Source organism: Eumetopias jubatus, unplaced genomic scaffold (assembly GCF_037043125.1).
Source record: "Eumetopias jubatus isolate StellerSeaLion01/CBP00866 unplaced genomic scaffold, mEumJub1_p1.0 scaffold_17, whole genome shotgun sequence".
Taxonomy (NCBI): Eukaryota; Metazoa; Chordata; class Mammalia; order Carnivora; family Otariidae; genus Eumetopias; species Eumetopias jubatus.
Genome location: NW_028274823.1, coordinates 1,381,871 through 1,504,335, shown reverse-complemented (window position 1 = coordinate 1,504,335; position 122,465 = coordinate 1,381,871). Strand labels below are relative to the sequence as shown.

The 122,465-nt window shown below is 58.5% G+C and overlaps 2 protein-coding genes across 2 annotated transcripts; one reads left to right on the top strand and one right to left on the bottom strand.

Moving 5' to 3' along the window:
• The first annotated feature begins 17,335 nt into the window (after positions 1-17,335).
• DPYSL4 (dihydropyrimidinase like 4) lies at positions 17,336-31,464 on the top strand. Its single transcript, XM_028119977.1, has 14 exons — positions 17,336-17,374; positions 20,555-20,643; positions 21,213-21,397; positions 23,362-23,526; positions 24,084-24,145; positions 24,240-24,320; positions 25,704-25,772; positions 26,151-26,271; positions 26,978-27,134; positions 27,474-27,615; positions 28,248-28,418; positions 28,771-28,950; positions 30,272-30,437; positions 31,373-31,464. Exons 1-14 carry the CDS (start codon positions 17,336-17,338, stop codon positions 31,462-31,464), a joined length of 1,719 nt encoding a protein of 572 aa, XP_027975778.1.
• Positions 31,465-34,012: 2,548 nt separating this feature from the next.
• On the bottom strand, positions 34,013-105,382 carry STK32C (serine/threonine kinase 32C). The gene is made up of 12 exons (XM_028120013.1): positions 105,121-105,382; positions 63,405-63,460; positions 47,138-47,289; positions 43,514-43,687; positions 42,559-42,596; positions 42,367-42,456; positions 42,019-42,122; positions 41,409-41,525; positions 40,065-40,190; positions 39,848-39,979; positions 35,038-35,105; positions 34,013-34,151 (listed from the first exon to the last, which is right to left on the bottom strand). Exons 1-12 carry the CDS (start codon positions 105,380-105,382, stop codon positions 34,013-34,015), a joined length of 1,458 nt encoding a protein of 485 aa, XP_027975814.1.
• Positions 105,383-122,465: the final 17,083 nt, after the last annotated feature.

The following is a 122,465-nucleotide window of genomic DNA, read 5'->3' as shown; positions in this document are numbered from 1 at the left end:
TCGTGGCCCCTCAATCGCGCAACACACATCTCGGATAAACCGATCAGGAAGAACACAGGCAGCCCACAAAAGGACACAGTGAAGCCTGTGACCACAGAGGTGATCCTCATTCAGGGGAGCCCAGATGGGTCGTGGGGGATGTTCCGAGGACGGCTCCCCTGACCCCTCAGGTGGCCCATGAGGACCCCCTCACTTGGGGTCCTGCGCAGCTCTGGCCAGCACACCTTTGCCTGGTTTTAAGATTCTGTTGCCTTGGGCGCTGCTGTGGGGGCCGCACGCACCGTGCCATCAACCTCGCCTTCTAGGCCACCCTGAACCACGTGGAGGAACACGGTGGAACTGAACCAAGACTGAGGAGCATGACAGTGGGAGGTGGGACGAGAGAGTGCCGCAACCCACTGGAGAGGGGCCTGGCTTTCCTGGAGCGCAGAGCCCAGGCACTGCAGAGGCCCTGGGCACCTGGAACAGCCCCTCACCCCCTGCCCAGAGGCCATGGGCTTCAGGCGAGCAGAATGGGGCTGGACCTTGCCCAGTGCAGGGCTCCGTCTTTTGCCCTCAAGGGCAGTGCCCATGTGAGGGCAGCCACACACCTGTGGTCCTGCAGCTACAAGAAGGGAGCCCGACGTCCAGGTGGCAAGCAGGTAAGTGCCCCCATCTGTCCATGGGAGACCACATTTCCCCTCCCCGCTGTTTGGGGCCCTCGTGGGGCATGGACGCACCTCCTTCTGGCCTCATCTGATCCTGCTTAGTCCAGTGTGGTCCCCGTGGAGGTGTAAGTTCAGTTTGCTGGGACCTGCCCTGCAGTGGGAGCCCTTGGTGTCTGTCCAGGCTCACTTCCCACCACCACCCCTGGACCAGAGTCTGCTCCCTGACGGGCATCCCTATGTGGACTCTTCAGGGGCCCTCATGTGCTGACCCTGTGTGGACCTCCTGGTCCAGACCCAGGACCCTTCCCCCAGGCCCCTGAGCATGTGCTGTGGGGATGTCCCTGTGCTTCAAGGTTCGAGGGTGGTCTCATCTCCCCACAGTAAAGAACTGTCCTAATGTGCTCCAGCCCCTGTGGGGTCTATTGGCCAGCCCTGCCCACCTCCACTCCCCGAAGCTTTGAAAAAGAGAAGCTTCCTCCTTTACCCTGCAGAGCAATCCTCCTTCTGCTCCTAAGCCGCGGCCCCAGGCTGCCGTCCCCTTCAAGGCACAGTCATGAGCTTGGCCTCCTGGCCCCTCACCTCCTCTCCCTGCCCATCCCCTGACCCTGCCCCCCAGGGCTAGGAGGCCGCAGGAGGATCAGGCCCAGAAGGGGCACTCCAGGGCTGAGGCGTCCATTTCCAGCAGAGTCTCCTGAGTGAGGGTGCTTATGTGGGGCCTGGTGAGGTGCTGCTGGAGGCTGAGCAGTTTGCACCTCTGCATCTGCAGGCTGGCGATGGGGGACCCCACCCAGGGCTGCTCAATGCCCCTGGAGCTGTGAGCAGGTCCCCCCTGTTGGGGGGCCCAGGGCCAGGAAAGCAGGGACTCAGGGAGCAGATCCTGGGCAGACACAGCTTCCCTGGGGAGCCTTTGGGCTGCCCCTCAGTGGCCTTGGAGCCTGGACAGGGCTCCCAGGATGCTCACAGTGGGGCAGCCTCAGCTCAGGGCTGGTGGGGAGCGGCGGCAGCACCAGACACACTGCACAGCAGACCCCTCGTGGGGGTCAGGCACCCCTAGGGGTGTGCAGGCATGGAGCCCAGAGGGAAGCACGCCTCCCCTCCGCCCAGCCGCCCAGGGGTGAGGGAGAGCGTTCTCGAACACTCGCCAAAGTAGGAAAAAGTGTCTGAAACAGTGGCACCAGGTTGGCCGATCACATGGCAGAAACAGGAGCTCTGACAGCCTGATGTCCCGTGTGTGGTGGCCCTGGGCTTAGCTCTTTCTCTGATGGCCGGGGCAGCCCCAGGCGCCGCGCGAGTGAGAGCGCATCCGTGCATTCTATCACCGGTGACGGCAGCACCTGCCGGGCTCTGCGCTCCCCGGTGTCCTAACTAGTAAATACATGGGGAGGGGCCCCTGAGGCCACAGATGTCCTGCTTCTGCGCACTGAGGTTGGTGCCTGTGCAGCAGCCTTCCTGCGGCCGTGGTGACTGTGGGGCCCTAACGGGATTTCCTGGGCCCCCATCGCTGCTGTTTTATTCCATTCTCTGAAGAAAACCCACCCATGTCCTTCCATTCCTTTCTTTATCCAGTTATTCATGCCAGTGCAGACTCGGGCATATTTAATTTATTCTGTGGGTTACAACCCAACACCATCACTAATTACTTTCCTGGCAGGTTGTTCCAGCCTGAGCCACTGAGCATGCATTTGCATGACTCCTGTGTCCCGTTGACATCCCGTCTGCTGAGTGAGCTCGTTCCTACTTTCTCCCACCCCAGGATGGGCTTGTAATGTCCCTGCCCCAAGGAGCACCTTCCTCCAGTTGCGGGATGGTGTTTAGGGACCAACTTCGCTGGGTGCTGGGTGTGCTCTTGCCTGGGGTGGGGGAGCGGCATTATCTCTAGGCCATCCTAGGGGAGGAGCATGGGAGTATTCATGCACATACCTGTGCGTATTTCTGCATCCATCCATCTATCATCCATCCATCCGTCCATCTATCTATCATCTATCTATCCATCCATCCATCCATCATCTATCCATCCGTCCATCCATCCATCATCTGTCCATCCATCCATCCATCATCTGTCCATCCGTCCATCACTCCATCATCTATCCATCCGTCCATCCATCCATCATCTGTCCATCCATCCATCCGTTCATCATCTATCCCTCCGTCCATCCATCCATCCAGCATCTATCCATCATCCATCCATCCATCCGTCCATCCATCTATCATCCATCTGTCCATTCATCCATCCATCCATCCATCTGTCCATCCATCCATCTGTCCACCATCTATCCATCCATCTGTCCATCTTCTATCCATCCGTCCATCATCTACTCATCCATCCATCCATCCATCCATCCATCCATCTGTCCATCCATCCATCTGTCCACCATCTATCCATCCATCTGTCCATCTTCTATCCATCCGTCCATCATCTACTCATCCATCCATCCATCTGTCCAATCTGTCCATCCATCCATCCATCTGTCCATCATCCATCCATCCATCTGTCTATCTTCTATCCATCCATCCATTTGTCTATTCGTCTATCTATCCATCTATCTATCGACTGATCATCTATTATTCGTCTGTTATAAACTGTGAGTTCATAATGATACCTCCAATTCCAGGCCAACAAGTCAAGTTCCATTCCAGCCCCCCCACTATTATCTGTAATTCCTTTCTTTGGCTCCCACTTTATACACTGCATGTCCTCACATGCTCAGCCCCAGTGTACACATGGAGCAGCTTCACAGTTGCTTACCATACACCCTGTGGGAAACATCTGCCAACTAGGGTGACTGACGCTGTGCACAGTCCTTTACAGCCTGTGGCATCCAGACAATTACTGTTTTCCAACAGTATTTCCAGACTTAGCTCAGCTCTCTCCTTCCCCACCTCTCCAGTGTGGCTGTGCTCTCCATTTGTCTCAGCTTGCGTTCCTGTTCCACTTCCCCACATACTGACTTTTGTTTTATTTACACTCAGTAAGGTTCATTGTCCATGCTGGACAGTTCTCTGGGCTTTGGCACATGCGTGTGCCCACCACAGTGCTGATACAAGACAGTGCCACCAGCCTCAACTCTGTCTTGTGCCCCCTGCAGTCATCCTTGCACTCACCCCACCCCCGCCCCTGCAGTCACCCCTGTGATCACTCCACCCCCACCCCTGCAGTCACTCCACCCCCACAATCATCCCACCCCCACCCCTGCAGCCACCCCACCCTCACCCTGCAGTCACCCCTGTGGTCACCCCACCCCTACCCCTGTGGTCACCCCACCCCTGCCATCACCCCACCCCTACAGTCACCCCTGCATTCACCCCACCCACACCCTGCAGCCACCTCACCCCCACCCAACCCCTTAATGTTCGACCTAAGAAAACTTTGCTTGATTCAAATCACAAGTGTGTTCTCCCATGTTTCCTTCTAGAATCACACGGCTTGATGTCTGGCACTTATATCCAAGACTGGTTCCGAGTCCATTTTGACACACGGGGCATGGTCTGGGTCAAAGCACATGTTTTGCCTGCAGTCATCCATCCCTTGCTCTGTCCACCCCTTTGTGAAGAGCTCTTCCCCTTTTGGTTAAAATCTGTCTGCTTGGCTGGTCCAAGTCCCGGCCTGGCTGGAGTATCCTCCCCAGCTCCGGGGGACAGGGCCACTGCCTGCTGGTGCCCCCCCGTGCTGGCCGTGCCCCTCAGCCTGGTCCCCACTGGTTCCTGGGGCTGAGGCCAGATTTCAGGGCCACACCTGCCCCACTCCAGGTCTGCAGGCCCGACATGTGTGACATTAACTGTCAGCAGACCCAGATTTACGGCTGCCTGCTGGCAGCTGCAGGCCTCCAAGCCTGGTCGCGGATCGCGTGTGCCATGCGGCATCCCAGGTGGGCCACAAATGATGGCCACGTGGTTGGTCTTGAAATGCAGGGAGAAGCTGCTCTCTTCCACAGTCCATCCATAGTTAATGACCATTGTGTGCGTATAGAACAGGAAATTGCATTTAAAAATATCTGTCTATAGCTATAATTCTTCCATGATAACCCAATGACATTTTCTTCTTCAAATTTGCTCGTTTGTTTATCTATAGAGCAAAAGGTAGGATGTTTATGTTTCCTCATAGAAGGTTCATCCAAGTGTAAGCAACTAGCTCTTTGAGACTTTTTGTTCTGGGGGGGTGGTGGCTGAGTTCAGAGGGTCACTGTCCTCAGGTGCTGCCTGTCTGTCTTGGGAGCAGGGACAGGGCACCTGCCGAGGTGGTAGAGCCCCTCAGACTAGTACTAGGCACCAAAGGGCCCTGCCTCAGCACCTGCCAGGGAGCTTTGTCAGCCCGGACTTCTACCCCAGGTGGAAATCAGAGCCCACGGTCAGACATGTACCTGTTCGATGGCAGGTGACAAGCCTGTGCAACCTCCCACATGTGAAGCCACAGTGTGGCCACATTTGTGTGTCAGAATGAGCTAGGTTGAAGGTCACTGCTGGTGTGCAGAATTGTGCTAGTCCCAAGCTGGCTCACGCCACACTCTTGCCACTGGTCCTGGAATGGTCCAGCAGGTAGTCTGTTCTTTGTAACATCTGTGGGTACACTGACTTCTAACCACAGACTGGTTTCATCCCCTGCCCCCTTCCCATGAGGTAACTGCCGTCTGGGCCGTGGAGCAGCACCCCTATGCTGAGCTTTGTACCAGACACCTGTGTTTCTAAAAGATAGAATTTTTATTGTCTTGTAAGTCATTATAAAGGGAGGCATCATGCTTTCTGTAATTTTGGACACATTTTGCACTTATTATCCTCGTGCTAAGATTCACTAGTGATTGGCGGGTGCCTATTTGTCGGTGTTTATGACTTCTTCCTGGGACTTCCTGCTGGACGCTTGGGGCTTGCTTTTGTGAAGCTCACTGATGTGGGAGATTCTTCTGGGTGTCCACCTAGGAGTCAAGATGCTGGGTCATCGGAATCCAAATGCTCAGCCTGAGGACGCACTGCCAAATTCTCTTCTGGTTCATGTTGAGTTCAGACCAATTTATTTTTGTTCTTTGCTCAGAATCCCCTGTTTTTACCTTGTTGTGTAAGGTTTTCTCTGACATTACTAGATTCGCTCACAATCTCAGGCAGACCGAAGATTGAAGAGCTGGCTTGCAGCCAGCGGTTTCCCTTCCCCCTGCTCTGTCGTCTCGTCCATTCTTCCCAGTCATCGGCTCATGGCCTGCGGCCAGCTGTCTAGTCATCCAGAACGTTACCATCTCAGTGAAAGCAAATGGATCTTTTCACTGGAATGACCATGAGGCCATTAATAACAGATGCCATTATTAGAGAGGTCGGTGTCAGGGTAGGTGGATGTCCCCTTCCAGGGCTGTGGGAGCAGGGGCTTATAACCTTGATTGGAAACAAAACCGAGAACCGATGCAGAACGAGGCAGGAAGTTTGTGCACAGGTGTGAGCCTGTGCCCTGTGTGCGTGCAGTGTACCCACTGTGTGCAGTGTCTGTGGGCTGTGTGGGGTGTGTGTGTACATCTGTGCAGTTGGGCGTGTGTGTGGTCAGGCAGAGACCTAGGAGCCCGGGCAGTGGCTTCTATACCCACACCAACCAGGGGGACTGTGCATGTGGACTTTGTGCGGTCCATGTGTGAGGACAATGGGCAAGTGGGACTGGGCTGGCTTCTCGGCGCTCTCCGGCCGTAGCTGGAGGGCATGGCCCTGGTGACTTCTGGGCTGATGTGGATCTGGGAGGGCCCACGTGCTCAGGTGGTTGGAAGGCGGGTGGTGCTGTCAGTGCCAGCCTTGGCCGGTCCCTGCACCCTGAACACAGCACTGGAAGCCTCCTGCCCTGTCCCCACCTTTGGAATTACACCCCACCATGACCCCCAGGTATAGCCTCCCACTGGAGTGGTTCCCTTGAGAAGCAGGGGTAGAGGCTTATGGGGGGCCACAGACAGGACAGGCCCCACTCTCCCCACTGGCCGAAGCCCGGCACTGGGGGACTGTGGCGCCTTGTCCCCCTGCACTTGGTGTCCCCTGACCTCCAGGGCTGCAGGCACATGTCCTGGGTGCTGCTGAGCACTCAGTGGCTTGGGCTATGGGTGTACCGCCCTCGGGTCAGCAAGGGCCCAGCCTGCCGTGGCGCCAGCTGGCCACACCCCGTTGGCGCTCTGGGCTTCAGGACCAGGACACACAGCGCTGATGCAGCTGGTGGGGCCCCTCTGCGCCGGGCCTCAGGAGTCATAGAGGTGCCGAGGCCACGAGGGGCTTAGCGGGTGAGAAGCAGAGTGGGCGGTGGGCTTGCTGCTAAGGGACTGGTGCCCACCTGCCCAGCTGTGGGGCCGCACACAGCCTGCTGGGATGCCTCCCCTACGATGGCAAGTGTTGGGGGAGATCAGAGATCACTGCCCTGAAGCTCGCCTCCCAAGCCAGCCTATACTTGTTTCCAGCAGGGGAGCAGCCTCCGCTGGCCAGCCTGCATGGGCCCCTTTCTCCTTGCTGTCTCCTTTGGCTGGCTGCACAGGGGCCCCACCTCCTGCCCCCTAACACCCACCTCGCCTCCCATTCTCATCTGGATGGGTGGCTCGGGTATGGCCTCTCTCGTGCTCAGTGCTCCCTTTGGCTTGGTCTGCTCCAGGCCCCCCACCCCTGCCCAGGGGCACCCCTGCCCTGCTGGCTCCTTGCTGATGCTCTGGCTCTCTGGAGGAGGGAGCTCAGTGGAGGCTGCCAGGGGCTTGGACAGGCGTGGGCCCACTGTCCAGCATGCCCCTCCATGGCCAGACTTCACCTCCAGGGCACTGGGCTGGGGCTCAGGGTCCTGGGGACTGTGGGAGGTTGGTCCTGCGAGGCGAGGGGCCTTGCTTACCTTTGGAGGTTTCATCTGAGAAACACAGCCAGTGTGGACAGACAGGGGGTGGCCTGGTGGGAGCCTCTGGAGCCTCTGGCCTTGCCCGGCCTGTGAGGGAGACCGGGATGGTCTGGACATGGCTGAGGCCAGGACCCCCCACCTGCCAGGGTTCCTCTGTGGTTTCAGCCCTGTAGCCAGTGGACCCACTGCGGTGCTCCCTGCCCTGCCTCCCCCTCCCACGAGCTTCGGGACCACTTCCATACACCTAGGGTAGGCCAAGCTTGGCGGGGGGTGATGAGAAATAGTCCCAGGCCAGTGCCTCGACAACCGAGATAAGGGGGTGTCCTGTCCAGCGTGGCTCACGGCCCGTCTCCACTCTGGTCCCAGCATCCATCCCTGCTGGCTCGGCATCCGTTCCTCTCCAGGCCAGCTGGTCTGGCTTGCCTGACTGCCAAGGGCCTCGGGGGTCAGCGGGGCCGGGGTCCCCGTCAGCCCCGGCAGAGGGAGGCCAACAGGAGAAGAGGCAGGAGCTCAAGTCCACCAAAATGCCCCCGGCCGTGGCGCACGCCGGGAGAGCCTCGTTCCGGGGAGGGGCCGGCCCCGAGTCTGCTCTTTGGGCGGTCCGGCAGGTGCTGAGGCCACGGGGTGTGGGCCCCACCTTGAGAACTGCTAAGTTTCCAGCCCGGAGGAGCCTGCACAGGCACTATTGACCCCTCCTGGGGTTGGGCTGCGAGCAGACCATTTTCCATCTTGGCTGCGGGCGACACCTTCTTTGGTTTGATTTTCCTAAAGTGATCCTGTGACGCGCTCTGGGATTTAGTGGCCTCCTGGCCCCTTTCCAGCAGCGTCTGTGGTCTCGCCAGCCATGCCTGCCGCGACCATCTGCGTGGGGTTCGGGGCAAGCCGCCAGCAGGGAATATGGCGGCGGCTTCGGAGCCAGCAGGCCTGGGTTCGGGTCCTGCTGCTGCCCTGAGTCACGCGGCCACCCCAGGTGAGGTGACCGCTGTCCACCTCGGCCTCCTCAAGGTGTGGGAGTTAGCGGGTAATGCGTTGTCCTGGTCAGGGTTCCTGGAGCCGCAGAACCGGCGGGATGTGTCCATGTCTCTCTCCATCAGCCTCTCTTGGAGAAGGGATTATTGTGACCACCTGGCTCACACAGTTACGGAGGCCGAGAAGTCCAGAGACCTGCGTTCGGCAGGCTGCGGACCCAGGAGGGCCTCGGGTGCCAAGGCAGCCTGAGTCCACGGGTCTGAGACCCAGGAGAGCCGATGCCGTGAATTCCTGTCCAAGGAGAGCCCATGTTGCAGCCCAAGCCTGAGGGCGGGAAAAGGTCGCTGTCCCAGCTCAGTCAGGCAGCAGGTGTCCCTCTTAGCCACAGCCCTTTTGTTCTAGTCAGGCCTTCGCCTGATTGGATGAGGCCCACCTGCACAGGGGTGGGGGGCGGCAGTCTGCTTTACTCAGCCTGCGGATTCAGGTGCTGACCTCATCCAGAAGCACCTCACAGACACACCCAGGATAATGTCAGCACCGGTGGCCCATCAAGGACATGCATGAAATTAACCTCCACAGCATTCAAGAGTCCTGGGGCCGCGTCCTCATCTGTGACCCGCTCTGTGACAGGGCCGCTGCCCTTCTGGTGCTTACCAGGCCGCCCCCGAGTCAAAGCCGCAGGAGGAGACCCAGAGCAGGGCGTGGTGTGAGTGGGGATGGCCCCCGAGGGTAAGGACCAGCCCCGCTCTGCGTGGGCCCCACGGGTCTGCTCTGTGCGGCTGGGGAGGAGGCTGGCGGACGCAAGGGCAGGCAGGAACTGACGGCCACGCTGGCGCCCGCCGGCCACCGTTCGTGGTTGATGGGAAGGCCCTGCAGGGAGCTGAGAGCCAGGAAGCGTAGCTGGGTCTGAGCGAGGCCGTTTATTTCTTGATGTTTCTCCCAAATCAGAGCTTTGGGGAAAAAGACTTTGGCCCTGAGCCGAGTTACTTTTGCCATTGTTTCTTTCTGGTTTGAAAATGTTTGGCTACACATTCCCAGACACACAGCTTATGTGGAAAGGCTCTGTTTCTCACCTCGAAGCTGACGCTGTGTGTATGTGTGCGGGTTCTCCTGGGTCTGCGGCATAGGAAGTAGGGGTGGGGCGTGGGGGCGGAGAGCAAGGGCTGGGTCACCGGGTGCCCGTGGAGCTGGCCGTCACCCACCCTGCGTGGGGCCGGTTTCCTCGTCTTGTGTGCTTTCTGGAAGCCCCGGTGAGGCGCCGGTCTGGGCTTTCCCGTGGCGCTCACCGTCTAACTGCAGATGGTGAGTTGGGTTGGCGCCCACCCCAGTGGGCTTCTCCGACCCCAGGAAGACATCTTCTCCTTTGCCAACAGCTTTCTGTTTCCCAACAGTGGAGGTCCCAGCGGGAATTCCCGGCACAAACACAGATGGCGGGAGCCTGTTACGCGGGCTCTATTTTGACATTAATCAGAGTGCTGTTTCCTAATCCATATGTACGACTCCGTGTGTTACCAGTGGCCTCCCCCGTGGGGTCCCGCCGCCTCTGCAACCTTCCCCGGGGCTCTGCTGTCTTCATGTCTGCTGGGCCGGGTGCCCCCCTCTTGTGCCCCCACTCTCTTCTCATCTGGGTACTTACGCAATGAAAGCTATTCGTGACTTTGGTTATCCACTTATTTCTGTATTTTATCACCGACTCTTAGTGCAGCCCGACGTGAAAATTCTGTCATAATCTCTCCCTTCAGAAGGAAGGGCGAGGCTGTGACTCTGGGTGCCTGCCCTGGTCGGGACATCCCCCCATCCCAGGGCAATTGCTTGTGCACCAGGCTCTGGCCCCTGGGCTCTGAGCAGCTCGGGGGCACCCCCACCAGCCCCACCATGTGCCACAAGTGCCTCCCCTGTCCTCTCTGGCCACACGACGCTAGTCCGTGTTCCCATCAGTGTGCTGGGCTTTTCTCCTGTGACCTGTGAGCCTCTCGAGGAGCTGTGTGTGGGAGAGGACATCCCCGGCTTGCTCACTGTGAAATCCTCAGCAGGCCCGGTGTGCACTCCAGTAGTACCTGGCCCCTAATACACTCAAATAAACATTTGCCCCATAAAAAGCCAAATAAGTGAACAAATATGCTCACAGAGGCCAGACTCCATGTCTTCTCCTTCCCACGGCCGCATGGTCTCTCTCCATTCCCAGAAGCGGGAAGCAGAGTGTTTGGGGTTCTCCAGGAGCACCCATGTTCTCTGTGAGTCACCAGGATTCTCGGGACCCAGCGCACAGAGGTACTGTGGCTAAGATTTATCTCAGTGACGTAATCAGGACATACAGCTGGATCTGTAATCCCAAAGACTCGGACAGAGTCTGGAGAGATCCATAAGCACATTTCCTGTGCTCTCCACCTCCCGTGGGGACCACACGGAACACACCCTTCCCCAGCAGCAAAAATGCAGCCATCCCTGTGCATGAAAATGTCAGGCCCTTGGGAGGAAATGGGTGTGTGCCACACATCACATCTTCTGTAGAAGCTGTCGAGGTCAGTCCACCAGCACTTACCACTTACTGCTCAGGGAGAGCTTCGCAGGCAAGGCCCAGAGGCCAGTCAAGGGCTGACCTTGCAAGCAAAGTGGGCCCTCCTACCGACAGCTGCCTCAGTCCTGCTCACAGAGGCACCCGGGGCTCTGCCCTAGCTCTGGGCCAGGGGCTTGGTGGGGTACTGAGGAGCCCTGTGGGGCCACAAGACCAAAGTCACACCCCTGGGTGATCTCACGCTCACCTGTCTGTGGCTTTTATGGCTCCGACTTGGAGGAGTTCTTGGGCTGTGGGGACCATCAAGAATTTGGGCCCATGGTCAGAAAAGGGAGGGGTGGGAAACACCATGTCCCCCAGAGGAGGTGGGCCTGGGGGGCAGAAGGCACTTGGGAAGCCCAGAATCCTGAAAGCGGAACCATGCCTCTGTGCATGTGTGCATGAGTGTGGGTGCAGAGTGTTGTGCTCACGGACAAGGGCAGAGAGTCCCCCCTTCTGGAGACAAAGGCAGTGACCCGAGCGTGTGAGCAGTAAGGCAGGACCGGCTCAGGAAGGGCATCCAGCAACCACAGGCCACCAGATGCCATTGTCTTGTTCCTTCCACTTGGGGAGTGACTTTTTCGGGTTCTGCACTTTATTCTCAATCAGATTTTTTCTGTGTTGGCATGTGTGAGGTTCATACCACAGGCAGTTACCGTCTTAGCTCAGAGAAGCAGTGCCGTGGGGTGGGAGGGCTGGTGGGCAGGTGGGCAGGGCCCCCGGCTCTGGTTGGCCTGGAGGTGTGACCTCGGGGGGGGGTCCCACTTATCTTGGAGTGTCAGCTTTTCTGTCTGCAAAACAGAAGGGCTGGACAGGCCCCTTCATCTCTAACATCCTGGAACTGGGTGATTGGAGGAGAACCTACTTAGATATGAATCCGATTGAAGAGACAAAGAACAATGTGTCGCTCTAATTGTTCAGAGATTCCCGCTGTGATGTGTGCTGTGGGGGAAGTGAGTGTGTGTGACTCCACCCAGTTTCATTTTCCTTCTGCATGTGGGGGGGGGGTCTTCCTGCTTAGAAGGTAGGTTAGAAACCCCAAACTGAAAGAATCCTCTGCAGCACCTCCTAGACTAGGAACATGTGGAGCCCAGGGGTCCTGCCTTGGATGCCCCCATCCCTGCAGCTCATGCAGGGCACCCCGTCCTTGTGCGGAGGACCCCGAGCAGCTCCTTCATGTCTCGTTCCAAGCAGGAAAGATGTGAAAGGTAATAAGGAAGAACTGGTGCCTAGCAGAGGCCTGCCATTTCGGTAACGAGAGGACATGGAAATTGGGTATTCAGGGAGACAGCTGCCCCAGGCGTGGCGAGGGAGACCCGAGGCCACCTCTGCACTCATCTTTGCTGCTCTTCTAGGAAGAGCCCTTTGCAGCTCCTGCACCAGCTGCTGAAGACAAGGCGCCGTGGCTGGTGCTGGAGCCTCTGTAACCCAACCACCCCCGTGCAGAGCCCACACTCCGTCAGCGCCTTTGCCCGGGGCGTCTCTCCAGACCTTCCCCACTGCGAGCCTTGCCTCACAGGGCCTCGGAGGGCTCCCGCTAGAATAAAGCTTTTTGTCTTCACTCTTTTTCAGAGAAGACATAGCACATCGATGAAGCCCGTTTTAAGCCTGACTTCCCTTCCTGCTGAGTGCTCTGACCCACAGCCCAGGAACGTCTTCCAGATACAGCCCGACTCCCGGGTTGGAAGAGGCTCTTCCATCGACTCCGCACCCTCGAGGGTGCAAGGTGTGTGTGTGTGTGTGCGCGTGTGTGCATGCATGTGCGTGAGTCTCTGTGTATGCAGTCGTGCATGCTTAACCAGGAGACGAGATTTTAGCTCTTTTGAGGCACCTGGAGGTTGATGTGCTGGGTGGTGACACGTGCAGCCAGGTGAGAATGTAACAAACAACACAGCATGAAAGGAAAGCAAACTACATTTCTCAGGGGTGGAAAGGAGGGGCGACTGTGTCTGCAAGTGTCAGATTCATTTTATATTTGTGTCGGAAGACGTGTTCAACTCTGGTGCACACGGCTGTCCCCAGACCAGGCTTGATGCCCTAGGCTGAAATTGGAGAAAGTTTACAGGATCAGACAGATATGCTTCTTTTTAGCGGGTGCGGGATTTCTGCTGGGCTCTGTTAACCCACACTCATCCAGGAAGGACCCGTCCTTTCTGTGGTCATGAAAACCACAGTTACTCACTTGGACAAGACACAGGGTGAGTCCACTCCTCCTCTAGCTGAGGCTGCTGCTGGGGTTTGCAGACTGAGTCTGAAATCTTGTTTCATCCTCCGTGCATAGTTTTGTGTCATTCCAACGACTCCCTGCTCTCGGCACACGTTGTGCTCAGAACCGAATGGCAAACAATAGTCTTGAGCTAATCAAAGCCGCTACGGAGCTATGGATGAACTCCCAGATTGGAGCTGGGTAGAGTGTATGAGGCAGGCGTCCAGGAAGTCCGCATGGGGAGGCACATGTTGCGGCCCCAGCGGTTACTGCCTAGGAGTAGCAGCCGAGCGGGCTGGCCATTCAGGAGCTAATGATGTGCACTCGAAAGCAAATTCACATCGCCTGTGTTCATTTGGATCATCGTGATTTTGCATGTTGGACATCTGTCTGGAGCACGTCATAGGCTGTCCACCACATGCCAGACAGTCTTATCGCTCTGTAATCTGGAAATGGGCAAACTTTGCAAGGCAGAGAAGCATGAAGATCTGGACCAGTGCTTACCAAGTTGTTGCTTAAATGTAAAAGTACGTAGTGAAAATGGCTCAGTGAATGTTTTAAATAATATTCCACGTACCAAACTGCATTTGTACCATTGCCATGTTCCCGAAAGCCCACATGGAGCTGCGATGCCCGCCCTTGTCTGCAGAGATCACTGTTTCTATTCATGTATCCAAGGTACCTTCTTTTCATCTGATCACAAAATCTAGCATTTTGGAACTGGGCTTTTGTCAAAAAAAGAAAAGAAAAACAAAAAGCAGTTAGGTGCATTTGTCACTGATTCCTGCTAGTCCAGTGAGCATCTGAAGAATTCAGGTGTTTTAAAATCACATGCTTTTTCTAAATCCTAGAATATACCTTTCCTGCTAAACCAGTGGGCTGCATTGAATTTCCTGAAAGTACCTGGGCTCTGTTACTGCAACTCCTCAAACGGGATGTCTGTGTGTCAATGCCAGTCTCTCTCATGGAATGAGAGGACGGACCAGAAGTTGCCAGAAGGGTTTATTGTGTAACCAAGACGTGGACATGTGTTATCAATACAATCACATTGTGTCCACAATACCCAGAACAACACAGATGTTTTCGTTTGTCTACACTAGAAATCCATGTAAATTGCAGCTCCCTGGTTGACACGGATGTGTGAGTGTGTGCACCTCGTTTCCACGTGTCCACGGTCTGTCCAGCTGCTGAAGGACTGTGGCTCTTCCTTAAAGTGTTCAGCTCTTGCAGAACCCGTAGCCTTCAGGACACCCCGCGTGCCTTACACGGCTTGTCAATACCGCACTGGATGTCGAGAAGGAAGGTGTGCCGGGAGTGGGTTTGGAGGCATCGAGACATCAATCCACATGGACCATCACCCCATCACTGAAACCTTAAGATGGATTGTGTGTTTTAACACAGTAACGGATTTACATTTAGGCTCAGGAAAACCAAGTTGTAAATATATGTATCAAATCATATATTTGTTTACTGTATTTTAAAGAGCTTTATTGTAAATATATGCAACAATGAATTAGGACTCGTTTTACCATGGCAATACGCCAGCCAGTATCTGTGTTCTCTGAAGCAGCTCCTTACTAACCACGTTCTAAACATGTGATATTCTGTTCAGTGCTAAACAGTATTCACAGGCCTAAAATAGGTTTGTATGGTGGTCAACTACAAAATTTTGCACATATTTTTGTATTGTGATTCCTATGCTATATACCAGAGGATTTTTACTCATTTGTAAATTATTGTACAGTTTTAATAAAAAATGTTTTAAATCTTAGAGGATCAAAGTTCCCTCTTCCCAAAGCATTAAAGTCTGGACATAGTGGCTATGCTAGCCACTTCTGATGCTGTGTTCCACACCAGAAAGGGAACTGGGCCTCCTGCGCACTGGGGAGGGGAGCCAGACGTGTTTACCCGCAGCCTCATTCTGACTCACGGAAAGTCACCTGGAAGACAGGCTTTGAAATCACGGGTGCCTGGCAGCAGCTGGCTGAGGTCAGCCACCAGGCAGGCTTCCTCCCATAGCTGTTTATCAAGTGAGAACCAGAAGAGAAAACTTAAGTTTAGAAAAGTAAAAGAATTTCTGTCCATGAATAAGAACACTGGGCACCAGATTTCACTTGCACTGGACTTCACACAGTTAAGTAGAGGCTGTTTTATCAACCACCTTGGGGGGAGTGGAAACCAGAGGTGGACCAGAGGTGGGAAAGTTGCTGATTTAGCTCTGCAGAAAAGCTCCTGCTGCACCAGCACAAGTGTCCTCGAGGTGACCCTCATTGTCTGAACTTACATTTTGAAATGCCTGCTGCGTTAACAGAACAGAGGCTGGGATGTCTTTTCCTTAAAAGTCAGTCTCTACAGGGCTTGACAGACGGACAGCATCGTCCTGTGACCCTGGGCAGGCTGAGTCCCTCTGCCCTGTCTCACCCCAAAGCCTTGAACTTGACTTTAAGGGCAGTCAGGAGCAGCTCTCTTGGGTGTATCCTCCTGACCCTCTCCACTTGCCAAACATTTCAGAGTCAGAGCTTCCTTGCCGGGCGTAGGACCTCCCACAGGGCCCAGAAATGTGGCCCTGGCCCGCCCTGCCGGCTGAGCCGGAGGTGGGAACCCACGCGCTTCGCTCGGACGGAACGCTTGCCCTCGGACTAGCCCGGCGCGTTCAGCACTCGCTGCGCGGACAGCGCCAGCCCCTTGCGGGCGGGCTCCTGGTCCGGCAGGGGGTGGGCAGGAGGGCGGCCAGGGGGCGGAGGCGAGGAGAGCCAGGCCCGGGTCCACGCGCAGCGAGCACACCTGCCACAGGAGGCTGGGGGGCCGGCGGGCCCTTGCCCTCTGTCGCCATGGCCGCACGTCAGCCGCAGGAGCCGGCGGAACCTCTGCCTGCGGGCCTGGGGACGCCGGGCGCAGGCAGCCCCCGGGTTCGGCCCAAGCTCGGCGGCGTTTTCCGCTGCGTGGAGGACGCCGTTGAGAACAAGACGCTACAGCTGGACGCGTCGAGCGGCGGCCGTCGGAGCCTTCGGGCTGGAGAGCCTTACAGCGGGCCACGTGGCGACCCAGAGGGATGGGGCGAACCAGGCCGAGATGGCCTGGAGGCGGCGGCAAGTCTGGGAGAGCCGCCCGGCGTGAACCAGGGCCGCGGCCCCCGGCAGGTAGTAGCCGCAGGGCAGAGGCCACCGGGGCGTGGGCCAGGGGCTGGTCCTCTTCCCAAATCCCCAGGCTCTGCGAGGGGGCCCGAGGGATGGGGAGGGGCCTCCCTCTCCCTGACTGAACGCGTCTGTGCCTGGGACTAAGCTGTCCTGCGCAGCGCCTCAGCCCCAGCCCGCGCTTTCGACCTCTTCTGCCTTGGTTCTGGTTCTCTGGTCCGTCAGGGGCTCTGGGCAGCTGTCTCTTCCTCTCGCTATCCCTTTCTATCTCTGTGTCTCCCCAACTTTTCCCCCTGTCCCCGAGCTCCGCGCGGCCGCCGGAGAGCAGCCTTGAGGAGGTGTGTCCACCGCCGGGTCCCAGAGCCAGTACACCGCCCTGCGTTCCGATCCAGGCCCCGGCCATAGATGCTAAGGAGCCAGGCTTTGGCCAGAGGCACCTCCCGGAGGGAGTCCGGCTTCCTCAGCGCCTGGGCCTGGACTTGCGACTAGGCTTAGTCCCCGCGGCCTTGGGGGCTTCGGGTCACCAGGGAGCTGGCGGTGGTCCGCGGGGCAGGGTCGAGGGAGGGGCCTCGCAGGACTGCGGGACCTCTCCACCCTCCTTCCGGGGATGCAAACTCCGCACACACAGGGGCCAGGACCTGTCGCAGACCTCTCCCACTCCCCACGCAGCATGCGTCCGCGGGTCCGCGTGGGGCCTGGGGCACAGAGACCCGGCCGGTGGCCACCGCAGGGGCCGGGGGCCGCGCAGCGGGTGGGTCCTGAGCACGGCTGGGGCGGGGCTTGAATGCAAAGGAGCGGTGGCGGGCCGGGGGCGGGGCGGGCCCGGGGGCGGGGCTCGGAACGGGAGCCGTGCGGCCTGGCGTGCTCGCACTCGGACGCTCTGCGCCCCCACGTACGCGCCTGGGCTCCGCGCGCCTCCGCCCGGGACCCCCAGCCCAGCTCCGCTTGAGCTAGGCCGCGCGGGCCGAGCGAGGCGACCGCGCCGGCCGGAGGAGCAGGATGTCCTTCCAGGGCAAGAAGAGCATCCCCCGGATCACGGTGAGCCCTGCACCCGGCCCCCCTTCACCCCACGCCCCCTGCCCACCGCCCCGGGTGGACTGTCCCGGCTCCGCTCCTAGCGCTCTGCCCTCCCGGTCTAGCCCCGGTGCGTGCTTCTGTCCCGCCGCTGGCGCTTCCCGCCGGGCTTCTTCCCGCGCCGCCGGCGGCCGGGTTTTCCGCGAGCGCCTCCCCGGACCCTTTTCCCGAGCCGGACGCACAGGTCCCAGGCCATGCCGCCATCCCGGGACCTCCTCTGCGCCTGGGGAGGACGCGGAGCCGGGAGAGGCCTGCTCCGCAGAGCGCAGAAGTGCCTCCCTCCCCGCAGTGGACGGGCGCCGAGGCGGGCGAACTTGGTCTCGGCGCTCTGCCCGGGGGTTGGTGGGCGGACGCGGCCTTTTGTTGGCACCGCCGGCCAGGCCTCGGGGCGCGGATGCTGTTCCCAGCGCGGCGCCGCTGGCTAGCTCCGGACCGCGCGTCCGCCGTGCTAGGAGCTCTTTGTCCGAGACAAAGCGACTCAGCCCAGAGCCCCTGGAGGCCCGAACCCCTCTACTGAGCCCGGGCTCGGAGACCCCAGGGGAGGCGAGCGCTCACTGGTCGCGGCTGAGCGGGCACTCTGGCAGCCCCAGACCTCGGAAGGAGAGACCCCTCCCCCCCAACAACCACATGCACGGGTGCGGGAGGTCAGACTGTCCGTCCCGCGCTGCCGGGAAACAAAGCCGCCCCTTCCAGTAGCCAGGCAGAGGGAGGGAGGGAGGGAGGCGCCCGGGCGCCAGCTGGACGGGGGCAGGGGGCGCCGGCGGGGCTAAGACCGGACTCTGGAGTTGACCTCAGCCGGAGGGTGGTGGGGTTGCCGGGTTCACTCCTGAGAGATGCTCAGGGAAGAAAGACCCCTTCCTTCCCGTTCAGGAGGGGTTCCTGCCTCCAGACTGGCGCAGGGTCCAGACGATGTGGGAAGCCTGCCAAGCGGCCAGCACAGGTTTGGGGGCGGGTGGGACAGACCCAAGGCATCTGGTTTAGGGGAACTTGCAGCCTGGTCTGATGAGCACAGCACTGCATCTCGGCTGCACTTCCCTCTTGGTTCCAAACCCAGGACAGTTTCCAAAGTCTGAGCTCAGGTGCCTGAAAGCGGAGCAGTGTAGAAGTGTAGTGGCCACAGGCCTCTTCCTAACTGGGGGACAGTGGGGGACACGCATATCTTCCTAACTGGGGGACAGTGGGGAACATGCAGACCACAAGTCTCTTCTGCCCAAAGCCTTCCCCTTCCTGGGTTTCCTTGAGTTTATCTGAGAATGAGTCGGTCCACTGGGGGCTGCCTTTGGCCTGTGGCATTTTGTTAGCTGTTGTGTAGACGGTGGGTGGTGGTTTTTCTAGTGACTAGAATCCTGAGAACACGGTCCACACAGTGGACAGGTATCAAGAGCGGAGGATAACGCAGTAAGGCTCCCACGTAGTGGGCTGTGTGTCGCTGCAGCCATCTCGTGCGTTCTTGCTAAGCACACTGCACAGCTTGGCTCCCGTGGCATCAGGCTGATGGTGTGTGAGGAGCCCCGGCCTGGCCTCTGGGTGGACACTTGGAAGCCCCAGGCAAGGGGCCAGACCTCCTTGTGAGGTCCACCTGCCTGGACAGGTCAGAGGGAGTGCTGAGGCTCAAACTGAGTGACAGAAAAACAGCCGCAGAGCTGGGTTCCTGTCCACAGCGTAGCACTCTGCGTCTCTGCTCATTTTCCATGTCTCTGCCCATAATTCTCCCCTGAGGTCAGACCATCACCCCTGACAACCGTGCAATGTTCTATGCATGACTCCACTTTCTGCCCCTCTCCGCTCCTTCTCCACCATTTGGTGAGGTTCCTAGAAGTGATTTATGGCTGCCGAGCCCTAGATCAACCCCCACCTGGTGCCACAGCTCTGTGCTGTGGGGGTGACCCACCAACAGCTGGCCTTGCTTGCTGGCACTTTGGTCACCCATCTGGGATACCTCCAGGCAGCACCACGACCTGTGGTCACCCCAATGTCTTCCTGGCCCTTCACCCCCACAGCCTCTCCATCAGCAGCTCCTGCCTGCCTGACTCCCAGCCTTCCAGGCCCCATCTCTGCTCGGCCCCAGGGTTCTGGCCTGAGGCCCCCCATCTCACTGTGCAGGCTCAGATGGCAGCAGGCTACGGCCCTGGTTCCATTCTCGAACAGCACATTCTACTTTTTACACAGAGCCAGTGTGATCCACCAGACCATGGTCAAACCCCTGCTTCAGGCCCCCCCAGTGGGGCCCACTGACACCCCAAGCCCAGCATGTCCCACCTGCACCAGGCTCTTGGCCCCTCTCCCCTCCCCTCAGAAGGTTCTGGCCCATTTCCTCTCGTGTCCGGTATCAACTCAAGCTTGTTCCTGCCTCAGGGCCTTTGCAGGGGCTGTCCCCTGGCCTGGAACACTGTCCTTGGCCACTTCATGTCCAGCTAGACACTCCAGTAGGCCCTTCTCTGTCCCTGAAGCAGCCCAGCCTCCTCTCCCATCACGCTGTGACATCAGCCTCTTTGTGTTCTTGGTCTGTCACAGTCTGCAATGGCCTTGTGCAATTTCTCATCCTTGTCTGTCTCCCTGCGCTGGGAGGCATTCCCCCCCGGGGTAGGGACCCTGCCTGCTGGGGCACTGCTCAAACCCCACGTTTGGCACCACGATAGGCCGCACCATTCTGGTATGAACCGGAGCCCACCCGCCGTCCAGAAGCTGCCTCTGTGTGGGCTGACGAGGGGGGCCGGCCCTCCAGGCCCCTCCCACCCAGGGTGGGATCCTGGCTGGAAATTTGTCCCCCTCTGATCTCAGCCTGAGCTCTGTGAATTAGGTGATAACTATTTAAATGTGATGCATATCGTTGCTACGCCTTCACCCACATTGGCCCCCGCGGGGTGCTGTGCCTTTGGCGAGGCCACACCGTGGGCCCTACCTGCCCTGCGGGTGTGGGACCTGCTCGGGGCCTGTGGGAGCTGCCATCGAGCCGCGCTCCCGCCAGGCACCTCTGCTCCATCCTTGGGGGGTGGAAGACAGCGCAGGCTTCTGTGTCCACCTCTGTGTATACGCATCGTGACCGGGGGGTTCAGGCATAATCCCAGGGTAAGCAGTTACAGGGACGATGCTGAGGAACTGGGTTTGGGGAAAACTTACCCATCTTCCGTTTGTTTCCAATAGAGCGACCGCCTTTTGATCAAAGGTGGGAAGATCGTCAATGATGACCAGTCCTTCTATGCTGATCTGTATGTGGAAGATGGTTTGATAAAGTGAGTTTCTGCCTCGGATATCTTCACAGAGCACATGTGTACACACTGATCACAGATTATCCACAAGTTTACTTTTGGGTGAATTCCACCTAACTTTCTTTCTTTTTTTTTCCTTTTCCAAAACCCAGCTCAAGCCCAGGCCTTGAGTCATGAGAGATCTCACCAGTTAGTGGCAAGGTCTTGGGAAGCAGGACATTCATTTGTGTTATCACAGCTTTAGGACGATTCGGGGCTCACAGCAGGTGCTCAATAAATACTTACTGACCGCACCTGTTAGCTTCTCTGCTCATGTCTGCTCACGCTCCAGCCACCAGTCAGTAGAACAGCACGTGGAAAGCCAACGTTGGCCTGACAAGAGCAGTCAGGCGGACCCAGGTCCGATCCTCTGTGTGACCGTCTCGAGCCCCTGGCAGGGTGTCGTGCTCTCTCACAGTCTCCAGGGGCCTGGCTGACAAAGTCTTGACCGTGCTGCCCTTTTCCTCCAGCGGCCCAAACAGATGCTTCCCTGCCTCACCGTTTGTGTTCTGATCCAGGCTCTTAATAACCAGTGAAATCTGTGTTGCTTTCAGACAAATTGGAGAAAACCTCATTGTCCCTGGGGGCATCAAAACCATCGATGCGCATGGCCTGCTGGTCCTGCCAGGCGGTGTTGACGTCCACACCAGGCTGCAGATGCCCGTCCTGGGCATGAACCCTGCAGACGACTTCTGCCAGGGGACCAAGGCCGCCCTAGCGGGAGGGACCACCATGATCTGTGAGTGTCTCCCGGTGTGCGGGGCACCCATCCCACGCCTTGCTCTACTGGCCAAGCTTATGTGTTGGGGGAAGAGCCTTACAATGGGGCATTTTTAGGGGTCTGTTTCCCTTTATTACCTTTCAATCTAGGAAATCCTTGCATACTCTTTTGTTTTCCCTATTCGCATTGTGAGTCATCTTGCCTTGGCCAGCTCTGGAATGCTGCTGGGGTTTCCACGGGAGCAAATGGATGTATGCCCAGGAATTTATTATTTCCTGGGAAGCTGGCAGCTGGCCAGGGACTAGGTTTTCAAAACTGAAATGCCTTGTGCACACGGAGGGGGTCGTGTTGTCTGAAACAGATACATTTGCTCCTGAGCCCTGCGCCTCTGAAGCTTGGTTTGCATGAAGTCCCTGCCCGTGTCAAGAAGGAGGCTGTGTTTTTAGGAAAAGAATGGCAGAGATGCTCGCCCTTTGTTTAGTGCTGGCTCTGTGCTGGGCAGCAGCTCGTATGCCATGCGAGCTCGGCAGACAAGCCCCACGTAACAGCTTGCGAGGTGCATTGGCTTGCCTGTGGTGGACTTGATGGTGGTAAGGTCAGAGCCAGGACGAGACCCAGCCCCTCCTCTGGTGGCCTTGAACGCCATCAGCTCTGCAGTGTGAGTACAGGCATCTCTGCTCTGGTTAACCCCTGGCCTCTCACATCTCGTTGAACGCTGGCTACACCGTGTTCTCGCTGTTTGGCTGCAGGTAACTCAGCTAACTTTTAGAAGTCACACTCTGCTAACCTGAGGAGGAGGAGGAGGAAGACCCTCCCTAGAAGGCTGTGAGGGTGGGCTGTGCACACGAGTTGCTCCGCTGTGGCTGGCGCACAGTGCCTTCTGTCCCTGCTGCCACCAGACTCTGGGCTACTTCGCAAGTGGTATTTAGCCATTACTCAACCACCAGGCAAAAAAAAAAAAAAAGCCAACAATGATCCATTTTTTAGTTTGACTAAGGAGAGTGGCCATTTTTGGCCACAGCTCATGTTCGTCACTGGTGGCCAAGTCTGGCCAGGACACCCTCGTGCTTGTCACCTGCTCGTGCCCATGCCGAGGCATCAGACAAGCCGTGAAGTGTCCCCGTGAGGATGGACAGTTGCTGCAGGCGCAAGACTGGCCTCTGTCGAGCCATGTGTCTTCCTCAGCCTGCCAGCCCCAGGCTGGAGCTGCAGAGGGACCGCAGGGTGGGGTGGCACACACTCCTACGGGGCCCTGGGCATGAGATCTGAGCAGTGGGAAGCAGAGGGGCCTCCATGAGGGGTGCACTGGAGGAAGGCACAGCGTGGGCCAGTAACCTTTGGGTGGGTGTGCTTTCTTGTTGGCCACCCCTCCTCTGAGCTCTTTCCCTGCGCCCAGGAGAGGCCGTGAGCAGTGTTTGGACCTCGGACCTGAGGCTGGGTGAGGGGAGTGACAGCACAGCGGACATGCACTCCTGGTCTCCCCAGGGGTGGGGGGCACTGTTGGAGGTGTGTGTAGTCCGTGAGGCGCAAGCAAGGGAGACCAGCCCTGGAAACTAACCCCACCCCGCTGCTCCGCGCAGGCTGGCCAGGTTCAGCACCATGGACGGCGCCAGCACCTGCGCTGCCCCACCCTGCCCTCCTCGAGCCCTCCGGGTGCGCCTCACTCCGGTAGACACCTGTGTGGGAGGTTAAGACACCTTAACTGCCACCGGTGCTCCTTGGGGTGAATGTGTCCATCAGGGACTGGGGGGGGGGGCTCGAATCTGGCCCCTCTCTCTCTGCTCAGAGAAAGGCTGGGGGATGTGGGGCCGATGGGCAGGTTCATGGTGGCACCAGCCCTGCGTAAGGGACCCGTGGCCTCTCCACTGCTCCCCCGATGCACTTTCTGGTCTCTCGGGAACATGAAACCCGTCTCCCCTGGAGGCCAGGGTGGTTCCCAGTGACCAGAGTGGGGGCTCAGCTGACTGCACTGCCCCCCACAGTGGACCATGTGTTCCCTGACACGGGCGTGAGCCTCCTGGCGGCCTATGAGCAGTGGCGGGAGCGTGCAGACGGCGGGGCCTGCTGTGACTACTCCCTGCACGTGGACATCCCTCGTTGGCACGAGAGCATCCGGGAGGAGTTGGAGGCCCTAGTCAAGGACAAAGGTAAGGGCATCTCCTAAGGCTGGCCTGGGGGCCTGGGCTTCCCTAGCTTGAAGGGGAGCTTCCCTGGGGCCCCTGGCCAGGCTGGACTCTGCATCCGTCTAACCCCGGGGTAGGCGGCGTGGTTGGGAGTTGGGGAGAAGTGGGACATACTGAAGGTCTGTTCTACTTCCAGAGGATCCAGATGAGGAGGTCATCCACCTCTGCATCTGAGAGATGCGTCCTGTAATTGTCCTTAGCTGCCCCAGGCCCCTTGTCTCCTGCCCCGGGTGAAGGACAAGGGCTGCACATCTTAGACCTTGAAGGCTGTTTTAGGAGCAGAATGCTTTCAAACCCCCAGTTCTCTATGCTGCCTGTGCTGCAACAAGCCAGTCGATAAACAAGGCTTAATTTCTTTCAGTCAAAAGTCCTGAAGCTGAAACCGCATTAGAGTTTCATAGCGGAGTTGATGCGTTAGTTAGGACCAGGCACCCGTGGGAGGAGGTCCGGGAGCAGTCGAGGCTCCTGGGTATCTGACCGACAACAGCCGAGCATCCGACTCCTCTTTGCCTCTCCTCCAGGTGTGAACTCCTTCCTGGTCTTCATGGCGTACAAGGACAGGTGCCAGTGCACAGACGGCCAGGTGAGGGCAGGTGTTGAGAGGAGGGCACAGCAGGTGCTTCAGGCTGCCGGCAGGATGGATGCAGCCCCACACACCTTGTGTGCTCTCTTCCCAGATGTACGAGATCTTCAGCATCATCCGGGACCTGGGTGCCCTGGCGCAAGTGCATGCAGAGAACGGGGACATCGTGGAGGAGGTGCCAGGCGGGCGGCCTGCAGGCTGGGCGGGTGTCGGTGAGGGGCAGGGGTGGCTCCTAGACACTCAGATGTGAGCACTTCATCCCACAAACCCCAGGGGGTGGGGAATAGTGAATATATTCTGGTGAGTAGGTTGCCCAAAATCAGAGGTCAAGCAAGCAGGGAGTTGGGGGAGCCTTGGGGGCTTTTGGCCATAGCAGATTTTTCCATGATCAGCACACTTAGGAGAAGTTCCCCAGAACCAAAATGTTGCTTTTGGGGGGCTGAGATGGGGCTTCCCAGTGCCTTCTGCCCCTGTGGATTGAGGCCCCCCCAAGCTGGACCTGTGTTCCTTCTGACCACTGAGCACAGGTGCTGGTCGCATGCCTGCCCTTTGGGCCCTGGGCTGTGGGGTAGGCGCCCCCAGGTGCAGGGGCTGCGGGGTACCTGGGAGGTTTGGGGGCTCCTCACAGGGCCACATGCAGCAGCACACCTCCCTGGCATTCCAGACCCACAGATAAGCTTCTTGGCGGGTCGGGCTCAGCCCCATCCCAAGCTCAAAGGTGGTGACACCTGGGGAGGGGCACATGGGGTTCCCAGGTAACTTGTCCACCTGCCCCTCCATGAGGGCATTGAGTGCTGCACGTGCCTCTCTGGTCCAAGGCCAGGCCTGGCGGCATGGTTAGGAGAATGTTGCGGGTCCAGCTCAGTACACGGGTGGGCAGAACGTGCCTGGGAGACACCCCACCAATGCTGGGGAGTCTGGTTATTGGGTCCATGGCATTTTGCTTCTTCCGCGTTCTTCACGGTGAAGCTTGGCGTCCACATCTTTGTTTATGCAAGAGGCCACTGAGGTACAGATCTTCAAGGGCAAGCTTGGGGAAGATGCAGTCTGTCCACCCCAACTGCAGAGCCCCCAGCACACCCCCGGGGGTGTCCTCACTGGCGGAAGCCAGTATGGCAGGCAGGGTGCCCTCACCAAGCCCGGTACCTCATCTGTAATTTAGGGATCTGGGGTCACTCCTCTCCAGACTCACTCTCCTCCTCCATTCTGAGTTCTCTGCAGTTGGTGATTCTGGGGGGCCTGGGGGCCCAGAGCTCAGTTTAAGGGTGCAGGGCTCATGTGAGAGTCAGGGGGCAGGGCTAATCTCCGGGTCAAGGCTAACGCGAGAGATTGGGGATCGGGGCTCACATGAGATGTGGAGGGCAGGGCTCATCTCAGGAGCAGAACTCACGTGAGAGTTTGGGGTAGGGCTCATCTTGGGGGGGCGGAGCTCATGTGAGATGTGGGGGCCAGGGCTCATCTCAGGGGTGGGGTCTCCTGGGCATCACACCCAGACTGGGGCTCTGCAGGGCTCTGGCTGCACCTGGGCTGGAGTGTGTTGTCCTGTTGGTTTATTTAGGAGCAGAAGCGGTTGCTGGACCTCGGCATCACTGGCCCTGAGGGCCACGTGCTCAGCCGCCCCGAGGAGGTAGGAGTTTGCCTGCTGAGAGCCACCCCAGCCCGGACTGCATCCCAGACTGCCTCTGCACAGGGGCAGACCCTGACCCCATGGCGGGGCAGGGCTGTGATGCGCTTGTTCCCCTCTGGGAGGGGTGAATCAACGGGCCCTCCCCCTACTGGGCTCATGTCCCCCCGTGACCACTGGTGGCCCAAGGCCGTTACCAAAGACCAAGAAGGCGGTGAGGACGGGCTCTGGGTACTACTTGGGTCAACCCAGATCCTGGGCACTGAGCCACAGGTGGGGTCCTCAGTCATGCATGGTGCCCTCTCTGGGCCCAGGATCCGTGGGTGATGGTCAGGAGGAGGCCCCAGGGCCCTGGCCCGGTCTGAGCACCCCCGTCCCCAGGTGGAGGCCGAGGCTGTGTACCGCGCTGTCACTGTCGCCAAGCAGGCCAACTGCCCCCTGTACGTCACCAAAGTGATGAGCAAGGGTGCCGCCGACGTGGTTGCCCAAGCCAAGCGCAGGGGTGAGTACCAGACCCTGGCCCCCACACACTTGTAGGGGGAGCTCTCTGGGGGTCAGGGGTCACGTCTCAGGGCCGGGCGCTCAGCTGGCTACCCTGAGGCTCAGAGCAGACAGACCCGAGAAGCAGGGGCTGCCCTGCCTGGCCTGGTGCGGGGGGGGTCTCGGGGCTGTAGCCCGTCGTTGGGGGCAGTCCCTCTACAGGTGGGGCCCCGTCTCCTGTTGGAGAGACGCCTGTTGGCCCCGTTTGCCCGGAAGCGACAGAACTGGGCACACGTGTGCTGTGTCTGTGTGCAGTGGCGTGTGTGTGGGTGACGCGGAGCCCCTGATTCTGTGTGTGATGGAACGTGGCACCCCTCGGAGCCCCACTTCACTGTTCGCTGGGTCAGGGTCTGCCCATAGAGCACCTCGCATCTGGAGGAGACAGGGGTACAGAGAAGAACTGGGGTCCGCAGGGACAGGCAGGGGCAGGCCCAGCTGATCATGTCTTGCTGCAGCCGTCACCTGGCTGCTTCCCCAGCAGGCCTGATCCCCCAGCAGGCGGTGTGGGGGAGTGGGTTTGGAGAGGACCCCGCGGGAGAAGCCATCCATGTCGGGAAACTGAGGGACAGTTGGGGGGTATCACCAGCATAGCGCCAGGCTCCCCACCCCACCCGGGTCCTGGGGGGCATGCAGGCCGGCTGCGGTGCCTCTCACGGGTCTCACTGCAGGGGTGGTCGTGTTCGGGGAACCCATCACTGCCAGTCTGGGGACCAATGGCTCGCACTATTGGAGCAAGAACTGGGCAAAGGCCGCGGCCTTCGTCACATCGCCCCCCATCAACCCGGACCCCAGCACTGCAGACCACCTCACCTCCCTGTTGTCCAGGTAGGGAGGGGCCTGCTCCAGGGTGGCCCCGGTGCGGCCCGCCAGCTCCACACACACCCCCCGCGCACCTCCCCTCCCGCCCCCTGTGGCTTCAATCCGCTGACAGCTCTGGCTTCTGCACAAACACTGGGCCAGGACCTCCTGGGCCGAGGCCCCACACTGGTCTGCCCTGGCCCTCCTGTGCCCTACACAGGGGCAGCAGCTCTGCCCAGCCCTCCCGGGCACCCTCCAGCACCTGTGGGCTGTGCTGGCCAGGGAGGGGGACAGAGCCGACAGCAGCCTTTGCTGGCTCAGGAAAATCAGGCCACCTTGGGCTCCCCTGACCCCGACTTTTCCCAGTGGGGACCTCCAGGTGACCGGCAGCGCCCACTGCACCTTCACCACTGCCCAGAAGGCCGTCGGCAAAGACAACTTCACACTCATCCCCGAGGGCACGAACGGCATTGAGGAGCGCATGTCTGTGGTCTGGGAGAAGTGTGTGGTGAGTAGAGTGGGGGCCGCAGGCTTGTCAGAAAGGGAGGCCACTGACCACTAAGCACTCCATGTGCAGGGAGTGTGGGCTCCCCGGGGTGTTGCCGCCCCCAGCCCTGCCATCCAGGACTCCCCGGACAAGCGGTTCTTGTCCCCCTGGAGGAGACCCCCAGCGCTGTGAGGCAGCCAGGCCCTCCCCCAGATTCATGTCACCCGCAGAAAGCATCTGGGAGAGTGGGGTCCCTGTCTCCTATGGAATTACACTCTGCGCTGCTAGTCTCCCCAAAATGCCTGAGATTTCCTCAGACTGCCTGCACCCCCAAACTCCAACACTGACCCCAGGCCTCTTTCACCACCCTGCTTCCCCAGGCCACCTGGCCACCTGGTGGGGAGGGGCTGTCTGGTCCTTCAGGGGACACAGACATCGTCGAAACCTCACATTGACTGACTCACACAGTGAGCACTGTGTTCGTGTGCAGCCTGAGAGGGACCTGTGAGTTCGCAGGCAGTGGCACCCTGGGCGCACAATCCTGACGCCGCTCACTGCCTAGGGGATGGGGGCCCCTGTCCACACACAAGCCTGGAGCCTAGACCCCCCCACCCCCCCAACCCCCGCCCCAACTTGGCTGTCTTGCTTCCCAGGCCTCAGGGAAGATGGATGAGAACGAGTATGTGGCTGTGACCAGTACAAACGCAGCCAAAATCTTCAATGTGTACCCAAGGAAGGGGCGAGTGGCTGTGGGCTCCGATGCTGACCTGGTTATTTGGAACCCCAAGGCCACAAAAATTGTTTCTGCCAAGAGCCACAACCTGGTAAGAGAAGCCTGGTCCCTAGGTCAGGGTCCGGGTCAGGGTCTGGGTCCGGGTCAGTGTCAGGGTCTGGGTACAGGTCAGGGTCCGGGTGCAGGTCCGGGACCAGGGTCTGGGTCCAGGTCCAGGTCAGGGTCCAGGTCAGGGCCAGGCCAGGCAGCCCTCAGGATGAGCACCCTGCACCTGCCCCTCCTCCCCAGTTCCTTCTGAACTCCGGCCCTGCCGAGGTGACCGGTTCTTGTCAGAGGTCCTAAAGCGGGCGTACCGGCCTCCGAGGATGCTGGTCGGCCCGCAGTGCGCTGAGGGGTACCGGGACCACAGTGCTGGGTGCCAGACCCTCCCCCTGTCTCCGCAGAATGTGGAGTACAACATTTTTGAAGGCCTTGAGTGCCGAGGAGCCCCCACGGTGGTCATAAGTCAGGGCAGGGTTGTGCTGGAGGACGGGAACCTGTTCGTCACCCCCGGGGCTGGCCGCTTCATCCCCCGGAAGACGTTCCCCGACTTCGTCTATAAGCGGATAAAGGCGCGCAACCGGGTAAGGCCTGAGCTCGACACGGGAGGCGTGGAGTGCTGCGAGTCTGCGGGGCTCATCGAGGTCGGCCCTGCCTGCTGGGCGTTGGGGGCAGCAGGGCCCGCGCGGCGGGTGGGCTCTTAGTGGTGGCTTTGTTACAAACATCAGTAGGGGCCACCGCCCCAGGAGAACTACAGACTGCAGTAGAGGCAGCCCGGGCTCCTCGTGTGCATCCCCATGCACGGACGTGCACGTGAATAAATACGCAGGGACACGCAGTTTCCGCAACAGCTTTCATGAGCTTAGAAGCTGTGAGTACTTTTCCCTCTGCTGAGCTACCCACTGCATCTGTCGGGTGCCCCAGGCGTCTGTCTGCCTAGCCCCCCCAAGGCACGTATTAGTGGCTCATGCACACACACATGCACGGCACGTGTTGGGGACTCACGCACGCACACATACACACGCACGGTACACACAGGTCTGCTTTACCCAGTTTTGTAGAAGGATGTTGTCTGAATCTGGAGCAAGGAGGGTCAGGTCAGGGGTCTAACTCGCAAAGACATGGGGGTCTCAGGTTGTGAGGGCCTCGCAGCTGCTCCCCCCGGAGGGACCTTGAGAAGGCGGCCCCACCGGCCGAGCTGTAGAGTCCAGGCCAGAGGGCCAGGCATCCCAGCCCTCCAGCTCGGTGGGGTGGGGGGCCTGGGGCACCACATACCACCGAAGAATGGAGAGGTGGAAGGCTCCCAGGCCCTCACCCAGGGTGATTGGGGGAGTGTGGACTCAGACCCAAATCCTTGGGACTGAAGCCCCACACTTGCTGCTCGGTGGTGCGAGCCGCCACCCCGTGGTGACCCCCCAAGGGCTGGCCACCGTCATGAGTCTAGACACGAATCCCAAGGGAGGTGCCCACAGGAAACACAAGCATACAGGGCGGTTTTGCTTCGGTCCATGGCCCCTTTGTCTATTGTGGTGGCTGCTGGGAAAGGTCTCTGGCCTTGGGGCCATTTTCAGGGAGACCCAGGGCCTCCTCGGGGCTGGAGTGGGGGCTCTTCTGGGGCTACAGAACCATGGGTCCTGAGGAGGCAGGGGCTGTCGGGGCTGGTTTTCCATTCCCGGAAGAGGCCACCTGCTCAGGGCTGCCCGTCTGAGTGGTGTCCTCCAGCCTAGGGCACTGCCACCCAGCCTCGGGGGCAGGAGCTGTGTGTACGTGTGTGAGCATGGAGACGTGTGCATGCAAGTGTGCGGTGGACGCAGGGAGTACTGGGTTCTGGAGCCCGACCGAGGGGGGGCCCATGGAGTGGAGCAGGCTCAGCCCCCCTCACGCCCAGGCCCCTCGGCCCTGCAGCTGGCGGAGATCCACGGCGTGCCCCGAGGCCTCTACGATGGGCCCGTGCATGAGGTGATGGTGCCTGCCAAGCCGGGGGGCAGTGCCCAGGCCCGTGCGTCCTGCCCAGGGAAGATCTCGGTCCCACCCGTGCGCAACCTGCACCGGTCGGGGTTCAGCCTGTCTGGTGAGTGGAGCAGGGCCAGGGGGGTGGGGCTCTGCTGGGGCATCCTCAGGGGCAGGAGGACCCCTGGGGTCACAGGTACCAGGGCTCAGCTTTTTGGTGGGCGAGCTCAGCAAGGCTTCAGACTCCATCCACAACCACCCGCAGACTGGGCAAGGTGGGGACTGGGGGCAGAACATGCTTCCGCCTGCCCTCCTGGGGCCCAGGCCCGGGGTGTGGACCCATGGGGAAATCCCGTCCTGCCCTGGCGTCTGCCCCAGAGTGGCCGCAGTGATCCCCCACCTTGCACCAGCCATGCTGAGGAGAGGGCTGTCACTCTGAGCCCAGGGGTGAGCATGGGATGCCTCTGTGGGACCCGAGTGCCACGTGGGGTCCAGCCCCTCCAGCCTCAGAGTTGCATGTGAGGCACATAAGGAAGGGGTTGGTGAGCCCATGGGGACATATGAGGATGCTTTGGAGGGCTCAGGTGGCCCGGTGTGCTGGCCACTGCTTGGGCCTGTGGTCAAGGTCCTGGCACGCTGTGTGGCGGGTTCCTGCAGAGGCCCTGGGCCCCAGGTCCTCCCTGCAAACCAGAGCCAGACCCTCCCTCTTCCTGCCCCTGATGTCCTGGCCTGACCGCCCTCTTGGGTGACAGTCCCTGCTCACCTCCTGGACACACAGGGCCTGGGCAGGTCCCCCTAGAAAGCCAGGGATGTCTTAAAAGCTAGGGGCAGCCTTCTCCGGCCACGGGGCTGAGACCCACAGGCGGGATGAGCAGGCCTGGCCCCCGCCGCACTTCCTGGGCACCCCGGCCTCAACGTGGGAGCATCAGCTGGGTCGCCTCCTCCCTGCGCCGGGCTGTCCACGGCGTGGGTGCTTGGGGATGCAGTGGCCCCCGCCGTGGTCACAGCTGCAGCCAGTGCACCCGCGCCCCGCCCTCACACCCGCCTTCTCCGCAGGGTCTCAGGCTGACGACCACGTTGCCCGACGCACGGCTCAGAAGATCATGGCCCCCCCCGGCGGACGTTCCAACATCACGTCGCTGTCCTAGACAACCCCTTGGGGCCCAGCGGGTTGGTGCTCTCCCACAGGGCAGCGGCTGGTGGCGGCCGCTCACCTCACTTAGCTCTCCCTTTGCTGAACTTACCTGAAAGGTGCTTAGCCTCACCTTCCCCCCCAGAAACTCCCCTTTTGGGGTCCCAGGTCTTGTGGGAGGAGCCCGTGCAAGGAGAGGGGGGTTTCACTGCCAGGTTGAGGAGGCTGGAGGTGGTGGTCCTGAAGGACGGCCAGGTGCCGCACGAAGGCAGGGCTGCCGCCCGGGGCCTCATACATGCACGGGCAGTGGGCCAGGCTGCAGGTTCTGGGCCTTTGCTCCCTTCTCCCTGTTGTGGATCACCGCCCCGCAAAGCCCCGGGCCTCCCACCGGCTCCTCTCCCTGTCTACGTGGTGTGGGGGGAGCACCCACGAGGCTTCAGGGACCCATCGGGAACTTGGCGAAGGGTGGCCTTGTTTGTACACGTTGCCAAGGACCAAACTTGGCCCACATAGTTGCCTGTCTCCAGGGGAGTCTTAGGATCCTTTAGCTGAGATGCTGTCCTTTTACTAAGTGTGCATTGCAGTAGTTGGTTAGAGCAGCGGTTTTGTGCGTTGGGACAACTATAGCCGGCAACCTGCATGCCCCCCCCGCAGCCCCAATGGCGGCCTACGCCCCAGGCCCCCAGGGAATCGGGTCAATTAAAGGCGTCCGGGTGAGAAGCTTCTGGTGTGTGGCCCTGACTTCATCTTCCCACCAGCGGCTTATGCGCAGGACCCTCGGGGACATTCCTGCTGGCTGCACAGCTGGCCACCCCTGGGGACAGCTCTGCTCCGCCTCTGGGCAGGGAAGGGGCAGGGCTGGTGCTTCATCTCAAGGAAGGGGGCCTGGGAACCGTGCCCGAATCCAGGCCTGCTGGCCAGATGCAGCCAGACAGAGGGATGCTGGCATGACCCACGGCCAGGCGCTCCGAGGGAGAGGGTAGGGCTGGAGGACCTGCACCCACATTCCGACCAGATGGGCCAGGAGTGTGGCCCTGGCCTGAGGCCTGTGCCCGCCCCCCACCCCCCCACCAGGGTTCTGACCCAGGAGGAGGAGCTGCTGGGCTGGGCTGGCCTCTCCTGCTTCATAGGATGTTCCCAGAGGGTGTCTTCGTCCTGGGAGCAGGGTGTGCATGGTCACTGGGCAGAAGAGCTGGACAGGTCAGGGATGGTCCCCCACACCTCGCACTGCCAGGCACTCCAGCACCTGTGCCGACGTCCATTCCCAGTGGTGACCAGCTGTGACCTCTGGGGGGACATGAACAGCTCCACCCTTGAATCCAGGCTTCTGGTGAAGCTGCCATGGTCCAGGGCAGCCCCTGGAGAAGGTCCAACCTGGTGGTCCCCATGTTCCTGCTGGCCCAGATCTGTTGGGTCAGTGTGACATCACAGCCAGGTTTCTGGGGCTCCGCTGGGGCCCGTGTCCAGGTCCTGGTGAGACAGATGATCACGGAGCCAGGCCACACCCACATCCTTGCCGCCAATGCAGGAAACAGGCTTGAACTCAAGACCTGAGCTGACATCAAGAGTTGGACGCTTAACCAATTGAGCCACCTAGGCGCCCAAGATTTACATATTTTTGCAAAACCCTAAATCTCTTTCCCTGCTCCAATCTCCAACATCACCAGATCTCCACCTAGAACCTCCTCTGGGGGTTGGTTCCCCCCTGCCACCCCGCAGGGCATCATGCAGCCGCACACCTCTGGACCCTGGTTTCCCACTGGTGACCGGAGCCCTGAGTCCCCACATGAGCACTTGGGGTTGCGTTACTCACTGCCTGGCCCTCAGCAAGTGGGGCAGGGAGCCTGCCTCCTCCGCCCGGTCCAGCCAGCTTCTCACAGGACCTGCGGTGCTGGTTCTGGTTCTGCGGCAGGCCCGGCCTCCGCCCCACCCCCTCCAGGGCACCCCCACCGCAGCCATGGGACTGTGGGAGCTGCCCGGCCCACGGACAGGCCTCTGCACCCCACAGCTGCGGGCACGCAACACACACAACACGGACACCCAGCAGCTCTTACGTCGTGATGCTCAGAGGTGAGAAATCTACAGAAACACGGCAGAAGTATCTCTATAAAAACACTCTTCACCTCCCCCGCCCTGGACACACAAGCCTGAGTGGCCGCGGGGAGGCCGCATACGGTGTCCGCCTGCCCACAGCAGGGCTGGCGCCCATATGTACAGCTGGGGGTGCCGGGACCTCTGTGGCTGCCGGGAGCGGGTCAGGGGGCCACCAGGAGAGGCCCCGGGCCTCCTGCCACAATTGCCGGGAACGGAGCCGCTAGGGAGGGGGGCACCCAGCCTCCTTGCCCAGCCCTCGGCCACACTGACAGCCTCCTGTTGCCCTATGCCGCCGAGAGCCAGTGGGCAGGCAGCCCGTCCCAGGGAAATCAGGGCCAGGGTGCAGCGGGGCCACCGGCCGGGTCTGTGCTGGGAGGAACTGGGCTGCTTGGCTGGGAACGTCCACGCGGGGCCTCTCCCTGCCGCCTGTCCTGTCCGGCTGGCAGACCGAGTCTCCAAAGCAACTGGCGTTAACTCTCGGTGAGGCGGGAGGGGCAGATGGAGCCGCACGTGGGCAGCGCGGGGCGCGCCCCCTCCCGGTCCTCCACAGCATCCCCGGCCTCGGGGGCGGGCAGGGGCTCGCTCACGGGGTCCTGGCTCTTCTTCAGCCTGGTGGGGAAACACAAGGAGGGGCTCTCTGCAGCCTCACCAGCAGCCCCAGGACGCTTCTGGCTGGTCCCCAACTTGTCTGAGGGCTCGCGGAATAGGTGCCCCGGGAACACGGCTGGACCTCGTGCCCCTGCAGGCACCATGGGGAGCTGAGAGAAATGCCCAGCCCAGCAGCGCCCTGTATGACCATTGAGGCCTCAGGGCTCGAGCAGTGGGGCTGGTGAGCCAGAAGCTGAGGACACCTAGTTTAAGTGCATTCCTGTGGGTCAGCAATTTTGGAACAAAGCTTTGCAGAGAGCTTGACTGAGTCTGTTCTTACTCAGGCCTCTGACCTCCAGGATGGAAGCCAGTGCCTTAAACCAGTGCCCACACATCGTCCTGGTCACTGAGGCAGGACAGAGCTCACAGCTGCCTCCTCCAGGAAGCCCTCCGTGCCTCACCTTGCCACTCCTCTCCTGGGCCCACTGTGCTAGGCTTCCTCCCTCCCCTGCAGCAGGTGTGTTAGCAATTTGTGGCTTGTCTTATCTTCCTGCCCCAGAGTCCCTGGCACTCAGAAAAGGTTTATGGAATGCATGAAGGTAGCAGTTCATGTGACTCCGCAGGACTGCGAGTCATCGGCCCGTCTGGGCAGAGCACCGAGGGTCTCCCCAGGAGATTCTGGCCGTTAGGCCCCCATTTAGAACTGGAAGTTCCCAAGGAGCACAAGCCTGAGCTGGGGCCTCCCACCCTCTGCCCCCAGGGCTCCTGCCCTGATGCCCCAAGAGGGTGGGCGTCCGCTTCCCAGGCCCCCTGATGCCTCATGGCTGCTGGGGCTCACGACCTGTGTGGCCCAGAGAGCCTCAACCTCCTCCCTGCCCACCGCTGCCCACCCCCAACACTCACTCACTTTTCTCTGTTAAAAATCACAAAGTCTTGCTGGATGGCGTCAAGGCAGTCCTGAAGGTAGTCATTCTCCTATTAGTCAGAAAAACATACCGATGAGTGTAGTGTGGCTCTGAGGCTCCCTCGCATCCCCTCAGGGGCTTCCTGAGCTTGCCTCCCTCCCCACCTGTCCTCCTGTGGCCTGCCCCTGGGGCTTTCTTTGGAGACCTGCTTTCAGGCTGCTGGAGGAACTGCCCGGGCAGCCAGAACATCTGGGGCCTTGCATCTCCTGGGTGACCCTTAGCCAGTGACCAAAGGATGCCCAGGTTGGAAGCTCCTGCCTCAGGGTGGGTGCTGACACGGACACAGAGTCTGCAGGACGAAACTTGGCCAGAAACCACACCTGGCTTCACTCCCTCCCCTCCCTGCACCAAAGCCAAGGCTGTGGGAAGGAGGGAGCTGGACCCCGGAACCTGGGAGGGGCTCTGAGTGGACACGGGTGGGCACATCAGCCCCGCGATGCGCCTGCACCTTTCAACCTGCAAGAGGCCCCCCTGCCACAGGAGGAGAGCAGCACCTCTCCAGGCTCCTGCAGGTGGCACAGAGCAGCTTCCCCGGATCTGCTGCCACCTGCCCTCCCGGCCTCTGAATGGTCCTGGTCACCAGCAGCACAGCCAGTGTGGGACCCGCTAAGGTCAGAACGGCGCTCCCTGCTGCGGGAGGACAGCCTGGGTGAGCACCTGGAGGGCTGTGGGAGGGCGGGTGTGGGCTATGTGGTCGCATGAGGCATCCTCCCATGACCAGGGAGCTCATTCCCTGGCAAGACCCCTGGAGTGGGGTCTAACAAGCTGCAGGGCAGCTCCCGGGACCTTGGAAGACATGATGGCCTTGAAGAGCCTGGGGCCAGTGCTGAGGGGGACTCAGTCTCAAGAGAAGTGGGCAGCTAGAATGGGCCAACAGACTCGAGTCAAGAACCAAGGACCCTTCAGATGACCATGTTCTCCTGGAGGCCCCAAAGGACATTCCTTTCGGCAAGGTGCTAAGGAATGAGCTGGTGAGGGTCACGACACCATGGAGCAGCTCAGCGCTGCCCGTTTTCTAGAACTGAGCTCCATGGTGACGATGGCATGTGGGAACGGCAGAAGCCTGGACCTAACTTAGCCGGACCTAACCAGGTGGGAGTAACCAGGGTCACGGCAGTGAGTCTGCAGTGACAAGCAGGTCACCTCCAGCCCCGGGATCTAGTGATGTGCGACGGGTCACAGTGTCCCTGGGGGTCGGAGAGGTGGACAGCGAGGGCTCAGACACAGGCACGCACGCGCTCGCACATGGGCATAGTGAGATCAAGGTACAAGAGCAGAAGGCTGTCATCAGCCACCTTGATGGGAAATCCCAATCATTTCCCGAGCGCACCCCTGAGCACACCTGGGGAAGGGGGAACGCCGGCCTTCGGAGGTCGGTTGGACGCAGGGTCCGCTAGGACACCTGGCCACGCCCACCTCACCGAGCCCCACCCTGGCCACGCCCACCCACCGAGCCCCACCCGTGGCCACGCCCACCTCACCGAGCCCCACCCTGGCCACGCCCACCCCACAGAGCCCCACCCTGGCCACGCCCACTTTACACCAGCCCCACCCTGTGGCCACGCCCACCTCACCGAGCCCCCCGTGGCCACGCCCACCTCACCCCAGCCCCACCCCGTGGCCACGCCCACCTCACCCCAGCCCCACCCCGTGGCTGTCGCCCCCCGCCGCTGAGGGCATGAACAAGGTGCACTCATGGCATCCGGCAGAGCCCTCGCGGCCGTGCCCGTGGGGAGCAGCTTCTGTGGTGGAAAAGGAGTAGGTCCTGCTCCCTGCCCCGACAAAGCAGCCTGGTCCCGATAAATCACAAGTGCGCGTCGGCGGTGGAACGGCAGTCCGTGACCTTAAGTCTGTACCTTTGCGTTCGAACATTCAGCGCACAGGCACGCTGCTCCCCGCTCTCTTCCCGCCCCCTTGTCAGGCCTGGCCCCTGGCTCGTGGCAGGCGGCGGGGGCCACAGCACGCGTAACCCCGTGGCAGCTCCAGGCGCAGCGGCTGAGCCGGAGGCAGGGTCCTCGCTGCACCGTTACGCAGAGCTCCGGGGTGTGGCTCGTGGCCTCCGGGTTGACGGAGGCGTCCTCTCTGTGCCCCCCCCACAGGAAGGACGAGGACCGAACTGCAGTCACCCGAGGTGGACCGTGGCACTTCCGTGGTCTTGGCCCAAGGCCAGCTTACCCTCCCGGCCTTGTCACGATGGAGCCAGCGCTCACTCGTCGGACGTTCGCGGAACTGCGCCATGCTGGTGGTGACGGTAACTAGATGGGGGGGCAGGAAGTGGCACGTCCTCCAGATGTCCTTGTCCACACGCGTCCACGGTGGGGGGATCGGGTGAACTGCGCCCGGCCCTGAGTGGGCTCCGGGCGCCCCCAGCCCAGAAGCTCCTCACACCAGTGGTCAGTGCCCACTGAAGACTGGAGGCCAGCGCTCGGCATGTGCAACTCTGTCCTCCCCAGTTGCTGCCCTGCCACCTTGGCCTCCCCAGAGGAGCCACCACCCTGGCCGGGTGACCGGCTCCACCATCAGGGACAGGGCTTCTGTACCAAGAATGTGTCAGCCTTGCCTGACCTCCTGCTGATAATACATGGACAAGTGCACACACTCCCGCCTGAGAAACGATTCAACCAGGGCTCTGAGCTCTCGGGCTAGGGTCCGTGTCACGCCAGGAGGGGAGCAACTGACACACAGATCCCCAGAGGAGAGGCACACGAGGGTACCTCATGGACACCATACAAGAGGTACATGGAGGACGGGAGCGGCCAGGGCTGTGGTCCATCCTGCTAACCGTGCTCATCTTGGGCCTGCGGCTGGTTCCAGAACTATCCAGGGCACGGTGGGAGCAGGTGGTACCGAGGTGGGCTGCACGCACCACGGGGTGCACAGAGCACCCCCTTCCACAGTTGTGTCACGTGCATCGGCAGGAGGCTTTGTGCTGTGTCTGTGTGTCCATCCTGCTCTGGGCGCTGTCCTTCCAATGCCCACACTTGCGCCATTCGGTCCCTGGCCAACACGCACACGGTGGGAAGGCCGCAGAAATGCATGTCCCTCCTGCCCCGTAGCTGATGGCCGTGGGGGCTGGGAATGGCCGTGGGGGCTGGGAGATGAAAGCCAGCATCCTCGAAGTGTGGCCGACATGCCAGGGTCCCTGCAGGGTCAGGCTGAAGCCGCTGCCCACGGGACTTTGACATCCACCCCCCGGGGCCTATTTCCTGAATAAACCTTTCGGATGAATCCCCGTCTCCAGGCAGACGTCTCTGGGGCCTTAATGAGCACTGACACCCCAGCTGTGACCCACGGAGCCTGCAACCAGGCTCCACTTCTAGCCAAAAACAGACCCGTGGAGCAGCTCAGATACACTTCCCAAACCTCCTGCAATTCACCGAAAATGCAAGGGACCCAAAGCAGCCGAGCAATCTTGAAAGAGAACAAAGTGCAGGACTCACGGTTCCTGATCTCGAAGCGTACTACAGTTACAGTCATCAGGCCAGTGCGGGGCTGGCACGAGGAAGATGGACAGATCAATGGGGTAGGATCGCAAGTCCATAAATAAACCCTTACTTTTGGTGGATTAATGTTTGAAAAAGACGCCAAGGCATTCAGAGGGAAAAGAAAGGTCTTTTCAAAAAACAGCACTTAAAAGAGTGCATCCACGTGCAAAATTTCGACCCTGGACCCCAACCTGATGCTATCCGTAAAAATGCACCAAAGCGGACCCCAGACGTAAAACTACACAACACTTAGAAGAAAAGGCAGAAACGAATCTTCATGGCCTTCAGTCAGGCGGCGGTCTCTTGGGAGAGACGCCAGCAGCGGGAACGAGACAGCAGAGGTGGACACGCCGCGCTCCATCAAGTCCAACGCCTCCGCGAACGACACCTCCCGCAAAGAGGAGAAAACCCCCGGAACAGAATGCTTGCAACCTCTCTGACGAGGCCCTTGCCTCAGGACACGCACATGACTCTTAGCAATCCCGGCAGGACAAAGGGGCGTGGCTCGCCTGCTTCCGCGGAGGGGCTCACAGTCCTCACCCCACAACCACACCAAATGAGCCCCACCTGGAAATGGGGGGGCCACACCTGCAATCCCAGCCCCGCACACCAGGGGCCGCCACCAGCAGCCAGGCCCCACTGCTCCCCAGGATCCAGGCACCCCAGGGATGCCCACAAACCTGCAGCCCTGCCGGGGGGGGGGGGGGCGCGACACCCACCTCCCGCCTGACCCTGTGCCGGGGAGCAGGTGCGAGGAGGTGACCCTGGGCTGGGGGCCTCTGCCGGCTCAGACGGGTCCAGGGGCAGGAGGGGGCCACCAGTGGCTTACAGGGTCACCACTGTGACCCCTGCCATCCACACCTGTACCTCCAGGTGCTTCTGAGTACCAGCTGTACCCAGGGGACAGGTGCAGGGTTGATCCCATGCTCACAGCCGGAGCTCCCCAGAAGTGCCCCCACCTCCTGGGGCAGGAGAGGGGTTGCTGTGGGTTACACTGTGTCCCTCCCAGAGTGACATCCTACCCTGCAGCTCCCTGGAATGTGACAGAGTCAGTTAGGAGAGGGTCATCCGGGGTTAGGGTGTCCCTGTAAGAAGAGACGCACCCAGGGAGAGTGTGGGAGACCCGAGAGCAGAGCTGGGCCTGATGCGTCCCCAGCCCGAGCACCACAGCCCGGAACAGGAGGGAGGTCACCTGCATGGGGGAAGGACGAGCAGGGCTCAGGTCGGGGTAAGGCAGGGAGGGCCCCATGCCAGGCCTGTCACTCACTGACTGCGAGCTGTCCCTGCTGCTGTCCCGCGACCTGTTCTTGGCCAGCCGCTTCTTCTTCTTGTGCAAAGGCCTGGACTCCAGGATCATCTCCTCCAGCTCGAAGGTGGGGTCGCAGTGAAGGCGGCCTTTCTGTGGGGGGGACAGGAAGCTGAGCCCTGTCTGCCGGTGGGCCCACGCCTGCCCGGAGCCGCTGCCCATCGCCTGCCAGGCTTACATTGGGCACGAAGCCCGGCGCCACCTTCTTCTCACTCAGGTCCTGCCACAGCACGCCGGCCAGTGACGGGGCTGCCTGCATGTCCTGCAGGCTGGACACTCGGTGCTTGGGGTCCACAGTGAGGAGCTGGAACAGGGCCCACATCAGACGGTGCCCAGGCCCAGCACGATCCTGGTGCACAGAGCTGGCCGCCTGACCTGGGGCCAGGGTACCCCAGGGAGGTCTCACTATAAGGATCTCAAGGGTCAGGCAAGGAAAGGGGGCACCCACCTCAGGTCAGTGCAGTAGTGTGGCCAAGGGGACAACCTGGCCAAGCCCCTGGAGCCCAAGGCCAGCAGAGGGCATGTGGGGTCCCCAGGGACATTCTACTGTGATTCACCAGCAGGCGGCAGCCTCGGCCGGCCTCGCTGCAGGGAGGGCCACAAGGACCTGGGCACAGCCCCTAGGGAGCCCCAGGGCGCCCTGTGTCACGGAGACTGAGTGTCCCCCCACATGCTGTCCTTCCTCTTAGAGAAAAGGCGGTAGATCCTATCTGAGGCTTCCCCAAGGCATGAGGCTTGGCGCATGGATGGTCCCCGCTCCCTGTTTGGGTCTCTGGGGGTCAAGGCCCCACTGCAGGAACCACCTGGGCAGGTGTGGGCAGAACTGTCAGCGGAGACTGGGTGGAGAGCCCCCTGGGGCCCGGGAGAGGCCTCCGGCTGCTTGGCTATCATTCCAGGGGCGAAGGTCTCCAGCAGGGGTGAGGGCACACGGAGGAGGGCCCTGTGGGCCAGGAGCCGAGAGCCAGCTGAGCCTTGTGTGTCCAGCAAGCTCTCCCACGCCCGGTCCTGAGCCCAGAGGCACAGGTGTGCTCCAAGTGGGGCTCCCTGAGTGGAGAGCGGTGGGGCCAGCCCAGACCCACACCCCAGGTGGAGACGCTCTGATAGCAACACCCGGCCCGGTCCCTGCCAGGCTGCGGTCCCCTGGGCTGCCCCAGCCACACCCTCAGGCCGTGGGAGGTGCAGGGGGCTCTGGGGTCTTCTCTGGGTGCTCCTGGAGCTGCGGCCAGTTCATCTCTGACCGGACGGCGTAGAGGAGGCTCCCAGCCCACACGTGCCCTCCCCCCAACACGCCTGACATGGTGACCTGTGCCTCAGTTTGGGCATCTGTGAAATGGGGTGATCATCATGGGGATTAGGTGAGCCAACGGGCGCGTGGGCTTCAGCTTACAACCAGTGCTCCGAGCGGCCGAGCTACCGCCAGATGGCAAAGAGCCTGAGGCTGGATGGGCTGTGGGCCTGGGTGGGGGGGATGCAGACCCACGACCGCAGGACCCGCGGCCTTCCTCCGACGGGAGGGGCTCACCTTCCGCAGCAGGCCTACCATCTCCTTGGACCAGGTGGGCACGTACTGCACGCTCGCCGTGCTGAACAGCTGCACCAGGGACTCCACGGCGTTGCTGGAGTGGATGTCGTAGGGCCTCTGGCGGGGGGGGGGGCAGCGCTACACCAGGTGCCTCACCCCCATGCCCAGAGCAGGCACAGCTCCCAGGGGGAGCCCGGGGCCAGGAAGGCAGCAAGTCACCCCCAAGAAGGTCTGGGCCTGGGTGGGTGGGCCCTGAGGCCAGGAGGGGCTGCCTTCCTCAGGGTGGGGGCCGGCGGCGTGGCTCAGGGTGCGGGGCTTCAGAGGCCCCCATGAGGGGATGGCCACCAGGATGACTCCCACAGGAGAGTCCCAAGAAGGCCGACCTGCTGACAGGTGTCTGGCCTGCCCACGGCCCCAGGGGACCCTCGGGGGCTTCCCTCCTGCACCTGCTCAGTCTCTCTCCACACAGACGCTTCACTGAGAGTGTGCATCCACGGAGCGTGCAGCTGTCCCTGAGCACCCATGGCGGGGGGCAGCCTCTTCCTTCCCTGGGCACTCGGGCCACCCCTGGGGGACACAGCCAGCTCAGGGTCCGGGGCCAGCTCCTCACCCATCCACGCAGCAGCTCATAGGCCAGCACCCCCACTGACCACCAGTCCACCTCGAAGGAATAGCCGCTCCCACCACTGACGAAGGACTGGAAGATCTCCGGAGCTTTCCAGGAAGGGAGAGGCAGCTGAGTATCCCGCACCCACAGGCCCCAGGCCCCCTCCCCCACTAATTGCCTGGGGGCCCCTCTTCCCCCTGGTGTGGGCTGTGGGATCAAACCGCCTATGCTTAGCAGCCTGCTCCCGTCCCACATCGTCCTGTGCCTTCAGGGAAGTGACATGAGGCCCCCTCCCCGCTGGCCTGGGTCCGACACAGCACGCCCAGTAGTGGGCCAGCGGCCTCGGCTCACCCATGTACGGCTTGGTCCCAGCCAGTGCAGTGGCCCGCTCCCCGTCCTTTATGATGGTGGCGATGTTGAAGTCGGTCAGATGCGCGTGCCCTGCGAGCAGAGAAGACAATGCAAGTGTCCCAAGGGCTGGAGATGCATCCCATGGGCAAGGCGCACGCCCCCCACGTCCAGCCTCACACAGCCTCGGCTCACCTTGCTCATCCAGCAGGATGTTGTCGGGTTTGACGTCCCTGTTGAGCAGGAAATGGGGAGATGGTCCAGGAGCCCTGTTCGTGCCTCGCAGTCCCTGGCAGGGCAGGGCGTTCCCTCAAGGGCCCCTCCCCACTCAAGGCAGAGGCCCCAGAGACTCAAGTGGGCCTTAAGAAGATGCCACCTGGCAACATTCTGACGGAGCCAGGTGAAACTAGCTATTCTGGTCCTGGGGCTGGGGACACCTCCAGCCCCCCCCCCCGCTGAGGCCAGACAGACCCGGGAGAATGCACTGGACGCAGGGGTGCTGGAGCCCCCGAGGACAGATGCAGAGCCCCCTCACCCACACCCCCAGGCTGGCCCCTCTCACAGAGCCCTGGGACTGCACCAAATTGATGATCTGGGTCTATGCCTTCCACCAGCTGGCCGCAGGCCTCACCTTCCCTGACTTCTAGGTGCTCAGTCAATGTTTTGTGCCTGAATCGTAACCAGATAACAGAATCCCCCAGGGCAGAGATGCAGGGATCCCACGACCGGATAATACACCACATGCATTTGCTTGTTTTGTTCTCCAGGTACAGCTTTATCTTCCTAACTTGCTTTCAGCTAATGTTAAAATTTGTTTCAGTCCCCAGGGGCATGGCAGATGAGCAAATGGCCTCTGCTAGGTGGTAGCCAGGATCCCACAGCTGGACAGACCAGGTGAAGGGGACACCGATCCTGGCTAGCCAGGGGCTGCTCGCACAGGACCCACCCCAAGGGGGGCACCAGGTGCACAGTTGGGGGGCTGGCCTTGGAGCCAGGCGCTGATGGGCGCAGGTGCTACACCTGAGGGCAGGTCTGTAGGCCAGGGGGTGGGCAGATCATGCAGGAGCCTGTCCAAGTTCTGCTGTGGTGTAGCCACCCTGCAGGTGGACTGGCCTAGGCAGGCGACCCACCCTGTCAGGTGTGCACACACCTGTGGATAATGTGCTGACTGCGCAGGTAGTCGAGGGCCAGCGCCATCTCGCAGATGTATAGCCTCACCGTGTCCTCGGAGAACTGGACGTTCTGCTGCAGGTGGTAGCGCAGGTCTCCACCCAGAAGCAGGTCCACCACCATGAACATGTCCTCCTCATCCTGGAAGGAGTACCTGAGGGCACCGCGGGAGAACGTGGCACACGCATGACAGGGGAACCGAGGTCACAGCTCCTGCCACACCTGATGAACCATCTAAGGGCTTGGGTACCCCCAACCTCCCACGGGCACTCCCCAGGAGCAGGGCCCTGCCCAAGGCACTGACTCTGCCCATGCTCAGGAGCTGCTCTGAGCCAGGACCCTCAGGAAGGGCAGAGCAGCCTATCCTGATGGGAGGCAGCCCAGTGGGGGATAGAGATGCTGGGAGTGACCAGGTTTCTGGCCTGCCCACGGCCCCAAGGGACCCTCAGGGGCTTCCCTCCTGCACCTGCTCAGACAGTCTCTCTCCACGCAGACGCTTCCCTGAAAGCGCGCATCCATGGAGCGTGCGGCTGTCCCTGAGCACCCATGGCGGGGGGGCAGCCTCATCCTGTGTGCATCCTTTGCTGTGTGCAAAACACAGCATCATTTTTGGCCATTTCCCTGCTGCTCCTCTTCTCTAAAAAGGGGATAAAAACATCTGCCTTGGAGGGTTGTTAAAGAATGGAGACCACAAGGCAAAATGCTCAGGCAGTGCTGCACAAGGGGCCAGCTTCTCACAATGGTGGTGATGGTGATGGTGATGATGGTTATGATGTGGTGATGGAAGTGATGGTGATGGTAATGATTGGTGGTGATGGAGGTGAGGTTGATGATGGTGATGATGGTGAGGATGGTGATGATGGTGGTGGTGATGGTGATGATGGTGGTAATGTTGGTGTTGATGATAGTGATGGTTATAATGATGGTGATGGTGATGATGGTGATGATGGTGATGGTGATGGTGGTGATGGTGATGGTGGTGATGGTGATGATGGTGATGGTGGTGATGGTGATGGTGGTGATGGTGATGGTGGTGATGTTGATGGTGATGATGGTTATGATGTGGTGATGGAAGTGATGGTGATGGTAATGATTGGTGGTGATGGAGGTGAGGTTGATGACGGTGATGATGGTGAGGATGGTGATGATGGTGGTGGTGATGGTGATGATGGTGGTAATGTTGGTGTTGATGATAGTGATGGTTATAATGATGGTGATGGTGATTATGGTGATGATGGTGATGGTGGTGATGATGATGATGGTGATGGTGGTGATGTTGGTGTTGATGATAGTGATGGTTATAATGATGGTGATGGTGATTATGGTGATGATGGTGATGGTGATGGTGGTGATGATGGTGATGGTGGTGATGGTGATGGTGGTGATGATGATGGTGATGGTGGTGATGTTGGTGTTGATGACAGTGATGGTTGTAATGATGGTGATGGTGATGATGGTGATGATGGTGATGGTGATGGTGGTGATGATGGTGGTGGTGATGGTGATGATGATGGTGATGGTGATGATGGTGGTGATAATGATGGTGATGATGGTGATGGTGATGATGGTGCTGGTGATGCTGATGATGATGATGGAGGTGATGGTGGTGATGATGGTGATGTTGATGGAGGTGGTGGTGATGGTGGTGATGACGGTGATGGTGATGATAATGATGGCAATAACAAAACAACAGTTTAAGGGTCTCCTTCCGCTTTGTAATTTCTTTTGTGAGCTCTCAGAGAGAACTCTTATTGTTAAGCAACTGGCTCTTTCAGAATAACATTACAAAGAATTGACTTTTTTATGTGCTATTCTTCTGCCTGCCCACCAGAAGCCACCCTGCCCTCGTCTCAGGGACAGGGGGCCTGGGGAGGGGGATATGGGACCAGAGAGCAAAGGGACTTGGAATGCCAGGCTCCAGGACAGGTCATGAGTCCTGGGGAGCAGTGGACGAGAGCACATGGCCTCCCACACCGAGGTGAAGCTGCAGCGGCCCTGTGCTGCACGGCCCTGGGATGGTGGGAGGCAGGCCAGCCTGGGCAGATGGGGTCCTGGCTGCAGCAGCACAGGAGGGGCACAGTACCTATAATGATGGCTCCCATCCGGCCTCACCCTATGTGGAGCACTTTGCCTGTATAGATGCATCTCCCGTTCTGGCCTGGGGACCACTCTGACCTCTCTTCCACTGAAGAGGTGACTCTGAGGCAGGGTGGACGACTTCAACCCAGGAGCCCATGTCCTGGCCACTAGGCACCCTGCCTCCCCAAGAGAGGCCCAGATGGCCTGGGAGGGAAGCTAAGACCCCAATGTTGGGAAATCCCAGGTCTTCCTTTTTGACAAGCTCCAGGCCGTGTCATGGTTGAGGGTCAACCACAGAGAGCAGCCTGTTCCCATGAGGCTGCAAGCAGGTCGTTTGCACCGCACTGAACTACCACCCCAGCAGAGCAGTCACCATCTCTGAGGACGAGGGCTCTGACTCTCCCTGGCCATCAGGCAGAGAGGGCAGGTTTAAGGGGTGCTTGGATGCCTCCAGCTTTAGAACCACTGTCCCAGGATGCTGAAAACGCCACGATGGAGCACAGTGATGTGGTGTGGCCCTGCTCGCCTCTGCTCGCACAGAGACTAGACAATCATAGGGCCGTGGAGCCACAGTGAGGGAGGTCAGGGGCCGCATCCAGGGGTGAGGAGCCGGAGGAGGCCTGGGCAGCCCCGGGTCTCACTGCCCTGCAGGCCTGGCTCAGCACCCGGGCAAGGCCATGCCCCCCGTGGCACAGCCAGCTCCTCCTCCTGTATTACAACCAGGCAGGACCCCGGGTTCCGACTCGTGGAGCTGGCTGCGGGCTGCCGGTCACATTGAAGGACCTCCTATACCTGTGGTCGCCCCAGATGAATAACCGAAGGGGGGTCTTCAGCCCTGAGTGTGTCCCCTGGAGGAGCTAGCACCAGGTCACTCTCAACAATGCCCTGTCCCACCTTTCTGTCCCCAGATGCTGGTGGGGCTGCCTCTCCCTCCACGTTTGGCTGACAGACCCCCGCTCATACTGGGGGGATGTTTCAATCGTCCTGAGGCAGCACTACCAGGACCAGAACCCATTCACTGCATGCCTTCCCGGGTGCTTGAGCACCTATGCCCACAAGGGCCCTCGGGAAAGCCACCCAGTCCGTAAGCCCATCAGGGAGCACAGACCCCAGGATGGGGGCTGTCAGGGAGGATTCAGTGAGGACCTCATGTCAGGGAGGACCCTCGCGCAGCAGGACTCCCACGTAGGAAAGAGGCAGTGATTTCACTGCAGTTAAGGGCTCCTTCCCCTCCAGGAGCTGGTCTGGGTGCCCATTTTATGGAAGAACTCAGGACCCCAATACTCTCCCCACTGGCTTTAGTGGCAGAAACTCCATGGGCCACAGGCCTCTTTGTGGGAAAACCTGGCCCTCCCGTGGGTGGGGAGACCTGCGTCAACACGGTGCGCCCTGCACACCTGGACAGCTCTGGCCCCAGGGAACCGGAAGCTGAGTGGATGGAGAGTCAGGGTGTCCCCAAGGCAAGGGAGGAGGGAGCACCGGGGAAGGGCCCTGGGGCAGGGGAGGGTGGTGGCTGATCACCCACCACAGGTTCACCAGGAAGACATGCTCGATCTCCTGCAGGATCTCCAGCTCCCGGAACACGTTGCGCACCTCGTCCCGCTCGATGCACTGCTGCTTGTTCATGTACTTCATGGCGTACATCTTCTCTGTGTCCCGCTTCTGCACAATGCACACCTGGAGGGCAGACGGAATGTCCACGTCGATGCCACCACCCTCACCCCCCCACCCTGCCCACTGCAGACGAGACCCAGAAATGACCGGATGTCTTTGGTGGGGCAGGACCCAGCCAAGAGCACAGCGCTGGGGCCCCAGCCCCTCCCCAGCGGTGCCCTGGCACCCCTTCCCGGGGCTCGGAGCAGCCACTGACTTGGAGGGCTGTGGGGGGAGGTCGAGGAAGACCCCCTCAGCCAGAGCCCTGCACCGGGAAGGCCCCATGTGCGAGAGCTGCTGTCCTCATCAACCCTCGGCCACCATCCCCATCGCAACAGGGACCCTCCTTTGACGACAGGGTCCTTGCAAGGCTCTTAAATGCCAAACCCCCGGGGCTCGAAACCGCAAAGTCAGCACTGTTGGCGGTGCTTACACGTTTGGGACGGAGAGACACAAGAAGCACAGAGTTGGCTGGGGCAAGCCCCAGTGGCCAAGGGGCATCAGTCAGAGCCAGGGACGAAGGTCTCCAGAAGGAAGGGGGCTAATGCACAAAATCGTGGGATGGGATGGGCAATGCCATGGCCCCCATTCAGGTCGTAGAGAGACCACTCAAGGACAGATAACCAAAGCTACATGTGAGGGTCCCCTCGCCTTCAGGCTTCAGGTCTCCAAGCCGCAGGAGCCAGGGGTGGGGTGGGGGGTGGGAAAGAATGGGAGGAAGTGGAAGATTCTAGAACTCGAGGTGGGTGGGAGGCTGTCCCCGGAGCCTCACCCAAAGGCAGGTGGCCTGGCCCTGACCAGAAGCGTCAGTGAGCATCAGAGTCTCAGGCCAAACCCCTGGGATCCAGCCCGTGTGGGGGAAGCCCACGTTCCCCCACTGGGAACGCGTCCTAAGAAATGAAGGTGCTTTTTTCAGAAGATGTTCATGATAGTTGAACGAACTGCTAATAACAGACTTTCAAGCAACCTTGACTTCCAACAACCTTATGGACACGGGCAAGTGAGCTCTGTGAAACACCACGCAGCCGCTGAAACAATTTTTATAAAGACTTAATGACATGTGACTATTTTTATAATGCCAAGCAAAAAACCTAAGCCTACGGCATTTAACACACGACGTGGACGCGATGTACTGGACACGGGCAGAGACAGGAATGGAGTACGGGGCAAGCACCCCTCTCCCGCCGCTCTGGCTTCTGCACTGTTACTGTGAGGGTGTCTGGTGGGCAGGCGGCGGGTGACCGCTGGTTTTGGGGTGCTGGACGCAACAACTGAGCAGCCTTAGCCCGAGTGCTGAATGCGCCCACATCATCCAGTACAGGACCTTCGTGAGCTGCAGATGCAGTTTCCAAGGTAACGCCGCGCACCACCCTGCCAGCCCCCAGGGAGGCAAAGCTTGCCGGGGTGACACCCACGGGCACGGAGGAGCATCCTGCCATGCTGAGCTACACGGACCTCTGAGCCTGCTCAGCTCCCACCTCAAACCCACCCGGGGAACTGTGCAGGCCACCAAGCCCCCCGCAAAGCTCTGCCTAAAACTGCCTCTAGCTGGGCTGACTGCCAGAAAGCTAGCAGCCCAGGGATCCGGGGGCCAGCCTCAGACCTGCGTTGCTTTGGTCTTCCAAAGCCCCCCCCACCTGGTCTGGATGCCCCATGTTAAGCCTGTCCTTGCTGCTGTGCCTGGACCACAGTGGGGGACAGACACATCGAAGCCCCGGCCCTGAGGGTGGGCAGAGTGGGGCAGGGAAGGGGGGCCACAGCCAACATCCTGCCCCATCCGTGCCGCCAAGGCTTCCCATGTGGATAAAGGCTGGGAGCAGTTCCCGTCTTCCCATGGCAAGAGGAAATGTGATGACCAGAGGGAGGGGCCCCGCTGTGTGGTCTTTTGTCACAGTGGCCCCAGGAAGCCAAGATGGCAGGCCGCCCGCCACCCTGGGAGCCCTGAGGGACGGAGAAGGGTGGCCGGTGTCACTGGACAGCGTGGTCCACGTCTGCTCTCTTTCCCAGCTGTCGGGGCTGCTGGGCGGAGACGGGCAGCCTGTCTGTCGCACAGGGTTCCAGGCCTTGCTGGACAGAGACTGGGCGGAGGCGAAGCCCCTCCCACGCATGAGGCCACCAGTGTGAGAACCATGTGCTTTCTAGAACCTTCCTCATTTCAGCGAAATGGCCCAAAAGTCATCTGCAGGAGGGACAGCCCAAGCGCTCTCCCAACGGGCCTTGGACCGCCGGGCTCAATGGGCTGTGCTGCGTCCCCATCTCCATGAGCCCGACCTCCAATCTGGGGCCGTTCCCAGGGACGCAGACTGACAAAAAGGAGCAGCAGAGACCAGGGTTTCCCGGTAGGTATGTGAATGTGTGTGATCAGCTGCGATCACAGCCATAAAGCCCAGTCACCTGCTTGTCACCCTGGCTCTCGACGCTCTTCCTCAGGATTTCTGAGCCTGTGCAGAGCGGGACATGGCTGGAGGGCTCCCCCCGTCGGCTGCACACCCAAGGGGCCCAAAGTGGCAGGCAGACTGCACCCCTACCGGGACTCCTGGCCGAGGTCATGGGAGGAGAAGCCCAGAGCTTCAGAACCGCCTCCATGTCTGCCGAACGAGGCACATTTGATGGCTCTCCGCGAGGCTGGCAGCCCGGGGAGCTGAAGGCCGGCCACCCCCTCCCACTTTTGGGAGACCTGGCTGACCCAGTGTTGCGGTCATGGACTGTGCACATGTGGGTTACCACGGGCCCATCCTGCACGTGACAGCCAGGAACACTGGTGAGGTCCCGCTGAACTGCGGGAACAAGGCCCCAGGAGCCCGGCGCTCACACCACATCCCAGGGTGTGGTCGGTCCTGCTGCTGACGACTGTCAGCTCCCGCCACACAGACAGACAGACGGACGGACGCAAGAGCAAAGCCAGCCCTGTTTCCAGTGGACACTGCCCTTGGGGAGGAGAGCGCCGACTTCTGGATGGGACGTGGGTCCAGCGAGGCGGGGCACCTTCAACACAGGGGAAACCAAGGCCCCAGCCGTGGAACGACTGAGAGCTGCCTTCCAGGACTCGGTGAAATTCTGAAAGAGGAAGTTGTCTCAAGTGCCAGGAGGTACTGCTAGCCAGCCGTCTGATGATGGGAGGGGGCTCTCCACGGCTCGGGGTTTGCGGGTCCAGCCCCTGGACACCCCTATTAGGTAGGTCTCAGCCTCAGCATCACCTGCCTGCCTGGTGGGAGGGAAGGCCTCGCTGGAGGGGTAGGGAGAGCTGCGTGCCGAGGCCGCTGGCCAGAAGAGGGGCGGCAGCAGCCCGGGTTTTGGCAGTGGAGACCTGGGGCTCTGCTTCGGCCCCTGACGGGAGAGCAGGATCTGCAGTGCTGGGCTTGGGCGCCACCCCCGCCATTCCCACCGTCCCCGTGGTCCCTGCTCAGGCGGCATTTACAGGACGAGAGTGGAAGTGCTCCGGCCTCCGAGGCTGGGAGCCCGCTGCCCCATTCAACCATCTCCTCCAAGGGCCTGGTCTGGGCTCTCTGAGCTGCTTCCTCCAGTCGAGGACTGAAGCAGACAGGCAGGATGGAACCGGACTGAAGCGCCAAGAGGAATGAGCTCTGCTGACCGGGGCACCCGGGCGGCTGGGGTTCCGTGCGTAGCGCCCAGGGACAGCCCAGGAGCGGTGGTGGGTGACGGCCGGGTAGCGGCCATCTTAATTCAATGCTGTTGGTGTGTGTTGCAGATTTAGTGATTCACCCCAAGCTCTTTTCCTTTCCAAGTAGTTTTTGTTCCCCAGAAAGCAAATGCCTGGCAACAGGTACGTCAAGCCGCAAACACTATGAGGAAGGTGCCTCCTGCTTCCACCTGGGGAGCTTCTAGAAGCTGGGGGGACAGTCCGGCACGGGTGGAGGAAAGGGAGCAGGAGCGCCGGCTCCGTGGCACCACCCTCCGCAGGGCGCCTGGCTTCCCTGACACGTGGACCCATGTCCACACCCCATGCGGGGCTGCCCCTCGCCAGCGAGGGCTGGGGTCGGCGTCTCCCAGGATGGGCGGGCGTGTGCGGGAGGTGGAGGTGTGCCGACCTCTGGGTGGTTTGACGCCCCTCCGCCCCACCTCTCGGCCCGCACCCAGTTTGCTGACTTGTCTGCCTCTGCCTGCCTCTTCCAGCAGCCCCATGGACCCGGATTTTGTCTGCCTCGTTCCCAGATGTTTCAGCAGGACTGGCATAGAGTAATGAATATTTCATTAATTATTTGAAGCCGAAGGGTCCCCGTGCCATCCAGGGGGGCTTCCTTCCCAGGCAGAAGGAACAGGTCTGGCCATGTTCCTGCCCCAGGGCCCCCAGCAGGATGCTGGGCGAGCCAACTGCAGGCAGGACCTAGCCCACAGGACCCCGCATCCACAGACGGGCCCTCGATCGGGGGCGGTTCATATTCATCTTCTCATGTCGTGCCCACGGCGGCCGCCCCCTCATGGGCAAGGAGTGTGGACGAGGAAACAGGGTGAGAGTGCAGTGGGCGCCCATGCAGCCCCATGCCAGCCAGCAAACAGCGCCTGAGTCAAGGCCAAAAGATGGCGACGAAAGATTTAAAACCATCTCTGCTTGCAGATGACCTGGTTTTGCATCTGGATTTGATGGAATCAAAGTAAGCACAGGGGAGTGAGGGAGGCTGTCATTCTCTCTGGAAAGACTCAAGAGTGGGCTGAGCAAGTGGAAGGCAGGCCAGGCTGGGGGACCTCGTCGGCCTGTGGCTCCTTCCCGAGCAGCTTTACCAGCACAGTGACAACTCCGCCAGGGGTGTTTCACTATGGTTTGGACTCTTTGTTTGCCTTGTTCGTGTTTGTTTTTTCCTGGAGCTGACAAGTTGGTTGTACAATTCATTTGGGAAAATAATCAATCAAAAGTAGACAGAAAAAAAAAAAAACCTCTAAAAGGAGAGCAAGGCCATGCCTTTGCCCACCGGGCAGAGCTTCCTTAGTAAGCGGTCCTGGAGCACGACAAAGGGGCCGGCCAAAGGAAATGAAGCGAGTCCGGAAGCAGCCCCACCGCTCAGGGATGTGTCAGTATATCATAAAGGCGGCACCTCAAATTTGTGGGAAAATGGACTTTTTTTTTAAAGGATTTTATTTATTTATTTGACAGAGAGAGAGAGACAATGAGAGAGGAAACACAAGCAGGGGGAGTGGGAGAGGGAGAAGCAGGCTTCCCGCGGAGCAGGGAGCCCGAGGCGGGGCTCGATCCCAGGACCCTGGGACCATGACCTGAGCCGAAGGTGGACGCTTAACGACTCAGCCACCCAGGCGCCCCGAAAATGGACTTTTTAATAAGTGGTGCTGGAATCACTGAATAGCTATATAAAAAAGATACAATTTGATCCATTCGTGACACTGCGAGCCAGGATAGATCCCAGATGCATGAGTGTTAACATGATAGCTGAAACGTAGACGTGCTCCATGAAAGCGTGCCCACAGAGCTCTGTGACCCGGGACGGGACAACCTTCCTGTGACGCGAAGCCCCCGGCAACAAGGGAAAAGACTGATAAACAACATATAAAAATAAAACATATTTTACATGGAAAAAACACATAAACTTGAAAGATAACACAGTGGGAAAATATTTGCAATTTATGTCAGAAACAAAATGTTAGTGTCCCCTGATACAGAATGAACCTCTAAAAATAAAAGAGAACATCAACGCGACAGGAAAATAGGCAACGGATATGCAAATGGCCTCCTAACACCTAAAAAGATGTACAACCTTGCTTATCATAAAAGGCAAAGTAAAAACTCAGTGAGACGCCATTTCTCTCTGGTCAGACTGGCGAAAATCCAAACGTTGGGAACACATCACATAGCAGGCGCTGTGGTGGAGAACACAATGATGGCCGGCCAGGGGAGGCCACGTCCAGCCACTCACATGTGCATTTCCCTTTCAGCCCACGCGTCCGTGTCCACGAACGAACCCCCGGATACACTGGCAAAGCAGAGGCTCACGCACTAGATGCAGCCCTGCCTGCAACTGCACAGGCCGACGACAGCCCCCCCACACCACCCCCAGGGTGTGCGGTCGGCTGAACATTGGCCCCCAAACATGTCCAGGCTCTAATCTCTGGGACCTGTGGACTTGTCACCTCACATGGCACGAGGGGCTTTGCAGATGTGATCGAGTGAAAGTTTCTGAGATGCGGGACTATCGCCGAGCACGTAGGCGGGCCGGGAGTCATCACGAGGGTCCTTACAAGGGGAAGAAGGAGGCAGGAGGGTCAGAGTCAGAGAAGGAGGCAGGGGCTGAGGGATGCAGGGCCACGGGCCAGGAAATCAAGACATGCAGGCTTCTCTAGAAAGTGGACGATGCCCCCTGGAGCCTCCGGAAGGAGCCAGCCTGCCCACAGCCTGACTTCAGCCCACGGCTTGCCCACAGCCGACTTCTGACCACCAACACGGCCACAGAACACATTTGCAGCCACTGCACTTGCAGCCTTTGTCACAACCCATCAGCATGTCCGCCCGCCCAGTGTCACGCTGCCACAAAATGGAGTGTTGGTGTGGAGATGGTGGGTGGAGAGTCACGTCCAGAAATCCTGTTACGTGAAAAGCAAAGCGTGGAGAAACGCTGAATGGAAGCCACCACTGATTTCAGAAGCAGGTCGTATGAAAATATGAAAAAGAAATGAATGGGCATGTAAACCAAACTGTTTCCAAAGGAGGAAACAGGAAGGAAAAGCAAAAGAGGCTGCCCTTCCTGAGCAGCTGGCTGGACAGATTTCCACGTGACACCATGCAGATATCCTACACAAACATCACATTTAATATAAAGGGCAACCCCTAAAAACTGAAAGCAAAATAAGACATAAAATGGGGTGTGTATCGAGGAGGCGGGTTCATCAGAGAGGAACGACTTCAAGGGACTGTGAGCATGCCCTCCCCCCGTGGGATGCCTCACGTGGACCTCCCGGCTCTGGCCACGACAAAGGCCTGTAAAACGTGGCCAAGTCCCAGAGCAGCGAGCAGCCCTAGCGCCCAAACTGTGGTCTGTAAGTGTCACCCGCCCACACCTGGAGGGGCCGGGGTCCCACAGGGAAACCAAGGCTCTGCTCCTCGGGGCGAGAGCGTCGAGTCACACCAGCAAACGATGGCACCATCGGGGACAGAAAGCTGAGCCCCAACAGCATCACAGCACATGCACTGAAGGACAGCAGAGGCGACCCATCCACAGAGTCAGCGTGGCGCTGGAACACCACTTTGCTAGCTGCTAGAGGACACCAGGGGACCAGCTCTGTCCTTGGCCAGCTGTCCGTGAGCAGAAGAAGGCGTGTGTCCTTCTGGATGCGCTGTCCTCATGGACAGAGAACGGTTATGTATCAGCAGAGCTGCGAAGCCAGGAAGACTTCGTGGCAGAACCGGAATACTGCCTCTTGGCGCTCCTCAGGAAGCCACGGGTGAGCCACTGGCGGCCTAACTCCGACGAAACCCTGGTGGTCGCGGACGGAGCCTGGCAGCAAGTCAAACCGGATCCACCCGGCTGGTGTAGACCACAACTGGCTCACCAAGGGCGGGGTCATTCGGTAGCACATGTGGGGGCAGCACACATGATGACCTGGACCCTCCGCAGAAAGCGCAGGGAGAAGGGTGCCAGGGCGACGGGCCTCGCGTGGATTCCGTTCTGAGTCATCATATAAACCCTTACCGTCATGCCCACAAAGCATCAGTGGGATCGTCTGAGTCTGACCGGGACCAGGTAGGAGCGACTGGCGCGGATCATCCCAGGGGCCGAAGGGACCGAGACCGTACGGGTGGAGGCGCCCGCTGAGATGTTCGCAGATAAAGCGGGACGATTTTGGGGTCCGGTTCAGCTACCCGCAGGGTGGGCAAGTAGTGGCTGAAACAAGATGAGCACCGAGCTGCGAACGGGTGCGGGGCGGTGCATTTTTCTCCTCCCCATTTGTATGTATGCTTGAAGCTTTCCAAAATGAAAAATGAAAGATGTGAGGCCACACCCGTGTGGCTATGGAGCCTGACAGGGGCCTCAGCAGCAGCCCAAGCGTGGGCCCGGCCTGCCTCCCCAAGGGGCAGAGCCCGCAGGACGGGCTGGTCGGCAAGGGATGCGGGGCCCAGCTCAGTGCTGGCATGTGGGGAGGCCTGGAACCCGGGGTCCTGGGGGCTCAGGGCTGACTGCGCTGAGAAATGGCACTGCCTGAGCCCACCAGAGGTGGCAGACCTGACAGGTGTCCAGACACGCTGACTGGAGGTGGGCCCTCGGGGCTCCCAGGGTAAGCAGCCTGGGTCAAGGGCACCCGCACCACCTCCCAATCCTGAAGAACAGCCTCCAGCCACCGGCCGTGTGCACCAAGCCGGCCTAACAAAGGAAGCTTCCTTCTCACCCGGGACACACACGGGCGTGGCCGCTCCTGCTGGGCCGTGGGCTCACCCTCGGCCATCCACCCACTTGGTGCGCCCAAACCGCTTGGCCTGGAACCAGGCGCGCCTCTCTGGCCTCGGCCCCCAGCAGCCCCCAGCCAACATAATGACCGTTCATGCGCTGACCAGGGAGGAGAGTGAGAAAGTGGGCGGGAGCGTCCTCCTTCTCTGGAATCAGTCACCAGGGAGACGGCTATTTTAAGGCACAAAAGCAAAGCCTGGGTGACCCAGAGACCAACCCAGCAAGTTCACATTGTGCTTTGGCCCACTTCGGAGCATGTGATAAATGGTCTGTGAAATGCTGCTCCCAGGGGAGGCCGCCATGCCGGTCTCTTTGGGCCTGCGAGTCTGAAGGAGACGGTGACAGCCGGGAAGATGCCAGGCACCTGCAGGCCCCAGCCGGCTTCAGCCCTTGGCCTGGGCGGCATCCGGAGCAGACCCCTCCACCAAGTGAGCTCCCTGGGGTAGGGAGAGGAGAGAGGCTCTGCCCTCAGCCCCGGCCCTCCCTGCTGCCCTGTCCAGCCCCTTCTAGCTGGGCACTGACCTCCCACTGCCCCTTCCCAAACCCACTGCTGCATGCACGGTGTCCCTGATTCTCTGAGCAGCGCCTGTGCCCCCCCCCCACACACCCTCCGCCTCCCTAGGGCTTGTTCTGTTTGGGCCTCAGCATCCCTCACCCCTCGAGAGCCACCGTGTAGCCCTCAGCCCGCACCCCGCCCGGCCCAGCACGGCCCCTTCTGTGAGGTGGGGTGGACCCAGGTCAGCTGGGCAGGGTCCCTCATCTGACTGCTGGCTCTGTGGCCAAGCCCTTCCCATCAGGGCACCCCAAGTAGGAACTGCTTTTGTAAGGTCACTTAGGAAACTCACACCTGAACACGGGCCCTCTGGAGCTGCGCCGAGAGGGGAGGGCAGCAGCGCAGGGAGCCCTGGGTGCTGGGGCCACGGAAGAGCTGAGAGCTGGCCTGGCTTCTGCTGAGGGGGGCTGACGCCAAGCCCCCCGACAGTGTCGGGAGCTCAGAGCCTGCGGCATGAGCACACCGGGGCCTCTCCAGCCCTGCCTGGGGGCACCAGGTCACACTGAGTCGGAGCTCAGGGCCCTCGGGGCTGCTCCTCACAAGGCTGAGAACCTCCTCCCTTCCTCCCTTCATCCTTGTGGACGCTCGGGCCCCTTCCAGCCGTCTGCGAACCAAGCTGCTGGGAACACGGGGGTGCAAACATCTGTTCCAGTCCCTGCGTTCAGTTCTCGGGGGTGCGCACCCAGGGGTGGGATCGCTGGACAGTAGGGCACCTTGTGATATTTTAACAGCAGAGTTTTAATTTTTTTTTTAAATCTCTTCTGTTCATTGGTCTATTCAAGATTGCAACTTGTATCATCAATTTGTATAATTTTCTACTTTGCTTGGCTTTGTTTGGGGTTTTGCTGAGGGCAGGTGTGTGTGTGTGTACGTGCACATGTGCACACACACGGGCTTCCCTGGGCTGGGATGAGGCTCTTCACGGCCAAGGGTCATTTGCGCCATTTGTGAGACTATGAGGGTGGACCCTCGTGGGAAAACCAGGGCTTGGGCTTGGGCGTGTGCGGGCTGCCCTAAGGGTGACCCAGCGCCAGGCCGCCAGCCGCAGGCTCCTGCAGACACCGCCAGACACCGTGCATTCTGGTGGCCACTGCAAGCCTGCCTTCAGCAATGCTTCTCCCCAGGGCTCCCCTGAGGGATTGGCGTGGTCAGGCCACAATCAAGCACGTGATGTGAACAAGAGCACGTGGGCACGGGTCTCTATGATCCAGAGTCCAGATCTGGTGTCTGGACGTCTCAGGAGAAGGGGCCGTGAGCCTGGTCCAAGAGCTGGAGGGGCAGGACACCTGAGCTCTCGGCCACAGCTGCTCATCCCTGTGGCGTTTCTGCCATTACAGAGGGTGAAACCACAGAAGGGCTCCTCCCTTGTTAACGGGAGATGCTGCAGCACCGCGCTGGGCCGCTGGGCGGTTGGTTATTTACCTCCTCTAGGGTGTTGCCATGGCAATGGCTGGGTGTCCTCACAAACAGGGACCACCAGGAAAGAAGCAAGGCCGCAAGCCCCAGGACTGCACTTCCTGCACCGGCCCCGACCTCCCCACTCTCGTCTCATCTCCAGGGTCCATCTGAGGATCTGGTGGTCACAGGGGCGTCAGGAGGTTCCTCAGAGTTGTTGGGGTCTATGGCCAAGGCACACTGTACCTCCACTGTCTTAGCTCTTTCCCCAGAAACTGGAGAGAAACAAGACATGCTGGTCCGAACACTTCCTCCCCTCCACAAATAACAGTTCAGCTGGCACACCTGCGAGAGCCGGACCTAGGACAAGGGAAAAGGGTCCCCAGGCCTCACAGCTGAATAAGAGCCTCCATCCCTGCGGGATTTCACAGCAAGCACCCTAACTAGGAACCCAGGGACTCCTGACAGGTCTGGGCTGGGTAGGGGACAGAAGGCGGCCAGGCCCGTCTACCCACAAACGGACAGCAGTAGGCACTCCCAGAAGCCTCCGTGTGAGCTCCAGCCCAGCCCTTCTTCCGCAGGTGAAGAGAGGAAGGGGGTGCCCTGGGGTACAGGGCATGCAGGGCAGTGGGCAGGAGGAGGCCTGGACAGGGAAGGTCAGAACCGAATCAAGACTGGGCCATGAGGGCAGAGAGGGGCTGGAGTGCAGGACAAGGGCCAGGACATCCCTACTCAAACACCCAATCATGTCCACTGTGCAAAAGCCAGTCACATCTCTGAAAAGCGCATCCAGGTCAGGGAACTCTGGACTCACAAGGGGACACCCCACCTGCAGGAGACGGGTCTTTGCTTCCTAAAGGGCTAGGCCCTTCTATTGCCTCAACCTTTGCTTCCTGACGGTCGGGCAGCCTGACCAGGTGCCCCCTTGAGGAGGCTCAGCAGATCCCAGTCCCAAGTGAGACACAGACTCTGTCCCATGGACAGCATCACCGTGAGACGGTATCTTCCAGCAAGGAGCACATTCAGGTTGGCAAAACCAGATCCCCACCCACTGGCCACACCTGCCACAGCGCTGCCCCCGCCCAAGTTGGGCGCATCAGCCACAGCCAGTGACCACCCAGGTCCTGGGCCACGGCAGCCACAGCGGCCGTGGGAATGCAGAGGGCAGCGGGGGTCGTAGGGGAACAGGGGTGAGGGGTGACAGACCTCACCGTTTTCCAACAAACTGGAAAGTTAGAAAAGACAATCTCCTAGTCACAATAACAAAAACAGGTAATATGCACAACAGCTTAACATGTAATAACTGTAAGAACAATAGGTAATAAACATAACAATGCAAAGGATTAATATGAAAATATAACATTTGAATAAAAAAGTACTAGATCGCTAGTTGGGTAAGTTATCAACTTTCCCTTAATCTTTGAATGTAATTCCTACCCAAATTTCATGAGTTTATTTTGATCTTGACAGCACTTATCTAAAAGTTCAAATGGAAAAATAAATAGGAGGACGGCCGGCATCTTGGAGGAGCATGGGGGGTGCTGGAGGGCAGGAAGCAGTACAGCTGGACCGGGCAGCCCAGGGGCGGTGGGCTTGCAGAATCAGTGTTAAATTCCAGGTGGGTAAAGGATTCTTCTCCAAAACAGGGTTTCCTCTGTTCTGGCTGTAAACGCACTAGTTAGTAATACTGGTCGTACAGGGGCACCGAGAGCTGAGGCCGGTGGGAGGGGGCGGCTGCGGGCAGGAAGGGGGCGACCGGGGACGGCCGGGGGCGCACCCCGCAAGCTCCCCCGGGGAAGGCGGTGTGTCCGGCCCGCCGCCCGCCGCCGCAAAGGGCAGCTGGAGAAGCAGGGCCGCCCCTTGCCCGGGGGCCCAGGGCCCCGCAGGAGGAGCAGAGAAGGGCGGCTGGCCCAGCCGCCCGGCAGAGGGGCACGGACCCGAGGCCCCGGCCCCTGGGGTCGGCGTCACTGCCCAAGGCGCCGCGGACCCCCGACCCTGGAAGCACACAGCCGGCAGGCTCCCCGTTCGCAGCCGCCACGGGCGCCGCCCTACCCGCCGGCCGCTGGCCCTGGTCACAGGACCCACCCGGACCAATCAGAGTGCAGCACCCCGCGTGGTTGGTGCGCGGCAGGAGTACGTGGTCGCGCCCAGCCAATCAGAGGGCAGCGTGCGGGGCCGAAGCCCGCCCTGGCAGGTGAGACAGGCCCGGCGGAATCCCGGGGCGGCGCCTCCGCGCCAGCCCTTCCCCTCCCGGAGATGTTCGCTCACCTCCGCCTGTCACCCTCTGCGGCTCTCACTTGGATCAAGTGTTACTAGCGACCCGAGGCCCCAGGCGCCGGCATACAGCGCCTGCCAAGGACTGTCACGCTCGTCACCGCGGGGGCGTCCCCCTGCCCCACCCGCGCACCTCCGGCCCCCACCCGCGCACCTGCCCCACCCGCTCACCTGCCCCACCCGCTCACCTGTCCCACCCGCGCACCTCCGGCCCCCACCCGCGCACCTGCCCCACCCGCGCACCTCCGGCCCCCACCCGCGCACCTCCGGCCCCCACCCGCGCACCTGCCCCACCCGCGCACCTCCGGCCCCCACCCGCGCACCTGCCCCACCCGCTCACCTCCGGCCCCCACCCGCTCACCTGTCCCACCCGCGCACCTCCTGCCCCCACCCGCTCACCTGTCCCACCCGCGCACCTCCGGCCCCCACCCGCGCACCTCCGGCCCCCACCCGCGCACCTGCCCCACCCGCGCACCTCCGGCCCCCACCCGCGCACCTGCCCCACCCGCTCACCTCCGGCCCCCACCCGCTCACCTGTCCCACCCGCGCACCTCCTGCCCCCACCCGCTCACCTGTCCCACCCGCTCACCTCCGGCCCCCACCCGCTCACCTGCCCCACCCGCGCACCTCCGGCCCCCACCCGCTCACCTGTCCCACCCGCGCACCTCCTGCCCCCACCCGCGCACCTGTCCCACCCGCGCACCTCCGGCCCCCACCCGCTCACCTGCCCCACCCGCGCACCTCCGGCCCCCACCCGCGCACCTGTCCCACCCGCGCACCTCCTGCCCCCACCCGCTCACCTGTCCCACCCGCGCACCTCCGGCCCCCACCCGCGCACCTGTCCCACCCGCGCACCTCCTGCCCCCACCCGCTCACCTGTCCCACCCGCTCACCTCCGGCCCCCACCCGCTCACCTGTCCCACCCGCTCACCTCCGGCCCCCACCCGCTCACCTGCCCCACCCGCGCACCTCCTGCCCCCACCCGCGCACCTGCCCCACCCGCTCACCTCCGGCCCCCACCCGCTCACCTGTCCCACCCGCTCACCTCCGGCCCCCACCCGCTCACCTGCCCCACCCGCGCACCTCCTGCCCCCACCCGCTCACCTGTCCCACCCGCTCACCTCCGGCCCCCACCCGCTCACCTGTCCCCAGCTAGTGAAGCCCGCTGCTGGACTCTGGCGCCTGGGCAACAACACCTCCCACCCCCAGCCCCCAGCGCACTCATGGGGAGCTGGGAGGGGCCTCCTGCACTGAGGACCCCCGCCCTCCCCCCCCCCCCACAGGCTCCTGGCCTGGTCAGAAGACCCGGGGACAAGGCCCCTCCGACGGCAAGCCAGTGGGGACTGTGCTCTCAGCGCTCAGACAGTGGGCTTCCACCCCCGCTTCCACTCTGCCTTGTAAAACAAAGCCATCCACCCTGGGACAGGTGTCTCAGGAATCCGGGCAGTTTCCGTTTTACAAGACAAGGGAGTCTGGAGACGGAAGGAGGTAGAGGTTACACAGCAATGCCCCGACCTGCACTCTTACAGATGATTACAACCTGTATGTGTAATTTCATCACAGTAAAAACAAAACAAAACAAACCAAAACCAATAAACAGTCTTTGTACCCAAGGACCAGAAACAGCAAGCCTGTGAATGGGTGTCAGTGAGCTATTGCCCCGAAGGATGGAGCAGCCTCATGGTAAACAGCCATTGCTGGGAAGAGACCGGTCCTGTCAGACACACCAAACACTTTGCCTCCATTCCTGAGGTGGGGGCCCGGGTGAACTCGGGATGTTCACATCCACCTGACCCAGTCGTCCTTATAAAGCCCAGCTTCACCGCGCTGCCGGGCACGGCTGAGCCTGTGCACACACACATCTCAAATAAGGCCACAAACAGGCATTTATGGGCTCAGCCATACCGGCTTGGAGCTGGCTTTCTGCGGTCGTGGCGAGCTTCCAAATCCTCCTTCTTTCTCCTCATGGGGTCACTGCCCTAGCCATCGAGAGCAGCTAGAAGGAGCAGAGCCCAGGTCTGGACAGGCCCTGGGCTTCTCCACATTCCAGAAACCCATCCAGCACAGGGCGCCCGCAACTGCAGGCCAGAGACCCTGCAGGCCTATTTGGGCAGCCTCATTAGAGAGCCGTGACAAGGCCGCTTGCATCTGAGGACAAAATCTCAGCAGGACTTCACTGTCACCCCACCACTCTGCAGAGCTCCGTTTCCGGGACCCTGTGACCGACCAGCTGGCTTTTTAAAGCTAAGACCTGGTCCGAGGAGCCAGAGTCCTGGGGTTCTGCGGACACTGCTGCGGTGGGGGTGTGTGTGCTGTCCCGCAGTGCGGGAGGAGCCTGAGGGGGATGATGAGGACGGGAGGAGGCAGGGGACAGTGAGGGGGCTGCCCCAGGTCAGCCCCCAACACTGCTCCTCCTCCATGTCTCCCCACACAAGCCACTCCTCCCGAAACCTGGTTAGGGCTGGTGCCCTCCAAGGCCTGACCCTAACCCTAAGCCCCACCCTGTCCCCACTTCAACCTTCCCCACGCCCGAGGTGACCCTAGCAGACAGAATTTACATTCCGTTGGGAGAAGCAGGGAGGGCAGAGGGCAGCCCAACCAGCAGATCTTAAAAATACTCTCCTTAACAAAAGAGTGAATGAGTTCCTGCGAAGGAGCTAATTGCTCTGGTTTATAATTTCCCCAGGCCTGGGGGAACCTAAGGCACAGCGTCCAGACAGCTGTTGGAGAAGGGGGCGAAGGCCTCATCTGCCAAGACTCCTTCTTGCTCAAAAGAAACTCTCCATTCCGAGGTGATCCATCTACAACAGACCCGTCACGGCCGAGTCGCGAGAGCTAATTTTAACCTTCCGAGTGCTCGTTAAGCCTCTTTGAGTTATAATTACCCCCAATCTCGAGACATTACAAGGCAGCAATCAGGAAGTTAGATGTGGACAGGAGAGAACAAAAGGAGCAGGGAGACAGTTTCGAGCGGGCCTACTTAGAGGCCTCGAGCGGCGTGGCTGCCCCGGAATGAGGACGCACGCTCAGCTGCACGCTCGCCCCGCCACCTGCACCCCTGCAGGAGCAGCCTGGCCCGAGGGTCGCAAGGGTCACGAGGGTCACAGAGGCTCCTGGACACTGATTATCTACTGCCCCCCCCCCCCCCCACAGGGGCTTCTAAGACACTTCCTTTGCGGCCTTGAGTGGATTCCGGTCTCTAAGGAAAGCGGCTCCACCGCAGGGGGGGGGGTGTCAGTGTCTCTAGTGAGGGGGTGTCAGGGTCTTGGTCCCACAAAGCCCAGCAACTGTGCCATCTGCACCCTCAGCTCCCAGCTGAGTTAGGGACCCCCAACGCCCCGGACTAAAGACCCTAGTGCTCCTGAGCGAGGCTGACAGCCCACTCTGACCCCCCCCTTCACCAGCCTGTCCACATCCTCCACCGACAGACACAGGTGGGGCCGGCCTCCCCAGAGCTGGTGGGCCGCGGAGACGGTCCTGCCACGGCCTCCTTGCTGGCTCCTCCCTACCTTGCCGAAGCTGCCCTTTCCGATGGCCCGAAGGATCTGGAAGTGGTCGAAGTTCACTGCAGAAAAAACAGAGAGATGCCCAGTGAGGCGGCAGAAAGACCCAGTACCATCCACCAGCCCCCAGCTGGAGCAACCACCCAGGGGCCGCCCCCCACCACTGCAAGGAGGCCCCCTGTGCCCTGGAAGTGGGTCCTGGTGCTGGCTGGAGGCTCAACTCACGCTCGTGTGTAATGCAGGGACAGCCTGAGCCAAGGCAGAGAGGTGGGTCCTGGGGGCCACGCTGTCCCTCTTCTGGGCTCCTTGCAAGGCCAGGCCAGGCCTCGCTGCCCACAGACCGCACACCAGATGGGGCATGAACAGAGCAAATGGCACCCACAGCAAACCTCTTCAGTCCCAGGTACCCAGACACCCCCACCCTGAACTGCCCCCAATGCATGAAGCCCTACAAATAGGGGTCCTGGAGCATGGGAAACAGGCCCCCTGCCCTCCTGCTGAATCTACTGTGGGGTTCACAGGATGAGCTACAGGGGAGCCTACTGCGGCCCCAGGATGAATAACAGGGACTTTCCAAAGGGAGGTCCCCAGGCCTGTGTGAAACCACCCGGATCCTGATTTCTATTAACTTCCTCCAAACATAAGCTCCTCCTAGAGAAAGGGGTCATTGGAAATTGCAGCTTTACAAACTGTCACGGCGCTCAAGAAAGATGCTCCCCGCCACGCACACAGGCCACACACACGCAGTGCCCGGCGGCGGGGGGCGGGGCGGGGGACTGTGAGTGAGAGCGGTTCGGACATGCTCTCCAGGACTCTGCTTCACTCTGATCCTGATGTGTAAGGTCCACTCCACTGGTTCCCTTCTCATGGGCATCTCAGTGCCCCAGGCAGCTCAGGCCAGCCTTGCTTTCCACACCTGCCCACCCCCCAGGGCTGCGGCTCCCCCAGCTGACTCTCAGGCCGCCAGCTGGTCCCACCTGTGCCCTATGTCTGCACCCCCCCAGGTCCCCATGCCCAGGTATGTGCCCCCCAGGTTTCTGTCCCCAGGTCTGTGCCCCCCAGGTCTCCATCCCCAGGTCTGTGCCCCCCAGGTTTCTGTCCCCAGGTCTCTGTCCCCAGGTCTGTGCCCCCCCCAGGTCTGTGCCCCCCTAGGTCTCTATCCCCCCAGGTCTCTGTCCCCAGATCTGCCGCCACCAAGCCTGCACCCACCCCCAGTTCAGAACCCTCCCCCCAATGACAGGGCTGCTACATGGCCCATGGCTCTCGTTCTTTCCTTCAGGCTTTGCAGCACCAGGCGAGTCTGGCTCCACATACTTTCGGGCGTGTGCCCTGGGCACCCGTGAGAGGCATGGGGCCCCCAGATGCCCGCGAGCCTGCAGTCAGTGCAGCCTGGGCTGTTCCCACAGGGAGGGGCAGATAAGGGCCGCAGCACGCCCACCCGAGAACGGCGCGTGGAGCCTGCAGAGGGCATCTGTGTGCGCGGCCCAGCATGTGGCCCTGGGAGGTGCCGCCCAGCGAGCCCCGGAGTGGAAGGCAGTGTGTTAGGGGTTGGGCATCCTCCCCACAGACGCCGGCACAGGGCCGGGCTGGCCGCGCAGGGGCACTCCCGGGGCTGAGGGTTAGCAGGGGGCTCAACCAAGGCAATCACCGAGTTCAGAGGAAGACACACGTCCCGAACTTCAGGCCTTTCCAGCACAGGAAGAGGTGGGAACAGAGGGCATGTCAAGCAGTAGGTCAGACGCAGAGGAAATCCGCACCGTGCCTCGCACTCTGCTTTCACATGCTGGAAAGTGAGGGTATCACGGAGAATCCGGGGGAAAGAGGCGCTTGGAGGCTGGCCGGGCATGGACGTGGGGCGGGGGGAGCTGCGGCCTGGGTCCATGCTGGCTGGTCCTGTGGCCTCTCCCGGGCCTGCTTTCAGGGAAGGGAAGGGAGGGTGTGTACCCTACTGCACGGCGCCTGTGGCTTTGAGCACAACCATCCCCACTTCCTGAGACCCCGGGGCGGGAGGGGGCACACGACGGATTCCCAGACGGCGGACAGGACACTGAGTCGGCCACCTGGAAGCTTCACAGGGCAGACGGGCGGGACGGGAACCCCAAACGTAGCTGCTGGACCTTGTGAGGCCAGTGAGCTGCGAGGAGCTCCGGGCAGGCCCAGGGCTGGGCAGGGCATGCATCCCGCGGCGGCCAGAAGCTGTGAACAAGGCCACTCCGGACACACACAGTGAGCCTGCTCGGAGGAGCTGTTGGCCCGGAGCCTCAGCCCCACCCGGTAACCAGGATCACTCTGTCCTCTGGTGCCTGGGGGCTCCTCGGGGCACCCCACCGGCCCACCTCCTCACCTTGGTGCCCGGGCTGCAGTCACCACACACAGCGCCTCGCACCTGCTCCCGAGACCCTCCAGGTGGAAATGCAGGCCCAGCAGCTGCTCTGGGTCCCGTCCCCCCCACGAGGCCCTGGACCGACTCTGGGCAGGGCCAGGAGCTCCTCTAACTGTCCCGGCGCCCAGCACAATGTGGCAGAGAGTGCCACACTGTGATTAGGCCAGTGCACCCAAACCTGATGCACACACCACCATCATGCAGAAATCCAGAGTCCAGTAGAATCGTGTGGATGAAGTTTGTGAAGTTCCCCAGAATGCTGAGCCCAGGCGGGTCTCACCAACAGGAGCCAGCCGCCCAGGAGGGCCAGGAGCACAGCACGTGGGGGAGCATGGGGGACGGGCCCCTGGCAGGGGGGTGGGCGTTCGGACTTTCCTCTCAACTCTTGGATTTAACGCTCGCAGACTGGACTCTCCTCCCAATCTCCCACTGCTGCACTGAAGTCAGAGGTGCTGCGGGGCAGCACCCACCCCTCAGCCATCGGCGGTGATGTGTGCTCAACCCAGGGAGGGACTGGGCCCCCAGGTGGGTGGAGCCCAGGGTAAGGCTGGTCCGCACCCTCGGTGGGGGTGTCCCAGCGCCCAAGGGCCTGAGTCCAGGGGCCTGCTGACACAAGTGGGCGCAAAGCCTCGGGCCCAGCTCCTCGTGGGCTTGAGCCCAAGTCCTGGGGGCCAAGCTGCCATCCGGCACGCACACCCTGTGTGCCCCACGGATGTAGGTCACCGCCCCTGGATCCTGCGATCTCTTCCGGGCAGACCTGCAGCTTCACAGGGCCCTGTTGTCCTGCACACGGCTCCTGGGGGGCCTCCGAGCACCCCCATCTTGCAGAGGAGGCTCTGCTTCTCGGGCCATTCAGTCCTGGGTCTTGGCACCATCTGACTGCGGGCTCTGGCCACAGGTCTGCGCGGGAGGCTGGGACCCACTGAGTGAGCCGAGGTCGGAGGCCGCTGCGGGAACCACAGGCCTGTCCTAGACCCTGGAGGAAGGCAGGGAGGGGTCCTCCCAGAGTGGACACTCTACTGTGGGGAACCAGACTCCAGGCCAGCAAACAAATATGGTGCCAGGTGCCTGGGAGGAAGATAAAGCAGGAAGCGGAGGGGGGGTGCTACTTTTTGCAAGGTTTGGGCCCAGAGATGAGGTTGTGAGCTGGGGGTTCCTGGATTACGGTTGACAGAGACCAGTCGGCTGCATTCTTACAGGGGATTCATGTCGCTGTGTGGCGCTGTGGGCACGCTCCCCACCCGAGAGACACCTCCGACGTCACAGGTAAAAGGAAAAGGCAATTTGGCCCCCATGGTCCTGTGGTTTATATGCCTCCTTGTCAGGAACCTAAGCGCCGCAGGAAGGAGCTGTGCCTGCAAGGAGGCGGCCGGCTGTGAGCGCAGCACCCACCAGAGCCCTCCTGCCACGCAGGCACGGGCACAGGATCTCCCTGGTACAGATGAATATTTAAAACACAAAGGTCTTTATTCTTCAAGGAAGGCTTTTATGTTGCCAACCTGGCAATCACAAAGCACGGCATTGCTATGAAAACAGGGCATCTTGACGTCGACTGACCGCGAGCAGAGGGAGGTCCTAACTCTATCCAAGCAGGTGGAGGAGTGGCTGCCGGGTCCTTCGCAAGGGCTGCTGGTGTGCCCCAAGGTCACCGACAAGCCAAGTGATCCTGGCACCATTTTCTTCACGTGTCTTAGCGTGAAGTCCAGCACCCAGACCGAACTCCCCACAGGGGCTCTGACATTCTCCGAGGTTCTTGGCCACCACCAGGCTGCACGAGGAGCCAGACCATCGCCGGGGGAAAGGCCAGGAGCTTTTCCAGGGGTGCCCTCGGCACTCCCACAGCTTGATCCAGTGGGACTCACGCAAATCTTTCTGGTTTCCCTGCGACCCGGCCCGACCTGACCCTCTGGCCTGGCCACTGGGACACGGGTGGCTGGAGGGAGAATCCGAAGCAAGGTTAGGTGATCTCTGAACACTGCCGATTGGAGCTCAGCACTCGTCCTCAGTACCCAACAACAAGGTCTTAGGGGAGCTGTGGGTCCCCGTGAGATCCCGGGTTTGAAATGCAGCCCTTTCGTAAGCCGGCGCCCCCAGCGAGGAAAGCAAGAGAGAAGGTGAGCCCAGGGAGAGTAAAAATAAAACTGCTGCAGAGCTGTGAGTCATGCTGCTGTGACAGGTGACACAGTGCCCGCACCACAGGGTGGGGGAGGGGAACCCACAGCCCCCCAGAGGCCAGCCTGCTCCCGATGCCCCTGGCCCGGGTCCTCACGGCTGTGGGGCCCGTGTGGAGTGACCGGCCCATGGCCGCAGGACAAGTCCGTTCCCACCCGCCTCCCTGTCACCCAGGAGAGGCCCAGCCCTCCGAGCGTCCTTGGGTGAATTCCATACCAGAAGTTGGGATTTATTTGGAAAGCTGCAATCATAAATCAAATGTCACAAGCTGCTGAAACTCATTCAGAAGTTGATGACTCTTTGTCAAACAACCTATGACCCAGAAAACTCCCGGAGAAAACCATCCAGTCCCACTGAGGCTGGTCCCCTGCAGAGTTCGCGTGGCCCCTGTGGAAATCCTTGCCCAGCCCTCCCCGGCCAGCACGGGTCCCCTCCCTGGCTCCGCAGGACGCATGGGCCAGCCACCTGTGTAAGTGGTCGCCAGACAGTCTCCTTAGAGGCACTGCTGAGGCCCCGACCTGCTGGCCACCACCTGCCCTCCCAGGCCACCGGCACACACCACGGCAGACACTGTGCCCAGCCTTCCAGGTCCCGACCCCTGCCAGTTCTCAGAGCCACTCAGCAAGGGATGCTCTCCTTATACCGGCGAGGAAACAGCTGGGGAGTCTCGGCAGACTCCGGGGGAAGGACCACGGGCCCCTCGGGACACAAGAGAAGGGACCGTGGGGACCCAGCACCGCAACCCGAAGATCCAGGCCTCAGAGCCTGCCCTTCCGTCCGCCTGGGACGCTGCTGTGCCCCGCTGCCTCCCGGCTGCCTGCTCAGCCCTCCTCCGGGAAGCCTGGGCTGGCCCCTCCCTGTGCTCCCCATCCTGGCCATGCCCGCTCGCCCGCGGGCCCCAGCCGTGGGACACCAGGCTCAGTGCCCCACCCAAGGGCGGCGGGGAGAAACACGCTCACCCTGGCTCTTCCGAGGACAGACACAGCTAGGGTGTGGCGCCAGCCCAGAAACAGTGCTGAGGTCTCTGGGCGGGCCTAGGTTCCGGAACAGTCCCCCTTCTCATGCTCAGGAATGAGCCTGGGGACCTGAGTGACTGGAGGCCTGAAGCCCAGGGGTGCTGATGCCTTCCCGCGCCCCCGCCGGGCTCCAGGGGAGACCGCCCCCACGTCTGCTTCCAGGAAAACCTTCCGTGTCAGCTCCGAGGCCCGCCACGGTTTACCCTGGGTCAGCCGGCTACCACGTCTGGAGCTGTGAGCGGCAGTTGGACGATGACATCCTCAGACAGCGCCGGGAACCTTCATAAACGAGTGATTATGGCAACAGCCTGATCAATAAGGACCTCTGCCGGCTGGGGCCCCGCCCCTCCAGGGCCTGCAGGGGCCGTCTGCAGAGGCGCCCGCCCCCTCCCGTGGCTGTGGGTGGCATGCCTCCCCCGGGGGTGCCCAGTGGGGTCCTGCTGCTCAAGGCCCCCCACCCCTGGCCACCTCCCTGTCCCAGGTGCTAGGCCCCCACCAAGTCCACCATCAGGGACGGCCTCGAGCACCTCAATAGCACCCCGGGGGCTCCCAGTTCAGCCTTGGGACCCAGGAGCAAGGTGGAGGCCGCCATGGCTCAGGGTGGGGCGCCAGGGAAGGAGAGAAACAGGCCTTCGGAGCAGCTGAGGCCGGTCTACCCAGCAAAGCCAACTGGCCCGGGGCCTGGTGTTGACTGGGCTCTGCCTTGTCCCCTCAGCACTTCCAGGAGCCCCAGCATATGTGGGCTCCAGGGTTGGGATGCAGGTGCCTCCCAGGTGCCCCAGAGGGAGAATCGGGCCAAGGAAGGGGCAGAGTGAAGCCAGCTCTGGAGGACCAGCAGCCCCCCGGCCTGCATCAGCAAGAGCCCAGCCCACCCAGGGAGCAGGGTGCAGACCGACCCAGTGAGGCCTGGTCCGGGGCAGACGGTCAGAGCCGGCCCTGCATCCTGGGTGGCCACAGCTGCCCTCGAGAGTAGCTCTGGCCACACGTGGCCAGTCCACCAGGAGGCTGGCTCCCCGTGGAGGGTCCGGGGGCCCCCAGGTCCCCAGGGGAATGGAGAAATTCCATGGAGAGAAGTCAGAGGTCAGCACTTGGTGGGAGATGCTTGGCTAGGCCAAGGGCTGAAGAAAGCCCTGTCCCTCTGTCTGTCTTTCCATCTGCCTGTCTGCCCATCTGCTGCCGCTGGGCTTGGAGTATGGCCCTGCCATGCCCCCTCCCACCTTCCCCACAGAGAGGGGGCTCCTGGGGAGGCTAGAGCAAGGGGGCACCGGGATGCCCAGGCCACCAAGCAGCAGTGCCCAGAAGGGGAACTGGGGGGGGGAAGACTAGCAAGAGTGGGGGGGGCATGCATGCTGAGAAGCGTGTTCAAAAGTGAAGGGAATGAGGACACAAAATCTAGCTGGCGGGTGCCCTGCGGGGGGATAGAGGATGGGGTCATCAGCAGCGTTTGAGCTCGGGCTGGGGCAGGGTCCAGGATGTGGATGCCAACTGCACATTGGAAAATCAGGAGATGCGTTTCGGGACCTCGGCCTCGCTGGAGGAAATGTGCGCGGGCCGGAGGGAGCGGAGGGAGGAGGGAACCCGGGGAGGTGCCCACGGTGAGAGACGCACCACGGACAAGATGACCCACGAGACCGCCAGAAGGCGGAGACAACACAAGGGCCCAGCCGCTCGTGAGTGGGTAGGCACGATGTGCCCGCCGCACGATGCGTGTGACTGCCGCTGAGCGGAACCGTGCTCTGACGCCCGCTGCAACGAGGACGGACCTTGAAACCCTGGTGCTGAGCGAGGGGGGCCCGCCACAAACCCCGCACGCTGCGCGAGGCCACGGTCCAGGGACTGGGGGTGGCCAGGGGCTGCCGGGGGCACAGTGTTTCCTGGCGGAAGATGTCCTGGGACTGGACGGAGGAGGTGGTTGTGCTGCCCGATGGCTCCCTTTAAAATGGCAAATTTTAGGTTACATGAATTTCGTTTCAGTAAAAAAAACAATAATCATTGTTTTTGAAAGTGAGCCACTACTGAGTGGGCTGAGGCCAGGTCGGGGGGAAGCCCGCCGTTGGTGGCCCCACGCAGACGGCCCCGCCGTGTGGGTCGGAGTTCAGGGCAGACTCTGTGCAGAAGGAGGGGTGCCCCGGGGGCATGGACTCATCGGCAGGTGGGGCGGGGGTCCGAGGAGGGAGGGCGTATGCGGGCCAAACCAGCCAGGCCACACTCACGCACACGCTTGCACCTGCCCTCACCTTCGGCAGGGGGACCAGTCCAATTTGAATGGGGCTCCTATTTCAAGGTGATCACCTTAGGTGGGGGGCCAGGGGGTGGCACACTCATTAACCCCATCTTTGCTTAATGGAATAGATCAAGGGTGTAGCTAGGGCAGCTTCGCTCTGACCCCCTTGCTTCAGAACCACATTGAACTATGTTAAATTTGAGCAAACTCAAGCCCCACCATCAAATCTGTATTTTATTTACACTCAGCCCTGTTTTGAAAAAAGGATTGCAGGCCGTGCTCCATTTCCTCGGCATAGGAGGGCAGCAGGTCGTCCGGGAGGACGTGAGCCTGCATCCTGCCCACAGCAGCCACCCTCTGGAAGGAGCCAAAGGGCTGACCAAGCAGGCTCCGCTCTCTTCTGCCCAGAAGCCCCCGGTCACACTGCCCAGGCCGGGCCCATCAGCGTGAAGCTGTCCGACCGCAGCCAGCCCTAGGCTTCTGGATCGCGGAACAAGTGTCCCCCACGGTGGCAGGGCCGAGACAGCAGCCTGGAGGGTCAGGCCAGACCGTCCTGCGGCGCCACGGGAACAAGGAGCTGGCAAAGCGGACAGAGGACGAGGCCAGTCAGCACTCCCTGAGACTCCCCCGTGACACTGTCAGATTCTCTGTTTCTCTGGCCGACACATTCTCTTCTTACTCAAGTCCCCTCGAGTTCAGCTTCCTGAGGTAAGGCTGCCTGACTTAGACCAGAGCCCCTGTGCCCACGCTGCCCGGTCTGAGTCCTTCCTTCGTCCTGCGTGTCTACCAAACGAGTGCCGGCCTTCCTCACTTAGGCTTCACGGTGGACACATACTCCGTGGAGGCAGCCACCGCCGGCTGCGACCTACCTCCTCTAGGGGCCCCTGCTCTTCCATCTCCATTGCCGATCCGTCTGTCCGGTCCCGCAGAATCACCGTAGGGCTGTTTGTTCCCTTGGAGTTCAGTGACTCTGTACATCAGCCCTGAGAAAACTGACATTTTTATGGCACTTGCATCCATTCAGATACTTTGTCCTCACCTACTTAGGACATTCTCCGCGTAGATGTTGTGCACGTTTTCTTAGTGGCCGCTAACCGTACGAGGTACTTTCCCAGCTTTATCGAGGTGTAAGTGACACACCATAGGGTGAACGAGGGGCAAGCGTGGGACTGGGTTGGTTCTGACATCTGCGCACCTGCATACATCCCCACAGCCAGGAACTGCTGGTCTCTGCATACCGCCAGGGGAACAGAGTGGGGAGGGTGCACTCGGAACAGATACTGACAAAAACACCCAGAGCGTATCAACAACTCCACAAACCAGTAAGAAAAAGACATAAAACAACAGAAAACAGTCAAGTTCGTGAACAGGCACTTCACAACAGATGCCCAAGTGCCCACACAACATGGACGCGAGCTCAACGTCTCAGTGACCAGGGAAATGAAACTCAGCAGAGCGGGAGACCGCTCCACATCCACTAGAATGACCGAAGCCAGACACACTGGCCACACAGAGGCGGGAGGGATGTGAGCAGCTGGTGTTCACGTACGCTGCCAGGGAGTGAAGGTGAACAATGAGCACCCCACGGCCCAGCCGGTGCTCACCCACAGATACAGACACACGCCCGCCAAAAGAGAGAATGTAAAGCAGACTCCCCACCGGGTGGGGAGCCTGACACGGGACTCGATCCCACAACCCTGAGATCTTGACCTGAGCCAAAACCAAAAGTCGGATGCTTAATCAACTGAAGCAGCCAGGCACCCCAAGACCGATTTTCTTAAAAAAAGAGAGAAAACACAAACATTAAGAGTTTTACAAAGACGATGTTGTTATGGATCCTACAGGCATCTACAGGATGATTTAGAAAGATCATGAACAACTAACTTTATATCAACAAATTATATTATGTGGATGAAATGGAGAGATTCCTTGAAATACACAATTTATTAAACTAATACAGAAACATACCACCTGAACAGTCTCAGGTCTGCTTTTCTGAAATAATGCATTCATAATCCAAAACCACCCTATAAAAAAGAACTCCAGCCCAGATGGCTTCACTGGTGAATTATATGAAATTTTTAAGGAAGAAACAATCTCACACTAACTCATTTAGAAAACAGAGAAATTGAGCACTTTCTGACTTGTTTTATGAGATCAGTGTTTTCCTGACAGCAGAGCCTGATAAGGTCATTACAAAAGAAAACTGCAGACCAATATTTCCCATGAGCATGGATGCAAAATTCCTTAACAAAATACTAGCAAATTAGCAGCAATATAAAAAATATAATACATCACGACTGATGAGGTACATGCCAGGAAAGCAAGGTTGGTTTAACTGTGAAAACCAATGGCTTAAGGTCACTGCACTAACAGGATGAAGAAGGACAACCCTATGGCCACCTCCGTAAATGCAGGAGATGCACTTGACAACACATAGAGCCGTCTGTGATGAGGACTCTCTGCAAACGAGAACAGAACCTCTCAACCGCCCTACCACATTTAACTGAGGTGCACTGAACGCTCCCCCTCCGAGATGGGGAACGAGGTGAGGCTGTCCGCTCTCATCATTTTCTCTAATGCTATGCTGCCCTGGCCAATGACATAGGAGAAGAAGCTAAAAATAAAGAATGGAAGACGGCATAGCGGTCTATGGAGAAGATCCTAAGGACTCTACGAAACACTTCCAGAGCTAACAAGCGAATTAAGCAAGGTCACATGATAGATACATGGTCTATACATAAAATTTTTTGGATTTCTAATATAATATCAACAAACTATTAGAAAAATGAGATTTTCCAAATCCCACCTGTACCAAAGTCATTACATATGTAGGAATATGTCTAAGAAAGATGTGCAAGACCCTTACACATAACACTGCAAAACACAGAGATTACAGAGCACCCAAGTAAGTGGAGAGGTGCCCCAGGTCAGAACAGTGAACAGCAAGTGGCTACTTCTTCCCAAAGGTATCTATAGAATTAGTGGAATTCCAGTCAAAGCCCCAGTTGGCTTTTTTTGATAGAAATGTGTGGGCAGACACTAAAATTTATATGGAAATGGAAATGACCTAGAATAGTAAAAAAATAATCCTAAAAAAAAAAAAGCAAAGTAGGAGGACTTCACTACCTGATTTTAAGACTTATAAGGGTACAGTAATCGGGACAGTGGGATGCAGTATGGGGGCAGTTGCAGGGCGATGCAACAGACAGGTCACCACATCCTGGTTTTCACAAAGGCGCTGACATAAGTCTGTGCGGCAACGTGGGCCTTCAAACAATGAGTATCCATGAGGAAAAATACTAACTATGGCCTGCCCCTCATGCCATACCCAGCAACTAATTCTAGATGAATTCCAAACATACACATAGAACAACTCCTGGAAGAAACGACATTTTTGCAACCTGAAAAGAGGCAAAGATTTCTCATGCCGGAAACACTAACCGTAAAGAAATTAATAAACTGTGCTTCATCCAAATTAGAAATGTCTGCTCTTTCAGAGACACTATGAAGGAAATGAGAAGTCAAACACAGCAGGATGAGTATTTGCAAATACACATGCCCAACCAAGGACTTGTAACCAGATTATATAAAGAACTCCTTCAAATCAATAAGAAAATGACCGCCAATGTGAAGATGAGGGGAAGTCTTGGACAGACGTTCAGAAAGGGGGACAGAGGAGAGGCCAGCCAGCACGGGTCTGCACCTCCAACCCAACAAGGTCCCCCACACCCCACAGCACAGCCCGTGCGCTAGACCGACACCACCAAGTGTCGCACGCATGTGAGCGGCTCAGCCCCCCACCGCTGGTGCGGATGGAGCCCGCCGGTCCCTTGGGCCACCTCCCACAGACCTACACGTGCACTTCCCTCGTGCCCCCAGCCACCGCCTTCCCAGACATTTCCCAGGAGAAAGCAAACAGACGTCTACACAGCAACGTTCTCTGCAACCTTATCGGTAACAGCCACATACTGAAGACAACCAAACATCCACCAGGGGAGAGCGGAGAGAGACGCTCTGTTATATCTGTACAACGAAACGCTTCTCGGGGCGCCTGGGTGGCTCAGTCGCTAAGTGCCTGCCTTCGGCTCAGGTCATGATCCCGGGCTCCTTGCTCGGCGGGAAGCCTGCTTCTCCCTCTCCCACTCCCCCTGCTTGTGTTCCCTCTCTTGCTGTCTCTCTCTGTCAAATAAATAAATAAAATCTTAAAAAAAAAAAAAAAGAAACGCTTCTCAGCGGCTTTCTTGTAAGATCCGTAACAACGTGGACGAATCTCAAACCACTGCATCCAACAAAAGAAGCCAGATTTAAAAGAGCACATACCATATAGTTCCATCCCGTAAGTCTGAGGACAGGCAAAACTAGTCCAGGGTGACAGAACCTCCGGGGCGGAGGGGGCTGTGCGGAGCAGAGAGCAGGAGGCAGCTTTCTAGGTGACGTCAGGAGGCCCTGTGTCCTAGGGGGTCCTGGTTACATGGGCGTACACGTGTCATAACTTCAGGTCTCTGCATCCTACCGTAATTACACCCCCTGTACAAATACATCAAAAAGAGATGGTGGCTATTTTCCAGAGGGGTGGTTTTAGGTATCCAATCTGCTATACTGCAGGATGGAGCCATTCCCCACGTGAGTGCAGGAAACTGGGGGTCAGAGACGGCCACCAGCAGACAGAGCAGTGGGTCAGAATCCAGTCTCCAGGACCCATATGCACCTGTGCCCGGGGCAGATGGGATGGGCCAAACCCAGGACACTGAGCTGGGGGTGAGGGGGCTGGTGTAAGGAGCAGCTCGTTCGTGGTGGGGGTGGGGAGTTGGTCAGAAAGTTCTTTCTGGAGGACACGGGTATTTGAAGTGGGCTCAGCTGGTGGGAAGGGGCTCCAAGGAGAGTGCCAACATGAAGCCCACATCATGGGAGCAGGGGCTGGTGGGGGGACCCCAGAGGCTGAACCAGCAGGCCTGGCTGCCAGCCCTGGGGCTTGGAGCTGAGGTGGGGAGGTCAGGAGGAGCCGCAGCCACTGCTTCTGCCGCTCCCCGCTGGCACTGGGGGCGAGGCCCTCTCTGAGGGGCAGCGAGGCTAGGAGGGGGCAGCTGTGTGGGGTGCCCTCCCCAGCCCCTGCCGCAGTGGAGCAGACCCGGCTAGACCAGCTGGGCCACAGAGCCCCAGCGGGAGCGGGTTAGCTCTGAGACTGCTCTGTCAGCAGTGGCCAGGGTAACCCCACACAGCCCAGCACTCAGACTCAGGACCAGCCTGGGCCCACCCAGAACCACTGCCCTCCCCCCACTCCGCCCCAGGGACTGTGCCCACACAATGTGCCCCGGGCTCAGTGTGGACAGAACTCAGCAGCCGCACCTGGGGCCATTCCTCTTTAGAAGCAGGGTGCTGGGTGCAGGTTGCTGGTCTCCTTTTGAGGTTCCTTTGAAAACTGACCAAAATGGAGAATCTGCACAGCACAAAATTCATTTTTATTCTGGAGCCCAATGATACACCTCAGATCACACCTGTGTGTATACATGCCTGTGGATGCAGCTCTGTGCACGTGTGTGCATGTGTGCTTATGTCTGGGTGTGCGTGTATGTGTGTGCCTGTGGGTGCAGCTCTGTGCCTGTGCATGCGTGTGCACGTGTACAGGTGTGTGTGCATGCGTGTGCACGTGTATGGGTGTGTGTGCATGTATACAGGTGTATCTGTGCATGTGTGCACACATGTACGTGTGTGCATGCATACGTGTGTACGTACATACGTGTGTGCACGTGTACATGTGTGCATGTGTGCACATGCCTAAATGTGTGCATATGTACAGGTGTGTGTGCATGCATAAATGTGTGCATATGTACAGGTATGTGTGCATGTGTACGGGTGTCTGTGCATGTGTGTGTACGTGTACAGGTGTGTGTGCTTGCATACATGTCTGTGTGCCTGTGGGTGCAGCTCTGTGCACGTGTGTGGTGTGTGCTTGTGTCTGGGTGTGCATGTGTGCATGCATGTGTGTGTCTGTGGGTGCAGCCCTGTGCCTGTGCATGCATGTGCATGCGTACGTGTCCGTGCATGTGTGCAGATGTACGTGTGCCCGTGCATGCGTGTGCACGTGTATGGATGTGTCTGTGTGCATGTGCGTGCACGTGTACGGGTGTCTCTGTGCATGTGTGTGCATGTGTATGGGTGTGTGTGCATGCATGTGCACGTGTACAGGTGTCTGTGTGAGCATGTGTACATGTGTCTGTATGCAGGTGTGTGCATTCGTATGTGTGTCTGTGCATGTGTGTGCATGTGTGTGGGTGTCTGTGTAAGCACGTGTACAGGTGTCTGCATGTGTGTGCATGTGTACGGGTGTGTCTGTGCATGTGTGTGCATGTGTACGGGTGTCTGTGCGTGTGTGAGCTTATGTACACGTCTGTATGCATGTGTGTGCATGTGTACTGGTGTGTGCATGCGTGTGCACGTGTATGGGTGTGTCTGTGCATGCGTGTGCACGTGTACGGGTGTCTGTGTGAGCACGTGTACATGTGTCTGTATGCATGTGTGTGCATGCGTACATGTGTCCATGCATGTGTGTGCATGGAGGCCCTACACAAACTCTCTCAGGGTGTGGCTTTACTGAACAGCCGGCCCCACGGGTCTGACGGACACATCCAGCCTGCAGGCTGCATTGGGATCCTGGCAACATCTACGCCGTGGGAAAGAGATGCAGGATGAAGATGCCAGACCCACCCCCAGAGAGCTCGGGAAGTCCTGCGAGCTGAGCTGCTACGGGGAGGGAGGTGCCCGGGGAAAGCTGTCCAGGGAGCACAAGGCCTCACAGCCGTTTATCACCCCGACGCCCTGCTATGAGCTGCTGCTGTATGGAGGACTGATTCATCCCCAAGGCACGAAGGCCCTTTGCTGAGCTGACGAGAGTCATACTCCCACGTGTCAGCTTACACACTGAGAGCCGCCAGGCCCTGGGCTGCCCCAGGGCCCCACCCAGCTGGGGTGCCCGAACCGTACCCAGGCAGAGGTGGGGCTGTCCCGGGTCCCTTCAGCTCCCGCGGCCCCAGCATCGACCATCAGTTAATATCCTACATAGTCCCTTACTCCTCACCAAGAATCAGCGACCATCTAGCCAGCCTTCTAAAGGCTTTCAAACAAACGAATGGGATTTGGATGGTGCTTTCTGCGTTCACTACATGGCCTCGCCCAGAGGACAGCCTCCAACCAGGACAGGAGCTGCTTGTCCCAAAATGTGCTCTGAGGTTCTGCTCCGTGTCCCTGGTGGATCCAGGCTGGGGTGACACTGGTGCCACCCAGCAAGTTATCCTGCGACACCCAGCCTGGTCCCCTGCACCCGAGAGGCTTGTTGAGTGAATGACTTGAGGGAACCAGTGAGTGAGTGAGTGAGTAGGAGGCACGTCTCTGCCTGGGGTCCCAGGGCCGGCTTCCCCAGCACAACCTGCCCGGCCACCACAAGCCAGTCTGCCCGAGGGTGTGGCCATGCTTGGACCTGGATGCCTCCCAGGGTCCGAGGGCTCGGGGCGGAGGGACTGGTCTGGGGCTCCGCTGGCCTGAGGAGAGGCTGACAGCCAGCCCTGGCCCAGTGCTCAGCAGAGGGCAGCCCAGCATCTCAGTCAAGCCGAGCCCACGCTGCGTTCACATAAACAGAAGCAATGCAGCATTGTTAAGGAAAAGTTGTTATTTTAAATTTCATCTCACAGTAAGTGCATGGTTTTATGTCAGACCTTTTCTTTGAAAAGAAATCTGTACATGATTTGGATCGAAAGTCGAGATTTAAAGATTAATAAACCACATGGCTGTTTGTTTTGCAGGGAATGAGTGTTGACAAAGCCTTTAGCAGGCTCTAGAGGCTAACACGCCAGGCTGACATTTACCCAAGACTTGGGAATCTGATGGAGCCTGACCATGGAGCCATCCCCTGCCTCTTGTCCAGGCAGACGCTCGCCACCTCAACCCCCAGGCACTGGCCTGTCCGCAGAATGAACCTGAGCAAATGCAAGCCAGAGCATCACGGGTCCAGAGCAGGAAGGGCCCTTGTACCTCCCCAGCGTGATGCCCCCACAGCAGCTGGGGCCTCTCTGGCTCAGAGCCATCCACCGGGCAGCACCAGCCTGGCAGGCTGGTCGCTTCCCCCCAGGAGCACTGGCTGGGGCTGAGGCACTCTCCCCTCTACTCTCTGGAGGACATCCCAACTGCAGAGACAGGCCTGCTGCACCCCAGAAGTGAAGGCTGTGACAGGGACCCTAAGGAATCAGCCCGCGGCCCCGAGCCCCGGGGACCCGGCCTCTAACTCAACAGGGCTTCCTTGAGGCACCAAAGGGGGCCCAGGTCCAGGGCCCTGTCCCCAGCTCCTGCCACACCTCCACTGGCCGCCCAACAGCCGCGGGGGCAGCTCCCGCTCTGGGCGCACCGGCATCCAGCCGCAGGTGTTCACGCACAGCCGGGTGGATGCCTACCTGCAGGACAAGCTGGTGCCCACAGGCAAGAGGGAGGTGAGCAACAGCGAAGGAGCCCCATCCCTGCTGCAGGAGGCACGTGGCGCCATGCGCACAGGCCAGCACACTGAGGAGAGCCCAGTGTAGCCCGTGAGCCCCGCCGCCGAGTCCAGTGTCCCCTTGTATCTCAGCCTGTTTTCCTTGACACACTTCCTCCAACAATGAGCTGGCATGGCACCAGCAGACCCCGTGTGGCCACCCCCTGCGGCCCAGACCTAATCATCTACATCCGTGATTTTAAATATGTATTTATTTATTGGGGGAGCAGAGGGAGAGAGAATCACAAACAGACTTTGCGCACTGAGCACGGAGCCTGATGTGGGGCTCGATCTCACAACCCTGAGATCATGACCTGAGCTGAAATCAAGGGTCAGACACTTAACTGACTGAGCCAGGTGCCCCTGCATCCCTGATTTTAAATTGGACAGCCAGGGGGTTTGGGGCCACTGGACCCCCACCCCTGCCCCCTGGAGCTCACCCAACTTGTCTTCCTCTGGCACACACGTCCCCTCACGCGATCCATCTCCATTAGAGGCACGGTGGCCTCCCCTCAGCTCAGCTCCTCTGTGAGGAAGCAAAGATGCTCTAAGCTGTGGGGAAGGGGAGTTTGCAAGGAAGCCCCATCTGTCTGGAAAATCCAGGTCCCAGCCCCTCTTGGGAGCCTCCTACTGCGGGGGGGGGGGGGGAGGCAATGAAGACAGAGACCCCGTGAGGGTTGGAAGGAGCGTGGAGCTGCCGGGAGGAGCCCCAACACGTGCTGGGCAGGCAGAAGGTGGGCCCTGCCCTGGGGTGCCCCCATCCCGCCCCGAGTCTGGGCCCCCGCGTTCCAGTCCATGGGAAACCAGAGGGAGGGGTACAAGTCAGCAGGGGAGGCGTTCACAGAAAGACACAGAATGCTGAACCCTAAGGAGAGTCACACGGCCAAGCAGCCCGGGGCTGTCCCACGGACAGCCCTCCAGGGATCCCCGGCCAGGGATGAGAGCAGGACCGCCACCCTGAGCTGGTCCCAGGGCGTTTAGATGGGACCTATTTGTTTGCTCCAATCCCAGAGCATGGCCACAGGCAGGGAGCGGCCCATGTTTTTGCTCCAGGCTGGTCAGGACAACTGCCTGGCCCGCCCGGCCTGCCACGCGCACCCCCAGTGGCCTACATGCAGCTCCGCTCTCTGGCTCAGGAGGTTGGACTGTCATCCTAGGAAACGGTGGGTCTATTTTTGGCTAAATTGAATAGAATTAAGGAAAGGCATTATTTTGAGACAGAGCATAAGACTTCTGTTCTCCCTCATGTTTCCAAAAATAAGAGTCAGAAGAACTGAGTGGCGCCAGGAGTCTGCATCCTTGTGGGTGCTCCAGCTTGTGGTTTTCAGGATGAGAGTCTTGGCCAGATGCGAAACCGTGCGAAGGTGGGACGAGGGTGGCCAGGCCTACGAGGCGCTCCCCAGAGCCTCCAGGGAAAGAGCCAGGGCTGCCCAGCGTCTGCAGGCCTGGGCGCAGCATCAGCCTCAGGCGGTTCCCGGTGCAGCGAGGTGGCCAGGTGGGGTGTGCCGGGACCATCAGGAACGTCGGCCTCCCCCTCCTGAGCACGCTTCTCCTTGTGAGCAGGTTCGGAGAGCCAGCCTCAGCTCTGTGCCCACAGCCTCCACTGATGGCAAATGGAGACCTGAGGACCCGAGTTACCTGCTGGCCTGTGACCCCTGGGACGACCCAGCAGGCACCGATCCTGACTTAGAGGGGACTGTACAGGGGAAAGCTTTGGACGGAGCAGGTTTTTCCTCTGTGTCCCTTGCACACACACACTGCTTTCCAGCTGGCTTCTTACCTGGGGCCTCGACACACACTTGCCCGACCGTCTACCTCATCTGTCCTCAGCTCTGTCACCCAGGGCCATCGTGTGCTCTGGCCGGCCTCGATGATCTTCCTTCACCTCGTTATCACATAAATCACGTACATTGATCCTGCAGAGGCAGGAGGTGCAGGGGCATGGCAGAGCTCCCAAGTCCCTCCAGGGAGAGATGGGGGTGGGGGTCCCCAGGGGGCAGACCCCTTTCACAGGAACACTCCCAGGAACTCCGTCTCCCACCACGCTCACTGCAGATCTTACCCTCTGACACGACTTTCAGCTGTCTCTTAAAAGGGGGTCCTGCAAAGGGCGTAGTTAGCAACAGAACCAGACAGACATAGATCATCACACGCCAGCATGCGGAGAGAGACCCCCACATCTGGGCGGGACAAAGGCCTTTCCAGTCAGCACGTGAAGAGGAAAGACAGGATGTTTGATCCTCCGTCAGACCTTACAACCAAATAAAATCCAAACACAACAGAGGTTAGCACTTGCGTGCATGTGCGTGCTACGTGCACACACACACACACACGCATGTGCGCATACACACACACAAGCACGTGCACGCATGCACACACAGATGCACGCACACACATGCACACACAGACGCATGCACATGCACACACACGCATGTGCGCATGCACACATGCATGCACACACAGACACAGAGACGAACGCACATGCACACATGCATGCACACAGACGCACACACATGCATTTGCGCATGCACATACAGATGCACAGACGCACACACATGCCCACACACATGCACACAGACACACACAGACGCACGCACATGCACACACGCATGCACACACAGGTGCACGCACATGCACACACACACTAAACCCATAAGAACTCTATGATAGTGAATTTATCTATAATTCAGCAAGAGAGGCAAACCCCAGAAACCACAAAAGAAAGACTCTACGATCAGTTTAATCATATGCAAAATGTTAAAACCTCTGTACACAGAAAAAATAAACACTTTTTAAGTCAAAATCCTACAAGCTGGGAAAAGGTATTTGCAACAAATATGACAAATTGGGGCTAATTTCCTTGCATTACAATGAACCTCTACAAATTAGTGGGAAACCCGACCAGATGGGAGGAGTCCAGACGGGAGGGTCAGACACGAGATTGGGCCCACCTCATTCTCAAGGTAAAAGTCAACGAGACAACAAGAGAGTGCTTTCACTAGCCAAAGTGAAGGTCTGGGTCCCACCCAGTGCTGGAGACAGTGTGGCGGGGCTGCTGGGCCCGCGTGCTCCCAGTGGCGGGGGGAGAGGCCGGGCCCTTGTGGGGGCTGTCAGTGTAGGGATTCAGAGTCAGGGCGAGCCCACTCCTCCAGGCAAGGATGCCACCGCCGTCAGGTCCCACAGCCGCTAAGCTCACGGAGGCCCATCGAGGTCTCAGAGACATTCAACACCCAACAGTCCCAGCAACCCAGGTGCCCACAGCCGCAAAGTGGACTATCGTGTGGGTGTGGAAAACCCGGAAGACTTCCGTGCAGTAAGAAGCTATGCCTAAGACACGGTACATGGTTTCTGTAAAAGCGCGAGAACCCTGTTACATGGCGGCTCCAGCTGTGTGAACTTGCAGCTCTACCTCAGAGGCGCACGTGGGGTAGACCCAGAGCACACGGTGGAGGACACTGCTCCGCACGGCTTTCACGTTCACGCCCTGCTCACCAAGGAAGTTTTTGTGCCAATAGGGATTATCTGGGTGTGAGATTATGGGTTTCTTTTCTTCTTTATGCTTGCCTATTAAAAAAAAAAAGCCTGTTAAATGTGACATAAAAATAGGCGTTCCACAGCTATCCCTGATTTACTCTGCTAGCCCTCCCTACTGGGTAAGGGAACCCGGCTTGAATGGGCCCAGAGCCGGGCCCGAGGTTGGGGGACTAGCTCGGGGGGGAACCTAGAACAAGTTCAGGGGCTCAGGAACCCACAGATGCAGTGCAGGAAGCAAGTCGCAGGCGGCCCGGCATGTACGGCCCTCGGTGCGGAGACCGGAGCCGCCTGGGGGAGCAGACTCTTCCGTCCACAGATCTGTGCATTGTGGGAAGGGGGCGCCCCACGTGAGCGGCCACGGGCACTGAGCTGTGCTGCACACCAGCCACGCTGTGCTGACGAAGAGAAGAGCTCGGCCGCGCAGTGACCGTGCCCGCCCACAGGCTTTGCAGAGCCACCCACCAGCGCTCTCGAGAGAACAGCCGCGTGCTGTCCCCTCCTCGGGCCACGCGTCCCCGGCAGAGCCAGGGTGCCAGCCAGGACCAAGAAGGCTCCGGAGCGCCTTTCCCGGGGCACCAGCCACAGTGGCCCCCAGAGGCACGCAGCACAGCGTCCTCTCTGGGATGGCTTTTATGGGTTCCTTGCGGTGCTGGGTGCCCCCCCAAACGCAAACCCATGCTGCTGATTTCACGGCTGGCCACGCTGGCCCTTGGCTTCGTCAGGGAAGCCCCCATATAAAGAAAGAAATCAGTGACCGTTAGGAAAACGCACCAAAGGGCATGCGAATCTCTCAGCTGCCCTCAGGAGCCGGGGGCCATCAGTTAAACATCTTGGCCACCTGCTGCCACACCTCCATGGAGCTCAGCCAGCAGAGGGGATGCTGTGCATCCTGCTTGTCACCAAAGGGAAGGGAGGGCACAGTGCCCAGAGGGACGCAGGGGAGTGGTCAAGCGACAAGCTGAGGCCCGAGGAGGTGGCCCTGCTTCGAGTCCCCTGCTGCCCCACACCCCACCGCCAACATGGACAGCCCGCTGTGCAGCCCAGCAGGTGCAGGTGCCCATGGGAGAGGGAGGCACAGCCGGGACAGGGAGGGCGCGGGGTGGGCAGGCCCGTGCTCAGCTGAGACCTCCGGGACCCGGGCTGCACCTGTCGTCCTGCTGGAGCCTGCTGCTCTCTCTAAACCATCCGAAGCAGCCCCGGAAAGGCCCTCCCTCCCTGTGCTCAGCACCAGGCGGCTCTCGGCAGGTGGCTTCGGGAACCAGTGCAACAGGGGCCTGCTGCCTGAGCAACTCCAAGGGGCAGAATCTGCCGGGGAGGCGGGAGCAGAGCCGACTTTTGTGGGTGTGTTTCCAGGAAACAGCAAGTGTTGCTGAGGCACAGAGGTGTGAAGATCCAAACCTGCACGTTTACCCGAAGCGCGGGCAGCCTTTCCTCACCGCGCGACCTAGACACCCATTCTCCTGGGCCAAGGGCTGTGGCTGGACAGAGGGGCCACCATGCCCTCAGGCACAGAGGGAGGAAGCGGGCGAGGGTGCAGTTTGCTACTGGAGCCAATCTGGGCGGCATCTGGGGCAAGACAGTCTCCCTGGCAGCCGCAGAAGCTGGCGTGTCCAGCTGACTTTCTTGGCCTCAGTGTCTGCTGCAGAGCCGAGGGCCCTGGGCCACAGAGGAGGTGCAGATGGAGGCTGCCATGGAGATGACCCAGCGCCACAGCGAGTGGGGTGCGCCGATGATGCCCACAGGCTGCCCTGCTGTGATGGCGACTGCATGGGAACCACCAGCTGTCACCTCCCCCCCTTTGCCCCCCAAGACCCAGGTGGCTCCCACTTCTCCCCACACTCAGGCTGTCCCAGCAGGCCCTGCCCAGCCCCCACCCCATTTGAAGGCCAGGGGTCCCAAGGGAAAGGAGGGGCGCAGCCATGTCCCGAGGGCCAGGGGCAACAGGGAGGCCGGGACTGAACGCACACGCACAGCACACAGCCAGAGCCTGGTGGGCGCGGAATGTGCTCTTCTTGGTTGCAGAGTCTCCACATGCTGGGACTTGCTGTGGAGGCCTTTGCAGGCCAGTTGAAGGGAGGCATCCCCCCGACACAGGCACGCAGCCTTCAAGGGGAGACGAGAACCAAACAAGGCCCAAGACCACCCAGACCGCACCGGGGCTCTCCAGGCTGCAGGGAAGTCTGGGAGCACAGCCTCGCAGATCAGGAGGTGGCGGCTCACGGTGGAGAGCCCAGGAGGAGGCAGGTGCAGAGCCATCACACGCACCCCGTGGACCACGTGGGCCATCCAGATAAACAGTCCCGTAGGGCTGCAGCCCCGGGCCCACGTCCCGAAGACCAGGGCTGCCTTCAGTATACGGTCCCAGATCTGAGGTGCCAGGGTATGCAGCGGACAAGATTCCCCTCCCCTTACCTTCTAACACGGAAATTGATAAACGGTGGATAGACAAGTAATAGATGGGGGAAAAGGAAAAATAGAAAAAAAAACCCAGCGCAATTGTAGGCTTAAACCCAAACATACCAATAATTATATTAAAGTAAATGGATTAACATTCCAATTAAAAAGCAGACATTTTCCGACGGATTTTTAAAAAAGCAAAACTCAATGATGTGTTATTTACTAAGAGAACTACTTCCCAGATGGGGTTAGAGTAACAGGTGGAAAAGGACGTCCCCTGCAAACTGTAACCAAAGGAAAGCTAAGTGGCCTTGTTAATATCAGAGTAGACTTTAAGCCAAGGAGTATTACCAGCGGTAAAGACAGACATTCACCACCGCCAGGGTCCCAGCTGTTGCAGGGACGGGGCAGGGCCAGCTGTGCACGCGCCCAGCAGCAGAGCGAAAACTGTGAAGCAAAACCAGACAGAACGACAGGCGGACACTAACTGACAGGGTGGGAGGTTCTACCGTTCCTGGTCACAGAAAACACAAAACACCACCATCGGGGATGGAACAGAGGCATCAGTGCATCACTGTTAGCAGGAAAATGACAACTTTATGCCAATAAAGTCAACAACTCAGCTGAAATGGGCAAGTGCCAGTCCTCAAAAGACACAAATCACCAAAGCTCACACGGGAAGATTTGGAAAATCCAAATACCCCGTGTCTATTAAAGAAACTGAATTTGTAATTCAGATCTTCCCACAAAGAAAGTGCTGGGCTCAAATGGCTTCGCTGGGGAACTCTAGCAAAAACACTTGAGAAACTCATGCAAACTTCTTCAGAAAACAGAGCAGCGGGGAGCACCTCCAACCCATTTTCTGAGACCCGCATAAACATGGTAACAAAACCAGACAAGGACTTCTCAAGAAGATAAAATCTAGACCAATACCCCCAGTGAGCATGGACATAAGAATTACTGATGAAGCATTAGCAAATTGAATTCGGTAATATATAAAACCCAACTTAGAGACCCAAGGCTGGGACTGTATTCAAAAGACAGTGTAACTTACCACACCGGCAAAATAAAGGAGGAAAATCAGGGGATCACCTGCACAGGCACAGGAGAAGCACTTGACAAAATTCAACACCATTAATAATTTAACAACAAAAACCCCACCACACGAGGAAGAGAAACTCCCTCAACCTGACAAGGGCATCTCTGAAAAAGGTCAGCTGACATGGCCCTTGATGGTGAGATACTGAACGCCTTCCCCCAAGATCAGGAGCCAGGTACCTGCTCTTCCACTTCCCCTCAACTCTGTGCTGAGATCCTAGATGGTGTGCTAAGCAATAAAGTTCTAGAAAGGGAGAAATAAAACTATCTTTGTTGATGACATGATCGCGATGTACAAAATCTGAGGAAATCTACAAATGAGATACTAGGATAGCTGAGTTCAGCAAGGTTTTAGGATACAGTCAGTGTGCAACAATTTATTTTTTAAATTTTATTATTCTTCTTCTTTATTCTTTTTTTTTTTTTTTTTGGAAAAACACAAGACTTCATTATCCCCGTTACAAAGGGCAGCTCTTCGCAGGATGAGGGAGGGAGTTCTGATGGGGAGGAGGCGCCTACTTGCCCGCGATGAGTGGGTTCTGCAGGAACATCTTGGAGATGTAGCGGCCCTTTGCTGAGCCTCCTTGCCGCTCTTGGGGACTCGGTCCACATCCTCCAGCACCATGTTGCCGTGCCTGTCGGAGGCCTTGTTGTGGCTGTGGGTGAGCACGAGGGTGTGGTTCTTGACTGACTATGTGAGCACAGAGAGTGGAGCCGAGTCACACCCCCCTGCTCCCACTTCTCTCACGTGTCTGGCGTCACGCCATGCTTGGGCCCGTCGGGGAGGCTCACGGTGGTAGCTGCTGCACTCCCAGGTCAGGGCCGCCTCCTCTATGCTGCGTCTGCGTCTAACAACTTACTGTTTTACATGTTGAATGTGTAGGGATAAATTCAACAAAATGTGTGCAAGCTCTGCACTGAACGTACGAAACCCATCAGAGAGTCAGGACCAGAACGAACAGCGTGAGTTGCCGTGTTCGTGGGTTGGAACACTCAAAAGTTTAAGAGGTCCATTCTCTCTGAATCGACCGATCGTTTCAATGCAACCCCGATCAGTGTGGCAGCCAGTGTATTTTAGGAATTGACAAACTGATTCTAACATATCTGTGGAAAGGCAAAGAATCTAGAATAGTCGAAACAACTTTGAAAACAAAGAGCAAAGCTGGAAGGCAAACACATCTGCTTCAAGTTATATTATAAGGCTACAATCATCAGCCCAGTTGGTATTGGTGAGCAGATCAAACACACATCCCTATTGCAGAAGGGTGGGGGGCAGGCTGAGGGGGAGGGTGGGGGAGGGCGGGAGAGAGAAGGGATCGAGAAAGGAAGGGAGGGAGGAAGGGAGGGAACACTGACCCTTACTTATCAGTAGAAAAATCAACTTGAAAAGGAACTTAAATGAAAATTAAAACAGATAAAGCTACATAAATTCTAGAAGAAAACAAAGGAGAAAAATCTCCGTGACCAGGAGTTGGGCAGATATTTCCTAGAAAAGACAGAGGAACAAAGCACAGAGGAAGAAATTTTGACTTCATCAAATTAGGAACTTATTTTCCAAAATCTCCTTTAAAAACTGAAAAGGAATCAGATACACAGCACTGTGTCTGCACGACCATTCCATCGCACACCTGGGTTAACCGTCAGAGGATGGGAAAACTTTCTGGGATGACAGAAATAGTCCACACTAGACAGCAGTGGTGGTTATGTGACTATATGCATTTGTCAAAAGTCATTGAATCACATCCTTAAAAATGATAAATTCTACTTTATGTAAATTACAATTCAGAAAACTGAATTTAAAAATTGTTTTTCTATGGACCGATAATAAAAAAAACCCTAAAAATAAAACTATAAAAAATAATGCCCCTTATGATAGCATCAAACATAAAATGCTTGGAAATAAAATTAATGGAAGGCATTCAAGACCTGTGTACTGTGCGTGTACTGAAAACTACAACCCATCGCTGAGAACAACTAAACAAGATCTAAATAAATGGAGCGACAGAACATGTTCGTGGATTGGGGGACACAGTATTATTAAGATGTCCATTTTCCCTATAATTGATATAGGAGATTTAACATAACCCCAACAAAATCTCAGCAGACTTTTTTGGTAGTAAGTGGCAAGCTGATTTAAAGTTTATATGGAGGGGGCGCCTGGGTGGCTGAGTCGGTTAAGCGTCTGCCTTTGGCTCGGGTCATGATCCCGGGGTCCTGGGATGGAGCCCCGCATTGGGCTCCCTGATCCTCGGGGAACCTGCTTCTCCCTCTGCCTGCCGCTCCCCCTGCTTGTGCTCTTTCGCTCTCTCTGTCAAATAAATAAATAAAACCTTTTAAAAAAATAAAATAAAATTTATATGGAAATGCAAAGGACACAGAATTGCCAGAACAATTTTGGAAAATGAACGAAGTTGGAAGATGTACACTATCTCTCGTCAAGATTTACTCTAACGCTATAATCATAAGACGGTGCATCACTGGTATAAAAAAGACAAAAAGAGACCCCAGAAACAGACTCCCACATGGAGAGCAACTGACTTTTGACAAAGGTACCAAAGGAATCCCGTGAGGAAAAGAAAGTCTCTTCACGGGATGGTACTGGGATAACCGGGTCTCTACAAGAGAAAAATAAACTCCCAACCTCACGCTTTGCACAAAAATGAATGAGAAATTGGTCCTAGACCGAAACTTGACTTTACAGTAGACAGAGATTTCAGACAAGACACAGAAATCACTAACCACAAAAGGGACTGCTCGTCAAAAGAGAAGAACACTCAGAGGAAGAGCAAGCCAAGCACAGACGGGGAGAAAACACCACCACGCAGACATCCGTCAGGAGACCGGAATCCAGAAAGTCTAAAGAGTCAGGACTCGTACAGAACTCCGCGTTAGCAGTGTGCACACACACACACATGTCCACGCACACATGCAACACAGAAGAGGCAAAGGCTCGAACAGACACTGCACACAGTAAGCGGTACAAGTGGCCAATCAGCAAACGAAAAAGTCATCAGTATCATTAGTCATCAGGGGAATGCAAGTGTTCCTGACACCAAAATTCCTTTTGTTCCTCGCTTTTGGAACATCCATCATCTGCCAACGTAAGAAGCATAATTTTCTTGATAATTGTATAGTTCTCCATGACAATTAGATTTGGCCATGCCTGCTGGAGAGATCCTGCAGAGCCTCTAAGAGACCAGCCGGCCACCCTGCGGGCCAGCAGGTGCCCTCACCCCGGACCTCACGAGCACCCCAGGGCCCAGCCAGAAAGGAGAGCAGGTCCGGGCCATGACTGCCCCTGCAAACTCCAGAACATTCCCTGAAGGAGACCTGGCATGTGTGACACCCATCTAGTCAGAAAGACCCAGCTGGGGCTGGTCTAACCACTTCCACATCAGCTCATGCACTTCCTCTTTCCAACCAGCTTAATTAAATGCAACAAGCATTTATTGAGCGCCTACTATGAGCAAGGCCCCAGGGAGCCCAGGATGAATGCAACATGGCCCTGCCCTTGTGGCGTTCTGAGAGCTGGAGAAAGATGGGCGTTCCCATGACAGAAGACTCCTAGAGGGGGTCTCTGTCTACTGTGCATGTGCGTGCACTCGTGTGTGCACGCACGGACCCACTCTCATGTGCAAGGGAAGGGCATGGTCTCCCAACAGAAGGCCAATCTTCATGGTGGGGTCACCGGTGCTTCCACGAGCCCCCTCAAGTCCTCAACCCAAGGCCGTGCCCACGTCCCGTGCGCCATGCCCCAAGGGTCAGAGGCCTGGGCTGCTGACAGGTCCCCCCCACCCCAGGGCCCAGGGACAGAGGCACCACCGTCAGAGGGCGCTGGACCACCAGCCCCAGCCCCCACCTCACCCCTCTCACGCCTCTCCTTCACAGAGGGCATGCATGGAGCACGGCTCTCTCTGCTGAGGGGCTGCTATCTGCTCACAGGAGCGAAGACACTGCGAGATCATGTAATTAACGGAGCCTTTCGGGCCCTTCAATTAACTCGGTCTGCAGATGAGTGAAGTCCTGTTCTCTGGAGCATTGCACTTTTTTAATTAAAAGGAATTTGAAATCATTTTGTAAAGGTTTCTTGGATTCCACCGGACATGCCCACGCGGGTCCAAAGCCAGGTGGCCCCGCCTAGCTCCAGGTGACCGGGTCCCCTCTGCTTTCCCAGCCTGCATGGCCCTCACTGCAAGACCCCAGGCGGGCCCGAAGATGTGCGTCATCACAGCCAGGGGGTGGGGCTCAGCTTCCCAAGGACGGAGGAACCCTGTCTCCCGTGGAAGTGACCAGTCCGCCGTGGAGCTGTGCGGCACACACCCACTTCCTGGACCCCAGGCCCGGGGTGGACGCAGTCAGCACAGGCTCCACGTCCACCTCTGGGCACAAGATGGCCCTTCCTAACCTCCCGCCCCAGACAGACGGATGCCGGCCGCAGCAGGCAGACAGGCGGGCCTCACCCTACCCGAGGCCCCAGCTCCCCCAACACCGGGCCTTTCTCAAGATCCAAGGCTCCCTCTGCGGGGGTCTGTGGGGTCCTGCAGAGACGAAACTCCTCCTGGGCCCTCAACCACTCCAGCTGCTTCTCAAAGACACAGGAGCGAGAACATCCCAGACAGCAGCCTCCAAAGTCTGTCCAGCAGCCTCCAAAGGGAAGTCCAGCTCGCCGTGCACGGTGCTTCCCACCTGCACAGGGAGGAGGCGTCCACGCGGAGTGGACGGCTGGGGCATGCACAGCCCCGGACACTCGTGCGCCAAGCAGGCGCCTCTCCCACACTCTCGAGGCTCACACATGCTTGCACACACACAGGCGTGAGTATGTCCTGCCAGGCCCAGGGGCAGGGACTCCCAGAGATGCTCTGGAAGCAACACCAGACCCTCAGCCATGCCTCAATGTTACTGCCCAGCCGGTGGCTCGATGCTCCCACTCGTTAGTGCAGTGGTTCTCAGCTGGGGGCGGTGTTACCCCAGGGGACACACGGCAATGCCTGGATGCATGACTGACGGTCACAGATGAGGACGGGAGTCTGCTGCTACCACCAGTGCACGGAGGCCCGGATGCTGCTGACGCCCTGCAGGGCAGGGGACCACCCCCACCACACAGAATGGTCCAGGTGCAGATGTCCACGCTGCGGAGCCAGCCTGGCTTCGAGGGGGCCCCTGCTCCACCCAGCACAGGGCAGCCCCCACTGGCTCAACCTGTGGGAGTCCAGGGGATCCCGTGGGCAGAGCCACGCCCAGCTGAGGCCCCGAAGCTCCCCCATGCACCAGTGACGGCCCCAGGAGGCACCAGGACCCTCCGTGGAAGGAGGAGGCATGGCCCTGGACACGAGGCACACACCTGCTCACCAGCCGGGTTCTCAGCTCCTGTCAGATGTGTGTTTCATAACCAGCCCACACGCCGAGTTTCCAACCTAATTCAGGGAAAGTGCTTTTGGGACACTTGCACCTGCATCTGCCGAAATTCATCCATCACATTTGGCCCAAAGGCAAGTGCGGTCAGTCTCCTGCATCTCCTTCCTACAGCCGGGGCAGCCGCCCCCCTCCCAGCCCACCGCAGCCCCTGCCCAGACGTGTCCTAAAGCCCAGCTTCCTGGGACTGTTGTTCTGAGTGACCAGGCGGCTTGACCTAACGGCTCTGAAGCCCGGAACAGAAAGCACGCCACCGGAGAAGATGGAACAGAGTGGCCAAGAACAGCAGCCAGGGTCCGGCTGCCCCGAGGGCCCTGCTGCTGCCGGCTGGGGAACCAGGGTCGCCCTGTGCCTGGTACCCCCTGGGCCAGGGCCTTCTCATCAGACACAAAGCTAAGGAGTGAGGCTTTCCAGAAGCAACAGATGAGCTGTCGGGAGAGCAGGGGGAGGGGCCAGAGAGCACAGAGGGCCAGGTCAGGGCGCCCGGCAGCAGGGGCTGTGACCGGACACACAGGCTGGGAACATGGGGAGCCCAGGGAGGACACGGGGCCTCAAGGAGGGGTCAAGGCTTCAGGGCAACAGAACTTGAGTTTGGAGGGGCCGAATTTGAAAGTATGAGACACACGAGTGGTGGTGTCGAGTCAGAGACTGGACAGAAAAGTCTGGAACGTGGGAGGCAGGTCCCGGCTGGAGATACAAATTTGGGAGTCGGCATATGGATGACATTTGAGGCGGCCAATGCGTGAGTGTAGCGAGACGGAGTCGAGAAAGAAGGACTGGCCAAGGGGCCGGGAAGAAGCCCAGGTGGCGGCGACTGGGAAACCTCATGAAGGGAGGGATCTAGAAGGGACCTAGGAGGGGTCCGGCGTGCCGGGGGCTGCCACGGGTCAGGGACGAGGAGGGCTGAGGGCTGGGCATTACTCTTAGCCACATGGAGAGGACCTTTCCCAGAGTGCGGGGCCGTGGGCTCACGGGAGGGCTGGACACCGCAAGGACAAAGCAGGCCGAGGAGTGTTGCTGGAAATGGGGAGCAATAAGGACATGGCATCAACAGAGCTTTCTCAGCACGGGAGAAATGCAGCATGCTGTTAGCTCACTCCACGGGCATGAGTGAAAAGCCGTCGGGACGCCTGGCGCCGCATGCCCCGGGGACACAGGGACCCGTGGCTCAGCCCTGTCCACCCTCAGAGCTCGTGGCACAAGCAGCCAATGGCTGTGAGGCATGGACAGAGCACGACACACAGCTCAGGCTCTGCCCTGGTGTCCCTGGAGCTGGATCTGCAGGCTCAGTGTCCTCCCCTCAGAGCCAGAACTGTGGACATCCTGCCATCCCAGAGCCCCCCAGATGTCCTAGGGCCGGGAGGGCAGAGACGCATGCATTTTGTTGGGTCTATACCTAGGAATACAATCCCGGGTGGTAGGGGTCAATGCTGCGCCGCCCTGCCCTCCCCCCCCCCCCAGCCAAAGACAGCTAGACATGGTCTAAGGCTGACCAGGCTGGGTTTACTGCTTCTTGCACCGTTGGGGCATCAGGGCATCTCGGCAGGAGGGTGCTTGAAAGAATGTGTCATAAGGTTTGGGCTGGGGGCGGGGGCGCTCACGGGGGTCGGGGCAGCAGAGCCTCAATGCCGTCAGGAGCCGTGTGCCACGCCGGCTCCGGATGTGAGGGCTGTGCGCTCTCTGCCACGGGGTGCGTGTGCAGCTCCAATAAGGTCCTGCCGAGCAGTTTCCAGAGTGGCTGCGTGAATTCACACTCCCTCTGCCCATGGCCGACAGCGTAGGTGCCCTCTGAACATACTCAGCTTGGTGACGGGGCGAGGAGGGCGTGAGGGGGTCAGCCTGGGCTTTAGAAAGACGGTCCTTTCCCAGGGACCCAGGCCTTGGATCCCAACACCGTCCCCGACAGAAGGACTGGGGCTCCCCAGAGAGCTGGCTGAGTCGAGAGCTGGGTCAGGGGATGCACCTGCTGGGCCAGAGGGGAAGGAAGTGCTCAGAAGGCTGCAGCCACGGGGGTGTCCTGAGGCCATAGGAGCCCATGCCAGAACAACAGGAGAGACAAGAATGGAGCCATATTGGATTGTGACCCAAAGCGCAACACAGCAGCATGTGAACGGGGAGAAGAGAGGAATCTTCGCAGAAGAAATCCAAATCACTTACACAGACACCTCCCCTCAAGGAGGTGGAGCACGACACCCACCCCTGACATGTGGGCTGTGCGTGGTGGTGTCCTTCCAGAAGGTCAGCGTGGAGGGAGAGGACAGTCCAGTCCCCTGACAGGGGAGACTCCTGACAAGCGGCCTCAGTGGGGGGGGGTGTCAAGGTCACCAGGTTCAGGGACCAGACAGACCCCTGCTGTGACACGACCCCAGGCGCTTTCTCTGAGCCCTCCCCCAAGACCAGACCCCAGTGTAACCACAGGGAAAACCGCAGAGAAGTCCCACAAAGCACCCAACAGTCATCCTCAAAACTGTCAAGGTCATCAAAAACGGACAGGCTGAGACACTGCCCTGGCCCAAGGAATGTCAAGAGAGACCATGGAGTATCACGCGGGGCCGCGGAACGGAAAAGGGATATTAAGTAAGAACGAAGAAAATCTGAATGAACTGTGGACTTTAGTTGCTCAGTTACGGCTGTTAATTTTACGTGTCAACCGCGGGCGCCCCGATTACACACTACCCTGTGCGTGTCTGGGGTGCTTCCGGGTGACGTTAGCACCGGAGTCCGTGCATTCGGTAAAGCAGATCCCCCCAGCGAGGGCCTCGTGGAGGAGGAGGGAGGGATTCTCCTTTGGTTCCCACCTCACCTTCCGGGGTGGCTCAGCTCAGGCCCTGCCTGCGGACTGGGAGCTGCGCGTCGCCTCGCCGGGTCTGCGGCCGGCAGACAGCAGACCGCATGCCCCCTCGGCCCCCCTGACTGCGCCAGCAGCCCACTCCTCGAAATAGATCCCCCGACATGCACGCGCACGCATGTGCACGCGCGTGCCCTGCACCCACTCCGCAGGTCCGCTCCCCCAGAAAGCCCCGGCTAGGACACGGTCGCGTCGCCGAGCGCTCAGCAGGTGTGCCTGCCTGACGCGCCCCACTAACGTAAGACGCTTCGCGGAAACTAGCCGCGAGGACTCGCTGCTCTGCCTTCCCGACTTTGCTGTAAATCTACAAGATTCTGAAATAAGTATATAAGGAAAAAGTTTTTAAAAAGCCATACCCGCTTTGTCTGTATGGGAGCTCGGACTGGGAGGTGGCGGGATGGACGCACAGGGCTGTGGTCTCAGTGCTGAGATTACATAAGACACTGAATTTCCTCATATTTTTTTCTTGTCATTTTTCGTTATATAATAAAAAGCTATAAAGTAAAAAAAAAAAAAAATCATCCTGGCCACAGCGTCTGGTAGCTAGATGAGCAGCCACATAATTCATCACCCAAAGCAGGACACGTCCGAGGGTGACAGGGATGCTGTTAATCACCATGCCCGGTCACGTCCAGCGACCACAGGTGTGCAGTCACCACACGGAGGCAGGATCGCTGGCTGCGCCCTCCCTAAGTCCCTAAGCATGGGTGGCCCTGGAAAGGAGCCAGGTCAGCAGGAAGGGAGTGGCGGTAAGGGGCCGCGCACTGAGTCTGCCTCGCAGGCTCCGTCCCCACGACACCTAGCTCAGTGTTCCCTTCCGGAGGCGCTTCATCCATCAGGCCCCTTACTTCCGCACATTCTAATTGTTGTGGGCTCTGGTAAACGGGCATCAGGATCCTAATAACTGGGGATTCCAATGCCCGACTCCAGTTCCACGATATGCCCTCGGCAAGAGCTGCAGAGACGCGCCCCTTGGGGCCTGGGGTCTCCCTTCTCTGCCATGGTCACCCCGTAAGCCCGCACAGCCAGCCATGCCACCACGGCCTATCCACGCCTGTCTCAGGTCCCGCTTGCTGCTCAAGGACCTTGCAGGACTGGCAGGAGGGCCCACCCTGGGTTTGCCAACCGCCAAATGCGGCCACGGGGCCCCATAGCCCAGGCATGCGGATCACACATGTGGGGACGGGGCCCCCTCTCTTTGCAACTTCCTTCCCGTGTCCTTGGACCCCACTCTCTCAGTCATGTGCTAACTTTGCAAATCATCCTTTCTGCCCAAGGAGCCAAAATACAACTTCAGAAACACAAGATGACCTTGATTCTTGAAGAAAAAGAGAAAACACAGGAATTGGGCAGACACAAACAGACATGACCTAGGACAGCCGCATGTGGGTTCCCTGACAGCATAGGGACCTCTGAAGCCAGGGCACGGGTGACTCGCCCAGCAAAGTGTCCGTAACCAGGTGGGGACACAGGTTGGCAGCGTCCCGGCTTCTCGGACCCACTGTGCTTCCCCTCAGAGGCCTGAACTGAATTCAGTGAGTGTCCCAGTGTTTTCAGGGGCTCTGAAACAGTGACTGCTGAGCTGGGTGCTGCTGGGTCCTCCTGGCCACACTGGCATCCAGCGTGGCCCCAGGCTCGAGGTGGCCCAGAGGGAACTTGGGCAACATGGGGAAGGCAGGCACAAGGCGGTGGTCCTGATGCCCTGAGAGACAGGCCGGGTGACAGGGGCTTCCACCTCGTCCCTGCCCTCCCCTGCCCTCCCCAGCCCTCCCCAGCCCTCCCCTGCCCTCCCCCTGCCCCGTCCAGCTCCATCTGACAGCCAGCCCCGCCAGCCACCCCCAGGTGCAGTCTTGGCCCTGTGCACTCCCTCTCCTGAACCTGAGCCGGACCGGGGACCTGCTCCAGCCCACGGTGCCCGTCCACGCCTATCCCGTGCCTCGGCCTCAGCGCACCCAGAGTGGCGGGAGGAAGTCCCACTCTCCCACTGCGGAGACCAGTGGACACGGAGGAGCCCTGAGGCCACAGACGACAGCTGCTGGTTTAAAACACGCCCACATATTCTTTGACATTTGCTTCAAAGGGTGGAGCCTGGTCCCCCCTTGAGTGTGGGGCGGGCATAGTGACTGGCTGCGGACAAACGGCCTATGGTGGGCGTGCCCACATGTGACCTCAGAGTCTGGGGCCTAGAAGGCACTGTGGCTCCTCCTGTCTCTCCTGGCTCGCACAGAGGCTGGCTGCTATGGCGTGAGGCCACACAAGCAGCTCCACGGAGAGGCCCACGTGGTGGGGAGCCGGCTTAGGAGCAGGGCCCCCACCCGCCTGAGCTGTGGACAGTGCAGCCAGAGCCGACAGCTGCATGGGGACCGCAAAGGGGACCCTGAGCCACACGCACCAGAAGAGCCGCTCCCGACCTAATCGCTCCAGACACCGAGGCGATGTGCCTGGAGCCGTTTGAGGGGCTGTTAGCAACAGATCCCGGGAATAGATAACAAATAGCGGCCAGGACAGCGAGACCAAGACCCCCAGGGACGTGACCCGGGCGAGCGTGCCACCAGCCTCCATTCCAGCTGAGAATGAGGCCCCACGTTGAGGACCGAGGATGCCGCCGCGGGGGGCCTGGCTCTGCAGGCGTCACGAGCAGCAGGGAGACCCGTCCCCACGGGCTCCGACCCATCATGAGAGTTAATAAGCACAGGTGTTGCTGTGTCCCTGGGTTTTGGGGTAGTTTATCACCAGCAATAACTAAGGGTGCGGGGACCCTGCCCCAGCCCCCAGCGGGCAGCTGGTGGGAAGGACACAGGCCAGTCGGGCACCGGGAGAGACGAGGGGCCTGGACGAGAAGCACCGAGCACACAGCAGACCCCTCCTTGCCCACACGGGGTCACAGGCAAGGACGAATGAAAGCCACGCTATGAGAGGCGCGAGTGTCCGCGCGTTGCCTGACACACTCACAAAGAAATGACAAAGTCGTCTATTTCTCACTTTCGCCACAAGTTCCGCCTTGTGCATACAAAGCATGAAGAGTCATGATGTGAATTCTGAAAGCAGAGACCTTTCTAAAGTCAACTTTTTAAATCACTGTGAGAAAGTGAATGTACTCAGCTCCTATTTTTAATAAATTGGGGGCGACACTGACTCCCACCTACACCCTATCCTGGCTTCAGAACCTAAATAACATCCCCAGGGTTTTCACAGGATCGACACGGGCCTGCGCCTGAGCTGCCGTGCTGGGGACCATCCGTGGGCTCCGTGTCACGTTGGGGGAAACGTGGGCAGGGAGACGCGGCCCTTCTCACAGCTGAGAAGCCTGCTCTCTGCCCTTGGCCACACTGATAGCAGTCGGCTGCCTTGGTTTTTAAAATAATAGACTTTAGGGGCGCCTGGGGGGCTCAGTCGTTAGGCATCTGCCTTCGGCTCAGGTCATGATCCCAGGGTCCTGGGATCGAGCCCCGCATCGGGCTCCCTGCTCGGCGGGAAGCCTGCTTCTCCCTCTGCCACTCTCCCTGCTTGTGTTCCCTCTCTCGCTGTGTCTCTCCGTCAAATAAATAAATAAAATCTTAAAAAAAAAAAATAATAGATTTTAGGTCAATGACAAAAACATTTTTTGATGAAGCAGGCATCCCAGATTTTAAAAATAACAATAATTTTATTAATTACAGCTTCTCCCAAATTGTCTCAAATTCTGATCATTAAAATCATTCAGCGTTTGGATCCAGCCGGTGTATGGGGAAGGGAAAAGTAGCCCAGCACGTCCCGCGGGGTGCCCGGCCAGCTCACTGCCTGGGTGGGAAGGCGCACCCCGAGAGGCGCTCTGGGCATGGCCATGCCCTCAGGGGGAAGACCTATTGATCCCACCTAATGGATGGGGAGCCGGGATGGAGAAGGCTTGCCTGCTGAGGACAGCAAGGTCTAACCGTTTCTTGGAATATCAGCCAGGAGCAAGAGTGGCTACTAAAGCTTTATTTTTATCTACGGTTATACACAGATGGCAGAGTGAGGCAGGTATGAAGAAACACACAGTTCAACATACTTTTGGTGAGGAAGAACGATCTGGACAGGAAGGAGAAGCGACACCAGGTGGAAGGCCTGGTCTTTCACCAAGGTGAATGCTGAGTTTGACTGAGCTTCCTACGGACAGGGAACTGAGCGCAGGCCCCTACAATAAGAACCAACGGGTTCCAAAGCGGACCAGAGAGGCAACTTGGGCCCCCCAGGAGGGCAGACCACACCCATCAGCCCCGCAGCGAGGCGGCCCTCGGGGTGGGGCCGGAGCCGCCATGCTCCCCACGCACACGGTTGGGAAGCCGAGCGCCCTCCAAGCAGCCAGCTCTGGGATCAAGCATCTACGCACCCCTCAGCAACCCACCGCTGGTGGTACTCGCACCAGCAGCCCTGGGGAGGGGTCAGGGGAAAGATGCCAAGTCCCCACTTACAATGAAGGAAGACCGTGGAAGCGTGCGGTGGTTATGTGTGTGACAGGCGGTGCCTGAGAGGGGTAATGCAGAAATAAAAGCACAAACCAGAGACGTGGTGTCATTCCCTGCGCAGCAGCTTGTCCCCAGAGGACGACGAGGGCACGTGTGGTCTCCCTTCCGAGCCCACCGCCCTGCGCACCGAGCCCGGGGGATCCTCAACGGCCACACCTGCTGTGCACCTGCTCAGCCCTCCCGACTCAGAGTGGATCCAAGGACGGGCAGCAGGACATGCAGACTTCTGGGCCCCACCCCAGACCTGCTGAATCAGAAGTCACCCCCTCCCCTGGGGATCCACGACGGCTGGAGACCCTGCTTGGGCCGCCCTGACCCTGCGCAGAATGAGCGCTATTCCACGGCTCTGCTTCCCTCAGACCATCAGCCCCAGAGAGAAGCCCTGAGCAAAAATTACCCCCATTGCATTCTTACATTCCTTCTCGACTGGAAAGCTGGGTGGTTAAATTTTTAAAAGAAAATCGGCTTATTTTTAGCACTTTAAAACACACAACCAGATGGACAGGCATGCAGAGCTGACGTGACAGTAGGTCCCAAGTCCATTCTAGGACCAGCCATGGGGAGACAAACACATCGAGCTCCATGGCTGCCCACAGACCCTCCAGGACCCAGAAACCCAGGAACAAAGGTGCCAGGGGACTTTCAAAAGGGACTGCATGCCCTCCTACCCAACTGGAACCCAAATACCCTCCCCCACACCAAGGGCCTCGGCACCATTTTCACCAGCTGGCAAAGGATCCCACGGTGTGCAGCCACCAGGCTTCTGGCCACCAAGGGAGACCTGCAGTGTGGGGAGTGGGTGTGAACTGCCATTAGCCCGAGTCTGGGCCCCACAAAAAACCGCCACCCTGTCTTCCCAGTCGGGAGGGAAGGAAAAAGACTCCTAACAACCAGGGGCCAGAGTGGCCCCAGAAACTCGGGCCCCATCAGCATTATGGGGCCAGCCACACGTGCGCCCAGCTGCTCTCCTCGGCCCTGCGAGCTCTCAGGAACACAAAGGAAAAAGTGGGGCACAAGCACCATGCAGTAATGGACCATCCTTCTTGGCCGGTTCATGACGGAGCACCGAGAAAGTCCAAGCAAAGCAACTTAAAAACTCTGGCAACCAGCAAGGGTCTCAGCACAGTGGCCATTTCCAGGAGGAGTGTTTTAAAAAGAAGAGTGTTCCTTCATCCCAGCACTGATCAGCGTGAAATACGATGGGTACAGAGATCCTGTTCACGGTTCAACAAAACCCAGCGACCAACACACAGTAAAGGGCATTTTAAACTTAGAAATAGCCTAAATGTGCTCAACTTCAGAAAGCCTGGGACCCGCAGGAGGACGACCTTCTAGCTGCCGGGTCACAGGGTAGTCCGAATGGACTGGAAGTTTCCACGTATGCAATAGAAGGAGGCGCAGACGCAGGCTTATCAACGGGGAAAGGGTACAGCAGTAACACGACACCAAGGCCGGAAACTGCCGGAAAGGAAGCTATTGATGAATCTGACCACACAAAAATTAAACACATCCGTACAAAAAAACCCCTAGCAGCGTTGCAAGATAAATGGCAAACGTGCGTGGGGCGGGGGGGGGGGGCACCGTGCCAGGGTACGGCTTTGTAAACCCGGAACGGGGCAAAGACACAGGGCCACCACGGTCCCAGCAGGAGGCAGGGGCTCGGGTGGGTGCCAGCAGTCCCCCAGAGACAGATGCCCCGATGTGAGGAGCAAAGAGATGGTCAATCCCACCAGCAGTCAGAGAAACTCAAAGCATTAATACAATCCTTTCACCTTTCAGACTGTCAGAAATCCGAAACATCGCCAGCAGCCAAAGCTGGTGAGGACCCAGGGAAAGAGGACTTCTGAGCGTGGCCAGAACAAGCAACGGCCATGCGTCCCGGCCGCTCTGTGCTCTGCCGTCCTCGTCTCTCTCCTGTCTGCGGCTGGTCCCCCACCTCCCCTTCGTCTGCGTACCCCGCACACAGCAGCCACATCTTGGGTGGCTGCCATGGAAGGCACAGCCAGGACAGCAGCTGTGCACAGAGGGACCGTTCCTATGGACCCCAGCAGGTCAGCTGTGTCAAGGTGCCTTACGTGGACACAGTTCTGGGGTGGCAAGGTCGTTCCTACGTGCAGGAACATGAGCACACAGAGATGCTCATTGCCAGGTTTGTGATACTGTGTTTGCGAAGAAAGTGGAAACACCCCAGTGTCCTACAGCAGGAAATGAAGTATGCAGAGAACATCATGTCCACACGGAGCAAGGCCGAAGGGCAGGGACTCGGCCCTGGCCACCCGTCAGAACCGCTAGCCGGACAAGATAGGGGTGCCGAGCTCCACCCCCAACGGGAATTCCTGGGGGGCGGGGACCCGGCATCCGTAGTTTTAAGGGCACCACGGAGTCTAGCTCCCAGCCAGGCTTGAGGGCCGCCCTTGTGAATCCAGCCAACAAACGCTGTAGATCTATCAGATGTTGGCGACATCCCACTAAGTAAGAAAGCAGGTTACGACCAAACCATATATGGAATGTGATCCCATTTCTGCATCAAAGGAAAAAAGTGTGTTTCCACGGCTAGAAGTGTGAGAACATTCCTAGAACAAAGCTGCAGAAGACACACACTGACATGTTTGCTGCGGAGAGTCTCGGTGCTAAACCCACACGTCTAGATTTTCCTATTTAGGGCAATTGTAGGAAAAACAGGAAAGCATACACATGTATACATTTTAATGCTTCTTAATTAAAAATAAACAAAGGATTTCTTTTTACATTTTAAGAAAGGCGACTTGAGAACCTGGTGGCCTCCCGTCCTGGTGTGCTGCCCACCCACCCAACAGACCTGGGTGAGGTGTTCTGCGGCCTTCAAGGGCTCCCTTATTCCCAGTCTTCTCTGGGGGAGCAAACCTCGCAGTGATTAGTGATCCCCCACTAGGAAGCTAACGTCACATTGGGTTTGAGTGCTGGCCATGACTATGGAGAAGGGCGGGCACCCCGCTGGGTTGCGGACCTGCTCAGCAGGGGAGCTGGAGCCCCCTCAGCACCGCTCAGCAGCCTCATGACCAAGACCGTGTGGACCATGTGGATGAAGGGGCTCGCAAAATAGCGCAGCTCTGGGGCAGGGCCGGCGAGGAAAGACAGGTCCCTGGCAGGTTCGGCCCCTGAAATCCAGGGCTCCCAGAAGCCAGCGAGGGATGCGAGAGGAGGAGGTGCGGCATTAGCGGGGGAGGGAAAGGTGCCCCTGGTTCCCGCATGAGACAGCGGCGCAGAGAATCTGCCCCTGCGCCCGGTGCTTGCCAAGTAGGCACGGGGGCTCTAGACTCCGCGGGACTGACAGGAACAAGGACACTTCTCTATCACAACCACGCTTTTTAGTTGGGATCTACCTGGCACTCTGTGAAACTGCCTTTTTTCTTTTCTTTTATCCTTTTCTCTGCATACCAAACTTAATACATTAATTGGGAGTTTTAATCCAAAAAATTCATCAGAAGGTCTTCCGTTGCCATAGCAACCGTGCAGGCACAGTAAATGCACGTCTCCGGCACAACACAGCCGTCTCTTCAAGCCCGCACAGCAGCAGGGCCAGCAAAGTAATGCAGCCCCCGTCCGAAGGGGCTGGGGGCGACTTCACACCCGGCCTGGAAGAGAGCTGGGGTTCAGGGGCCACGGCCTGCCCCCAACTCACCTTCCTCCGTCCCAAACCCCATTCCCTATTCCTTAAATAAACCCACGGCCCTCTCTGCAAGCTTGTGCCGAGACGCTTGAGCCGTAGGTGCCCCGACGATGACATGCACACGCGGGACAACGTGGCTGTCCAGCCAGATGACGCGGACAGGTGCTGCACCCAAGCTCACCAAACAAAGCCCAGATAAGTCCCGACGGTGGGTTCAGTTTGGGGATGTGGCTGCTGTGCCAAGTGATCAGCAAGTAACTGATGTCACATGTCCTAAAGAGCAAGGACCTGTAGCAGAGTCAGCCCCCCCCCCCCCACCTCCCGAAGCAGCTGCGGCCTCGGCCATCCCACTCCAGGCAAATACAGGGGTTGGGGGATGCGCCGAATAATTCTCAAATCAGATTGTGAGCAGCATCAACAGATTCTGTGCTCTTTTTGCCTTTTTAATGGTCCATGACATCTGAGACATAACACACTGTGAGCCAAAACTCCTACGTTAAAAAGCTGAAGGCAGCGCCCGTGCAACATCAATTTCTCTACTTCCACGTTCTCTGCCTCTGAGAGCACAAGGCTAAGGCATGGAAAGTGTGGCCAGCTCTTGGCCGACACCAGCGAGCGCGGAACTCAGATGTGTTTCTCAGACATTTTCTCATCGTGCAGCCAGAGAAGCTAGCCGTCGGTCTGCTTCCTGATCAGTTCCTAATGCACTCTGAGCTTTCCTTACTCGGAATATTTATGTTGAAAACAAAAATGCATAACATAGGAAAGAGTCACAGCACTGAGTTCTGCTGCCCCGGAGCTGAGGGCACAATGACGGCAGACCCAGAACACACTGGACTGATGGGGCGGTGCGGAATGCCCCTCCCCTGCTGACCGTGACCACGCTCAGCAGCCCGGCACCCCCTGGGCAGCCCACGGCAGCCTCTCCGTCACTCCGATGACCACCCGCACACGGCCCGCACGCTCACCACCACTGAGGCCTGAGGTTGTACTACTGTGATTTCCTATTATGCTTAAATTATTTATCACAATAAATAGTTTGGGCTCCTGTGTTGGGCTGTACTCTAAAATTATAAATTATAAAAGACCTCTGCAGGCTGCCTACAGATGAAAAAATGCGTATTTCAACTATTTTAAGAAAATGTCAAAAAAACATCAAATGTGTCATCATTGTACCATTTAAACTCTCTCCATGACATCCGTAGAAAAGAGCTGTATGTTTGCGTGCGAATGTATCCCAGTGCCCCAGAGGCAGACCTTTCCTGCAGGTAGCTGCCAAGTGAAAGGTGGCCTGTCACGTGTTTGCCATGGGCACCTGTCTCCACGTGGCCACTCAAGAGATACGGGTGGGTGGTCTGGGTCAGCAGCTTTACCTGCAAGAGGACCTGAAAGGAAACTCTCAAAGGGAGTTCCCAAAGGGCAGGTCTCTGCACAAAGGCAAAGCCATCTCCACCGCACATCTGAGCCCAAAGGTTGGGCACGTGGGGGCCACACCACACTGTCAGCCGCAGACTGAGAGCTCCCAGGGCCAGGGAACCCCCCCCCCACACCTGTGGGGCAAGCATCTTCCTTCGCAAAAGCGGCACACCACAGCTGCAGAGTAGACCAAGCCTGCACACCGCCCCTAAAAGGAAAATGAACACATGCAGCCCTCGCCACAGTGGGTGGCTAAGCCCGCACCACTCCGACCATGGACCCTCCCCCCGCAGGGCAGGCCGGAGCCCACTGCGCCGCCACTGGACACGGAGGAGGCAGGAGGGAGCCCTGGATGCGCGTGGGCACCGCAGGCAGCATCCGCGAGTTTCCTCGGAAACCGAGACGCCCCGGGATGCCTTCCCACCCGGGTGGTCGCGGTGTCTGGACGCGAGGAAATCCTACCGCCGCGGCCCCTCTGCGAGAGCGCGCAGAGTGCCCATGCGGCGCGGGTCCCCACGCTGTCCCCGGGAGCGGCCCGGGGCCCCCGCCGTGCGGCCGCGCTCACCGTCCTCCTTGTCGTCAAACACCGGCCTCCGCGCCGTGGCCGCCGACATGGAAGAGCCCATTCTCTTCCTCCACTTGCTCCACGGAAACAGGGGGCGCGGCTGCGCGCGGGCATCGCCCGCGTCCCGGGCCCGGGGCTGGCCGGCGGCGGGCGGCGGCGGGGCCGGGGGCGCGTCGGGGCCAGAGGGGCGCGCGCGGCTAGGGGGCGGCGAGCCGGGCGGCGCCGCGGCGCTGCTGCCCCTACGCTCCGCGCCGCTCCTCATCGCCGGGCCTGGGTGCGCGCCGCGGCCGGAGCCGGGGACATGGCCCGCCCGCCGGGCGGGGAGCGGGAGCCGTTGACAAGGCTCGCCCTGCGCCCCGGCCTCGGCGCTGGCGGGTCCTGTGGCTGCCGGGCGGGTTTCGCCGACAGCCGGCGCGCGGGGGTGGGGCTGGGGCGGGGCTGGCGGGAGGAGTGGGGTGGAACCGAGCGCTGGGGGCGGGACGGGGCGGAGACCCGGCGGGCTGGCGCGGGAGGTGGCGCGCCACGCCGAGTGCCCACCGCCCACCCGGGGAGGGGCCTGGTCCGCTCCGGCACTGGGGCCGCAACACCGACTAGAGGGCGGAGACGAGAGCGAGGGAGGGAAGGCCACGATTCCCTCCGGGTATCCTGGGACCCCCAAAGGATGGGAAGAGTCCGGCTCTGCAAGGCGGCGGGGATTAGGGGCTCCCCTTGGGTCTCCCCACCCCGCGGCCTCCGCGAACAAAGCCGGCCGCCCGATATGGGGCGGCCTTGAACTTGATCCTGCGGCTCTGCGCTTCTCGAGGCCGCGCGCCGGGCCCGGGAAGGGACGCTGGGAAACGGCCGCGCGGGGGCCGAGGCTGGGTTGGGGTCAGCGCGTGCACGCCGGTAGTCCCGGCCGGGTGCCCATCCAGCCCTGCGGCTGCGCCCCGGGAGGGAGGGGGCGGGGCGGGCGCTCCGCCGGGAGCCTGGCTGCGAGCGCGCGCGCACTCACGCGCTCGTGCACACGCGCTCTCCGGGTCTCCTTGGCTGGGTCCTCGCAGTGAGGCCGGCCGGACACCAAGGCAGAGCGGGAGCCCCTGGTCCGGGTGCAGGCCGCCGGGCCTCCCGGGAACCGTGCGTCCGAGTTGCCCAGAGTCCCCTGGCCCTTCCCGGGTCCGAAGGGGCCTCGGCGCTCCAGGTTTGATCTTGCAAGGCCACGGGAGACCGCGGGAGTAAAGCGCTCGGCACAGCGGACGCCCCAGGAGAAGGCTCTTTCAGTACCGCCTAGCTTCCTGCGCTCTAGACCTTGTCATTGAAGAACCTTCTTTTTGTGATGGGTTGACTTATGGAAGCCTTAAGTTCTGCCTGGTGCACAGGCCCAAAGCCGGTCATTCCTCCTCCCCCCGCCCCTCACCCCCCGTGAAATCCTGGAAGGGCCTTCTGCTTACCCACAGTGAGAGCGGATCCCCGTCCCCACCCCACCCCCGTCACCCCGAGTAACCAGGCCCTGCGGGCCTGCTCCTCCCTCTGCGCACATCCTTCAGCCGCTCTGGGCTCTGCCCTGACCTCACAGCCCCTCCTGGCTCGACCCCCCATCCCAGCTTGTGGTACTCAGTCTTGGCGGTCCCCACTCGGGTCTCTTTTCAATTTCATTGAAATTCAGTGTGGCCCCTTGACCTGCTTGACTAATGAGATGTGAGCCGAGGTGACCAGTGTCCACCTGCCCGAGAGGGAGCCCTCATCGCTTCGGACCACCTGCAGACCAGCCTCAAGCATGCAGGGCATGTCTTAAGCCATCCAGATGGGGGGAGTTACTTTTACCTGAGCAGAACCGAGGTTAGTCCCACTGACCATCCACCCACCGCCAGTGTCCCTGCCTGGCTGACGTGTGTGCATATCCCGTCTGGCCGTAAACCGAGGCCTCCCAGATCATGCCCAGCCTCCCTCCCTGGAGCTCCATCCAGCACTCCGATCCTGCCAGTCGCTGCGCTAGCAGAGCAGGTGCCCTATAGGAATTCATCCTGCAGGAGCGAATGCAGCAATGTTTTTGAAAAGGGGGGGCAGTGAGGCAGGGTTATGCTTGGAGCCACCGTCCCCCCAGACTGCACGTCAGAATTCCCCCAAACCCACAGCAGCCTTGGATTGCCCAATGCGGACTGACCACCCTGTTTTATCTCCTCTCCTTCCCAGACCCTCTAAAGCTAAAGGGGGCAGAAACAAAATAAAAAGGTGTAAGCAACCGCTGCCCAGAGGAAACAAAAGAAGAGATTTTATTTTATGATTTTTTTTTAAGATTTATTTATTTGAGAGAGAGAGAGAGAGAATGAGCCGTGGGGAGAGGCAGAGGCAGAGGGAGAAGCAGATGCCCACTGAGCAGGAAGCCTGACTCGGGGCTTGATCCCAGGACCCAGAGACCAGACGCCCAACCCACTGAGCCACCCAGGCGCCCCAAGAAAAGACTTTAGAAGGAAAAAAATGTCAGTGGATCCAGAAAGTGGCTGGAAAAGTTACATGGACCATTGGAGAGACTGAGGGCTTGTAGGTAACAGGGAGCACCAGGAGCGGGGCCACTGAGGGGTGGGGGGGGGAGCAGTAGAGCCACAGGGGCGACCTCCAGCGAGGGCAGTTGGGCACGGGCAGTCCTTCTCTGAAAGTGACCAGGGCTCTTGTCTGAGAGGCACCAGGCCCAACAGAAGACAGTGAGGGGACCAGCAGAGATGAGTGGGGCCTTCTGCACACTGAACTGGGAGCCCCAAATGCCCAAGCAGGCACCCTCCCCGGGGTCAGGACATAGGAAAAACCTCCTCTGGGCACACTGAGCACCTCTCAGAAGACCCCTGGGCCCTAGGATTGTGGGTCCCTCACAGGCCCCAGCAGAAAAGAGCAGGAACCAGCACAGCAGATGGGCCTACAGCTGGCCTCCAGGCTCAGGGCACAGCTCTGTCCGGGAAACCTCCTGTGCCTGGCCATGGGGCGGGGTCTCAGGAAGCCCAGGGACTGGCTATGCAAGCTGGAGCAGGCCCACAGCGGGGCAGAAGACAGAAAAGGTTAGGGGCTGCCTCACCCACAGGCAGACCAGGTCACCTCAGCCACAGAGGTGACCATGGAATTCAGGGGAGGCCGGGAGGGAGCAAGACTGGAACGGGGGCCAGCTGTGAGTGGAAGGGGGCACTGAGGCCAACAGAGTGTCCCTGGGTGCCCTGGCTGCCCACACTGATCAGGAGCATCAGCTAGCTCAGGGCTGGCTGTCCTGTTCCGGTGACGGGAGACAGCCAGTGACTCAGTACCAGGTAAACATGTCTACCACAGCAAGCATGCAGGAGCGCACAGGGGACCATGGGCGGTGTATGACCACGGGGCCGCTCTGTGGGGTGGCTGGGCAGGGTTCTGAGACCTGAGCATACACCAGCAGCCCTCTGAAGGCTGTGGCTGGGGCCTAGGACGCTGGCCCCGAGGTGGGACCCAGCTGGCGTGCGAGGACGTGGAGGGGCCCGTGTCTCGGGGACGGTGAGCAACCCCTGAGACAGGGAACATGGAACAGCCGGGGGTTGATTTTACAGGAACATGCACTGGTCTCTAATTTGTCCAAAAAAAGCTGTGCTTCCTGAGGGGGTGCCCTTGACATTGAGTCAGGGAAGGTCACATGGCTGGGACCAGCACAGCCTTCAGTTCTCGGGCGGGTCTCGTCTTGGGTCACTGTTGTGACACGGACGCTTGCCCGAGTCTTCGTGAAGAGTCCTTTTATCAAACCCCGTTCGGACTGCCTGACTTCCATGTACGGTTTCCTGCTCGGGAACGGATACCAGAACGGCCTGGGAAACCGGAGGCAGAAGCTCCGAAGGGATTCTGATCCCGGGGCGCTCACCTGTGTGCAGGGCCCACGGCTAGCCTCCTCCCTGGCAGGAAGTGGAAGACGGGTGCCACCGTCAGTCTCCCCACGCATCAGTTCCCAGGGCTGCCCGAGCAAAGCATCGCCAAGTGGGGGCTGAAAATAGCAGAAATGGATTCTCTCACAGCTCTGGAGGCCGGGCCGTTAGCAGGGCTGGTTCCTTCCGGAGGCCCTGAGAGAGAACCCATCCCGTCTCCAGGCTTCTGGGCGCTCCTGGCAATCCTGGAGCCCCTTGGCTTGCAGAGGTGTTCCTCCAATCTCACATTTCCTGTATGTGATCTTGTCTTTGCCCCGTGAAGGATATTTGCCATAAGATTTAGGGCCCACCTTGATGCAGGATGATATCAATTTGAGATCCTTATCTTAATTACAATCCTTAATCGCAAAAGCCCTCTTTCCAAACAAGGTCCTGTCCATAGGTTCTGGGTGGACCTATCTTTTGGGGGGCCCACCATTAAACCCGCCACAGTCCACTCTTTGGTCCCCCAACGTCCATGTCCATGTCGTGTGCAGAATACCTCCAGTGCGTCCCAGCACCCCCAAAGCCTCAGCACCACGGTATGAACTCCAGGCCTACAGTCCCACCTGAGTGTGACCCGCTCACGAGCCCCAGGTGTCACCATCTGACTCAGGTGCGAGTCAGACTCTGGGTGTGGCCTGTCCCTGCTTCCAGAGTACACAAGGACAGACATTTCCATCCCAGAAAGAGAAGCTGAAGGAATGAGGGAGTCACCATTCCCAAGGAAATTCACAGTCCCACAGGGAAGCTTCAGCTAAGTTCCAAGGCCCGAGGAGAATCCTCTGTCACAGGACGCACCACCCTTGGGGCCGTTCTTCTTTCTTCCTGACAGGCTGCACATCTTCGCTGCTCGGTGGCTCCATCAGCCCCTGTCCTGCGTGGAGAGCTGTGTGCAGTCTTTCCTTGCATCCTGAATCTGTTCCTCCCCGTCCCAGCTGGCAGGCTTCTGCTGATCCAGCGTTCTCAAGGGCCTGGTGTGTGTCCCATCACACAGGAGGGCCCTCCGCGGAGCTCCCCCACCCACCCACGAGCCCACCTGTACCCCTGGGTTCTGCTGAGACGGCCAAGTGGGTTCAGTCGCCCCGCTAAGCTCTCCAGCAAGCGGCTGTGCAGCCACACCCTTGGCCCTCTGTTTAGAATATGCTTTTCCAACAGTCCACTTCCCAATTTTTGTATTCTTTGCAATCTGGATCAGCCAAGAACCTCCCAAATCATTAAGGGCTGGTTCATTTCTGCTTAAGAGACCTTCCTCAGGGGCACCTGGCTGGCTCAGCGGGTCAGGTGTCTGCGTTCGGCTGAGGTCATGATCTCAGGGTCCTGGGATTGAGTCCCGCATCAGGCTCCTTGCTCAGTGGGGAGTCTGCTTCTCCCTCTGCCATTTCCCCTGCTCATGCTCTATCAAATAAATAAATAAATAAGATCTGGAAAAAAGAGAGAGAGCTTCCTCAATTCACCTCTTTTCTCTCACATTTTACTCTGAGCAGCAAGAGGAAAGCAACCCCCACCTCTAACACTTTGCTTGTAAACCTCCGCAGCCAGCAACCAAATTCATCATCATGTTCCACCCGATGTCAGAAAACAATTCAGTCAAGTTTTCTGCCACTTTATAATCAGGCTCACTTTTCCTCCGGTTTCCGTAGCACATTCCTGGTTTCCACCTGAGACCTCACCACCTCACCCCCTTTAACATGCATCCGCCATCACTGTGGTCGTGGTGAAGAGTGTGTCCTCTAAGATAACATCCCTTACTTCCTTCTGAGCTCTCCCCAGCCCACCTCAATGAGCCATATATCCACCAACTGTCTGTCCAGAGCATTCCAGCTGATTGATGAGACCCACCCAGATTACCCAGGGGGATCTCCTTTGTTTTAACTCAACTGATGGCAGATGTTGACCACGGCTTCCTAGCACAGATCATAGCACACTTTCCCAGCATCTGGTTTAGTATCTGGTTAAATAGCTCCAAGCCCAGCTGACACATAAAACTAACCATGACAGCCATGGTAGAGTAGAGCATGGTGGGAGGAAGAGGGACCTCAGGAGTCAGATGGGGACATCTGGGCAGACGTAGGTGAGGTGGAGAACGTTGAACCCCCGAGTGTCCCTGAGCCTCCCTTGCTGGCAGGAGCAACCTTTCCCTCCCCCTGTGCACAGAAGCTTCTCAGCAGTTGTACCTGGAGTAGGTGCCTCTCAAGCTAACACCAATTGTTTTCAAGACCCACCCTTAACACCCCATTGCCCAAAGGCCCCTAAGAGTCAGATGGTCGGATGGTCAGGAGACACCAGAGCATAGATGGACAAGTACAAAGACTGCTCTGGGAAGAGAGAGCCTTTATGCAAAAAGAGATACAAACCCTAACCTAACTGTAGCCAGGAGCAGCCTTTGAAGTGGAGTTTAGAGGCGTTGGCCCGGGAAGGAGGAAATAAGGCTCAGGACGGCCAAATCCATTGACCTGGCTGCACGTACCAAGATTTAAAACATTGATTTGAGCACCTGGAAGTGGCATTAATCACCACGCAGGTTGGGTAAGGAGGGGCTGGACTCAGTGGCAGGGGGCAGTTAATGAGACTGAACTTCCCTGGCCTTCTGCACGTCCTCACTCCTCGGCATGTACTGCAAGGACAACAGTAGTGGCCCCTTGGAGTGTTCTAGAAATGGAGAGTCTCAGGCCCCACTCCAAACCTGCTGAGTCAGAGTATACACTTTAAAAATAAGCCTTTTCAATGTAAATGTTTTCACATTAAAGTTTGAGAAGCATGGCCTAAAGAAGGAGGTTAAAGGCTCAGGAAGACAGGCAGGTGGAGTGGACTGACCCCAACCCTGCCCTCCCTCCTTGGTGAGGACACCTCCTCACTCCCTTCATCCCCTAACGTTGGGGTTAGCTGTTCTCCGGCCCCCAGGGAGCTCCGTGTGTCTGTCCTCTGAGGACTGGAGATGGCCGTGTGGGTGCTGCCATGGACTTGGGCTCTCGGGTCTCAGCAGTAACAGTGAGACCGGGGGTGGGGTCAGCTGGTAGCTCCCGGGGGCTAAGCCACCACAACCAGGACAGAGCTGCAATCAGAAACCTGCCCCACAGGGATCGATGGCAACACTCACTTGGTTGACCACAGAGTCCCTAGAAATGGGCTTGACAGTGTAGCTGGACATTCTATGTTTGCTGGAGGAAAACTAACTACGTTAGAGAATTCACAGGAAAAAGATGGACAGTATGGGTGAGGAGACAGGTAATCTCAGGTGAGAAATGGAAAGTCTAGAATTGAAAGATACAACATCTGAGATTTAAATTGTTTTCAACAGCCATACTATTCTATTGGAAATATTAAAAGAATCAGTAAACATGTAGACAGGTCAATAGAAATTATCAGTGATGTATGTGGAAAAATTGGAATAAAGTGGGTTCTTGTAAAGTGGAAAATGGCAGCCAACTTCTCAACAGGAGACATGAAGTCCGGAAGACAATGGAGCAACATCTTAACTTGGCTGAAAGGAAGAAACTCCAACATAGAATTCTGTATCGAAGAATATTCTTCAAAAATAAAGGCTAAAAAAGGCATTTTGAGAGAAACAAACAACAGAGAGAATTTGTCACCAGCAGGAGAGCCCCGTAACAAATTAAAAAGGAAGTTGTTCAAGGTAAATGGAAATCCTACTACTTGGAACTCTTATCTTTAAAATTGATTGGTGTGGGCTACTATGGAAAACACTATGGAGGTTCCATTCCACTTCTGTGTTTTTTTAAAAAAGGAAAACACCAGTTCGGAGAGATACATGCACCCCTATGTTCCCTGCAGCATTATTTGCAGCAACCAAGATGTGGAAGCCGCCGCCCAAGTGTCCATCGAGGGATGAATGGACAAAGAAGATGTGTATATACACAATGGAGTACTACTCAGCCATAAAAAAGAACAAAATCTGGCCATTTGTGACAACATGGATGGACCTAGAGGGTATAACCCTAAAAGAAATAAGTCAGCCAGAGGAAGAAAGATACCATATGATTCCACTCATATGTGGAATCTAAAAAACAAAACAAGTGAACAAACAAAAGAAAAGCACACAGATACAGGAAACAAACTCGGTTACCGTTGGGCAGAGGGGGGATTAAGAGGTACAAACTTCCAGCTATAGAATAAGTAAGTCATGGGGATGTGATGTGCAGCATGGTGAATGTAGGCAGTCATACTGTAATTGTAATAACTTCGTATGAGGACAGACAGTAACTAGACCCATCGTGGGGATCATTTCGTCATGTATGAAAGTATCAAATCACTGTGATGCACACCTGGAACCAAAATTAGGCATCGTGCTTCTTTCTGGTTGTGGAAAGGGTCAAATGGAGCAATGTACCTTCCCCTTAGATGGGATATCTTGGCATGCCCCACACCACTGGCACCTAGAAATACCACTGAGGTAGAAGGCCGTTGAATTTTAGTCCGATTTACCTCCCACCTTCTGACACGTGAACATCAACAAGGGCAGAGTATTCGTACCTCGGGCTCCCTGGGTCCAAGCAGCATCGTGTCATCAGTGTTAATGGACCAGTGTGAGATCTTGTGGAAGGGAAAGGCGCTCAAGCTCTCGGCAAACAGAGTTACGACAACTGGCTGGAGAGGGACGGGCCCCTGAAGCCACACAGTGAGGGTGTACTGCCTGAAAGCAGCTGCTTCCAGGGCATCACTGATGGCGGTGGACAGAAGGGCGTTTTGCAAGTCAACAGCATGCCAGCCAAGGGGGCGTGCTGATTTGTTCAAGCAACACATCCACACCGGGTACAGCAGCTGCAATGGAGTCACCACCCAGCTACGCTCATGATAACGTACGACCATTTTCCAAGACGTAGGCCAGACAGGTGAGTTCAGCAGGGACGTGGAGAAGATCACCACCTGGTGGCCCTGATCTCTGCAGCCCCTCCAGGAGGGCAGGGCTGCTTCTGGCGCACTATGTTCTGAGGAAGATGAAGTTCTTATGGCCCCCCTCAGTCTTCCCCTCACTGCACAGGTCTGGGCGGCAAGGTGGGGGTGCCACCAGCTGTTCTGTATGTTTATTCCAGTTGTGCCCCTGAAACTGGGGACACGACCACAGGGTGCCTTCTGGAGCAGGCCCGACCTAAAACTCCACTGATGAGGGTGCCTGGCTCAGCTGGGTAAGCGTCTGGCTCTTGATTTCAGCTCAGGTCATGATCTCAGGGTCCTGGGATCGAGCCCCACATCGGGCTCCCTGCTCAGCAGGGGGGTCAGCTGGAGATTCTCTCTCCCTCTGCCCCTCCCCCTGCTTGCATGCACACACACACACTCTCTCTAAAAATAAATAAATCTTTAAAAAATAAATAGATAAAACGCCACTGATTAACTGACCTCCATAAGCTCCCACTCTGACTAGTGGGACCCTGTGAGGTTCTGGGTCTCCTAGGATTGTCGTCCATTCAGAGCCAGGGTCCAGGAGTCCCAAGATGTCTGATGACTTCCTTCCCCCCAGTGCTCAGCTCCCCTGGTCAAAGGCCACCAGTATCTTTGGAGAAATCTGGGAGAAAGAGTAACATATACATTCCTGGTAGTGTCCTGGAGCTCTTCTTCAAGGGGACCTCTCCATTCAGGGGGCTCTGGGTGTCTACACTGGCTCTAGTCTGGAAACTGTTGAGTAGCCATGGCTCCTATTTTTGTGATTCAGGCTAGACTTCTGTTCACTTGACCTGGAGCTTCTCTGACAGCACAGATCAAGTAAGAACTTGGCTTCCTATCTATTCCACCGGAAGACGCTGGAAACCAGCCAACGCCACAGGGCTGCTCAGGTCAGACCACTCTGATTGCTGCTTTGCCTCTGCCCTCCATCATGGTCAGCACGCCCACCTTGCTCATGGTGGTTAAGTGCCCTGCTGTCATTGCCCACGGGGGAAGGGTTTAGCGCATTTTGGGATGTATGTAGGATAGTCATGTTAGGTGGAGTTATGATCTCATTATGTCTTTGTTTGGAGGTTAAGCATAGTTTAAGGAGGTGCATATGGTGCCAAGTTGACGAGGCATAGACTCGTGTGATGGTTCATTTTATGTGTTGACCCGTCTGGGCTATGGGAAGCCCAGACAGATGGCAAAACATTATTTCTTGGTGTGTCTGTTGAAGGTGATTCTGGAAGAGACTAATATTTGAATTGGTAGACTGAACAAGGCAGACTATCTTTCCCCCAATTGGGTGGGCATCATCTAATCTGTTGGGGACCCGAATTCTCTCTCTTCTAGAGCTAGGCTGTCCACCTTTTCCTGTTCTCAGACATTGGATGGAGGTCCTGGCTCTCCGGCCTTCAGACGCTGGGACTTATACCAGCTACCCTCTGCCACCCCCATAGCCCCATAGCCCCTTCCCTGGTTATCAGGCCTTTAGCCTTCAGACTGGGAGTTAGCCCTCAGCTCCCCTGGTTCTCTGGCTTGCGGATGGTAGATCCTGGTGCTTCTCAGCCTCCATAACTACAGGACCCAATTTCTATATATATCTCTATAGATCCTATTGGTTCTGTTTTTCTGGAAAACCCTGACTTGTACGACAGCCCAAGAAAAAACCAGACAAACCCCAATTGTGGTAGGATGCTTAAATCTCCCTTTCTTAGTAACTGATAGAATAAGCACACACACATGTAAAATTACTAAGGATGCAGAAGTTTGGGGAAAACCATTATCCACCTTGCCCTAACCGGCATCTAGAGAATACTATAAAATCCTCTGCAGACTTTACATCACTTTCAAATGTGCAAGGGCTATCCATGGAGATAAGCCATATCCCAGGACTAAAAGAAAAAGTTTCAGTAAATTTCAAAGTTTTGAAACCATACAGAATATATTGTCTGAAGACAACAAATTAAATAAGACATCAGTGATAACAGATGTCCTAAAGGTCTATGCACATTTGGAAATTAAGCAACGAACTTGAAATAATCCACAGACCAAACAATAAATCACAAAGGAGATTAGGGCATATTTAAAACTGAATGACTATGAAAACCAATGTAACAAAGTTTGGGGGATACAGCTATTTTTAAATGCTTATAAGAAAAAATCAGATAAGTTTAAAATCAATGATCTAAGTTCTACCTTAAGGGGCTAAAAAAGGAAGAGTAATTTAAATTCAGGGTGAGTAGAAGGAAGGAAAAGACATTAGAGCAGAAATCTATGAAACAACTTAATCATAATAAGTGGGAGAAAAAAATCAACAAAGCAAATCATTGTTCCTTTGAAAACAATCAATAAAATCGATAAAACCCTAGCATTATTGAATAAGAAAAAAAGAGCAAAAAAATGGCCATATCAGAAATGGAAAAGGGGGTTACCACTATAGAGCCTAATGAGATTAAAAGAATAATCAGGATGGGGCGCCTGGGGGGCTCAGTCAGTGAGGCGTCTGCCTTCGGCTCAGGTCATGATCTCAGGGTCCTGGGATCGAGCCCCCCATCGGGCTCCCTGCTCAGCAGAGAGGGAGCTCTCCCTCTCCCACTCCCCCTGCTTCCGCGCGCTCTCTCTCTCACTCTCGCTCTCTCTCAAATAGATAAATAAAATCTTAAAAAAAACCCAAAATGATAAAAAAGAACAATCATGGAATATTGCAGAAATTTTGTGCCATAAATTCGCAACTCAAATAAAATGGAGAGGTCCTTTAAAAATGCAATTTGTCAAGATTGATAGAAGAGAGAACATGAATAGGCCCATACGTGTGCACAAAACTGAATTTATAACTAAAAACATTCCCACAAAGAAAACTGCATTTGCTGAGAAAACTGAACATCCATATGAGAACAATAAACTCAGACCTCTCCAAGGATCCTAACTCAGAATGGATCAGAGGTCTCAGTGTAACAGCTGACACCACGGAATTTCCACAGGAAAACCCGGGGAAACCGACATGACTTTGTGTGAGGCAAAGAACTATCAGATGTGACACCAAAAGCTGGAGCCATTAAAAAACCAGAATGTGAAGATGGAATGTGGTGCCGGTCCCACAACCCTATAAATTTTCAAAAAATCATTGAGTTGTGTCTGTTCAATGGGCTGCCATCAGGAGTCTTTTGGTTTCTGGTTGTTATCTTTCCGTTTTTATGAAAGTGTAATTGACTCACTGCCAAACTGGCCCGTGGTACCTCAACAGGCATGTTTTAAGAGACTGCAGACAAGGGGGTGGGTGAAGTGGCTTCTTGGGTAGGGCAGAGGTCCACGCTGGATGGAGCTGCTCCCCAGACAGAGCTGGCCTAGGGCCATTTGGACATGGTCCCCGAGGGCTAGTAGAGGGAAGAAATGACCCTGTACCAGCTGGCTGTTCCCATGATAATTCTGCGTCACAAACCACCCCCAAACTTAGCTTTGCCACCAAGAATTTGCCTCCAACTCATGTATCTCTGGGATGGCTATTGTTTGGCAGATCTTACCAGGCTTGGCTCTGGGCCACGGATTCAGGGCAGGTCTGTCCTGTGGGCCTCTATTCTCCTGGGACCAGAAGGCCACTCGTGTGTTTCCCACAGGAATATGAGGGAGCACGCGGTCGACTCTGCCCACATTCCATCTGCTCACGTGGTGGGGGAGGTCGGAGGTGTTCCCCGACAAGGAACAGCATGTGCACCGCGCCAGGTGAGAAGGGCTGGGGGTGCTGGCCGGCTGGAAACGTGGGACAAGTGGGGGGGAGGGGTCGGTTGTCACAGGCACCTGTGGCCCCACGGGGCAGGTTGGCGACCGCCGATCGCCACAGCACGGGACAGCCCTGGTCCACGGCCGTCTCAGCGGCCACGCACTCTCAAGCTTGTGTCCCAGGCGCTGAGGATTGCATGGGCCTGCCCAAGCCAGAACCACAACATGACAGGCTGCAACTGCACACCACACGGTCTCCATGTGGCCTGGCGGTCAGGTTACCGACTCATGGGGGCCATGGGCCGCTGTGCTTGCTGTAGAATCCATGCGTTCTCGTCCTCCGTGACTGGATGAATTTCTTGTCCTTTCCTTTTCCTTTTCCACGTTTTAAAAATAGCCTGCATCGTTGGGACCTCAGTGCTCTGGTGACTGATGATCGGGAGACAGTGCGGCGCGCTCCCGGGGAGCTCCGTGGCCCTGGCGAGTCCTTAACCTCCCTGACCTCCAGGCTCCTCATGCGTAACAAGCAGGGCGTGCAGCAGGCAAGCACACCCACGTGGCAGGAACCGCTTCGAGCTGCCTTGTTGCGAGGCGAGTGGGCACTCTATCTATCTGACATTTTCTCTTTCTGCTTTTTTAAAAATCCCATTTAAAAAATCCCCTGGCCCCGAATTAGCTCTGTCTCGTTTATTCTGAGCTACTCGGCCGCTGCTGACAACACAAGAGCAGAGGAAGCTTCCTGCCCGTGGCCTCGGTCCCCTCCGCCTGGCTGCTGTGGCCCACCTGTGGCTCACACTGGTCCTCACACGGGAGCATCCTGAACCCTCGGTCCTGGGCCCCAGACCTGGCTCATGGCGTGTCCCAGACATGTGTGGTGAAGCAGGCAAACACAGGCCTCCTGGAAGGCAGAGCCTGTGTCCTCCCGGGAATTCCTGCAAACGGGGCCCACGCAACACCACACGGGCTTGTCAGGGGCTGAGGCCTCACCCCGTCCCGTCACTCCTTCCTGGGCTGCCCACCCACAGGCAAACACCCAAACTCACGTGGCCACGTCTTGTCTCTTGCACGTACGCGGGATTCAGAGATCTTTATATCTGACAACTCCACCAGGGGTTCCGTCACCCTGGGGCAGGTGGATGAGTGGCCGTCACCAGCCCACGCTTCCCTCTGAGCCCGGAGCTGGTGGCCTCTGTCAGCTGGACTCCAGTGGGCCAGGCCACTGTCTGTCTCTACCCAGATGCTGTGACATCAAGCCATCCTCCATGGCCACTGTCCTCTTGGAGGTACCCAGCGCCACCTCTAAGTAAAACTCAACCTCAGGATCTGCCCCAGGGGCTTGTTGAGGAAGAGGACCACGCAGGGAGGACCGATCTGGGGGAGCATCCCCCGCCCAACTTCTGATGCAGTTCCTTACAAATAGCTCTGAAATCTTGAGGGAAAAGGGCCACTTACCTGCATTGTCCTCAAACCTCTCTTCAAAACAGGTGAAAAAATAAAGGACAGTTTCAACTTTTTGTGGGCCCTGCTCCTGGGCTCCCAGGGAAGTTACACACTGACATTTACCAAGGTCAGAATGACTCGCCAGACCTCAAAGCATGGCTCTATTTCTGCCCCAGGACCCTGTGCACATCCACTTTGTTAAAAACATACCCCCAAAGGAGCATTCCAGACAGACAGATAAGCGAGAAATCCTCCCTGGTTCCCATGAGATTCAAGTCACACAGCCTCGCACATGCTACAAACAGAAGATAAAGTCTGTAAGTTTCTTGAAGGTCCTTCGTTGTGACGATTTGTAACTCTTCATGTGAAAACATACACAACCCTGCCCCAAACGTCCCTTCCCCAGGGCACTCTCTCCTTGTGAAGACGCGCAATCCAGGCAGCTGTCCTCACTTGGGCTCCGATAAAACTCCTCCTTTCTCTGTAAAATTTTGAGAAGTTTTGCTCATCTGCGTCGATGCGGGCTTGTTAACGCCCTGGCTACCGCATCTGGTTTTGAAGCTACGGAGTAGACGCAAGCTTTGCAGCAGAAGTCAGGCTTCTCCAGGCATTGGGAACGTATCGTCTGGTCGGTCAGGGAAAAGCCGCCTGCCCTGGCACACACTGGCACGGGAGCCTCAGCTCATCCACACGGGGATGTGTGCCACTGTCACCTCCCTGGGAGCGGTGGCACTGCCACGCTCCCCAGGTCAGGGCTGTGGGTCAGCCTCTGCAGGGGCCAGCCAGCACTGCTGGGAAGGTGCCAGGCCCTGCAGCCGAGAGTCTGGGTCAGTGCGGGCGCTCAGCTCAGATCTGGCCCAGGCCCCGGGCACCTGCTGGGGTTGGAGGGGATGGAGTCAAGGGTCGCCGTGACGTTGCCCAGCCTCCCGCGAGCGGGAGCAGAGCGCCTCGGTGCTCCGTGGGTGCCGGGCCGGCGGCAGCGTGGTTATTGGTGGGGCCTCCTCAGAGCGTGAGCTTGCTGCTTCTAGGGACCCAGAAAGGCCCCTGTGGAGAAATCACTTCTGTTTTCGAGTCTTGCTGCGGGAGGGGATCCCACTCTTTTATGTTCCCCTTAGATGCACCCGGAAGGAGGGAGCTGGTCCAGAGCTGGGTGTGAATCCAGGTCCTTCACGCCCCTGGGGGCCGTCTCCAGCCCTTGGGCACCCCCCTGTGTCTTAGTTTCTCCCATGTGAAATCAGGGTAACGCCCCGCCTCCCAGCAGCTTCCAGTCGAGCACCGGGCTGGGGTCTCACTGCAAGCTCCGCTCAGACTCGCGGCCACCCTACAGCGTAGCTTTCACGACCACCCCGTTTTACAGATGAGTGACAGGGGCTCGGGAGTGACATCTCGAAAGGACCTGCCCGGGCCCCGGCATGAGCAGGGACGGGGCAGGACTCCCAGACCCCCCAGCAGCTGGACAGCATATGCTTGCCACTGCAGTTCTTCCTTGCTCTGCAACAACACGACACACGGAACCTCCAAAAGCTCTGAAGTGCAAACCCTGAAGCCCCCGTGAGCCGCCACCTGCCACCAGCACCCCCACCCGTCGACGCTCCGGCACCTGCCCCCCCACCAGCTTCCTGAAGCTATGGCAACAAATACCGCGGGGGGGAGGGGCGCCGCTCTCCCCAGCTCTCAGGGTGTGGGCAGCTGTCCCGTCCCCATGGCCACACAGGGCCGTCCCTCCGTGACTGGGTCCTCGCCTCCCCTTCTCATAAGGACGCCCATCAGAATGGATTAGGGCCCACCCTAGTGACCTCATGTGACCTTCGTCACCGCTTCAAAGATCCATCTCCAAATACTGTCACCCTCTGAGGCACTGGGGTCAGGACGTCCAGGAATGAATTTCGGGGAGCCACAACTCAGCCTGTGACACCCCCGCGTGCACCCCCGTCTCCTGCCTCCCCCCCCAGCCTGAGCTGTGGGCCAACCCACCCCTTGATTTCCCCCTTCTTAGAATTTCGTCATTCTCACTTGCACCTTATCATCTAAGGTTGCTGGTGTGAGAAACATTTCCTACTGCATGAGGTCTCTTGCAATTTGCTTCTTTCTGTCAAAAGCTGTTGGTAGGATTCATCCCTGTTGCTGTGAGAAGCGCCTGTTCATTCATTTCATGGCTTTCCCTTGTCCTGGGCTTGGGGTCCTTTCCAGGCTTTGCTGAAGCGCCGGAGGGCAGCCACGAGCGACTCTGCCCACGTGTGCTCTCTGTGTGCTTCCCTGGAGCCTCCGGGTGAGCAGCGGGGTCGCCGCAGGTGGACTCGGCCCCTTCCGGGGTGCAGATGCTCCCCTAGGGGCTCCCAACGAACGGATGCACGGCCCACAGCGGCAGGACCTGGGGGCTTCCTTCTTTCCTGGCAACTGAACGCTATGTTGGTCGGGATGAAGTGTCTCCCTGCTGATCACAGTGAGCACTTCACTGGCCATTCGTTTCCCCTCCACTGTGAGTTGTCGGTGCCTATCTTTTGCCTATTAATCCAATTAAACCTATTGTTTTTATCTTTTTAAATTGAATTATAGGAGTTCTTTATGTATTCTGCATACTAATCTACTGAAAATAAGAATTGCCAATATCTTCTCTTGCTTTTGGCTCAGCTTTTAATTTTCCCTATGGCGTCTTTTTGATAAGCAAGAGTACTTCTAATGTAGTGCATTTATCAACATTTGCTTTTGTGGTTAGTGCTTCTATATTTCATTTAAGAAATCCTTTCTTAGCCTAAGAACAACATAAAATTCACCTATATTCTCCTCTAAGAATGCCTGTAGAATAAACTCTTCTATCAACATATAGCAGGCATCCGGAAAACCGTGTAGGTTGCGGGGGTGCAGCTCGGCTTTTCACAAAGTGTACACAGCTGTGTAACCACGTCAGCACAGGAAACAGATCCTTCTTGCATCCAAGGAGCCCTGGGACTTCTGAGCTCTTCCCAGGACACACCACCCCAGCAGGGGAGGGAGTGACTGGGGAGGCCGGAGCCTGCAACGATTTGGAGCCACCCATGGCGGCCACCTCTGGCCTTTCTGCAGTCTCCCAGGTAGAAGCTGGGGTCTCTCCTCTCCCCTCAAACACTCATGCCCCACAGCCCTGCTCTCTTTGGCCTGGGGGCCGGCCAGCTGGTGCGCCCTCTCCTGAACACACTCCATCAGTTACCAGCTTTCAAAGAGTATTCTATGAACCCAAGGACCCTGGTGTGGTTCTGTGTCTGTGGAACTCAGAGCCTCCCCAGCCCGGCGCCCAGGGCAGGAGGGGACCCTCTCGTCTGGCCCAAGGGCTGCCCCTACGGCTGACCATCCTCTCACTCTGTGTACCGTTTCCTTCCCCACTTTTTGTCCTTCTTGAAATAAATAGTGATTTCTTCAGTTGCTTGGTTTTCTTCAAGC

What these genes read in the sequence shown, in the direction of transcription:
- DPYSL4 (XM_028119977.1), top strand. Translation starts at nt 17,336, where the DNA reads ATGTCCTTCCAGGGCAAGAAGAGCATCCCCCGGATCACG. An exon ending in TGCTCAGCCGCCCCGAGGAG is followed by an intron (nt 25,773 to 26,150) that starts GTAGGAGTTTGC and finishes CCCCGTCCCCAG; the next exon opens with GTGGAGGCCGAGGCTGTGTA. An exon ending in TGGTCTGGGAGAAGTGTGTG is followed by an intron (nt 27,616 to 28,247) that starts GTGAGTAGAGTG and finishes CTTGCTTCCCAG; the next exon opens with GCCTCAGGGAAGATGGATGA.
- STK32C (XM_028120013.1), bottom strand. Translation starts at nt 105,382, where the DNA reads ATGAGGAGCGGCGCGGAGCGTAGGGGCAGCAGCGCCGCGGCGCCGCCC. An exon ending in GAAAGGGCAGCTTCGGCAAG is followed by an intron (nt 47,290 to 63,404) that starts GTAGGGAGGAGC and finishes TCTGCCCTCCAG; the next exon opens with GTGTGCATTGTGCAGAAGCG. An exon ending in GTGATTTTTAACAGAGAAAA is followed by an intron (nt 34,152 to 35,037) that starts GTGAGTGAGTGT and finishes TTTCCCCACCAG; the next exon opens with GCTGAAGAAGAGCCAGGACC.